The sequence below is a fragment of the Semicossyphus pulcher genome, unplaced genomic scaffold (genome assembly GCF_022749685.1).
Source record: "Semicossyphus pulcher isolate SPU_LCO1_2020_fin unplaced genomic scaffold, fSemPul1.0.p SCAF_2, whole genome shotgun sequence".
In the NCBI taxonomy this organism is placed as follows: Eukaryota; Metazoa; Chordata; class Actinopteri; order Labriformes; family Labridae; genus Semicossyphus; species Semicossyphus pulcher.
In genome coordinates, this window is record NW_027211693.1 from 17,076,240 (window position 1) to 17,215,526 (window position 139,287).

Consider the following 139,287-nt stretch of genomic DNA (forward strand, 5'->3'; position numbering starts at 1 on the left):
GACAAAATGGATCAAAATGGCCAAATTCCATCACAGTGAATATTTGTGATATCCGCCTGATGCACAGCTGTAACTCAGCTCGATGCTGACGAGAGAGGATGTCAGGATTATGCTTTTTCTGGGCCTTATTTCCTCCAAAATTCACAGTCTCGTTAGTATCACAGTGCAGCTCAGATCTGATCCAGAAAACTCAGCATGACCCTCAAAACATCCTGTAAACCATCACAGTCGCCCTGTCTGTCTTCTGCAATGCAGTCTGTAGGTTTAAGTACGCTGAGCCAAACATCTGTGCAGCTTCACAGACACACATGTTCACGCATTGGGAAGACGCGTTTCTCTTAAATCCATCTGAGTATATGTGTGGAAGAAATTTGTTCTTCTAATTAAATATTAAAGTCTACAATGAAGTCCCTGTTTTCTGCCCCTCAGAGGACACACGCCGTCTCATAATGATCAACAGCTGATCACTGATTTCTGCACTTCCATGAGAGGACGAGAGATTGCATAACTAACTCAACGGTGCCATCTAGTGAACGCACGTGCACAAATAGTTCACAACTGAAGGAACAGATGTGATTTACAGCTCCGGAAATATTTAAGAAACCACTGCAAAAATATGTTTTTCTCTGGTTCTACTTTTGTGTTTGTGTCGAATCAACTTTAGTTTGATTGTGTTCAACATTTCTCACAACTTTAAATCAAATATTCTGTTAGGTCTTTAATTTGCAGAGCATGACGACTGGTTGAGACGACCAAAAGATGTTTGTCAGAGGTCGAATAATGCAAAGAAAACAAGTTCATGTTCATGTTTAAACAACAGAATGTTTGAACTCAGAAATCAGTGTTTGGTGGAATAACCTGGTTTATAATTACAGATCAGATACAATCAGCTTTATTGATCCCCCACATGGGAAATGTTCTCGCTACAGCAGCTCACAAAACAAATTAAATAAAGTACTCAAGTTATAAAAAAGACAAAAAGTAGGTGGCAATAAAAAGATTTTTGAAAATATGACAATATAAATTATAACAGAACAAAATAATTAAATAACTATTCACACTGTGTACACATTTTTCCTTGTCGAAAGATATTCAGGGGTCATTTTTCTGCACAGAAAGTCGTACAGTCATGGTTTAAAATCAAAACACACATGGTGTGTAGCATAATGATTCACACCACAATCAGATGTTGTAATATCGCCCCGTGTAGCAGAAATGATTGCACAGGATGAATGCATAGCTTTCATGCATCTTGGCCTGCTCACCACCAGCCTTTCACGTTGCTGTTGGGTGACGTTAGGCCACAGTTGGAGCAGCTCGTCTTTGTTCGACTGCTTGCATCCTCTTGATCACGTTCAGGAAGTTTTCAGTGGGGTTCACATCTGGACTGGGTCGGTCATGACATACAGAGAGAGAGGCTGATTTAAGGAACATTTGAAGTGGTCTCTTAATTTTTTCCGGAGCTGTATGTGTTTTTTATTAACAGAATTGTTTGTCAAATTAGTATTTATCTAGTGTACGATCAGAGACATTCAGGTATCACAATCCATAGACCAGGTGTGCCTTTGTAAAAATATCTTCCTTTACTATATTTAGTCGTATATTCAGTTTGATGAAGGCAAAGGTACCACACACCTGAGTTAAAAATGAACCTGCAGGTCACAGAGAGGTGAAGGATGCAATCTGATTCACAGAGCTCGTTTTATACCTAAAGAACATTTTAAACAAAGAAACAAAGCTTGGTTATCTGAATGTGAATGTCTCAGACTGTTCGTCAGAGTGAATACACAGTGAATCAACAGCAAGATGTGATAATGCCTCCATGACTGTGCTATGAGAGACAAATGAAACTTCACATTTCATTCATGTGACACCGCTGATGTCGCTTTAATGACTGAAACAGAATGTCTCTTTCTGACAGCAGTCGTGATGATACACGATGAGCACGTCTCTCTCTGTGTAGGCCCCGATCATGTGGATGTGATTCCTTACGCGACAGGTCTGACTGTCATCTGATAACATGACTTTACACCAACACAGACTTTCATAAAACGTTGTCAAACTTCCTCTCATGGTGTAAGAGTGTTTCAAGAGAACTCCGAGAAAGAGAATTCAGAGAGGGAGAAAGGAGAAGACGACATGAGTCAGTGAGGTGACTTTGTCAAAAGATTAATTTAACACGTAAGAACAGAAAGTATCATCCGGTGTTAGGCAACAACCGTGCCAAGAAAACAGAGAAGAGGAGGAAATATCCGTCACACTTGACTGTAAATGAAGAACTAATAATAAAGACCGCTGCATCATGGATGTAACCGTTTCAGTTTATGCTCTATTTGTTTAAACCATGAGGTTTCTTGACTCCTGTTTGTTCAAGAATGACTCAAATACATGTCTTAAAATGGACGGCACAAATAAACTGATGTCTATTTATAATTTGTACGTAAAGTCAACAGGAAACAGGTTGTACACTCAGTTTAAAGGTGGATTCTCCCCTTTGTGATTAACACTAAGGTGCCACTGATTGTTACCATGGTAACATGGGTCTTAGAGCTGAGTTAGACTTGGGGGAAGGTGTCTAATTTTGGCGGGGGGCTTAAAATGAGTCAGACTTTAATTTTGTGAAACAGTCTAACTTACATTAGACTAAACTAAAGACTGGCCTAACACTACAGACCGGTCTGAAACATGTTTGTGAAACCAGCCATAACTTACCACGACTACCTAATATGATTAACTAGTTTTCATTCAGAATGTATCAGTCAGTGTCATGCAGGCTGTAATACTCTGTGGTGACTGTGGTGCACAACACCAGTCACAGTCCACATAAAAGCCGACTGATTAAATGTTTCTTATGGTTGAATGCTGCCCTCTTGTGGACAGTTTAATAAGAGGCAGTAGTGGTAGAGGAAGTACTCACTGAAATACTGCAGTGTAGAAATACTGAAAGTAAAAGTAGGCCCACAGTGTTAAAGAGCAGAGTAGCCCAGCTGCTGTAGGTCACATGTTCTGGTTATGCAAGTTTTTGAGGCCTTTTCATGTACGTGCATGAACACTAATGTACCCACCTCACAGTTCCTCACCTGATGGGTTCCCTCTCCAGAGATCACTCAATTGATTTTAATCATACACACTCATTGTAACAAAAATCAGATAAAGCTCTTTTAAGCACTGCATTATAGAAGTGCTGTCGGTGCTGCTGTTAGAAAAACTAAAACATAGCAGGGCTGATGACGTCAAATATTTAGTGACACTTTATCTTCATTCTCAGAACATGTTGAGAGCTTAAGTCCCTCCTAAACCCCCCCAATTAATGTATGATAACCACATGGTTTTTATGAGTTATTCAACTGCATGAAGAAATCGCCCCACCTCTCTTAGGCTTTAGTCTTTCTGTCTTTCTCTTTCTCTTTCTTACTGAATCTAATGTATTTGAAGGAGTTTTTTTCGGGCTTGAGTTTGTAAAGTTTCTGAGATTGGGGAGTGGTTGAGAAAGGGAATATACTGGATGTGTGTTCGGTTATGTTAGAAAAATTTAATAAATTATCTCTGAAAAGTAACTCATTAAGATTTTACTAAAGAAAAAGTACAAAAGTATGAGCATCAAAATCCAGATTGACTTTTAAAGTATCTATAGTAAAAGCACACACACATGTATTTATGTATTTATGTCATAATATTGGATTTAAATGATACGTTATTGTGTAAACCTCACTTTGATGCTGCAGCTGGTAAAGTGGAGATCACTGGGAATACTTTATACTCTGCTTTCTAATCTTATATCGTCTTATCGTTTTATAATACATCATATTTTACTTAATTAATCTTTTTTTTATTATTAACCTGAATCTGCAAAGTGACTACTGACATTTGCGATAAATAGTCAAAAACAGAATCATAAAGTAGAAGAAATTACTCAAGTATTAGTGTCAAATTAAAGTTTGTTTAGTCTAGCACCGTTCACAGAGCAAATTCAAAATGTATGATAATATTTGTGAGAATTTTAAGTACCTTAAACGTGTTCTTAGTTACTGGAGTAAATGTCCAGCACTGGTGAGCAGACAGATTTCACCAATCACCGGTTTAATCTCGGCAGCTGTAGTTCTGCATTGATCCACAAGAGGGCAGCGTTGGGTCTGAATTATCAACCAGCACTGTGGAAACTTCAGGACAGAGCAGAGTAACTGCAGTGTAAACAGAGTATAATATAACCTCTTTAACAGTGCATGACAACTGCGTGAGACTAACGCATAAAAGTTTTATAATTAGGAAATAAAATAAAAACATGGCAGCCCTGCGTTTCCCGGTGAAATGGTTTCAGTAAGTCAATTCTTCTCAAACAGTCACCTCTCGCTTTGTGCATGAAGTATTTAAGAATCTCTACAATACCAGAAAGAACTGTTTTAAGACAAATTTGTAGCGTCCATAAACAAGAAATGCATTTATTTGTAATTTTTGTTTTACATATAATTTTGTTATATTCAATTATTGTAGTGATGGCCACACTAAGCACTCAGTGTAAAGTCTGTGACACGTGTAAACTCTGTATCTTCAGACAGGACGCTGAATTTATGTCCAAATCCGAGCTGTGAGTGTCCGTGGACTGTCAGAGGCCAACTCGATTACACTGTCTCATAAATATTTTGTGGTCAATAAACAGATGCTTCACAGACATCCATCAGCATTTATGACTTTGTGCTGGACTTTTTTAGACGAGCCAATTAGTCAGTTGTGCTAAACAGGCCCTCAGACACCTGCATGATTAATCAGACAAATACACAGGATAAGAAGTTATATGTGCTCCTTCACATCAAGTTATTACGCTTAAGTGATGATACAGAGGCTCAAAACTTGGGCCTGAAGCTCAGTTCTTTGTATATTCTAGTTTTATTCTTTTTTGGGGCATTTTCAGATTTAGGCTCAGTGACTTTGTTGTTTCATTTTTTGGCTTAAATGTTTTAAATTCCCAGCGCATTCTTGCAGCCATCAAATGGCACTACACAAAAATGTCAAGAGGAATTTTCAAAACATTTTTATTCACGTACTTTTGTCCCCAAGGCTCGTGACACGTATTAGACGCGATCACAGAAAAATAAACGCGCTGTAGTTTCAGGGGACAGCAGTGACTGATGTGTGGTGGGCCGCTGTTTGTCACAGAGGGGGTTGTTGGAGTTTCCTTGTAACCGGAATTAGCTGTGAAGTGCGACCTTGAGGTGTGAACACGGAATACGAAAGGTCCGGCTTGTTTCAAGGGATAGGAAAGTCTCTGATACTTTGCACCTCGTTTGCAAGTGAATATCTTAACAAATAAAACAGGGATCAGGCGTGAAGCGTGGTTGGAAAGTGAGGAATTCCCACAGTAAGGTTTTTAACCAAAGGATTAATAACCGAGGGCTGGATGATCTAGATTTAGTGTAAAAGCTTTGGTGTTAAGGTCAGCTTAATTATATATCTTTACTCTGTTAAAATAAAGTAGGTTTTAACTAAATTAATGGTCACTAGAAAGCAAAGGCATCTAATAAGTCCTATAAAATAAAATATATCTGTGCGTAATTACGCACAGGCCTCTTTTCCTTGGAGCGTTTGAGGCCTCGGTTTATTGCCGGTTCGTGCAGCTGATAGGTCGAGCTGTTAATTTATTCATGCTGAGGAGAAGTCCTCTCCCGGATAGGCCCACTGTCAGCTGATGACGCGCTACAGGACAGGCGCAAGGGGGACAGCTGGGCCTGCAGCACCGCGCACTCTCATTTGAATGCAAATCTCCAAGAGTTGAGGAGTTGGCTGACGTCAGGAAGGCCTTAGTATACCTTTACCACCTTGTCAACAGAGACACATCATGTGAGAGAGGAGACAGACTGGAACTACGTCGCATTTCACACTGGGAACCCATTTGGACTACATAAACAGCAGAAGGATTGTTTTTAGCAGTTCCAGGGCTACAATGTCGCCTTGAATTAGGCCGCACCATCCTCTCTGCTGTTTTTATCAGATTCTATTTTATTTTTCTACAAATCATGTATGTGGGATACCTTCTGGATAAAGAAAGCGGCATGTATCACCAGGGGCCAGTAAGAAGATCGAGCATCAATCTGCCTCCACAGAACTTTGTTTCCACACCTCAGTACCCCGACTTTACCGGATACCATCATGTGCCAAACATGGATACGCACGCACAATCCGCGGGGAGTTGGGGGCCCACATATGGAGCTCCACGAGAGGACTGGGGTGCATACAGTCTGGGACCCCCTAACACTATTCCTACACCCATGAACAACTCCTCTCCTGCACAGGTTCCGTACTGCTCCTCTGAGTACAGCCACATGCATCCTCCGGGCTCTGCGGTGTTACAGCCGCCGCCCGAGAACGTAACTGTTGCACAACTTTCTCCTGATAGAGAAAGACGCAATTCATTCCAGTGGATGAGTAAAACTGCGCAATCATCCTCCACAGGTGAGTTTATCATGTTAAAACTGCATGACTTGTTGCTTTGATTGTGTACTGGTGGATTTGTTTCTTGTAGCAATGACTTTATGTTTTTGCGCACACGAAAGTTAATGTTTGAGTCCAACAATCAGGCCTTTTTTTATTTACCCCCGGCAGCTCTATGTCATTTAAAATAATTTATTTCGAATTTAACTAAATTTATTGTTGGACAAAAAGATGCAAAAAGTATAAAGTGAAAAAGCAGCGACAGAAACTGGAATAACAGGAGGAAAGGTCTTTTGACACTTGCCTTCCGCTGGTTGCCTACATTCTGGCTAAACCATGATATAAAGTTAACAGAGTGAGGCTTTTAAAAGGCAATAATTGAAAAGACATCGATTAAATGATAACATAAACCTGCATCCGACTGGCAGCAGAAATAATAAGTCTATAAATGATTTCTATACGTCATATTTTGGATGTGAAACCAGCTCCGTCTTTATTCTCTCCTGTGGAGGAAATAAAAGGTGTGAGGCCTCGGCGCCAGGCCCAGTTGTGATGTTAATGTCATGATTCCTGGAGATCTGAGCTCCACTTCCCTGTCACATTGTTTGCTGTTTTCAGTGTTATCCGTCATATCCAGGCGGTGGCCTTTGCTTTCAACACCTCTTCACTTTGATATGCACCAACCTCCCTTCCTCTCTCAGAGTTATATTACCGGAAAGAGTGACGTTTTTCACAGCCTCAGACGAGTGTTGCATACTGTAGGCCTTTACAGTAGCTTCTTAAATCGACTGTTTTTATTATGTAGGCCTGGAATGAAGCAGCTGTACCAGGATACACTAAGTTATTATATTAGTTAGACTAATTAATCGTATAGTTCTTTAGAGGAAATCGCCTGGCCATCACATTCATTTTAACAAAATTCCATCGCCATGTTTTTTTTCAAACTTGGATTAAACATTTTCTAACACCTTTAAAGTACCCCTCCTGCTGTCTGGATGTGTTTGTACGTGCAAAAAATGCGCGTTAATAACAAGATCTCACAGTGCTGTTCTTATCTGCCTTTTTTAACTTGTCAGTTGATTATCTGATCGCTGCCTGTTTGAAATTCAATGCACTAAACTTTCCATCAAAGCAAGAAAAAAAAGCGCAATTTGCGTATCTGAAGAAGAAGCAAAGAGATATGTGTTTAACAAGCAGCTAATAAAGATGCTGCGTGCAGATACGAGCCGGTCCTGGCACGCATGCCTCCTCTGCGTAAATCTGCATTTCAACAACCTGAATGTTAAAAAAAAAAAAAACACTCAGTGTTCATGCTGTATATTTTGTTTCTCGCCCCCTTCGCAGGTAAAACCAGGACGAAGGAGAAGTACAGGGTAGTTTACACAGACCATCAGAGGCTGGAGCTGGAGAAAGAGTTTCATTTCAACAGATACATCACCATCAGGAGGAAATCTGAGCTGGCTGTCAACCTCGGCCTGTCGGAAAGACAGGTATGTGTGCATCACAATGCTTTACTTTCATGCAATAGATCAGTGAAACATACAGCATCTGCTGTGTGAGAGCATTAATGGGCAGCATGTAGAAACACAGGCTTATTTTTTCACATGTGTAACTGAAAATCACCCAAATATTGTGTGAAGCTCTGATGTTTGGATGTATTTAAAGATACATTAACCCCTAATATGTTGTTTTTTAAGTCATTTTTTTATTGATCAATTATTTTTTATTTTTGAAGATAAAATGCAGACATTGTATATAGAAATAAATGTGCTTATTATGTAGGGACAGGTTTATATGTTTTATATAATTTCACATGACAGGGAAATTAAAAAAAGCTTGGGAATGTATTCATTGTATTATGCCCATTAATTATATTATAATTTTTATTGTATTTCTCTCTCAATCACGTGACAATAGGCATTATTATTATTTAATTTAAGGAAGAAAGCGCACTGAGATCAGACGAGGGAGCTCTAACCTCGAAAAAATAACCCATACAAATAGTTTCTTATTATCTTTCGTTTTTATTCGCTATAAACTCCTGATTCCTTCAATGGAATTTCCATCATATTACTTCATTTAATTTGTTTATGTTTGAACCTATTTGTGGGGGTTTTATTTCATTTTTATCTGCATTTGATGAAGGGTTATGAAAGTAGCATATTACAGGAATTAGTTCTAATATAATAACTAAATTCCCTTTTCTTTGTGCCTTCAGGTGAAAATCTGGTTCCAGAACCGCAGAGCCAAAGAGCGGAAGCTGATCAAGAAGAAGCTGGGTCAGTCTGACGGCAGCGGGGGCTCCGTGCACAGTGACCCGGGCTCAGTGAGCCCTCTGCCGGTGCCGGGCTCTCTCTCCCCCTCAGACATCCACGGCTCTCTGTACCCCCCTCAGGGCATGAACACCTTGCCTTCTATCAGGAATATACAGCAGGTGACAGTGACTCAGTGAAACATGCACCCTGTGGACCACCTCACATAACTGAGCACTCCGACACGCGGACAGGACACCTGAACTGACGTCATGACGCACAAAGCTGTGGATGAACATTTGATTTATAGCAACGAAACGCTGGAGGCTCTTCAAATATCGCTTTTTATAGAATAGTTCTAATAACGTGGGGATTTAAAAAGAAAAAAATCGACGTGTTTCAAACTTAAAGCTTTAAATTGTTTGTGAGTTAATAAGATATAAATATCATTTTTTGTATGTGATGACGTGTATGTGAATAAAATGAGAATTCAGGGACATTTTATCGAAGTTTTAAAGAGGATTGTATGGAGTTCCTGCCAAACTGGACGAACTGCTTTGACTTGACAAATCATTTACACGTTTCAGCACAACTTCACTGCTTCAGTGGCCTAAAAAAAGCAGAGAGCAGCTGTTACACATACGGGTACAAATGTCGTTTGATGGCAACTCAGAATGTAAATAAAATGTTTGTTTTTTGCAGTACACCTGTCGTTTTTATTCAAGCAAAAATAAGGATTTTGCAAAGCTTGAAAAAATCAAGTTGTATTTTTGAAATGCTTTTTATACATACATTTTATACAGCCTGCAACCTATTTCCATCAGGCTATTGCCTGATAAGGTACCGATACTAATACATATTGTTCAAAGTCACAAACTCAGGAAGAAAAGAGGTTAAACCTGTTAGAAAGTAACATATTGAATGGGTTTTACTATTCAGCTTTTATATTTGCATCAACAGTAGGCCTACTCATAAAAATGTTTGGATCTTGGACTGTTCCCTTCCAAACTTAGGCAACCGCAATGGGCATATAAGTCAATTTAATGCATCTATTTATTTTGAAGCTTCAAAAAACCTTTATATTGCATATATGTTAGGCCTACATCAAGATGGTTTTTGGTCAGTTAGCCTACTTCTGAAATTGCCTTAATAGGCCTACCTGTGATTTAAACACCTATGCTAAAAGCAAAGGGTTAATTCCCCCTGCACAGTTAACACTTAACCGTTAAACTTGTGCTACTATGTCCTCATCAGGTGCACTGTCATGTTGCAATAAATGTCAGAGAATGGACATCTAAATGACCTTAATGTATGAAACATTTTACACAGTATGGCCTGTTAGATGCACAGGTTCAAAGCAACACAGCTTCAGGGTTATGGGTTCTAAGTGTAGTCTTATGCATAATTAGTGCAAGTGACATGTTGATTGTCATGTGGCTAGACAGGTTATTTTTAGGAGGAGGACTTTTCCTGACTTTGACCCAGGTCCTTGTCTGAAGGAGTGAATTCATTATCTCTAATGCAAACTGAACTGAAGGACTTTTTAATCAAACAGTTTACAAACTTCCAGTATGTGAGGGGTCTAATAGATTATACTAATCTTTATCACTCAAATCTCAATCATTAACAGGAGGTTCAAAGATAGTTTCCAGCTCTCTTCGCGATCTCTGGCCTCGCGTGCCCGCTCGTGCGTCCGTGCGCAGCCCCGTCGGAGACGTCATGAGCGTCTTACTACCCAACATGGCGGACTTTGATACCATTTATGAGTTGGAAGACGAAGAGGATGAGCACGTAGTGAGCGAGGAACACTTGCCCAGATACTGTCCGGAGCCCGTGGTCATGCGAGGGGCCGGCCACATCACAGTGTAAGCAGAGCCGTGTTTGTCGCTCCGTCTGTCCGCCTGTCGCTGTGTTGTTTTGGTGTCTTCACCCGGAGCCTGTTTAGCTGATGCTAGCATGCGAGCTAACGCCAAACACAACAACTAACAGTTAGCCATACGATTTGTCAGGGGAGACAGTCGGTTTGCTAAACGATATTACGACATAAACTAACGTTAACAGTTGTATGTCTCAAATGGTAACCATAGAAGTGGTGACCTAGCAACCGGTATTCTTTGATAGGTAACTTTACATGTGATGTACCGTTAGCCAGAAATCTGTAGCTTCATTACCGAGCAGACTAATTCATCAACATCAGTCTGGTGTTGATAACACAGACGTTATAAAGTCATCTGTCAAATCAGCCCAATGTCACCAGCTTAATCACCATCTAGGACTTTTTTATTGCTAGTTTTATTATTGTTTACATGTGAGTGTCAGCTCTGAGTGGCTGGTGCACTTTTTTCAGGGTGATAACTAGACAGGACCATGAAAGTAAGCCCACCCACATGACGTCATGTAGCGGTTCAGAGAGTTTCTGTCAATTTAATCATAAAACTGAAAAAGGTTCATCACTGTCATAATGACATTAACCTGATTGTAGATTCTGAGTCCCAGCTGGAAACATTATAAGCTCTCTTAGCCAACTTTCAACTGGACTCTGATAAGACAAAAAAAATGAGGCTATCTAAGATAAACACAGTCACATCTGCTACACTGCACATGGATATTGTTACTATAACATTCTGGTTAAGCCCAATGCGAGAAACAAAACTATCATCCAAAGAAACATTTCTCAGCTGCTCCACCAACAGCTAACAGCAGACCAACATTGCTAAAAGTCCTAATGTATACTGAAAATATGCCGCATACTAGAAATACACATGTAATTAAAATATTAAAATATATTAAAATTGCAATATGACCAAGTGCAATATTCAAACTGAGAAACTGCAGTTTTATGGTGAAGGATTATATGCAAGTGCTGCAGAGTTGCACAGGCCTGCAAATCTTGTTAATTTTTAATTTAAATTAGAATTAAAACCTGATGCAAAAATTAAATCTACACTAGTTGTAGATCACATATTGCAATTATAATGTCAGACGCATGTTCTTATATGAGCGGACCTATCGTCCACTTCTGTCTCATTACCAATTATTCTTTATTCTGCATGGACAATTTATCACCCGCAAAGCTTCTTCCTTTGGTAAAGAAGAGTCTGTTCGCATGCCTGTATGTATAAATAAGCTCTGATTATTTGTCACGTCGTCTGTAAGTTTTGATCGATCATATGTGAACAGAATAATCCCACGTATTTTTTACTTTAAGTTTTCATTCCACCCTCATGTTGAAGTCATTTCAAGTAAAATTAAGTATGATTGGCTTATGGGACTCTTGTTAGTGTAACCTTTTTCATCCTGATTGTAATCGGTTTGGAATTTTATGGATAATAAAGAGTAATGCTGATAGTAGTTAAAAATATGTGTTGCTTTGTTGGTTTCATGAGCCAGTCACCCATCGTTTAAATCATATAACTACAATAGAAGTAATTATTTTTTGTGCCAATCTTTCGTAGTTGTGTGATTTAAAGCACCCACTCTCTTAATGCCCACATAACTTAAACTTAACTTAAAGAAGAAAAAGTAATAGTTCATTTATTTTAACTCAGGTTCTGGATTTTTTTGTTCTCATTAGGTTCATGGTACTTTTGAATGATGCCATCAAATCTCACATTTTGTTTTGTTTTCAGGTTTGGACTGAGCAACAGATTTGACACAGAGTTTCCCTCTGTTCTCACGGGAAAGGTACAGTTGCTTTTCAGTCTTCTTGCACTTCAGTCTTGCTTTCTGTTCAATTCCAAGTGGGAAGAATTAAGCCATTAAAGCCACAGTGATTCTATTGTTTCTTTTTGGGCCTTTAACAGCCCCGACTTCCCCACACCGGCCCATTCAAAAAAACCTCTCCAAGTGGTTTTGATCTGACGGGGATGCATTTTAACTAACGCACCACAGCGCAGAGAAAAGAGTCTGAATGTGCCGCTGTCCAGCTCTGTAAATGAGTAAGCCGTCTATGGGGCTCGGTTGGCGGGGACCCCAGTGTTTTGGAGGGTCCAGCTCCGGGTGATAAAATAATGAAATGAAGACTCTGCTGCAGACAAGAAAGGAAAGCTTCCTGGGTCGGACGCAGAAACACAAAAAGGCTGTAGGGGTAAGAGCAGGCCGAGGGAAGTGTGGGGCAATAAAAAGTACCTTCAGTATTGTGACCCAGGGTGACGCGTGATGGATGAGGTCACAATTATGATGATTGAAGGGTGCAGATCAGGCCCTGCTGGGCTTTATTCTGAGGTCTTTGGCTGTTTGCAAAGAGACCTTTGCATCCTGTCATAAAAGATTACGACCCCTGTTTTATGGCGTACAGACTCAGAGAGGAATGAGCATCCATTCAAGTTGTTTGGTCGGCGCGGCCACAGGCACTGAGCTTATCTCTCCTTTGAGTCCCTCCTTGCCTTGAACAGTCTAGAGATTGGTTAGCAAGTCAGAGGCAGAGTATTTAGAGATCTCATCTCATCTCTGGACAACATCTGCAAATATCTACCTGTTGGTTTTCTAAAGCTCTTTGATCTCTGTGTACAGGTTTTCTTTGAAGCAATTAGGGATCTTTCATGTCAGCACCACCTAAACACTTGTATTGTCTCTCCTCCTGCTCTTAACAATTTGGTACAATTTTCTAATAACTTTCCACTCCGCTTATACCCCAAAGGAACTGTTTAATTTGTTAAACAAACAACCACAATTTGTCTCTTGTTCCAGGTAGCCCCAGAGGAATTCAAAACCAGCATCAGCAGGGTGAATGCCTGTTTGAAGAAGAACTTGCCGGTGAATGTGAAGTGGCTTCTCTGCGGCTGCCTGTGTTGTTGCTGTACAGTAGGCTGCAGTCTATGGCCCGTTATCTGCCTCAACAAGAGAGTAAGTCCCAGACCTCCTGCGACACAGGTCGGACACTTTAACTCTCCCTTACATCAGCTGCTGATTACTCAGGGGCTGTTATAGCAATTCAGCCGCATTGCTCTGAGAGTAGAGGGTAATAACAGCTCGTGTTCAATTAGTGGCTGTGTGTAGAAGTGACGCATTGCACCGCTCAGCTCCTCTCCGGCCCAGCTCAAGGGTGCGTCATTTAAAGGTGGGGTTACCACTCAGAATTAATGGCAACAAAGTGGAAATTACAAGCTGGTAAATTGGTAGTTCAGTCCATAAATCCTAACACCAGGGCAGTTTACTGTTACCTGTTAAAGTGTTAAACTGAGCAATGAGCTGCTTGCTTTAAAGATAATGTGTTTGTTTTCTATTCCAACAGACGAGACGGTCCATTCACAAGTTGTTAGAGTGGGAAAATAACCGATTATACCACAAGGTAAGAACGACGACAGATTAGCACCTGTGTGGAAGTGCTTATTTGTCCCATGTCAGCGTGCAGTGCAGGTTCAGGATGACTGTGATGGATAATAATGACCAATAGTCTGTTCTGTAAACTCTTAACCCCTCCACACAAGTCCCTCAAAGCTGAGTCAGATTTGTTGCTCGGGGTCTGAATCAGATCTTGTGCACAGGGTCTGAGAGGACCGTGAGGTCAGCAGTAAAATGCCGTGTTAATTTTGTTTTGTCTCGCAGCAACAAATTACTGCTAGTAGCTGTGCGAAGGCATAAAGGAAGCTCTTCAGGGTGTCTGGCCACAGTTTGACCCCAGCGGGACCAGACAGCCCTGCTCCCAAATTCCCCTGACACTGAAGGGGAGATTTCAGACAGATTTTCTTTTATGTGTGTGTCTGTTTGAGAGCAAGAGAGATGTTCATTCATTGTGTCTGTGTCTTTTCTCCTCTGATCAGCTGGGGCTGCACTGGAAACTCAGTAAAAGAAAATGTGAAAGCAGTAATATGATGGAATATGTGAGTATGCTGTCACACTCATACACCCTGATTATTTCTGCTAGAACAATATTTTCTTGATCAGCTGATCAATCGTGTACTCTGCAAGCTGAATATAGTGAAAAACGCTCATTTTAATTAGTTGAAGGACGATGTAACCTTGTTTGACCAACAGTCAAAGACACAACAATATTAAGTGAACTATCAAATATGACAAACCCTTCATCTGGGAAGCTAAAGCCAGCAAATATTTAAAAATAAACAAATATTTATATTTAAAACAAATAGGGATTATCGGCCGGGCCGATTATCGGCGCCGATATTCAGCATTTTGACGCATATCAACATTGTCCTTTTTTTTTTTCTTTTTCTTTTTTTTTAATCCGACGGCCGATAAGAGATCAATTTAAAACTGGGTTATTCTGGCTCTGATGCATATGCTTAAAGGCATTTAAACAAAGTTAAGTGTTGGACTTATTCAAAATTTTGACGCCAATATTTTCACTTTTACTGCAAATGAATATCGGCTTCAAATATCGGTTATCGGCCTCCTTGACTACTGATAATCGGTATCTGTATCGGCCCTGAAAAAACCATATCGGTCTATCTCTAAAAACAAATATATTTGTTTGATTCATTAGCTGATTTTTAAGAGTACATTTGTAGATATAATCTCTTTCTGAATAATACTTTGTCGTGTCCTTTTCTCTCTGTAGGTGATTCTTATAGAATTCTTACCCAAATATCCTATATTCAGACCGGACTGAGGAGGCTGTTACAGACTGGACGTGTGGCCCTTGAATCTTCTCCTTAGTGCCTTGTATATACAGTATGTTGGAATAAGGGTCTGCACTGGTGTCTGTCGTGACGACCCCCTACCCCCCCCTACATCTCCCAGTACCTTGTACATTAGAATTTGCAACACTGTCACTTTGCTTTAGAGCAGATTTTGCACATGTTCCCGACAGAACTCAACATGTCCCCTTCGTTGCACTCGGATGTGTTTTTTTTGTTCCGTGTGACAAACAAGTGAAACTCTCGAAAAGTGCATTTACCCCAAAGAACCATCGACCTGTATCCCATCTGTTATATCAGTAATCCCTTGCAAAGAATGTGATGCCTCCACCTTCCTTAACTAATCCTTGCCTTATGTATGATTTTAACTCTACGTGTGACAGGAGGAGGAAGGCATTGGCTAATTCAACAAGTTTGTGGTTTTTAAAGCTGTTTGTTGGGTTTGAATCCAGTTCTTTGCAAGTAGATGGGATGGTTGAAATTGCCTAACGTACAGTGTACGTCTTCACCCTGTGTGTTTTCTTTACATTTGACCCTCTGTATATGGGAACTAGCTAGTAAAATAACTTGTAAATACCATGTTAGGATAAGCTGTACAGTGGTATACCATTGTTTACATAAAGTTACTTAGCTCTTTAGTTTTTTGCCAATATATTGCTGTACCATAGTTTTGATTAATGAAAGATGTCTATGTACCTTTCTAGTTTATATGGACCTGTTTACCTTGTAAGCCATATAGTTACAATGATGCCAGAGTCAGGCTGATTATTGCACTCGAGCCCAGTGAACGTCAGGATCTCAGAGGATAATCCTGAAGATTCATCCAGTGACAACAGCAGTGCATGTTTTCCTGTGGTTTTTGCCAACAACGATGACACTTAATGACATGTCATCTGTTCAAACTGGAAATGTTTGCATCTCTGATGAACTCTCATCGATTTATCTGATCATTTTATCCCAACTTTGCATTCATTTTTTTTATAGTTTTGTACTCTCCCTGTGCTGTGTTTGCTCCTCCTGATGTGTTAAGAAGCACATGCATCACCAGTACATGGCGTATTATGAGCAGACGGTTCCTTCGTTTCAGTCCACCGTTAGTATTATTTCCCTGATTCTGTCCACAGGTTGCTGCATTGCGTTGTGTTAGAGTGCCTCTGGAGTAGTTGGTGAACCACGGAGAAGTACAGGGTGAAATGTGTCCTCTTGTACAAAGGAGAGTTTGAATCCTCCTCCCAGTATTGTTCCTGTTACAATCCTTGTAAATGTTTGTCCTAATCCCCATCGGGAGAAATAAATTGTTGATTTTGATTTCGCTTCTTTTTTTCTACTCAATGTCACACTTACAGAAGGATGTTTTCATTACTGACCTCAGCTTTGCCCGCAGCCTGCTGCCTCACTGCAGAAATGTGGCTATTTGTCATGTTTAACAAGGTGTTGAATCGTTAACTTTAACAAGACGGTGTGCAATTAGTCGACACATTTGTTGAACTCAGGAATGTTGTTACCATAATCTGCTGCTACTTTCTAACGTCATGGACCAGCGGTCAGAGAATACTGGGCCGAGTTTCTACTGTATCTCTTCAACACAACCCCCGAACACCGTGGTGGTGGTGGTGGGCTTCAGTTCACTGTGGATGGTTTTATGGTCCTTTGTTTTTTTGTTTCCACATTCACAGTCTGTCCCCGTTTAGACAGAAGGCTTCAGTTTACTGCTGCACAGCTCCAGTAGTTAAACTCAAGTTGCCAAGTTTTCTTTAAATCTAGAATAAAATGAATGGTTGTACATCGTATAATGAACTTTAGCCACAAGATTCAGCTTAACAGATTCTTATTTTAATTCCACTATTTATGTATTAGTTTAATGCACAGGGACAGATCAAGTAGCCTATATATAAACAACCTGAAAACAGGTATCCAGAACAAGTATCGTGTTTATAGCAGATGTTAATGAAGACACACATAAGTCACTTACCCGAACCTGAGAATGTACTTGCAAAAGTTGACCTCCCAAAGCAAAAAACGTTTTAAACATTGTGAGAAACATTGCTTGTGTTTAATTTGTACCTACAGTATATAAATTGCAGTAAACATGACCGCTGCTTAATCAGACTTTGTGTTCTGCTGCGTGGTATCTTTCAGTAGCTTGCTTGTTATCCACAGTGTTTCAGAGAGTCTAAAGTTTTTTGTCTCAAACATGAGCAAAGAATCTTTATTCTACACAGCTTCTGTCCACTAGGGGTCAGACTGAGCCATGAACAGACTGCACACTTCATTGGACAGTTCTCACTGAGGAAAGTGACTTCAGACATTTAGAGCTATGATCACTGAAGTTTGATATCCTATCAGGGACTGTGGGAACAATTCAAAGACGTCTGGATGGCCGCTGTGATAGGAACCAACAGCAGCTTGTAAAGCTCAGTAATATTTACATTTCTATGTGCGTGTGCACGTGTATACTGTATTTGTCGTTTTCTATATTGGTACATTGTGTCCGCTGACTTAAAATTTGCTATTAATCATTCATATCCTATGAACTAATATCTATGTAATTACTACTAGTTGTTTTTTGTTTTGTTTTCTCTCCATTTATATTCTTATCTTTCTCTTATTTTTATCTTACTCTATCTTAGACTGTTACCTTGTCTTTTTCGCTCTTATTTTTATTGCTATTGTTACTATTATTGTTAATGTTTTCTTTTTTGTTATGTAATCTCTGAAAATACAAAATGTATAAGAAACATTTAGAATTTCTCCATTGTTAAAAACACCCACTCTCGTGCCCCGTGTTTCTCTGCAGCAAACAACTTCCTGCCTAAATGCTCGGCCGTCTTGCAGCTTATGAGGTAAAATAACAGAGCAGCATGATTTGTTATTATATGATTTTATTGTACATAATGAATCAGAGGATAGGCTAAACCACATCATATCTACTGTTTATTTATATAATCCAATAAATCGTGTATTAATTATGATACAAGAAAGGCCACCGGGAATGTGTTGACGGAAAAGAACGAGTTAACACAAATGAATCAGAACAGGCCATCCTCCTTTCAGACTCCTATAAACAGTTTATAATGAGGGGAACAAAGAGGGGAAGCGTGTTGGTGCAGTGGCAATTTAAGGCAAGTGTACATTCTGGTTCGTCCTTCGTTATAGAGGGCACCCGCTCAGCAAAGTCATTCAGCACTTAAAATAAATACAGAGCACTGGTTCAGTGGGAATGTGGCGATTAATGAAGACGCTCAAAAGATTAGAAGCACTTTCGATTAAGAACAAAAATCCATCGGAGAATTATTTGCTTCTATTTTCCAGCTCACAGTTTTAAACAACAGTATACTAGCTGTTTCCTGTAAATGCAATAAATGTGTAACATTTCACTGATATCTTTCATGGCGTAGACATGACTGGACCTCACATCAACTGAACACTGAAGGTGTCAGAGCAAAGACTTACCTCCCTGTTAAAACCTCTTTTTATAGCACAGTGTGGCTGTAGCTGCTGATTTTATTACAACGTCACTTTGATCCATTTTCTCTGAACTCCCACCATGGCTTTATGTGTTTCTTGCAGGGGTTGAAAGTGCAATTTAAATACAATTGATAAAATCCCACAGTTGTAGACACAAGCTGCAGGACAGGATGGTGTTTCTGTCTTTGGCATCAGTCTGTTCAGCCATTCTGTCATGTAGTCATTCATCTATCTACTGTATGCACTACATCTCATCTTTGGATGCCGTTTATGTGAATCCCTTGAATCAAGTGACATCTACCTCATGGTAACAGAAAAGCAAAACATACATAAAGTGAACAGCAAAGGGTCAAAGAGGTGTTAAAACATCCGTCCTTCCAGTTTATCCTTAGGATATAAGTCGCTGATTGTCATTTCTGCGCCCTGATTAAATTGTTCGTCGCATTGTGCAATCATCTGCCGTTAGAGTTAAAGAGGACGCTGAAACAGGTACCTGCTAAAACTGTGCTTTGGAAACTCCTCTCCATTGTGAATCTTAAGTACACACATGTAGAGTGTTACATAACTGATCAAACAACCGAACAACAGAGAGTTACACATGTTGGGGACGATCAGGGCAGAGATCTGTGTGTGTGATACAAAGAAAGGAGAGTGAGTGGACTTGTGTGTGTACGTTTTGCTACACCAGACTGCCGGGCCAGGACACCACAGTCAGTGTGACTTTATTCTTCTGCAGCTTGAGCATCGGGATGAGAGACGAGTTGTTCATTCCCACTGTTGTGGCTCCGTTCACTGCCACGATCTCATCGCCACACCTGCAGAGAGCCACAGAGCGTTAATGTGGAGTCTGCAGAGTGATGACAGGATGCAGGAGATCATCGCATTATACGTCAATTTAACTTACTTGAGGCGTCCGTCAAAGTGCGCAGGTGTTCCAGGCACGATGGTTTTGATGAAGAAAGGCTGCTGGCCGTGGCTCTCCTCGTAGCCGCCAACGATACTGAAGCCCCAGCTCTCGTTGTTGGTCTTCTGCAGGACGATGTCTCGGCACCAGTGCATGTGACTGAACGACAAGTGAAGAGTCAGAGCCTATCCTTTTACATGAAAACATATAAAAGGAGGAGCAGAAGTTTACAAGTATTAAAAGGCGGCTGTACCTTGGTAGTCCCAGCCAGCGAGTCCACAGCGGTGTCCAGTTTAGGGCGTCGTCTCGTAGGTCGTCTAGAGACTCAAGTTCGTCCTTGTTGGCAGCCTCGCTGTCCTCTTCTGAGTCCTCGGAGAGAGTCTGGATGACACGGAGCACCACCTGGGACTGAGCTGTCTGAGCCTTCAGCACTGAAACTGCCTCGTTGTAGGTCAGCTGGGTCAGATCCACACCGTTTATGCTCAGTAGAACATCCCCTGTGGAAACACAAGCAATGTTTAGAAGAGACAATGTTTACATCTTTGTGATACGATCTGTGTGTTCAACAATAGTTTTTCCTTTTGATATTTTATTAGTGGTGAACTCGGATGAAAAAAAACAGTGCTTTCATGAGAATATAACTCGTGTCCGTGCATTTTTCTGTTTCTGTTCTGTTTTGTTATCTAACTAAGTTTGTTGTTTTGCACCAAAATACAAAGGCAGATTCCTTTAATATGTAAACCTACTTAATCCACGATAATCCCCTTTCTGGTTTTGATAATGATCACACAGAGTTTGAGGTGATTCAAAGTTGTTGTGTTAACTTTCACGTGGAGTCACTGACCTTCAGTTGCCCGGTTTAAAGTCATTTTACGTAACAGAAACGTTCATATTTACAGATTCTGACGGCTGCTTTAGAAAACAAACCTTCACTTTTTGGAGACTAACAGCATTTAGGTCAGAAACAGAGCGCTGAAATTGAGAGAAAAAGAAGCGTTTCTAAATTTAACCGGCTTAATGAGGACTTTCTTTAAAGCAGGCACAATGTTTAGACAGCTCCTCCAGAGTCAGGGTGAAGCCTCTATTTTAGCTCACATCCTCTCTGTTTAAGTGTCCTTGAGCAACACATTGTGTCCCTGAATAGATGCAAGTGAAAGGAGAATTGCCTTTTTCCTTTTCAGACAATTGTCACATTTGAGCTGATTTGCAAACTGAACAGCAGGAAACTGTTCATGGAAACACAATTTCCAGCTCTGAGTAATTTCTTTTATTTACACTCACATATAATCCTTCCTGTGAATTTTTATTGAGCCATCAAGCTGCAACAATTAATCAATCAGAAAGTTCACCAGCAAGGTTTTAAAAATGAAATAATTCTAAATCATTTGATCGTATTAATTGAAGCCCTAACAACACATTGCAAAGTCAATGCTTTGAGCACCACTTCCTTAATTTAAAGTCAACATCACAGATCAACACTTGCAGCTGTGTACCTTTTTTGATGGTGCCGTCTCGGTGCAGACAGCCGACGGGCTGCACGCTTGTGATGTAAACGGGCAGGCGGCTGCGACAGTCTCTCCCCCCGGCGATGGTGATGCCCAGGGAAAGCCGTGGCTCCTTCTTTAAGCTCACAGTCTTCTCCTGGCTGGAAAACCCACCTGGAGGATCCTACACCAACAATGAGACTAATTAATACAGAGCAATGGCAAACATATTGATCAACACAAATGATCCTTATTCAAGATGACGTGTTGATGACCCGAATTCATCACAAGTCATTATTGTTTTATCTTATTTTGTTTGACATAATAAGCCAATTACGCTCAGCCTCTCCTTTGACTTAATGGATTCCTCTCACAGAAGCACGCGTAGAAACAAATGTGAAACATTTGAGAAGGAGCTGAGAGGTAAGAGTAGAGGCAACGTGTGAGGATCCACACTCAGCTCTCGTAGTGAAGAAGATGTGTGGAAAGTGACAGCTTCACTCAGCCTCCTTGTTTCTCTCTGGAGTCTGTAAACCATCAGAAGGGAAGCTCGGGGGAGGTGGGGGCTCTTCCTCCCCCACAGCAGGGAGCCCATCCCCCCCAGCAAGACGAAAAGGCTCGACTCTGCAGGCGAAAGCTAACTGTTACCAGCTTTGATCCTCTGCCACGCAAAGAAACAGCCAAAAAAAACAACAAGACAGTGGCCCCGTAGCGGCAGAGTGAGCAGCACCCCGGGCCTTTTGATCAGGACAGAGGGAGGCTTTCATCTCCGCTCACCGACGCAGGTGTCTGCTCTCAAAGCTTCTCACCCCCGACGGAGGGGGTGCTATTCTTTCTACTGACAGTGTATGGTACAGCTGAGAAAAGGCGATCATCACAATCACACTGTGTAAACAGAAACATGTAAGACCAACATGGTCGGGACGTGGTGTAAAACAGGAAGTAAGAATCCCAGAAGCTGACAGCTGTAAAAGGCCAAAATAAATATGGAGAAGAAATACTTTTGTAGTTTAAGTACAGCAAAGTCTGCAAAGACATTTGTGTACTGACTTAATTACCGACTGTGGTTTCACTTTTAAAAACTCTTGCTCAACGCTCGCTGCACTGTTTGTAATGCTAAATGCAAAGCTGTCTAACCTGTGTGTCTAACCTTTTTGGAGGATGTGAGAGTAGGAGAGGGAGGAATGGTTTTATGTTTTCGTAAATGTTTTAAAACAAATCTTTGGACCATTTCTTAACAATAAAAATGATATATTTTGATATGCAGAGACAGTAAAATACCATCAGAGGGAACAGAATTGTCAAAATTTAAATAGTACCCGACTCTAGTATTACCTTCATGTAGGTGGACTGGCGCCTGAAGTACTGTGGCTCCGGCCTCCTGGCTCCTCGGCCATGTTGTCCCTCCCTGCTGCTTCCTCCGTCCTCCTGAGACTCCGCAGGCCTCATCACCACAAAGTTCACACGCACCTCACTCGCCTAAACACACAACAGAAGAAAATATCGTAACATATTTCACATCAAAAAAACACTCATAACACACTTTATATACACTCACTGGCCACTTCATTGGGTACACCCGTACAATCTAATGCAGTTCAGTACAACAGCGCTGCCATGGATTCTGCTTTTATGAAGTTTTGTTGACTTTTGTTTTGTTGGGAGTCTGAAGTGTGTAAATTCAATGATGTTTATTACTGAGGCCGTAGTTAAAGGTGGTGTTGTACTGAACCACATTATATTGAGATGTGTCTCTAATATTTTGTCCTCCGTATTTACATACATGAAGGGACCAGAGTATTAGAAACACCTCATCCAGCTCAGTACAGCCCCACCACCAGTTATGACCTTGACACTGAAACATCATACAGCTTAGACAAAAGCCTGTACATTACAGGCAATATTAAAGCAAATCTTAAGGCTGAGCTGGCGTGTTGGATTACATTAGATTTTTCAGGTGTACCTAATGAGGCCGTTGAGTGTATATGATCACTGATTGATGCACTGGTGGTTTGCTTTCGTTATTGAGCCTTCAGATTGATTCACTTCCTTCCTGGCAGCTTTTGATTCATGGTCATTTTACATTTTTGTATGGATATTCACGGCCCCCAGAGGATGTTATAATGACTTTGGTGACCCCTTGACCTTTTCTTATCTGCCACTATCAGGCAAAAAGAGCTCATAATTTGCATAATGGCATACTGTATTTGAATGTTAAAGACAATGTGAATTGCCCCGAGCTGAGTAAAATTTAACGGGTTAAATTATCAGAATCAGTTTTTTTGCTTTCCCTTTTAATCCCTTACTAGACTCAATCATGTAGAGTTTGTGTCATTTGTAGTTGCTGTGCTAAAATCCTATCTTTGGTCCTTTAATATACCTGTATGATCTGGGCAGCGCTCTCAGGTGTCCCGTGCCTCAGGTCGTGTCCATTGATGGCCAACACTTTGTCATTGTTCCTCAGTTTTCCATCTTTTGCCGCCAAACCACCAGACAGCAGGTCCAGGATGAAGACTCCGCTCTCGTCTGATTTACGGATGAGTTTGATGCCGAGCGGCTCCGTGCGCTGACTCTTCATTAGCGTCACCTGCAGGACTGTGCCAGGGTTGTGATTGGAGGTAGGGTTTCCATGGGGACCGTGAGTGGGCTGGGAGGCATTGGAGGAGGAAGGATGGTGATCGGGCCGAGGGTCCCTTGTTTTGAAACCTTTCTCCTGCATAACAGTGAGCCGGAGGAGGGAAGGCTGCCGCAGCACCGCGATGGCCCGGGAGTGGGGAACTGAAGCCAGACTGACATCATTCACCTGGAGACGCCACAAAAAGAAGAAGCCAAACAGTCAGCAACGCAAACATGACGGTACATAGCTGCAAACTCTGGGGCTTCAAAATAAAACCAATGCAGGGGTGTGAAAAAACTGCAGTTCCTCAAACAGCCACTTGAGTCTCGCTCCAAAAGTGAGTCAATCCCCATAGAGCTCCATGTTAAAATGCAAAACTCTATAGAGCAGAGTGTTAACAGCCTGGTACAGCAAATGGTTTTGGTCACTTGAGCTCATTTCCCCATTTATGACAACTGTACGGGGGTTAAGTTTTTATACAAACCAACGCTTTAAGTTATATTAATGCTTAAAGTGATGCATAATTAGGGGCGTAGTTAGTTTGAGTGACAGACGTGTGCTGCTAGCTGTCTCTTTATTGTCACCATACGTTGCCTGTAAGCGTTTTCTTATTGGATGGCTAATTAGACAGTTAACGAACCCTCCCTTTCAAATACGGTCACTTCTGGTTCAAAAGAAAACAGCCGATATGCTAAACTCAAGTCTTCAACATGGCAGTCCAGAAACCACTGGGTGATGTCACAGGGACATACAGCCCACAGGTAGTGCACACTGTAAGTGTACGCTGCCAGGTTTGAGAGTAAGGAAAAGTTTATTGAGCAGAAAAGGGAGATTTATTAATTATACAGCCTGAACTGAATAATTGTGCTTAGGTCTTCCAAAGAAGTCGAAATGTCACTTAATGCTGTTTAAACTGTTTGAATAAATCTGACTTTAATTCTATGTCTGACTATTTTTTCCTGCGTCAGAATGGTCAGAACAAATCCTCGTCACTAGTTACCATAAGCTCGCCTCTTGTGTTGAAAAAAGGAAAATGTCAAAATTATTTTTGCCCGACAGCTCTGCTGTGAGCGTCCGCTCTTACAAAAATCAATGAATCGATTCAAGTGAAAGAGAAAGATTGAGTTTCACGCTGCGACTGATGCAATCCTCAGTCGTCTTCACAATCGCTTCTTCATCCACCAGCTTTCAACAAAGCCAAAAAAAAGTGGAGCTAATGTTTCACATGCTGAAAGCAGATTTGGCTGGACGGCTTTGGTTTTCGTTTCAAGGTTTTGAGTGGTTTGGCTTTATTAGGAGGACGCTGCAGGACAAAGTGAAACAAGGGTTCCACCATGAGGATACGATGGTTAATATCTAAGGAGGAAAAAAAAACACAACTCATAACATCCAGATTTTTCACCTCTGTGGAATATTTAACGTCAAATAAATCACTATTACTGGACTCAGACACATTCATAAATACATGTAACAAGTGGCACTTATGCTACAACAACAAGGCCATCAAAAGACATTTTTTCAGCAACTGTTTTGATTCCTTTTATTGATAGGAAAGCCGAAGAGAGACAGGAAATATTGGGAGAAGAGAGTGGGGGATGACATGCAGCGAAGGGCCGAGGACGGGCGTCCAGCCTGTGGCCACTGCACAGAGGGCTGTAGCCTCTATACATGGGGCGCCTGCTCCACCCACTGAGCTAAGCCAGCGTCCCTGTTCATTTTTATTGTTGATTTTTATACTGTCGGTTGGACAAACAAACCGTTTGATGACTTTACATTGGGCTCCAGGATACTGTCTTGTAAGTTTTATGGTGTTTAACAGCCCAAGCAATGAATCCATTAACAGTGAAAATAATAGCTTGATGGATTGATAATAAATTAAGTCATTTGAAGCAGCCATAAGAGCCACGATAAATCATAACCACAACAGAACATTCATCACATTGTTTAATCATAACTCAGGTTATGTAACTCTTAAAAAAAAAGAACATTTCAGTGCAGCTCATGTTTGAACATTGACCGCCTCAAACAGAAAGGTGGTTAAGTCAGTCAATCAGTGACAGAGACTGCAGCGCGGTAAAGCAGCTTTCCCTGAAGTGACGTGTTTGGCCCTGGAATATTAACCCCGCCTGGTTACCATGGAGCTAAAACTTGTTTATCCTGAATGTCTTCTTTTCCAAATCGCTGCTGCACAGCGCCGTGTTTACAACACCATGAGAACGTGTTTATGAAAAAATATGTGTCACTGAAATGTGTCATGTGAATTCCCATGATGGAGAAAAGACGACATTATGGGCTACGTTCTTACAGCGTTCTCCTTATTTGTTATATGAGTCTTTCTCACCTCTAAGATATGGTCCCCTGGGGCCAGTCTGCCGTCACGGGCTGCCAGCGAGTCTCTGATGATCTCCTGGATGACGATGTTTCCCAACGGTGTGTCTTTCCCACCCACGATGCGGAGGCCCAGCTCCTCCTCCGGCTCCTCTCTGAACAGCTCCACCACATTGGCCTCGGCCACCAGACTGGACCGCAGGGGGGTGTTGTCTGGAAGGAAGAACAGCAGAGAGCCAAGTGAGACAAATACGGCTGTATCTCAAAATTATTGACATTATTGAAATCATTTTTTTGCACAAAAACTAAACCATCCACAATAAGTATGTTTTTATTATTAATATTATCAGGGCATTTTATTGTCTTTTTGTCTTGCCTTTTTTTATCCATCACTTGTTTTACTCTGTCCTTTACTTGAGCTGTTGTGACAAGTCAATTTCCCCCAATGGGGGATCAATAAAGTCTATCTTATCTTATCTTATCTAGAAAGAACTCTTCAGCTGTCATTGGCTGAGCTGCACCATGTAAAACACCAGATAAACATACAGTATCTGATGATAAAGCTTAAATATCAATGCACTGTAAGCATTTTATTACACTGTACTCTCCAAGTTAAGACTTAAGTTAAGAATTTAGGTTGTTATTCAAACTGTCAGTGTACATCACAGTTTACAGACCAACTTCCAGGATAGACTTTGTTTGCTTCACTTTCACCAACCAGTTAAAGTGACTTTACCGTGTTACCGATCATGTACCACTACAGCTGCCTCACTTTACCCAAAGCCCTTTTTTATACTGCCAGTTCAAGGCGGGATAATTACACCTCGTCTTTTAATGTAAACCGCAAGGAGGTGGAGTCGTGGGGCGTTCTGTCGCTGAGCCGGCATCGGAGGTATTAACAGAGGCCAAACATCGTCTGTGGAATCAGCGCAGCCATGAGGGCAGAACAACGCCGTGTGTGAGTGTTTGTTTACTCCTCATGCACCTTCGCCTGAACACACTGTAAAAACACACACTGGGGCGGCTTTACGTAGGCATTGCTTTGTTCAATGTAAAATGGCGGCATAACAGGGAGCTTGGTTATGGCGCTGTGGCGGAATCTGATTTAAACGAGCACATCAAAGTTATGAATTACACAAGTTCTTTCAATACAGTCAATATTAGATGTACTGTTGTTGGCTTGTTGGTTATTTAACTGCTTTCTGACTAGTAGAGATTACACCGTGCTCCAAGGTCTCAGCAATTAATTATGTGAGTATAATGTTAGAATCCTGTAGAAATGATGGCTAGAACTACTATGACAATAAACTGGAATATTATCCTTTAAAAAGGTTTGGGGTTTTTGGTAATTTTATTCCTCACATACAAAAAGAGCAGCAAACCTGATAGCACAACAAACAAGCAGAGACAAATGCAGAAAGTTAGAGAACTACATTTTCTGTTATGTTGTTTGTGTCCGAACTGAAACCATAGAAATGCATATCGATCTTTTAATTTAAACACCTCAGGAAAAACAGAAAGACACTTTAGGTCCCGAAGTCAGCAGATGGGGGCGTTGTAGTTGTTTTCAAGGAGAGCGACACTTTTTAAACGCTGCTTTTGGGTTGCTGAGCGTCTCGCATTTCTCCGCTCTGTGTGCCTCGCGTTTTTGAGGAAACGCTCTGAGCACCACAAGTTGAAAAAACAATGGCCGACGTCGTTGGCTTTTTTTCTCATTGTCCAATGGGATGAAAGGAGAGGCGGGCCTTCTGTCGGTTTACAATGTAACGGTTAGGTAAATGACAGCTAATGATTCGGTGGGTGCCTTAACAACAGTAAAAAAAAATTTAAAAAGGCGCATCGTGCTGCTCTTTTTTTTTAACCATAGGCTTCAACAAAAAAGGCAGTGCGGTTTGCCTCGCATTTTACAGCCTGCAAAACACGCTCCGTCTGATCAGGCCCTTACGGCATGATTATGATTCCATAATTCTGGAGTATTTCTTTAAAAAAGAGATATGCACTACTGACACAGGCAATGTTTCAAACAATAACCTGCTCTTGAACTTGACATGTGTTTAAAAGTACACAGAGCACAGCAGCACTGATAAGAAACAGAAACAGAGTGGACCATGACTTGTTATCATCCAAACAGCACAAGTTCTTCGAGCACACTACACTATGGATTATTCTTGACTCAGGATTGATCTGTGAGTACACACAGACCATACAAGTATTTTCATGCAGCAGCTAACTCATGACAGTGTTTTTATCCCCACAGGCACAGTTGAGTATGACTTCAGCTGACTGTAGAGATAGTGGAACCTGCATGAGTCAACACACAACATGAGTCACGTGTTTACGGTTAACAATAAATCAGAGTAAAACTTAACTGAATTTAATTTAGTTCTTCACCAACTTTCAGTGTTCACAACAGTCATTTCAATTAAATCAAGTAGTAATAAAAAAAGTTAACTCCGTGAACACTGATTAACGGTTGCCTGGCAACATGTGTCAGAGGAGTTTGGTCCGTGTTGCCGAGAGGGTATTTCCCAGTGATGAGACTGTCTGGTTAAAACACCTGGGATCCCGTTCATGTTCCTACGACATGATGATGATTCAGCTGAGACAGACTCAGAATCAAGAACCTTAAGGCTAAAAACATCAGCACTTCCCGTCTGTGACTTTTCACAACCACGCACGCTGACGGGGATGGGCATGAGGATTTAGGTGTTTTTGGCAATCCCCTAAACATTATTTAGTGTCACTGCCACTATGACCAACCTGTGCAAATCATTTCTCAAGAAGTGGGGATTTTACTCATCATGTTTGGTCTGGTCTGGACTGATTATAGGATAAAATTAGGGGTGGACTGATCCAATAGTGACTCAAATAGCTGGATTGGGTAGCTGTGACTACAAGGAAGATGTATTTTATCAATTCTGTGACTACCTCTAAGTGATGATATCTTTCTTCATTCCTTGATGGACGGTTGGAACCACAGCCGAATTTACCATCAAGCAAACATGTTTTACTTTATATAAATATTTTTAATTGGATTGGACACTGGATTTTCACCTTCTAGTGAAAATCCAGTGTTTAATCATGTAAACATCTCCATGTGGTGTTCTTCATGTGCTAACAGGCATATCAGGGACAACATCAGCAGTCATCTCCATGGCTGGGCCTTTTAAACTGCAGTGTACCAAGGACAGGGTGAACAACATGTTTTCTACTTTGGCGATGCGCGAGCCAGCTGTAACTGTCATCGTAATTTTTGCAAACTCACTACTGACGACTAACGTTAACGTTACTACTACTAATTACTACATTTCAAGCTCATGACTGGAGCTGGTCTTTAAAAAAATATCTCTAGGATTTATGTGTGACATCCAGTTATTCAAAGATATGAAAACTATGTTTAAGTCAAGCCTTATGTTGGCTTCCACATAAAATAATGACTGCAGTCTCTTTCACAAAGTGAGCCAAACACTACTGGTATCGGATCAGTGCTCATTATCAGGACTAAGAAAGTCAAATCAATACATTTGCAGACTCCTGGTTGTTGGTGTCCTAAAATGACTCCTTACCTTCCTCACTTTCTTCATAGGCAGGATTAATGAGACCAGGTTCAGGCTGTTCTCTGCTGGGATTTCGAGACTGTGTTGCTGAATGTTTAGCCTCTCCAGACGACTCCCCGTCACCCTTACGTCCTTTAAGCTCATTCCACGAGGGCCGCTTCCTCTTCTCTGCTTCCTCCCTTAGTCTTCTAAAAACAGGACATCTGAGGAAAGATAGAAACACGGAGGAAACTAGTAAAGAGGATGATAAGGCTGACCAGTGATTTTACTCTATGGATGGTCGGGGTAGTGAGCACAGAAATGGAGAAAGAAAATTGATGTTTTGAGAGAGAAAGGAGACTGTTCTTATTTAAATGATTTAGATGAAAAACAATCTGCAGATTAGCAGACAATTTCACTGCATTGCAGCGTGTCTGGTTGTCACAGGTTCAGTCTGATTAAGTCCGTCAGAGTGCTGGGACTGCTGCTTGTTCTTGATGCCTGAACTTTGTCTCCTCATTGTTTGCACAGAGAGGCTGCAGCAGGACAACCTGCCTCCCACAACTGACTGCGTCATGGCTGGCCAACAGGATGATAAGCACCACACTGTCCATGTGAGAAACAAAACAACTGACTGGCACCTCAATAATTACAAGTTTGTGTGTTCATAGAGCTCCCAGGAATAAACATTACAGCCTCAACAGGGACAAACACATTCTTTGGAGGGACACATTTCTGATGACAGCTATTTTACATTCCTGGGAAATAGTCAAAATTGGTTAGTCCTGACGTCAACTAACTTCAGGGAAGATACACGCATATAGCATCTGGATATGTGGGTACAGATTTAATACATCCAACAGTAAAATACATCCAATAGTTTGGCCTTTTAAGGATGATTCGCTTTTAAGCCAAAACTTAGATGAGAATTTTGATTCCACGCTCACATCTGCACAATAAAAAAAGAAGAAAAGGCAGCCGGTTTTTGTACAAATAAAACAAACTAAATATAACATAAAAGGGGACTTTAGAGGCGCTGGACAGTTCAGTCAGGTTTGTTTTCACTGAATACAAGGAAGTCTTTGTTTAACACCTGAGCGCCTCAGATCCAAACTTCAATATGGGATTGGACACAAAGAATCATCCCCACTTCATGCTTGTGGACGATAATATAATTCAGGTCTGGAAGGACTCTGTAGTCAGTCATGTTGTCTTTACACAGTGTTCTGTTACTATAGATTATCATGCTGTTCTTACTGCCCACCAATCCTCTTACTGTGACACTACTCACTGTGTCATACGACTCTTCAGATGTATTCCTAAGTTATCCATACACTAATCTACAACTCTTTCACTCTCACATCACACATGCACTGCGTTTACATCCTGTTTTTTTATGGTGAAAACCACTCTACCTATGTAAAGGTTCAAAGAGTATCACCACTATACAGAAATGTATTTTAATGTCCAACTGGTTTTGCATTTACAACAGAGTGACGGATCACTTTCAGGCCTTACATAATCTAAAACGGATGTCATGACCGGTCATCTTACCACCCAGTGTCTTACCTGTTGTGCAGGTGAGGCTGCAGCTCACAGCGCTGCATCTGCTGCTGACACTCTGTCGAGTGGGGGCACATCACCGTAAGCTTGTCCAACAGGTTCCTGACCAGCAGGCTGGAGGGACGACATTGGTGCAGCTGCAGCCTCTGGCGGTCCACGGGACAGAAGTCCTGCTCTTTTAAGAAGTTACTCAGACAGTGAAAACAGTACGTGTGGCCACAGGGGGTGTCCATAGGTCTGAGGAGGGGCTGCAGACAGATGTGGCAAACCAGTTCATCGTCCACATCGTCCTGGTACTCGTACAGGTGGCTCTCCTGGCCGTCGTGCTGCTGGCCACACTCCTTACATACCCGGGCCCACGACAGACCTGCAGCGCTACTGCTGCCGGCAACTTTGGTTTCTGTCATAGCCATTGGCTGAGGAAGCTCAGTCCAAACTTCTGTATCTCCTGGAAAGATCTGCGTCCTGTTATCTCCTTAAAAACTGCGTCTGTGTCCGCAGCTAAAATCCATTAAATTGTGAAAGTGGAACGATGATCCAGAGTGAAAATGTTATCTCCATGTCTTCATTTTGATTTTCTGTTGAGAGAGAGAAACACTGTAAGATCTAGTGCACAAGTTGGACTATTTCTACTCATACCAGCCAGCTCCACAGCAGGAAATGACAAATCCACAGAGCAGCAGCAATATGGCAGCAAGCCGCAGCTGCTTCCTCTCAGCTAGTTTCCTGAGGGACAAAAGGAATTCTCATCTCAGCTAAAAGTCACCGTGCTGCACACAGAAAAGGGCTAAACTCTGTGAAATGAGGCACGAGAAAACGGACTGAAGTCAAAGCCCTGCTAATGGGAAGGAACAAAGGCACGTCACTGCACGAGAATAAGAATTTTGAATGAACTGGGCAGCACTACAACCCCCATCACTAATGACCCCGTGCACCCAATCGGCAGTGGTCTCCATCCCTTTGTGCAGCTGCTAATCTCCTTTAATTCCTTTTCATAAGGAGAGTGCTGATTGGGAACACATTCTTTGGAGAAACTTTTTGTTACGTTCACCACATACATGAACAAATATCACTCACAAACTGACATAACTTACACCGAGTTAGATCTTAGACAATGCAGCTTGTAAGATAAATTCACCCAGAAAGAAAACATTTATGGTTTTTGAATGAAATCAAATGTAAAGAGTAAACACTTACTAACTGCTCGTAATTGTTAGGAGCAAAAAAAGTTTCAGAAAATGGCTAAAGCACAGAGTTTTGAACTGAATACTGAAAACATTTCAGAAGGCTTCATGCTGTCTTAGGAATGAAGCGGCACAGAAAAGCACAACACCAAATTCCATGTGAAGAAGTAAAGAAAAAGTAAATTAAAATGCTCCCTTACAGATAAGCACATATAAAAAAGGATAATAAGCTGAGCTTACTACCTTCAGCTCCCTTCTCTTTGTGACCTCAGTCTAGATTTCAGTCACAAAAACATTGCTTTATCTACAGAGTTACTGCCTTGGAGCGACTCACCCGAGATGATATCTTTGTTTCCAGGAGCCAAGTAGATGCTGCACGCAAATACGAGACTCTAAGCTCGCAGCAGCCTGAAGCCTGAATGAAACCAGAGCCCTGCCTCTCCAGCAGCACGCCGTCAGAATAATGTGTGTGTGTGGAGACATATTTGTGTGCATGAGCGTGGATGTGTGTGCGCTCTGACTGGACCGGTGTGAGGAATGCAGGGGGGAATTGGTGTAACTAGGCAGAGTGGGAGGAAAGTGTTCCTCCTGCCTCCGTCAATGCCAGTGAATGTGTGTGTGTGTGTGTGTGTGTACGAGTATGTGTGTGTGTGTGTTTATGTGTGAGTGTGTGTTTGTGGGGCTCAGACTGCTGATGCTGCACTACCACAGGTGAAGTACTCTCTGTAGCTGAATTAATGATTGCAAACACACAAGACTGACTACAAATATGTGTGCACACATCTCTCCACATACATGCAGGCAGGCTGAGGTCACACAGGACCTTCTTTCTCTCTTTGTCTTCACGTTGTACAAGTGATACCTCGTCCTGTAATGGATAGGGGTCATGGATCCTGTAGCACAGTAGAGGGACGCGCAGAAGAAACCAGGCTGTGCTCCACTTATTTGAAAATCACATGACCTACTACTACTGCAAGTATGTGAAAAAATAGATAAACAAGACACTTAGAATATATACCCTCTCCTGCCACACTGCAAAGACTACAGCCTGTTCTCTTATCAATATAACACTCACAGTTCACTTATATTCCTTTTCCATCGCTGTATGTTCAAATATTTACCTGTGTAAAGTGACGTGCTCTAGCAAGGAGTCACAGCAGGCTACAGAGGGACCGAACCATTTGTGAGTAAGAGGAGTCTTTCTCCATCAAGTCTGGGACGGATTAAACTATCCCCCCATTTTTAAGGTATTGTCTATTAATTGAAGATTGTAAGCATATTTCATGTGTTAGACCTATCCGTCACTGAAATGTATCATGCTAGCCTGGCTTTGCTAACTAGATGTTATACTGTGTTGAAATAAATCAACAAAATGTTTAGCGTTAATTTGTGTTAACACGTTCAGAATCATTACTGGTTTTTCCATTAGCACTGTCCTTAACCGGCAGCTAGCTTCATGCGGGCACTGTTAATGTTTATATAATTTCAAGGGCCTTTATTATAGATATGTACGTCTCTGCATTGTATAGCGAGGTTTTTAGCAGTATTAAAAAAATGAAATTAATATATGAGCGACTTCTAGTCCAGTATTGAATTAACAACTACTATACCCCTTTCCCACCAAAAATAGTGCGTTGACGCTGGTTTTTCAGACCCAGGAAGACCCGCTTATAGATGCCGATTGTCTTTTTTCCCATTGCCAGTGAAGTATACTCCTGTCTGTCTCTTTTCTGCTGCATCACCGTCTGACGTCACAAACGTGCCCGAAACAGGGTTAGTAAACAGTGAAGATGTTACGGTGGTTAGGTCTTTATTGTATCTATTAGTCATTCAATCCGTTTATCAAACTCGGCGGCGACAAATTTGGAACGATGTTCAAGCGCTGCTTGGACGGAGACGGGCGGAATTCGTAGCTGAGATGACGAGGAGTCGCAGAAGTTACTGACGGAGCATAGCATCGTGCCGGAAAGGGGGCGGAGATTAGCGTGTCGACACAGGTTTTGTGTTCCGATCAAAGCGGATCGGAGCTGGGGCGATAATTACCCGGGTCTGGTGCAGAGTCATTTGACCGGGTCTGAATGCCGATTGTAGCTTTTCCCACTAAGCAAAAAAGCCGGGTGTTAGCAGGTGTTAGCGGGTTTTTTGACCAGTGGGAAAGCGGCTCTATGGACTGGTACAATCTTCGGTCAGCTGAGGATTCAGCATTGTGTTCATTAGACCAGTGGTCAACTTTACAGGACGACACGCAGTGACCTCTGAGACCCTCCTGATAATTGTCTGAAGGTGACTGTTGACACTGTAACTATCTTTCACCGTCTACTATAACACCACTGACACAGCCGTAAATCTCCATGTTTCTCAAGGACACAGCGTGACATCAATAACAGTGCTCGTCTTTCTCCAGATCCTCCATGTGAAATGTAGACGTGACAAAACGCAGAAGCAAAATGTTTTTTTAAAAAGTGTTGTGCAAAGAGGATTGGTCGATTGATGAGTAGTCAATTAATTGATTCACTATTGGCAGTTTCCTAATTGTGAGCTATGGTACTTCTCTCTTAATCTATATCATATATCTATACCTATATGTATATCACTGTAAAGCGGATATCTTTGGATTTTGGACTGTTGAAGAAATAGCTGTCGGCTTTGGAACCTTTTTTTCTGACTGGACTGACTGAACTGATACATTCACACAAAAAACAACTATAAATCTTTTGTTTCAGGCAGCTATTACTGAAACAAAAGTCTTCAGTATATTTGTATAATCTACTTAAACAAATGTACCTGAACATCACAAGTACTATTTCACATATCATATGTATTAAGCTTAGATCTAATCCTACACTAGAGTAAGATAATTGTTTCACAAGAATCCCACATGTAAAGAAACATTTGACCCCAGTCCATAATTATGAAATTAGTACAAAAGGCCATTTTGCAGTAGATGGGTTAGTATTTTTTTCAGTTTAAGAGCCTAACAAAGCATATCTATTTAATACAATCAGGCTTAATGAGGGTATGCCTTATCCAAATCAAATGCCCTGAATCATGTGACAGTCTGAGCTTTAGAGGAAAATGTCTGTGGTCCTACAGCGTTCTCCGGTCTCCCAGAGGATTACCAGCAAAGTTGGCGACGTTCCTTCAAAGCTGAGCCGAATCACTCGCTTTGATGGTCAATATGAGTGAGTCACATGTGCTGCCACACCCTCACTGAACACAGGTGAGGCCATACACGCAAAAATATTTCCAATCCATGAGACAGGAGGTGTGTCATGTCTACCTCACACCAATGTCTGGTTTTACCAAACGGCATTTCAACATAAATGCTCGACATGAAATGAAAAACTTATCAAATTCCTACCCAGAGGTGAATGAGTTTTAGTCATCAGTCTGAGTATGACATAATCAAGTGAAAGGCTCTAACACGTCCGAGATTACGCTTTTATGGCTGCATCACACAGTAAGACGTACTTGTATCTGTTCCTTTCCTTTATCTTTGGGATCTATTCTCAGCATGATTTGAACATTATGTAACTGCTATAGCAACTACATGCAAAGTCCTCCTGCTTTAAATATAAAGGACAATATTTGCATAGCATAATAATATCAGGGAAACAATAACAACACAAACCTTCTACAGGATCAGTCCACAGAGTGTTTTCCACTCCCTCTTCTGCTTGGTATGTACAGTCATACAAATTGAAGTTGGATTCCAACACGTGGTGTGGTACCATTGTCTTGCCTATGTATCACACATGGAGGTTAAGCTTATATTCACAGGGCCTCACACTGCACAACAGTCAGCCTGCCTGACACATACCAAACAAACACCACCCATGGTGTTAACTTATTAGCACCCTGTGTGCACAGTATGAAAGGCAGAAGGTAACAGTAAATTCATAAACAAAAGCCTTCAACATATTTTGAAAGTGTAAGTCACTCACTGCAGCAACAGAAACGAGTGCTATTAATCAGCTGATGTTTGATTGCTTAAAATAGATAAAGTTAAAAAATCTTGGATCTATATTTTACAATCTTCTCATTGTCTCACTTTGACAGCTATATTTTTATACTGTTGTTCCCAAATTCAGCTTAAAGACTTTCTTGTCTGCATACTTTCAACAGCAACTGCAGACGTGGCCTAAATACAAAGATATTTTCGTCAAACAGAGGTCCAAAAGTAGCTCTTCTGAAGACTAATCTTTTTAAGTCACTGTGTAGCTGTAAATAATCCCACTAAATTAGGCTATATTTAGCACATGTGCCACTTTGTAATTTTGACCATTGGTGAAGAGATGTACTCTAATACTTTACTTAAAATAAATGACTATGCAGAATGGCTCTCTTATCCAACCCATCTGTTGTAATATCATTGTTGAATCCCTAATGTAAGCACTATAATGTTATAATGTTTAATCTAGTCAAGGTTGAGAAAATGTAACACCTTCATATGTTAAAATGTTACAATTTCATTCAGCAGTGGCTTTTGTCCAATGTGACGTACGTCCGAGAGTTAATACAACACGAGCAACGATTAAGACAGGAGGGAACAAAGTCAGTGAGTGCCAACAAACAGCTTCAAGTGCGATCGGACACTGGTGCCGACATACTGCTAGGAAGCATAATAAATTGGTTCCCAACATTTTTGGCCTGAGGTTCCTGTTAGACGAATTTACATACCCCTTCATTGATTCTGACCTATCATGATGAAAACATAAAACGGCACAGCACTGACAAAAAAAGATAATGTTACAGTCATTTTTTCACACTACCTTATTGTGAATATTAAGGGTGTTTTTTCAGGAAAGCTTCATGCTCCAAATATTTATCCATTACTTTAGCTAAAACATTTTAGCCATGACTTTAGCTAACTACTTCAAAAGTTAAGCTATCACTTTAGCTAACTACTTCAACTGTTAAGCCATTACTTTAGCTAAGTACTTCAACTGTTTAGCCATTACTTCAGCTTACTACTTCAACCGTTTACTTTAGCTAACTACTTCAACCATTAAGCCATTACTTTAGCTAACCAATTCAACTGTTAAGGCATTACTTTAACATACTACTTAAAACATATGGACATTACTTTAGCTAACTACTTAAACACCTGCCATTACTTTAGCTAACTATTGAAATGTCTTGTGATTACTTTAGCTTACTTTTTCCAACCCTTTAGTCATCGCTTTAGCTAACTATATCAATTTTTTGATTGCAACATTTAGTGTTCAGGTTTTACAGCTGACATAAAAATGGATACATTCTTTTAATTAAAACAATTTCTTAGTTTTTCTTAAGTTAAGTAGGGTAGCTACTCACAAGTAACCAAGTACCATGAGTACAAAACCCCTTATTGGGAACCACTAGAATAATCTAGAATAATAATTGGACACTAGAATTACAAATCATGTTATAAACTGATATTTAGTGGGTAAATCTTCATATCACAGAGAAGAAAACAGAAAATGTAGTAGCCTAATCAAATTGTTGTTATGTAGTTAAAGTTTTGCATTTCCGTCTAAATAATAGTACAGTAGAAGTAAAAGTCGCATTAAATGTACACAAGTAGTTCCATTCCACTATTTTAAATTAATACAAAGATACAAATCAATCCATTTGTAACTCAGTGGTCCAGTCACCATTTATACACGAAAAAGCTGCTCAACAACAACAACAAGGGCATTTGTAACCACTTTCAGTCCCTGCCTGGATGTGCGTGTTGTCACTGAGACCATAAATAACTCACTGCCCCCCCGCTTGTCAGTGCCTGGCTGTTGGTTTGATCCCAATGTGACAGATCCAAATGACAGAGGAGGTAATAAAAGTTACGCTTCAAATGTATCAGTCACATGGACTTCAACGTTATCATGGTTAATACTGACATCATGGCTTCACCTTCAGGACAAAAACCTGCTGAGAAAGCGCGAGCTGCTGCGCACCTTAAGCACGTAAACTCACTTTTCTGTCAACGACTGAATATGTGCTCTAATACGTGTACATCTTTACCATTTAACACAGGCTTGTTGCTAAGATAAAAGTCTGAAGCAGCTTTGTTTGTTGTCGGTTTACATAAACGAGCAGAATGTGCCACAGTAGAGACCGAAACTCGCCTTACCTGTGTGGAGGTTGTTTTCCGGAAGCAGCTAACGTGTCGCTACGAGCTAAAACAAAGAGACCTCTGTGAAGTCAGTGAAATACGAATTTAAAAGAGCTCGAACACTGGACACACCGTCTACACCGCCGAGGTTTCCCCACATTTGTTTTTACCGCATTGCTGTCGTTGAATGATCTCAGCTCGCTGTCCCAGGTGTAGTTCAACCTACAGGCGGAGGCTGGGCGACTTTCCCAGTTTCGAGCAAGTACGCCAAGAGACGTCCAGCAGCACAGGAAGGAGTTGCACGCAGGTGTACACAGTATGCTGCACACATACACACAACACTGCTCTGTTACAGTATGCATACATTATCAGGCAACGCTTTAAAATAAACGTACAAATAACAAACTCATCCTTGATTTTATTCTTTAAGTGCATCTAGTTAGCTTGATTTCAGATTCTTTAAAGTGTATCAATGAGACTGTAGTTATTTATGAAGGCTGGGTTTATAAACGTGACAGTTTGCTAATCAAATATTCATAATTGTATGGACATGTAGCTTTGTTTTCAGAGATCCAGAGCAAATACATAGGTCTAAAATAAAGTATAGACTTTTTAACTGGAAACCAGCTATCAATTTATGTATGGACTAACTGTAACCTTACTACCCTTAACTTATGATGTATAAACCGTGAACTTATCACATAAAATCATAATATATATTGATTTGTGAATGGTGTACATGATTCATGATACATGAATTCCTGCATTTTATTATCATAATTAATTAATTCATTAGTCAGGCATTAGCCTACTTTATAATTTGTACCCTTACTAGAAAGTGTTTCCTTTCTCAGACACAAAAAATGCTTTCTTTTTCTTCTCTTTTTCTTTGCTTTTAACCACAAAAATAAACAACATTCAAATGCCACACAGTATCAGTTACACAAGAAAAGGCATAACAAGCCAGAGATAAATGTCAGACAATAAGAGAACAGACTCAGCTTATGAAACAATAAACAATAGTCGCCTACAATGGAAATTGTCATAAGTATGAAGCAACAAAACATTTTTAAATAAACAAACACACTCTGTGAATACACTTTTTACTCATACACTTAAATTAAAAGTGTTTCTGTTGTTTGTGGTCCAATGTTGAAGTGTAATAGGGCATTGAGTTCTGGTTTTTGGATTTCATATTCATTTCAGTTTAAGTTTGTTTATAAAGCATTATACTATATAAAAGTTGTCATACACACATAGTGGATGAATGCTAAGAATATCTGTTGTGTTTGGATGACTATAAGTAAGAGATTAAAATATCGCCAAAGTAACTTGTTAAGGGGTTAAAATGAACCGCTGTGCATGTTAACCCACATTGTACAGTTCTTCAACACTTACCTGACCCCAGGTGTGCTGTGTGATAATTTAATTAGAGATATAAACATGGGAAAATGTGCAAAAAAACTGTTTAAAAAAGAGTTTTAAAAACTGCATTTTTACACATGGACTCTTTGCAAGACTGGGCCTTGATTTTAGTTAACAAACCAGGACCAGGTGAGTGGATTCTTAAGTGTTAGAATAGTGATTATTCTCAGCTGCACAATATAACTCACTGGAAAGACATCATCGGCTATAATGATTAATTGAATGAAAAATAAACTAACCATTAAATGCAAACCAAATGCAGATAGAATCATTTGTTTATAGCGGCACCCTGAGCTTATTACTTGCCCACATTCCAAACTTCCTGTCTTATCAAAACATCCGTATAAGTGACCGCCTGGATGGCGCTGAATAGAGGAATACTAGTTTTGGGCCTGTGCCAGTTGAAAGGACCGAGACACACGAACACACGGTGTAAAGCAGCATACCCCCTGCAGAATGAAGGGAAGTCTCTGTGCCATAAAACGTCTCTGTGAAAGCCTGTTTCCCCCACGATTTATAGCTGTGGTAGGAAACCCCAACACAAAGTGACATTTGCTGATACAAGCCTGCAGAATGAGACACTCCAGTGTGGCAGAACGGATGTCAATTGGTCTATATTTCATAAGACAGACAGGATGGGAAGTATTAATTGAATTACATTAGAAACATTTTCTTACATCTTTTGCCTTGACCCCTGCCTAAATACAAAAGTAATGTATTTATTGGCCACCATACACTTGAAAGTGATTTTTACAGCACAATAAACGTGTTGTTGTTAATGCTGTGGACACATATAAGACATGTACGGTTTATGTAGTTAGCCATAAAATCATACATTTGCCTGAAAGGGGCTACAAACAAATAACATACATAAAAAGTCTGTACAACTGGGACTTTAAACTTCTCATAAAAACTACATGAAGGGCATTTATATGTCATGGAGACACTTTCAGCTGTCACAATAAGACGTAGTTTGCTAAAAACATAATTTACAACAACATACCAGCAGGATGCTGTGTGATACATGTGGACTGAGTTACAAACAGTTACAGAGGTTTGACTTCCTCATGTGACATAGATGAGAAAGAGTGACACCATGTGTTAAAATGAGGTATCAGAAATGATTTGCCTGAAATTGATCCAAAGCTTTGTGTTTAAATGCTGGTGGTCAATGGTCAATAGACAACACACATAAATGAATGAATTAGTTGATAATTAGACTAAATCAATGCACTTGATCAGAAATACTGCTGACTATGCAGATTTTTTGCAGACGTCTGGTGTCTGCACCTTCTTTTTTTGGCGGGCAAATAGTGTTTCCCAGCATTGAATTTAGTCGCGTCTGGTGGGAAACTTGGAAGTGGGGTGAAAATACAGAGACAAGATAAACACTGACCTAACAATACAAGACATCCTGAAGCTCTGTCTCTCTCTCGCACACACACACACACACACTCACACACACACACATGGACACACACAGAACTGACCCAATGCTCTCTGTTTGAGACTTGTTACCTACAAACAAGAGAGAGGCTGTTTGTCTTTCCTGGGATCAGTAAACATCCTCAACACAAACAAGTTCCTCTGGAGTGAGAGAGGAGAAACTCACACCGTCGGGGCAGCTGCACTCTCACTCCCGCTCTGCCTTTGATGTCCCTCGGAGAGAGCTGATAATGAAGGCCCCTTACATCTTAATTCTTTTAATTGGAGCCTGGATGTAACAGGTTGCTGATACCTTGTTGTCATTGTCTTGGCTTGATGTGGACCGAGGACAAATATCAGGGGAATCATAATCCTTGTTCTCAACTTGTGACAGAAAACCTTCTTTAAAACTCTTTGTTGTGGTATCATTTGATTACCTGAACATAACCTCATGAAAGCCCAAAACCAACCGTTCGTTAGTCCATTTGTTAACACTTTCTGACTCGGTCTATCTGCTACTAGGCTTCAAGCCCAAACCTTTAAAGCTGGTCACAAATAATTCCCTTACACAGCCAGGCTCTGCAGTTTATAGCGAACATAAGTCAAACCTGGGTAAATGGTGCATTTCATGGGGACTGTTTTTGGTTGAGAGTTTTTACTGCAGCAGTAAGGTGGGCGTTGGATTGACTCAAAATAAACTACAGTGCCCACATTAATTATGTAGTCAGAACGTGTAACTGTCAAGTCACCTTACAGAGCCTTGTTTTGTTTAAAAAAAGAAAGAAGAGAAAGAGAAAAAAGGCCTTGGATACGTGTGTCTTATACGTGTATCTGCTCTTTTGTTTCTAACTGTTGCTAAGGGGAAACCAAGGACACTCTAACTGCAGCAGCTTGCTCACCCCCCCTGTCTGAAAAAAAAAAAGGCCCTCCTCCATCTTGCCCTGGGCGAGACAGCGAGGCATTTGGTTCGGGCCACAGCTTGTGCTGCAGCCTCAGGTCCTGTCTGGCCTCCACATGACGGCTTTTAATCAGTGACTTATGAGACAAAACCCACCAGATCAAACTGTGAAACCTTCTCTTACGTGGGCTTGCAGTCATTTGTGGATTTTTTTACCCTATCATAGCTACACTGCAGCATCATAATTGTCTTTAATTATCATATTATTTGTCGGGAATTGTCTGATCTGTCAAGCATTACTTGTGCATTCCAGCTAAACATGCTAACAATGCTTGCGCCGTGTGAAATCCTTAGGGCAGCATGCTTGCTGTCTGTGTGCATCAGCAGACTATTTCCAGCCTTGCCTGTGTAAATATGCTTAGCCTCAGATGATCTTCAAGGACTCGCTTGTTTGTACCTGCCGTGTCGTTCTGCTCGTCCTCCCAGCATGACACCCTGTAGCCCAGGATCAGCCTCCCGGAGATCAAAAGACCCCGGTGATGCTTATCTGATAATATTCTTGTCCGCCCTCCCTCCTCCCTTTGAGTCCAGCCTCCTCACACTGTTGACCTGAGCCGTGCACACTGTTCCTTATGGCCCTTTGGCCTTTCCTCTTCTTATCAGCGTGATGGCCATGCCGTGATAAGGCAGGTCCAGCTTCGGGACAGAAGGAGTCCACTCTTCTAAAACCTCCACAGTTGCATAACTGGGACACTTCAGGGCAGTTAAGAGGTTATCTCAGCTCTATGCATGTGGTATTGTGTTTTACACACTTGCAAAAGGCGCAAGTGACATATCTCTCGCCGTGCAAATTATATTGATCATAAATGCATCCTGACTTGTGCAGGTAGACCAGTTTAAGTGTGCACATAAAAAAGAATCATGTCAGCCTCACTTTTCTGCTTTAATTCTTAATTCTTTTAATGCTTATTTTATTAAATTTATACCTGATCTTCTTCTTTAATTTCCTTAAATAAATAAGGCCTAAACCTGCTGTAACACAGCTTTGTTCTAACACAGACATGCGACACAACAGTGCATCTGTCTCACTGTTTGTATGCATTTATGAGTATGCAGGTCTGAGAGCAGACAGACAGGGAAGACTGGTGTCCAAAGTCACGACCCTGCCCTGACCTGGATGAAGGAAATGGTCACGCTGCTCGAGACAAAGCAGGGCAAAGGAGAGTCTGAGGGGCTGGCTGGTCAGCCTCTAACAATGGCTCCGTGCTCTAAGACCGCAGGCCACACAAAGGCCAGAGAAACCCCCTCCTCCCCGCTCCCACATTGCAATAGAGCTGGCATTTCACACCGGCCTGTGAACAGCCATTCAATCAAACTACTGTTTAACCTGACCCCTGGCCTACACAGAAATCAGGATGAGTCTGGCGGGATGTGTTTAGGTAACTGACCTCCCTGGCCTCCATCAGTCACTGCACAGCTCTGTCTGAGCACTTTGCTATTAAACATCTATTCATGCTAATCTTTACATCCCGTGTTTCCTATTTTCTATTTGAATACACGCTCCAGATATTTGTGACTGTTACTTAAAAGCATATAATCAATAGGCCACACAATAAATAATGTGTCTCGTGATGGCTGTAAGGGGCAATAGCACCCTGGGGAACAAGAGACACCACCAGACCCTTCGTCTGGGTCAACCACCCTCCAGCCGGGGTTGAGAGAAGCGACCACATGACCCTCTCTCTTCTCAATGGCCTGCTCCTCCCCTCTACCTGTACGTGGCTCGGATCAAGGTGTGGGGGCTGCATATCAAACAGACTGAGGCCTTTGATGTGGATGGAAACACAAACACTGATTTGAGCAGAGTCGTAACAGCTTATTTGTTCCCTTTAGTCATTCATTGAGCTGCTTGTTGAATGTGTATGTCTTCAAAGGGCTGCTGCTGCTGCATGCACTGGCGGTACAGTAGCCGAGGAGGCCCTGAGAGCGGCCTGGCCTCGTGGGTTGTGGGAAGGCCATCTGGCTTCCTGTTCCTTAGATTTGATATTGATTTATTGGCTGTACATGGGAAGATAAGGGGGCACCAGCTGCCAGAAGTTCTCCTCTGCATCCTCACAGACAATGGGCCTCCTGGTCATGCACATCCTGACTAAATAGGTGATGCATCATTCCTTGTTACGTTTTTACAAGGCAATTACAAACTGCACAAACATTATGTCATTTTTACTCAACTTATCTTTATAAAATCATTTTTTCCCCCTGACACAGTCCCATTTTTTTTCTCTTTTTTTGTAATCCCACAACTGATTTCAACCCCATTAAAATGTCACTGCAAATCGGTTCATATTTGATCCACATTCGCGCAATAATTTATGGATCCGCACTTGAATGCATCCCTACACAAATAACCTTCTTAAAGCTACACATTTACTGCAGATTTCAAATGTTTATGACTGTATTGAGGCACATTCTCCGGTCTGCAGGGCTGAGATAACAGTTTAAGTATTTGTCGTAATCCAGACTGTTCCCTGTAATGAGGTGCAACATTGCATTTAGTATTCCTAACAAACCCTGACAACCTTTCACAGGTTAACCCATCACTGAAACCATTAATTCAGAATTAGGCCCTTATGCATAACAAGTCTCCCGTTCCTGTGAAGTGAGCCGGGGAGTGAGCAGTTTGGCCCGAGCCTTGCAGGTCGAGGTGTGAACATGGTGCCGCAGTGAATTGTACTTATGCCTGATTTTTCTCACCAATACAACCCCCCACCCTTTAAGAATGACACATACAGACAGACTCTGGTGTCACCCACCCCCACCTCCACCCTTTCTTCCCTTTCCCCTCCCCTCCCCTGCCAACACAAGCCTGTGATGTGACTGTCTCAGATAATGAGGTGAGATTTTTATTGCAGCAGTCTGTGAGGATGACAGCGGCTCAGGCCCCTGTGCAGCCTCCCTGGTATCAGGCGCCCTCTGCTGACCGCAGCGAGCTCACACCGGATCCACAGTCTGCCCTCTCAGGTCCTCCAGCAATGCACTTCAAAGTGGGAGATCAAGGGTTGACTTGCGCATGACACCCAGAGCATGACAATGCCTCAGCCAGCCTACACCTACTGCTACGTGCCAGTCCCGGAGACACAAAGGCACACAGGCTGCTCCCGCGCTGCTCTGCTGCATGGAGGAAGCACTCATGCAGGAGGGGGGGGTGTATACATACATACAGGAAGAGGGCAGGGATCTATGTGTATTCTATATGCATACAGGCGGGTAGGGAAGGCAGTGTGAGGGGCAGAGGAAGGACAGCAGAGGAGACAGAGTGGCAGCAGATTGTTGGAGGTGTCCTGTTTGATTGCTGAAGCACTAATTGATAAGATACACCACTTATCTTTAAAGAAAGACGTCCCATTATCTCGTGTATTACAAGCACATATGACAGAGAGATCAAAGCACCTTCAAAGCGGGCCTTTTTATTGCTCCGAGGGGGGAAATGTACTTATTCTTTGACATTCTTCAGCTGGAGAAAATTTTTGAAGCAAATTGCTTGAACTTCTTTTACCAGCCTCTCGCCCTGTCTCTAAAAATTGTATTGATTAGCTGAAAACTCAATAGACTAAAATAGTAGTGCGGTTGCTTGACTAGATGAACTATGATTTCACTGCCTGTTCATCTGAGGGCAGTGAAAAGTGCTGCACTTGTTTCTGAACCATCATTGCATTGAAATTGGCCATTGAGCTTTGAGTGAAAGCCACACACACACACACACACACACAGACGTGCACACACATAGAGACACACCCTGCTCCACCCCCAGAGGAGGGAGAGAGGGAAACCTCTTGTGATCAGGCTGTCATTTCCTCTGCTCGGCTCTGTTATTCCACACAGCCTTTGTGAATGAGCCAAGTGGTCCAGCCGCAGACAGAACGCGGGCTCCTCGCATACAGCTCAGGTTGTCAGCACGGCAGGGGAGGGAGGCGCTCCTGGCAGGCCAAGACAAGAGGAAAACAAACATGGTGCTGAGACAAGAGAGCAACAATGAAGCCCTGCTGATAAATACAGTTGTTCGCTGAATCAGAGCTGCCTTATCTTGGTGTTACAATGAAGAAAATATGATTTTTTTTTGCCTGGTGGTGCAGAAACAAGATGATGATAGTGTCACCAGGAGGTCCTGTCGTACAAATCAGATTTTCTGTCAATAACCCATTAAAACAAAACAATGCACCAAAATACAAAATAAAATGTCTCTCAGCTGCTATTCAGAATAGCCTCCCAAAATCATACTTGTGTATTTGTAGTAGCTATTTATAAGCCAAAACTGCCCTCTTCTTGAGTTGGATATTCTGAAAGTTCTTTCAGTCGCAGTTGGCATGAAAACCAAAAAGTTTGAGTCTGGCGCCACCTGCAGAAACAAAGTCATCCAACAAATCCCATGCAGCATGCAGATCCTAAAAAGGTTCTCAGTGTTTCTCAAGAGGTCAGCTGAACACGAGTTTCATTCAAACATTTTAACTACTGTGATGTTTATAAGATGTACATCACTGACAAAATGAGATAAGAAAATCCTTTATTTATCCCCAGTGGGGAAATTCATGTGCTGCAGCAGCACATAGCAAGTAATAAATACAATACAGAAATAAGAATATATAAAATAAATACAATAAAATAAGAGGTATACAATTGTTATACAAGTAGGAGTATTCTTCAACTAGCTGTTGTATACAAAGGACTAAATAATTATTGCACTGACCACAATCTTTTACTTGTTCCATTGTTTATCTTTGTTAATTACAGATACACTCCTGCAGTTTTGACCTTCAAGAATGTTTTTTGGTCTTGTTTTCTGTTTTTAGGGTAAAAAACTCCATTAAGTGATTCTTCAGCCATTAGCTTTCTGTAAAAAGTAAATATTTGCTTGAAAAAGTGTTAAAGTATGGTATCAAAACATCTGGGGAAAAAGTCAACACAAGACTGTAGCTATTTAATGACATACTTGAATTGATATAGCTATATACACATTTTAAAATTCTTTATCGAGCTGTCTCTTACCTGCTGTAATATGGATCCACTGACTTGAATTCACAGAAAGAATGCCCTTCAAACTACAGACTCAGCTACTACTGTGCAGGGGGTGCCAAACGTGTCCCAGGTTTATAACAAAAAAAGGCAGAGAAGGAGAAAAAAGTCAAAATACAAAATTGCTTAAAATGAATGAATGCAACCCATTTAACATACATCTAAGTGGATACTATTTTTACTCAGGAAGCTATTGTCATCATTGTTTAAAAGTTGTCACACACAGTTAAAAGGTTTTTGTCTTCTTATATTTTTTTAAATATATATTTCTGGGCCAACAACAGTATACGGTGTTGTTTATAACAATGTATCTGAAGGCTCCTCTGAGGTTTTATCCAGGTGCAATGGCGCCCTCTAGTTACACTGAGACGTCACTCCAGCTCCCTCCAGCTTTGTCACATAACACCGCTGGACGGGACAGGAGACGGATACCTCCTCGTCCTCTATATTTAGATGTCTAACCTGCACAAACAAATCCATTCCTGTCCGTCGGAGAAAACTGAAATCATCGCAGGAAGCGGACAGGTCAACGGAGGGCCAAACAGTAATGGCCTCAGTCAAAAAAGACAACAGGCTGACGAGTTCTCAAAGCTTTATGTGCGTCGGTTTCGCCGGGTTTTTCAGTAAAACCGTCACGTCTCCCTTAGAGGTGGTTAAAATTAAGAGTCAGGTTGGAACTTTTCACTGTAAGAGGGGCTTCTGGCAAAGTTTTCTCCGCATCTATCAGAATGAGGGGCTTCGAGGATTTTGGAAAGGAAACCTGGCGTCATGTCTGCGGTTGTTCCCCTACACTGCAGTTCATCTCACAACATACAAAAAGTAAGTGAAACTGAACCTAAGTTAAGTTTGTCTCACTTTGTGTGGACTTAACATGCATATCAACAACAAACATCTTGTTGTTTGAGCGGAGTGTTTCCTAGTAACTGTGCTAAATTAGCTTGTTAGCTAACGTAGTCAGCTGATGTTGATTTAGCAAGTTTGTGTGGTGAGTAGCGTAAAGGAACAAATGACAAATATTAAATACTGTAAAAGAAAAAAAACATATTTTCAGGATAATTTTTGTATTTATTACGACGGTGAAATAACACTAAGGGGTTCGTTTAAATGGTCTGTTTACTTTTATCCTTTGAGCTAAAGATGTACTTCCTGTTTTATAGTACGAGGCTCACCTTCTATTTTCAGCCAATCAGAAGGCTGTGTTCACTCAGTCGATTTTTAAAGTGACAGGGGGTTTTCTGCCCTGAGTTTGTTCTTAGAGGTAGTTTGCGTTCCTTTATTTCATTGAATACCCAACCAATCTCAACAATATACTAGAGTTGAAAAAAGTACTCCTTCAGCCAATAGGTAACAATTATTCGGTAACTTTGATGTTAATGTTGATTAACTAGCTGATTATTTCCCCGATTTAATCAATCAATAGTTTTGTTTTAAATGCCAGAAAGAGTCTGAGCCGTTATAGTTAATAAGTATCCTGAAGACGAAGGTAACATTTTCAAATGCCTTGTTTTCTTCAACAACTTAAAGTAATCATCACACTGTTGCTGTTCTTTTCCTCGTAAAATGATTATGAACTAAATATTTAAGTAATTTCTTCTCTGTATATGCAAATATTTACTGGTTTTCTTTGTCATCTATGAAAGTAAATAGAATAACATTTGATTTACAAAACAGGTTCGGCTTTGAGAAAATGAAAAAAAGTTTTCTGACATTTAAAAATCAAGTTTACTGATTAAACTTTTCTATTCCTAAACAATTGATAATGGAAATTGGTGGTAGTTGCAACCCTAACATAATACGTATTTGTAGATTTTTTTATGATTACTTAATGGTGTTTGAGGGAAGAGGGAAACATTCGTACTGAGAGTAAATGTTGCCTGTAAGGCTGAACTCAGGGCACAGGAATACAAAACAATTCTGTTGGGTTACTACAGGACAAAGCGTGCCACTGCCGCAGTGCTGACAGCATGGCTGATTAATAAACATCCGTGCAGAGAGGAACTATAGCTTGGACAACAGTAACTGAGGGTGCAGTCATAAATACTGTAACCTGTGTCCTGTCTGCTGTCAATGTGTAACCTCTCACGTTTCAGGACACACGTGCGTGTAAACAATACCGCATCCTGACTCTGCACACCACTGTCCCGTCAGTACACCGTGTTCCAGGAAAAGAAAGCCATTTTCTGTGCACACACACACACACGCACACGCACACATGGCGTGTTATTCACTCGCTCCATGTTTGTAGGCGACTAAAAACATGTCCTCACATTTGAAAAAAACATTAACAACATGTACAATAAAAGTGCTTATTAATAAATTTAATGATTGCTGCTAGTTATAGTTTGTGCTAATAGAATATCTTTTTAAAAATGGATTAATTGTTCTGTTGAACCAATAGGTCTATACCCAAAGATATTCAACTTAGCACTGATGCAATCCGTCAATTTGATTGCTCAATGAAAATTAGCTGTCAAAACATGAGTGATGAATCAGTTAAAGTAATTTTAAAGGAAGAACCCAAATGTGAGTAACTTCTTCACATTTGCTACTTGTTTATGTTTTATATCACAATTAAATTATTGGTCTTTAACTGTTGGTTTGATCAGAATCAGAAATACATTATTTATCCCCGGTGGGAAATTGGGGCATTACAGTTGCTCTGAGAAAGCACAGAGAAATATATGTCATAAATAGAAGTAAGATAAAATGTCAAATATGTGCATTATGTATACAGTAATTAAGACATAACGATTAAATGCTGAGAAGTGGATCAATGGTGATTTAAATATGAATGCCAGAATTAAACATAATTTCCAGAATAAAGTTAAATGCAAAAATAAGAGTACGATGCAAAAAGTTATATACATAAGAGTTATTTACAAATGATCAGTGTATGCAGTATTTATGTACATATTTACATTTACATATTACACAGTTGAATTATTGCACAATTATCCAGCTCATGTAGAGTAAGAGTTCAGTTCAGTGCACAGTTAAAAGTCGGTGTCTGTGTGTCAGACACTCAGAGGGAGCAGCTGTAGAGTTTGATGGCCCCAGGCAAGAAAGACTTCCTGTGGCGTTCTGTGGTGCATCTCAGGGAATGAGTCTTTGACTTAACATGCTCCTGTGCTTAACCACCACATCTCGGAGTGGGTGGGAGACATTGTCTAAGATAACCCGTAATTTGGACAGCATCCTCCTGTCAGACACCACTATCAGAGAGTCTAGCTCCACCCCCACAGCGTCACCGGCCTTGCGTGTCAGTTTGTTCAGTCTGTTGGTGTCAGCTACCCACAGCCTGCTGCCACAGCACACAGCAGCAAACAGGATAGCACTTGCCACCACAGACTCATAAACATCTTCAGCATCGTCCTGCAGATGTTAAAGGACCTCCTCAGGTAGAGGCGGCTCAGGCCCTTCTTGTAGTTCAAACTTTAAGACTTTTCTTGGGTTCAGAAAACTTGTTATGGCCACTAAAACATCTCTTAATCTTAATGCAAAGTGATTAATCCCAAACCGCATAACCAGATTTAGAGATGTTAAAAATAGAAGCTAGTTTCAGCCCAAATTCAGTTTACATAAAACAGTCTTTGAATAATGGTTGAATAGTTCCTGAATAGTACTTTTGCTTGAAATGCCCATCCCTGGCAGATAAAAATACACTTACAACAAATGAAACATAAAAAATGTGTGTACCTATGGAACCATTCACTCAATCTGCAATCCATCCTATAACTGTTCTCCGTTTTGCCTCCTTCTTCTGTGTGCAGGATAGTCCACCTGCACATGGATGAGCTGGGCTTCATCTCTCAGTGGAGAGCCATACTGGCCGGAGGGCTGGCTGGAGTTGCTGCTGCTCTGGCCACGTACCCTCTGGAGGTGGCAGAAACCAGGCTGGTGGTTCAGAACTGCAGACAGCCCACGTACATCGGCGTATTTTACACTCTGTCCAAGATCCAGAGGAGTGAAGGGCTGCTGGCTCTCTACAGGGGGTTCTCCCTGACTTTGCTAGGTGTGTTTGCATGTTCTTACAAATGAGTTTGTTTCCTATGGTAGATGTTAAGATATCAGACATTAATGCTGCTGTGATAGCTCTGGTTTTCGCTTACTAAACAGTGCATGTTAGTATTTATATGGGTGGATAGATTTAAAAAAAATTATGGATATTAAATTTTACATTTGTCCTTTTGATGATGTGGTAGATTTTATTGATTACTTGAGCAAAGAGCAAACCGTCATGTAGTTCTGCGTTCCATCACTTTCTTCAAACAGCTCATCAATGATATATTTAACTGTATCTTGTCACTTGTCTACAGGTGCTTTTCCCTTCTCTCTGGGCTGCTATGCCGTCTACATGAACTTGGACAAGCTCTGGCAGGAGCCTCCTTTTCGCTTCACTCCCCTCCAGAACTTCATTAATGGCTGTCTTGCAGCTGGAGTGGCCCAAACCCTCTCCTACCCCTTTGAAACTGTAAAAAGGAAGATGCAGGTAATTAACCACAAGGATGCTTTCTGTATACATTTTTTGGGGCTTGACATGACTAAATGATCGGCAGATCGCGAGTTGAGCCTGCGATCAGTGTGTCGAGGACTGTAGCCTCTATACATGGGGCGACTGCTGACCAGCTGAACTAAACCAGCGCCCCTAAAGGCTAGTTTTTTTTATAGGGACAATTACAAAAAGGAATTTTAAATAGGTAAAAGCAAATTAATAAATAAAGAATATCAGAAATGAATAGGAAAGAAATAACATCAAAAAATATATAAAAAGTCAATGATTTACTTCCTGGTCTTCGTCTATTCCGGAAATTTATTTTAATATTTAATTCTTCAGGGACAGGTATGTAGCATGTTAAGTGATTCCACACACCACAGTATTTATAGCCTTAGTTAACTCACTGTTCCTAGAAGAGACAGAACAAAAATACAAACTGCACAATAAAAATATACAAAAAATTATTCAATAAAAAACCTGTGGACAATTTTAAGACTTTTTCAAATGCATAGGGATAATGCTTAACTTATTTACTTTTTATTTCATTATGTGTTTTTATTCATATTTCTGTGTTATCTGTTGTGGGTCATCTTTTTACCTGACATATTCTTGGAAACAACTGCAGACGCAACAAGTTTACAGCGCAGTAAGTTTAGTAAAGTTGTTGTAGTACTACCTTTTATCCATAAGGTGGCAGTAGCAGTGTATGTAGCCTGACTTGGTCTCTCAATGTTTGGGTACGTGGACAGTTTGAACACTCAGTAAAAATGTAACCTTTGCCTCTTTTAAAGTAAGCTAATGTGTGCTGTGTTGAATGTAAACAGTGTTTGAAAACAATGTGCAGCATGTTCACCTTAAATGACGCTTGAGATTCATTCTGCATGTGACGGAGGACACATGGTGAACAATGGTGCTGCAAAGGACAGATTACTACATCCGGTTTTATTCGCCTATTATTAGCCCCCCACACGTTTCAACACGGTCTGACAGCAGCTGGGAATGTGAATGTGTCCCGGGTCTGCACAAGCTATAGATAAGTTCACCAAAGATAGACAGGAACTATCAGACAGCAGACGAGGTGAGAGGTGTGTATGTCCAGATCATCAGAACATTACAACCATGGCACCTTATGATAGTGTTACACAATAATGTCATTTAGGGATTCAGCTCTTGTCTTGGTGTCAGAGTTAAACATCAGAGGACAGATGAAGGAATGTTTGCAGAAGCTTCGGGTAACGATTTAGGCTGAGTATTGTTTAACTCGCTGCTTCGCTTGATGTTTCCTCTACAAATGAAGCTGTTTGAAGAGTTTAACACCCGTATGGCTGCGCGTTCCCTCAGGGAACCTTCAGGCTTCTAAAGATACATTTCCTCCGTCACATGACATTCAGCCGAAGAGCTGTCGCTGTGGTTAGCAAACCAGCACAGGACAAAGTTATCATCTTTTCTAGCCTTTATTTATCCACCTAAATTTCCCCCGCCTGTATTTAAGTCTATAACAGTGTTGCTTGTTTTAAATTGTAAATAAAAGTAATGTTTAACTGATTTGTGCAGGTAATTGCCATAAAGGTGAATTGAGGAGTTGATTAAACCAGTAGATTTGAAGGTTATCAGAGTCCTTCACTGCTGATATAAAACTGATTCATAATCACTGAATGGAGTTTTGTCTTTCTTGTCATGCTTTACGTGACATTTCTTTATTACTTTATAGACATTGTGTGACACTGATCGCTGATTTACTACCCTTTATTTTCACTTTCACTCTCCTCTCAGGCGCAGAGTCCCCGTCTGCCCCATTTCGGCGGAGTCGACGTCCATTTCAGTGGGATGATTGACTGTTTCATTCAAGTGGTTAAAAACAAGGGCGTCCTCTCACTGTGGAACGGACTCACTGCAAACACAATAAAGGTACGATTTCACACTAAAGCTGTACTATCTGTCAATTATAAGGACGGAGTTCTTGTCTGCTTGTGTTGCATACAAGTATTAGGAGCAGAAATGAGTGCACGTGCTTTGGAACATGAGTGACTTTATTGTAACCCAGGGCACTGCAAAAGGGTAAGTGATGAGGGGGAGGGGGGAAGCTATGTCCAGTGCGTAATTCATAGCAGGAATATCACGAGCAAGGTGAGCAAAGTCTGTCTCTGGAACAGCATGCTCTACTCTCATATTTCAGCTGCAAATGTCATGATGGGTGCTTTATACTTGTGCAGCCTTCTGAAGAGCCGCTGAATGAAAATGAACTCTTAATTAAAACACGTTTGAAAGCAACAACTAAACCACACATCCTCCTCTGTCAGACTCTATGGTTAATATTTGAATCACATGCTTGAGTTCACTAATCAAAAGTACACACACTCATCCCTTCCTCTCAACCTCTTGTCATTCCTGTGCAGATTGTTCCCTACTTTGGCCTTCTCTTCACCTGCTTCGAGATGTGTAAGCAGGTCTGCCTTTACCGCAACGGGTACATCGTCTCACCGTTGAGCTACAAGCTTGCACCGGGGGTCGACCAGAGCCTCGGGCCGCACGAGCTGGAGGAGGTGAAGCGCTACTTGAAAAACAGGAACTTTGGGTCGTCTTTAGGAAACCGCTGGTGAATCTTCACGTGAGGATAAAGAGGAGTGCCTGCTGACCACACTTGACTTATTTGCCGGACTGAAATACTTCAGAGGCTCTAATTATTATTTAACATTGTGTTTCAGGTTTCATGTCTTCGTATAAGGTATTAACACGCATTTATTTTTCCGTCCTGTCGGCAACGATCTACCTCTTTCGGGTCTTTGTTATTTTATCTGGCAGTATTATTTGTTTCTGAATCGTTCAGTCCACCATAATGCCTGTTTTAACCAAACATTGTGTGCCTTCTACTATTTATTTTTGTGCTTATTTCAGCCATTGTGTCGTTGACATCAAATAGTGCCATAGTTTATTCAGATAGATTCCAAGTGCTCTTTTACTCCGCTTGTGTAATAGATTGTATATTTAGTGTTAAATTAATGTAACATTTTGATGCTTCATAGGTTTAAGTTGGTTTTGCACAATCATGTAAATACGTGCAAGGATTGTGATGGAAGAGATGTTAACATTAAACGTTCACTGATTCATTTTTTGTTTGTCATGTGATATTGTGTGCTTTTAAAGTCTTGATTATTTAGATTACATATTTATAATCTCTGTTGTCCCAATCTACAGATAGATAAAAATACCTCCTCAGTGCCAGTGGTGGAATGACACCTCGTGTTTTACCTAAGCACTGCACTTAGGTGTAGCTTTGAGGGACTTGTACAACAATTGAGTGTTTTCATTTTCAGCTGCTACATTTCAGAGGCCAATACAGCCTATTTTACTCAACTACGTTTATTTGATTACGTTACTAGTGATGGACAGATTAAGATCAGAAGAAAAAATATATTCAGTAAATATATTGTGAATTATAACATGTTAAGATTGTATTGATCCATAGGGGTGAATTCACAGGCTACCAGCAGTATATAAAGTAATAAAATCAGCTCCACCATTACCAACAGCAACATTCAGGTGAAATACACATTTATGCACCAATCATTTAAAAACAATAATAACTTTAACTTTGGTACTTTAATTTTGGTAAATTTGATGTTGATGCTTTTGAGTTACTTTTTTCAAACTTGATATTGGTGTTGCTACCTTTAGTAAAAGATCAAGAACTTCACACTTTCTTCTGCCCAGATTCAGAATAATATTTTTTTTCTTTATTTTTCATACTGTCTTCATTCGGTGACTCCAATTTGCCCTGTAGTTTGGGCTCTTCAAATAGTGTAACTGGTTTCCAATGATTAGTAATTGTGTTAAGTCACACTGATGTTAACCATTAACAACAATTATGTTCATTCTTCTCATAAGATTTTAATTGGGCTAACTTGGTTGACAAGTTGGATCAGTCTGCTAACACAGAGTTTGCGTGGTATCAGTCAGGTGATTAAATCATGTCCTTCTACTTCTCTGTGAGAAACTGAGTGACAGCCAAAGGACATTAACAGATGGGATGACCTTTATCCACCATAGCTTTTAGGCCTCAGCTGCTTTAAATGTGCCAGTTGACTCGACCTTGAACAAAGTCTTATAAAGAAACTTAATTCAACATAAAACATGATTCCTGTTGAGATGTGATTCAATCAGAGCATCTAAACAACTTCTTATCAAGTAGTTAAACTTTCCGTCTTGAGAGACCGTTAACAGTTGGTGTTGCTATGATGTTCTTGACTGACAACGGAGTGCATCATATCAGAAGATATCCTTTAGTCCCGCCCACCGCGCCCTCAGCCGACCAATGAGCCGCAAGAGTCGAAGTTCACGGTTTTTCTCGCGTACAGCCTTCTTAAATCCCCTCTCCTCCAGGTTTGAGTCGGCCATTTCAACTCTACAGGCATACCCCACCGACTGAGGCATCCGGACAGCGACTGAGAACATCTGAAGATGAGTGAACAAGCTGTTTCCTTCGCTAAGGACTTCTTGGCTGGTGGTATTGCTGCTGCCATCTCCAAAACAGCTGTAGCCCCCATTGAGAGAGTCAAGCTTCTCCTCCAGGTAAGAGCTAACACTTTCTTAAAACAGCATGAAAAGTTATTTAATGTTTATGAAATACTGCCTGCTCGTGTCTGCACACTGATGTTGTTAATTTACAACATTTTCTTGCTGATGTCCAAGTGATGGAGGGTACATTTAACAAAGTAGCAACGACATGATGTAAAGAACGTGAGGTGAAGATGCTGCATTGTAAAGCGTAGAAACTTAAGATAGTGAATCAGCTCTGTAACAGATTGGTGCAGGCACAGATGGAAATGAGCACAATCTAGCTGCATCACATCTGTTACGCAATACACCGACCAGAGAGCTGCAGTCTTGCCCAGCTTAATTTCAGTGTGTTATAAAAGGCAGACGTGACCATCCACTGTGACTGTGGTGTTCACAAAAGTTCATGCTCCATGACAGGTCTTTAGTTTGGCTTGAAAACAAATAACCAAGGTCACAGCAAGGTTTGCGCCATGGTAGTCCAGTGCTGCATTGGGCCTGAGATCAGAAGCAGCAGCAGGAGGTGGGGCTGTGAATTGTTGAATGGTTGCCATGAGTGTAGTACTCTGGCACATGGATGCTAATGTGTCAGGCAGACACATGAGAGTCATGGGAATTGGAGTCCTCACTAACTATAGTTGTTAGAAAGTTAACAGGTGCTCATTTACACTGGATAATTAGGAGATGTTAAACTCGATCTAATGCACTGCCACTTCTCTGCTTTAATCACAGGTACAACATGCCAGCAAACAGATCTCAGTCGACAAGCAGTACAAGGGCATCATCGACTGTGTCGTCCGCATCCCCAAAGAGCAGGGCTTCCTCTCGTTCTGGAGAGGGAATCTGGCCAACGTCATCCGATACTTCCCCACTCAGGCCCTCAACTTTGCTTTCAAGGACAAGTACAAGAAGATTTTCCTCGACGGCGTAGACAAGCACAAGCAGTTCTGGAGATACTTTGCAGGTAACCTAGCGTCAGGCGGTGCCGCTGGTGCCACGTCGCTCTGCTTCGTCTACCCCCTCGACTTCGCCAGAACACGTCTGGCCGCTGATGTGGGCAAAGCCGGACAGGGGCGCGAGTTCAAAGGCCTGGGAGACTGCTTGGTGAAGATCAGCAAGTCTGATGGCATCAAGGGTCTGTACCAGGGCTTCAGTGTCTCCGTGCAGGGCATCATCATCTACAGGGCGGCTTACTTTGGCGTCTATGACACAGCAAAGGGTGAGCAGACACTTAAAAGCTTTATATACTATCTTTTCTCAGTGGACTTCTTTGACTTTTTGGATTTAAGTTAACCTTGATTGTAATTTCTCTCACAGGCATGCTCCCAGACCCCAAGAACACACACATCTTTGTTAGCTGGATGATTGCTCAGTCTGTGACCGCGGTGGCCGGTCTCGTGTCTTACCCCTTCGACACCGTCCGTCGTCGTATGATGATGCAGTCTGGACGCAAAGGAGGTAACAAACACAAGATATCAAAACATAACTTTCAGTTTCGGCTGCTTTGTTGGCAGAATAAAGGCTTGACATCTCTTTGCTTTTCCGTTTTTCCCCTCAGCCGACATCATGTACAGCGGCACCATCGACTGCTGGAGGAAGATCGCCCGTGATGAGGGCTCCAAGGCCTTCTTCAAGGGAGCATGGTCTAACGTGCTCAGAGGCATGGGCGGCGCCTTCGTGCTCGTCTTGTACGACGAGCTTAAGAAAGTCCTCTAAGTCGTTTTTGTATGTCCACTGTTCATGTTGTGAAGTTAAACTGTAACATATCTTGTACATTTGGAAAGATTTAAAATGCTGCGCTTTATATTTATAGGGACCAACTAGTATTTTCTACTAGTTGTACTGGGGGGATCTGTTCCATACTCTTCTCTTGGCCCATGCTTTTTCTTTTGTTCTGCCCCTCACCTGAATGTCATTCCCTGTCACACAGGAAAAAGAGAAATAAACACAACCTACTGAGTGAATCCTCCGTCTGGTTTGGAAATGTAATGTCATATTTGAAGGGTATCATTACAGACAGTTTGACAGAGTGTCTCACAGGCGTGTTGTTTCAGGAAGCCGTTTGGCAGCGTCCTGTGAGAAGTGAAAGCTTGGAGCTGCAGAGGGTCTCCCAGGTTGTTGTTGGGGTCGAGCCAAAATCAGCTGAGAAAGTTGACCTGCTGACGGTATTTCAGTCCAGGCATGTTTGCAGAAAGGTGATATGCAGGAAGCGTCAGGAGCTTTAGCAACATACATGCATAGTTCGGCTGAACATTTGCTCGAGTGACTCTCTAACCAGGCTAACCTGTCGCGGGGTGGATTAATCCAACCTGCTAAATATACTTTTATCTCTTGCCAAGCCTCTTGTGACTCTGACTGGAGTGACTGAGGACTTTAACCTTGAGCTTGCTTGACAGACACACCTGTTCCAATTATTTACTATCATGGTCAAGTGATCTCTAAATCATTGCCAAATAAAAAAATGTATGTTTATTACAGCACAGAAGCAAAAGTCACAGTCGAGTTCTCTCATCTGTTTCAGGCGGATGTTGCTGTGTATTTAAACAGGGTTGCATGAATTGAATTCCTCCTGATACACGATCTCTTCAGCTGTAAGGAAGCGCATGATTGTAGCCGACACAGGGGAGGACGCAGTGTACCTCTTGCCGTCTGTAACCAGGGTGTGTCAATTTTGTAATATTCCCTCTCCCTCTCAACACTAAGTGTCTACAGCTGCATACATTTGAACTATTTGGACTCTGCCACATTAGCATCCCAACAATATACCGTCACTTTGTATTATGAACTACATCCATACTATGAAATCACATGGCCACTTGGCAGCTTTGATCAGTCTTCAGCCATTTCCTTTGACCAATTTAAAGAGCTGAAACTCCCCCGGGAACATCATCTACCCACTTCAGGATAAGAACATTAAGACACTGTTTCAATTAAGAGGCTGTTTGACAGGTGGTCTGACATTCTAATTAGCAATGACTTGGAAACAGCATAATCGAGCTCCCTGTCCAAGAGCGGGCTTGTAACATCACAGAAATCCTCCACGAGCGTTCGGTCGCTGCAGCTGTAATTGCTTTTATTGAAAGTTTGAGCACATAATTGGAGTCGATGAGAATAAGTTGTTCAGATCAAAAATATTAGTGCAACTTTGAACCATTGTTCACCCTCACAGTTCATCAGGAGTTTAATGCTGTCACTGGAGATATCTTCAGTGTAGTATTGCTCCCATGCGATGCTGAAACAATGTCGCCTACGTCGACGTGCCAGCTACAGATAATGTTAGTGCCATAAAGGTTTTCATCGTGTGAATTTATCCAGTAGACACTCACTGTGTTTAGTCTGAACCCAGACTGATCTTGAAAGGACACAGCCTCATTTTAGCAACACTATCAGATTACATGGTTTACTCAGCTGGGCATACTTTAATCTCCTTTCAGTGATTCAGAAAGTCTTGGACGTAACCGCCGACCCCTGGAAATCACATTTTAATACCGTGTTGACCAATCCATTCCCAAAGAGCCCCTCTCAGCAGGTAGCAATCCTCCCTTCAGCCGCTCCATTACAACTTTTAACAGGGATTAGTGAATCAGAGGCAGCAGGGATCACAGCCACACAGTCAGTCTGTCTGTGTGTGTGTGTACGGCTTAAGATACGCCGGGCCTCCTTCAGGTCAAGTCTGGGTAACGAGTCAGACCAGTGTAGTCAATGAGTTTTAGTGTGACAAATTTCATTTATTTGGCTGGTAAGCTGCAACGATCCTAAATGTGCTCTTTAATTCATGAATATTTCAGCCTTTTCGGAGACAATAACTTCCTTAAAACTTATTTTGCTCAAAATGTTTGCATGTCTCAAAAATTGAGGTCAGCAAGAGTTTGTTTTTTTAATCAGCATTGGGAAAAACATTCAAAATTCATTTAAGTAAAAGTATCAGCCCCCCCTGCTTTAAGTATTTCCCCCAACATTAAGTGTCCCAGTACTGCAAATACACCTGCTGAAACTCCTAAGTGTTACAGGCTGAGATGCTTAGGCTGCGTGCTAAAGGAAGTATCCTTTACTGAAGTAAAAGTACCACTACCACACGTAGAAGTCCTGCATGAAAAACATTACTTTTATAGTATTTTCAGCAACATAAATTCAGTATTCAGAGCAGGAGTATGAGATTACTTTTACTGATGCAATATTTAGAAACATTTTATGTAGATTTACTGTTTTATTTGGTCCCAGAGAAGCTAATCTAAACTATTTCATAAACCATTTGGTAGTGATAATGCAGTACTGTTTTTAAAATGTGTTTTATATATTTAAAATTTAAATTTTCTCAGTAAATACTCAAAATACAAAGTTAATTGGATTGGGAGGTACAGTACTGAAACTACTGTTTTGAAAGTAGTAAGGTGTAAATACAAAGTAGCACATAATGATAATACACAAGTAAAGTACAACTACCTCAAATATTGTACTTATTTGTTTAGTCATATTCTACATGCGCTGTCGCTTATCGGCTACTGTTAAAAGGGACACATCAGTGTCCACATGGAGGTCTACGCATCACCGCATCTACCCTCCACAAACGCAAGCTAACTAGCAGCTTCCTGTCAGGCCGCCTGTTACGTAATCTCAGCTGTTAGACTGAGTTACGTCACGGCCGCACGGGTTCATGACCTCAGTGTTTTCTACTCATGAGGGAAAACACACAGCGAGATGACTTATAAATAAGTGATGCAGTTTAAAGGCGGTATGATAACACCAAGCCCTCTGCTAAGTGTTTTCACGGGGTACACAGACTGTGTGCTGAAACTTTAATAGTCATTTTACTACACCAGACATCTGCTGAGCGTCTTAGTTATGATGTTAACAGCATCAAATGAGGCTTCCAATACCAGCTAAAGGAGATTTTTTCTCTAGTCTTGCCTCAAGCAGGGGAATTATATTTTATTTTTTATATTTCTTGTTTTAAATTAGTTCATATTCATCATTTTCTGTTGCAGACTTTCATTTTTTACATTTTGAAATCTGTTATTAAGACTATCCATCATAACTTAATGTGTATTCATTAATATCACAAAATCGATAATATTCAGATCAAATCTAATCATCCAAAGTCGTTTTTGGTCCCCAGTCCTGTTCGGTGTTAAGCCGAAGAGCAATGTTAGCGCCACCGTGTGGTACGTCTTGGCTACTGTCACTTTAAATAAATTAAGACCATGTGACCGAGCCGATGACATTTGCAGTGAAATATTTTTTTCAAATAGTGTCAACCGAAAACTCATTTTTACCTTTACTGAGCTACTTTTGAGTTTTCATCCCTGTTGCATCATCATCAGAGTCTGAGTGATTCAGAAGGTTAAAAAAACGGTCTAATCCCAAACCTGTGATGCAGGCAAGTAAACTTTATCTCAGGCATTAATTTGTTTATTTATCTATTCATTCATTTTAATCATCAGTGCACTGGATATGTATGATAATGGCTCTGGCTGGATTATTCTATCTGACAATAAAACCTCAATCAGGAGAAGACTGGCCTTAATGAACTGCAATAACCAGACTTATAAATCTTTCCCAACATTATCTTTGTTATTAATGGCTCTGTTCACATTTGGTATTAACATGTGTTGTCTCAATCTGGACAACACTATCATAATAACTGCTGCCTTTATTAATGTCCAAGCTCTTTACAACATATTGTAGCACAACAAAAAGAGCAGTTCTCATTCTTTATCATTTGTTTTAGCACTTTGGACGAATAATTGAACAATTATTGGTCGTATATGTCTTTGTGATTTAAACAGTGAATAGTTTTACTCTCTAAAATATGTTACAATTCATTCATTGTGTAAGTGATCACATGCTGAGTAGTCCATCTAATTACTGAGCCCACATGTCATAAAATACATTAATAAGGACGGTCACAAAGATCTGCTTAATTCATAGGTCTGTCCAAATAGACGTGATGTTCTGTGACTCCCAGCGCTGTAACTTTAGCTACTTCTAGTATATAGAGGCCTATGTTTTATTTCCACACTTCTTTGGTATTTATAGGCTACATCTCTATTTTTGTTTAGTGCTGCACCGTGTGACTTTTCTTCTCTTTACTTTCTTAGAATATGTTATGTGACCAATGCAGGAGAAATGAAATTGTTTTTACTCTTGTTACATGTAAATCAAAATGCTAAATGTTGCAGAATGTGAATCACTGAACTGTTAAAATCAGCTTCTGCAGAGTTTTCACTCTGATACACAATAACATTCAGTTAGCTGTAGAAAAAAGCAGTCTCGTACAGCAGATATTCAATGTCAGTATAAATATGTGGGATGAGACTGGTTTGAACACATGAAGAGCACATTTCCAGAGTCCAGTGTCCTTCACTCAAAACATCTCAACATTTTGACCATGCTGGTTTTAAACAATGTCAAAGAAACATTTTAGTAGCAATGACTTTTTCAGTCACATCATGTTTTTATTTGGACCCAGGAGTTAAAGGTTTCAGTTGAGTTACAGACTTCTTTAGGTTGGTCTCTTGCTGCGAGTATGTAATGTTTTTGGAAATGCACATTCAGTCCTGAGAAATTCAGAAATGTTTTGAGAAATGAGCCAAAGCTTTCAAGAAAAAAAAAATTATATATATCACATATTCTCAGTAATACTAATGATTTCAGCGGAGCTTATGACTTGACGCCATGTATAATATAACTGTGTTTTTATGAGTTATACTGGAAGAAGGAAACCTTCCCTCAATAGTCAATCCCTGTAAACAAAGAGGTAGAAAGTAGCTTCGTACATTCACTCACACTAGATAAGTACAACTTTGATGTACTCATATTCTACTGGAGCACTTTCTCCTTCTGTATGGCTATTTAGAGGTTAATATGTATTTTACTCCACTACATTAATTTAAAATTCATAGCTATTAGTCTCTTGTTTAGATTAAGACTTTAAAAAACTGTGAATATGATTGCAAATGTGTATGAGTAAGAGATCCAATTAAAGACTCATTTCCAAGCCTTAAAAGTGTTTATTTTAAATAACTGTGTGAGGCCCACAGGGGTCAAATTATGAATTATTTCACAAAGGCAGCAACAGTTGGCAATTTCTTATTTTATTTTATCTAACATAGTCATATATCATTTTAATGCAGTGTATATACTTATACTTGTGATACTCACAGATTTTGTAGATAGATAGATAGATAGATAGATAGATAGATAGATGCTGTCAGGTAAAGCTGTCACCTGTAGATGGCCTCGTGTCACAATCAGCAGCAGGCTCGCGCGGACTCTCAGCAGCCAATCACAGCTCCTATTTAACTAGCTCAGTAAAGTTCGCTTTTTTTCCGCCGTTTCACTTCGCGTTTCGGGGCAACAGCTTCTTCTCGGTGCTAAAGATGTGGAAGAACCAGCCTGCTCCGGCTATGAGCAACACGTCTCTGCTCAAAGTGAAGGATAGGAGCAGAAAGAGCGTGTTGTTGTAAGAGAGGAAGATGTATCTATGGCGCCTCTCCATCGCCATAACGCTCGGCTTGGTGTGGTATTTTTCAGACTGTGGCCGCACGGTAACTCAGTACTTTCTCTGCTTCCTCTTTTGTTTCACTACTCCGCTGTTATGGGGGAACAGTGGGCGGGAGAGCAGCACCCAAACCGATGAAGAGACGAAGGAAAACACACAACAGGTATTAAAAGAAGTCTACATTCGCCAGTTGCATTGCATATTTGGCTTGTGACTGCAGTAAAGTTGCTTCTACGAGCTCTGTTGCACTATCATTACTGTGCTTTATTGAGTTAAAGATTAACAGTGTGACCGTGAGATGCATTTGTAGATGATATTTTATAACTTTATACGTTACTAAATGAGATAAATCTTTAAATATTAATAATGTTTCAGCAGTAACGTCTCTACAGAATTACAAATCTCTACTGTAACTTGTTTACCAGGTTTTACACATACCAAAGCTGTCAAAGGAGTAAAATAATGTGAAATATTGAAGTATAAGTCATAGCCTGAGGCCTGGAAAAACTTGTTTTCACTCATCACATAGCTCACAGGGGCCTGGAGTTCAGCACTGCTTGTTGTTGCATTTTTTACTATCTCTGCGGTTCAAGATAACTCGGGGATTTCACTCTTTGTTTCATGTTTCGCAGGAAAAAGAAGAACAGTTGTTTGGTGATCTGATCGATGGAGAAAGCGGTGAGCAGCAGGATGAACCAGCAGACTCTGAGTACCCACATGTAAAGAGGTCTCTACAGCAAGGTGAGGCCTGTTTTAAACTGTAGAAAAGGTGTTTTGAAGGATGTAAACACGTTTGTCTTTGCAGGATGGACTCACTGTAAGAATGTGTTTAAAAAATCAGGGGTCTGCTCTTGACTGCAGGGTGTTTTCCCAGCAAACTGAAGCTCTGTTTTCACTTGACACAGTTGAAAAGGACAGTTTTGCATAGACACAGCTGCAGCTGGAGCTCATGTTACATGAAGTGAGGAGGGGCGTGACGAAAAGAAGAAAGATGGAAAAACACACCCTCTCTCAAAAAGATAGATGACTGTCATGTCTTAAACAGGAAGTGAGATATCTGGTTTAAATTTCTCATTGTTGAATCAGAAGAGTCTGTAAGAGTGTCAGTAGGTGTGTATTTTGTGCTATATTCTGATTTCTCATGGTTAAAGTTGGGCCTTTTTAAAAGCATTGAACATTGTAGATGAGCAAACAGGATGAATTTGCTTCTTGGCTTTAAAAGTGCTTCATCTGTTCTCTTTTTAGTATCGCACTCTTCTTCACATGTATGAGCTGTTAACCATCTGGTGTCCAGCTTGACTTTTCATGCATTCCTTTCATTTTTGTTTCTTGTTTCGCCCCTTTAAAACCGTCTCTATCTCACATGCATGCTATCTAGCGTTCTGCAGACTTAGCTATAACTCTGACTTCCCCCTTATCAGTCAAACAGAGTAGAAAGATGCCAGGAACCTGTAACGCATGAAAAATGGTACAGCCTCCTGTAAACGCGTAAACACTGTAGTCATAATGACTCGGAAAGTAATTGTGAAACTACTTTTCGTTGTTACAATGTTGTTTAGCTATTAATACAGAAACAACTACAGAAACTAAAGGAACTAAAGTACAGTCTTTTCCTGCCTGTTTCCTTTAGAGTCTGTAAAATGTGAATAATTCTGTTTTATTCTATAAATGCTTCATGATCCACACATTTAAATGGATTCTCAGTTTTTCTCCTCCTGGTGTATAAATAATCTGACGTTGCTGTAAATACAAACACACTCGGTGATGAATAGATCTGCGTTCAGCTCCGCACGTTCAGAGGAAAATCCTGTCATGGATATTTGTGCCGAGTTTTGACATGAATAACTCGGACAGGATTTCACCAAACAAGCTTTAAATTCAGTGCAGCTCGAGTTTGATGTTTGAGCGTGGGAGATTGGTGTTAATGTGAATTCCCTTTGTGACTTTCTCCCCTCAGTGTTTGAGTGTGCCTACGCTCAGCTGGTCCTGCCTTGGTACAGCGTTCCCGAGCCTCCTGAGCGCCAGCCTCTGCACCAGGTGCTCAGCAGGGAGGTGGACTTTGTAATCGACCGGATCATTGAGAGAGCAAAAGACTTTGATGTTTGCCAGGCGGTGGTGGGCTCCATTCGGATTCTGACCCAGCACTTGCATAATGCGAAGCAGTCTGACAGGTGAGACTTTACTCCTTGTTCATGTTTTAAAAGAAAGGGAATTCATGCTGGTCAGTTACTCTTTGCTCCCAGTGATGTTTCTCTATAAAAAACCTCCATATTTTTTATCACCCATCAATAATTCACCTCATTTTTACAAGATCGTACCTCAGATAACATCCTCATGGTTGTAAGGTGCTGCAAGTTTTGTAAATCCCATCAGATTACAGACTTGGATAATGATTAATCAGAGATATGTGTTGATAAACATAGATGATCGGTCGTTTACTTCCTGTTTACTTTCTGTGTCAGAGATCTCTTGTTCACGTCCAGAGCCGACGAGATCGCGTTCCTCAGAGATTTCTCTGACGCTCTGGTACGTAACCTTTTCCCCAAATCTCTCTGGAGCCAAGAAGTCAACCGCTGTGCCTTAAATGAGATCGTTGCCATAAAGGGTAAGAAAGCCTTAAATTCTCTCTCTGCAAGAACACAGCCTTACATAAGTGCTAAGCCTCCCTGGACTTCTTCACAAGTGTGAATCGTATGTAATCCCTTATTGTCAGCAGCATTATAGTGCTTAAGAGATGAATTTTGGGCTACAGAGAAGGAAGGAGCTTTCCACACTGATTTGCCAATTCCCTTTAGGGCTGTCAGTTTTTTTAGTAACAGATAAAATGTCTCGTCTTGTGGGAGTCTGGCTGTGCAGGAGGCTTTTGCAATTATGCTGGAGCCCTGTTACAATAAGTGATTTTAACAGCTGTAGTTAAAAATGATCCGCATATCCACATTTCTCTTAATCTTGGCAGCGAGAAGCACATTTGTGGTTGTCAGCAGTTGGTAAATTATACAGTGCTTGAAACGGGGCTTTGTCTCGCTGTTAACATGATAATCCCAGTTTTGCCTAATAATGTGATTTGTTGTCTGTTTCGGGTATTAATATTGATGAATGCGGTGACTTAGCTTTGCTTTTTAAACCTTTTAAAACACTTTCTCAACTACACAATGCATAAGAAGTCAAAAGAGTTTCAAACAGGTTGAAATGCCATGTTTAAGATGATTGTATGCGAGGATGGAGGTTTTGTGTCAGCAGATTACGAGGGAGGTCGGCGTCATTCAATTGACAATAACATTTTTCAAGTCAAATTTAAACCTTTCTGCTACTTTTTAGGTTTTTATTTCTTATGTTCTTTTCCCTTTTCCCTTTGAAATCTGCTACTTGGAGTAATTAAACATCTTGGGAATAGTTTGGTTTCTTGTGCAGATGAAACCAAAGAGATCAATGGTGTTAATTTGTGAGCTTTAGAAGGGATGGTGGGTGGGTTTGGTTTCCTTTGGACGGAGACAAGCAGATTGTTTTCAGTCTTAATTATAAGCTAGAGGCAACAGCTGCTGCTCAATTGTGGCAAGAAATCAAATTACCATATTTTAGAAAAAGTTAAACTGTTCCTTTTTTGTTAAACTTTCAATTGTGGAAGTTATTGTAACTGCCTGCAGCTGTGAATGAAGAGGAGTCACAATTAGGGATGCGCCGTATTATATATTATTATTATATCGGCATCAACAGATATGTCATTTATCTGCCGATATTTTCCGCCGATAAAACGTTTTAATTCTGCCTAAATGCTCTGTTGCTGCTGATTCCTTAAAACAGCTTGACGTAATGCTTAGACATTAACTCGCGCGCACTGCCTGCACTGCTCCTCTTCCGTCAAGCGTAAAGACGGGTGCGAGATGTCTGCAGTATGGCAGCTTTTCAAAGTTTCTGAAATGGACAGCAAGGTCGATTTCATTTTATTTTCAGTTTATTTGTTCTGTGCAGTAGGTAAAACGAGCCCTAGTTGTGGTTATTGTCCGGATTGTCATGAGCATCATCCGAGCCTGTCCAAGTTGTATGAATATTAGTTTTATTTGAAAGAAAATGTTGCATACAAACAAATTTGGCATTTTGTACATAACCTAAGTTTAAGTACTTTTCTTATATTGCCCAGTAAATGTGTACATTTTAAAAAGCACTGTATTATGTTGTTTCTGCGTCTGCCAGTGGGCCACTACAATAAGAGTAGACATGATATCAATTCCACTACAGGGGAGACTTGACCTCATATGTCTGTATGGAAATCGTCAAGAAGGGTTGATAAATATCGCCATGTCTGATATCGACAAAAAAGCAAATATCGTGCATCCCTAGTCACAATGTCAAATGTGCATACTGTGCCTCATGATATGTGCGTGTGCTTTTTAAAACGCTGTTTGTAGGTTAAGTGTATTCGCTGTTTTCCCGCAGGATTGGGTCTGTTGGTGACGTGGCTGTCCGACCCCGACAACCTGAACCAGCTGGTGGTGAGCCAGCTCGACAGCGTGACTCCTAAAGGCTCCGTGGACGAGCTGTGTGGGTCGGACCTGGATCTGACCTCTCTGGCTTCACAGGAGGCTGAAGGCGAGGGCAGTGAAGTGTGAGTGGCTCTGTCATCCGTTGCACACGGCTGGCTTGGCCCAGTCGTATCGAGCCTCAAAGCAATGAGCGTGTAAAAGCCACCGTCTGTGTTTTGAAATTGGAACTGACCTCGTTTTGTTTGTTTGTAGGAGCCTGGAGGGAGCAGGGATTTCAACCAGTGCCACATCCAAGACCAAAAGAAAAGGTGTGTTATTTAAAAGGCTTATTTAATTCATAGCTCCTTCCTGTACGATGAGCACATTATATTCCATGTTTATTTTTTCAGCTTAAAGTAAGAGAGTGTTTCAGATGAGGACGGTGGATCCTTGAGAGACAGATGGAGTAGTGTGTGGGCGTCAAGAAAATAAAAGCCTGTTCTTATGCAACGTCTTGTACAACAGTTTGATGAATAGCAATGTGTTTAACAGATATGTGACATTATCATTTTCTTTATCAGTTTGCCTTTCAGAGCATAATTAATCCCCAGCTTCTTTTATTTGTTCGTTCAGATGTCTAATTACACAAATGCCAAGCTGAATGCCAAGTAGTCTCTGTGCTGTCCTCGGTCGACTCTTATCTCTTTGTGCTGAAAAGAATCCAACAGAACTGACGACTGAATAAGAATTGATTATGCAACGATAACAGACCCTGTGAGGTGATAAATGTGTATTTTCTGCAATGGTCACATCACTGAGTCTGGTATAATCTGTAAGTCTGATGGGATACTTATTCATTGTTAGGCCATTGATTATAACTCTGAAAGTTTTATTATTAATCATGCTTATAGTGCCTCCATGCAAAACAAGATGTGGATTACACAGGGGAATTTTTTTCCCCCCTTATTATATTGCAAAAAAATACAGATTTAGAACCGATCTGTTTAAACATTTGAGTTTAAAATAAGGTGGCATTTTCTGTGGGGCTTATATTTGGTCTACTTTCCAGGCAACAAGTTGAAAGAAGGATGGTCAAAATTTGTGGACAAGGTGAAGTCCAAGAAGGCGAAGAAGAAAAAGATGAAGAAGATGGAGCAGGAGCTGGTGATGAGGATCATGGCGATCCAGGGCGACATGTCCAACGAGGACGATGTCAGCAGCAGGGAGGGCTCCGTCTACAGCCAGCAGGACTCTGACAGGGTGAGTCTGCGCTTGATAACATGACGCGCTAAAACTGAAGAGGACAACTTGTGAAATACGACAGACTTATTGTCTCTTTCAAGGAGGACAGCGATCTGGAGAACTACCTGACGAGCGTCCAGGAGGACATGATGGAATTCAAGCTGTCGTACGAGATGTGGCGTGTCGGCCGCTGGGCCGTCAGCATCCCACATGTGAGTTATAAATATCATGACAGTGTGGAATGTCCCGCGGGCTTGTTATCTGTCTCTGAGGCTCTGTAAAAGCTTGTCCTTGGATGGTATGTTAATGTTTGAGTAGCAGCGAACTGTGTTGTAGGCTGACTGGGAGGACGATGAGCTGAACTTCATGCTCCACCTGGAGGAGAAGGACAGTCCTGAGAACCTGCAGTGGGACATCAAGAAGACCTACATGGATGTGATATACTTCCGCAACAGATGGCAGGTACAAGGCAGATGGAGAACAATGTTTTGGGGGTGTAAATACATTTTAAATGTATCAAATGTCAAGCCGACTTTAAGATCATGTTGCCGTTTTTGTAAGGTTTTAATATTTCAGGGCAGGATGACAGAAAAACTTTGTGTTGCAGATAATATTATGCATTATATAAACTACATCCACTAACAGACTTCTCTAAAACTAAACATTATAACCTTTTATAAAGGTACACTACTGCAGGAGTGTTGTATAAGACTGCATTCATTTAAGCTAGATGAACAAGCAAGATGAGCTAGCAACTGAGTGTCTGCACACTGTAAAATCAGACCTAGTTAAAGATGTTTTGATGTTTTCTTCCAAGTGCTCTGTTGCAATCTGAAGAAATTAAGACAGATCTCGGTGCGTACAGAAAAAAACCCCCCCTTCAGCTGTGAACTTCAGACATCTTGCTATCTATTTAAACATTTCTGAGAGTGGAAAAACAACATCATGCTTGTTTAGGCTTGCTGCATTTTATCGCTGCTTTTGACCGCTGAACTGTGAATTGGTGAGATTCTCTCGCTGAATTAAAAGCGTTCGAATCATTGAGTTGATCTCAAAGTTCACATAGAAGTCAGATTGTGTCAATATGATGACATTTTTGTAACCATCATCGGAAGTATTTTTCTCAGCTTCTCTAGGTTCAGACTACTTAACAGCATGAGTGTGGGCAAGGTGTTTACTCAGATCAGATCCTATTTATAAAGAGAAAATATTTTCAGATTTTCTCAAAACTGATCTTAAACTGACAATCTCAAAGATTAATGGAGATATATGGCAATTGAAGGAGGACACTTCCCAATTTAACCAGTCTACGGTTGGGTCCCTTCGTTACGGTTGTAACTCTTGATTTTCCTCGCGGACGGTCTTTCCTTTTTAGACTGTTTGCCTTCATCTGAGCGTCTGATTTCTTTTCTTTGGATTTTTTCACTTATTTTTGAAGTTGCATCTGTAGTCATCGATTGTTTCTTTGTTCAGCCATAGTAGATTACTGTGTACTCGCAACACATTCAGAGACCAGAAAAGCAGGCGCTTAGCTCCGCCTACCCTCTCTGGCAGACCAACCACAGACCACAGACACCCAGTCTGTAATAATACTATATACTGCAAATGCAAAGGATTTCATCAGTGGGCCACAGGCTCAATCACCATTGTGTTACCTCATTCGGCGATAGAGACTTGACATTTATTAACATGAAAATCTTCTAGATTATTACTTTAAATACTTGTATGTCTATGTACATTTAAATAGTTTATGGTAATTCTGATTGTTCTGTTCCAACCGGCTATAAAGAAAAGAAACGTTTACATGTGGAAGAAGCTTACATTTTTCATTTCTAACTGAGATGGCTGAAGCTTAATATTCCCTCAGCTGAACTAACTGCTTTTACTTAAAGATCTTCTGTTTATTTTCATTTTTCATTTTAACTTCAGTGAACAGTTGTGCTTACAGTCTGTTCAGCGTGAGCCAGATGGATGCATTGTTGTGAAAACAAACCACAACTTTTGCCTCAGAAGTCTGGAATTCAAACTATGTGTACCACAAATTTAAATTGCATCATATGGTTCATAGTTTTATAACTTTTGCCAGATGTTAAAAAAACAACGGGGTGGAAGTAGAAAGTTTAGAATAGTTTTAAAAGACCCTCAAAATGGTCTTTCCTTTTCAGGACTCGGCCAGCCTGCCCTCCATCCTGGTGCTGGAGAACTCTGAGCTCAGCGACGCAATCAAAGAAGAAGCTCGAGTGTCTGTGCAGCGCTTCCTGCAGGTGAATGACACCAGAGGAACTTGTGTTTTTACAGAAACTCTTAAGTCTTCATGACTCAACATTTATTCTTTTCTCTTCCAGGAGTTAGTTGCTGATAATATGATCGGCCACACTCAACCGGTTTTTCAGTTCCTCTGCCCTCTTGACAAACTGCTGAATGAGGAGGAACATTATGGAGGCGTGTGGAGCCTGCTCAGCGGTCTGGCTTACTTCCTGACTCCTGGTCAAGAGGAAGAAGAGGTAACAAAAGTTTACATCCTAAAACCTGATTCTGGTTTATTACAACCCAGATCTTACTTTTGTACATTTGGCTATCTTCTAAAGTAAGATTGTACTTGCCAAGTTAAAGTGTTGTTTGATGGGGCATGATCACAGTCGGGGTTTAAATAAACTCCTGACAGAATATTTGTACGACAGAACAAAGGCGATAGTTAAATTATTACTCTCTGTGCTGCTTCAAACGGCGTCTATAAATGCCAGCTGGGGGTATAAATTCAAATGGGTTTTTAAATCAACTTTCCGTACTTGACTGTTTCATGCCCTGTAGGGATTTTAAGTAATATTGCGGTTTCCAGATCTCAGCTGTAACTTTTTATTGGTTATAGTGAAGTTATGTCAGCGGTGAAAGCCATGATGATCCCAAAGTTGTAAGAAATTCAGGTCGAAGATATCCTTATTTTTATTGAAGATATCCTTATTTTTAACATTTTGTAAGAGCTCAGATCCAAAGACTATGGATCCTACATTTCCCACAATGCAATTATTATGCAACAGTATTTCATTACGCACTGCCTGTTTGACAAACGCCCATATGTTTCAAACTTTGTAATACCTGTTTTTAATAGACTTTCAGGAAGTTTCAATCTGACTGTGTGTAGTCATACGGGTTTGTTTCTCAGACTATAGAGTCACAGAAGACCTTTTTATACAACTGTTGTATAGTGCTGCTTGTAATGGGGAAAGTGTCACTGCACCAGTGGATTTGTTGAGTCGTTGGTGTCTGCCACTCATAAGTCACCGGCACCTCAAGATCAGCAACAAAAGTACCTGAACGTCCTCATCCAGGTCTACACTCCCTCCCGCCCACTACTCTCTGCCAATGAACGTTGTTCCCTCCTGTCTTGATCGTTGCTTGTGCTGTATGAACTCTCAGAAGTAAGTCGCTTTGGGGGAAAAGCATCTGCTACATGAAATTGTAAGATTGTCTATCACATCCTGATAATTGTGTTTTCTTTGCAGACCTCCAGCCCTCAGACAGAAACCCAAAAAGGAATCGCAACAGCATCTTTACATCCTGAATCCACAGCTCTGCCTTCCGAAAACCCTGCTGCCTCTGCTGGGAATGTCCATGATGTTCCTGATGCCACAATCCCAACTATTGTCATCTCCCAGTTTGATCCTCCTTCAGAACCACCCGAGGAAGCGAGAACAGAAACTGAGCCACCGTCTGCAAATGGAAACTGCTCCCAAGACAAAACAGAGGAGTCTGATAACCCTTTAACCTCTCACTTTAAAATGATTTTCAAAGGGCTGGCCCGGTCGAGGTCACAAGAGTCTCTGGCCTCTACAAAAAGCATCGGTGATGAGGACCCGCCCGAGACAGACTCTACGCCACGCTGCAGCCAGAATGGAGGCCTTCACGGGGACAGTACAGACAGCCCATCGTGGCTCCATTTCAGTGCAAAGTCAAATAAAAAGGAGAAAATATGTTTCAAGATGTCTGGTGGAGCGAACAAGGCTAAAGGAAAGGACCAGGGCACTTTGCCAAGAGGCGAGGAATCCCAGTGTCAGAAGAGCCCAGTGAACTGGGAGCAGCTGGAGGCGACCAAAGCCATATTTGATCTGCTGAAAGAAATCTCTGGTTCGTTCAGCCTTCACACTCGAGAGGGGGATTGTTCGCAGCATTCAGAGCCTCAGTGTTTTTCTCTTCTGTACAGAATTAGCTAGAAATCACAAGTATTTCTCTGCCAACGTTTTTACAGCACACTGCAGCGCTTAAGACTGATTAATGCATTTTTTCTTAAAGTCTAAACAGCTTGTTTTTAGTTCATTGCAGTTCTCAAAGAAATCTAACGTGTGGGGACTTGACTCTCGCCTGCCAAAGCAAGTCCTCTGCAGTGAAATTTAGTCTGCTTTATTAATGATCGTGCTGTTTTGACGTGTGAGAGCACTGTTTTGATAAGTCCTTTGGGTGGTGCATTCATGTGCTTGTGATGAGCTACAACAGATAGATTTTAAGCGTTGGCAGCCAAACAGCAGGTCTGTTTGTCAATGGAACATTAAGATGGAGAAGATGAACGTCACTTTCATAACTCCATGCATTAAAAGGTTTTTATACATGTCTGGTATCTAAAATGCTAAGCTAAGTGAGTATGTTTTGCTTACAAAGTGAAGCTTCATCAGGAAACAATAACACGTCCTTAACACAGTGTCTCACTGGATAAACACAAAAACGCATTGAGTGATTTAAACAAGCCAGGAAGTGTTAGCTTTGTTGGCGCTCATGTTAAATAATCAATATTTTTAACACTGATTGAAAGGTCTCTAATGGTGCCAAAATTTAAGAGAATTAACAAGACAGGTCAGGTCAATTGTATCGATGCAGCCAACAAATTTGCCGGAGAGTGAGAAGACGAGGGAGAGAGCTGTAGGAAACTCTGGAGGGTGTGCAGAGACCCTGCCCTGCTGTGCCTGTACTTTAGTGTGTTTGAGAGGTTTCTGGGTGTCAAGCTTTGTGCAGTGGGTGGGCCAACCCCAGCCAATAACCACACGCAGGGTGTGAGGATGGGACTTCATAAAAACTTATAGCTACCAGGTGCTAGATCGTAAGCGGACATCAAGGTCAACAAATCTTACCAGACAAATCCTGCTTGTTCTCTCTTTAACAACAGACTGACACATCTGGCAGCAACCGATGAAGTGTCAGTCAAATTGTATAATAATGGTACACATGTATAAACTCTGATATGGTTTTCTTGAAGATGAACTTAGTGCTCTGTCTGCCCTAACAGGAAACTCCATCCTCATTAACATATTTGATGCCATTTTGAAACCTGTTATGCCCATCTTGAAAAAGTAAGTTTGTTGCTAACTTCGTCACATTTATAGATTTTTTTTTTCCTGAAATTACTATAAATTATGAATTCTGGTTGTGTTGTGTTCTTCTCCAGAAAAGTGAACTCTTTCCTGAACAAGATGAACCCAACAGAGCAGCAGATGGCCGCCTACATCGACACTCTGCGTGAAAAACAGTGGCCAGACTGTCAACCAGCAGCACCGTCTCCTCCTCGCACTGAAGATGAGAAGAACGAGACGAGGGACCGAGCGCACAGCCTCATCAATGCCAGATGTAGGTTTGACGATTCCTACGAATGAGAAAAAGGATGTTATTTTTATAAAACCATCACAAATGTATTTTATCCTCTCTCTGTAGACTCAAACTATCTCGTCCTGAAGAAGACGGACATGGACTCAGTTTTCAACCTTTTCCAGGACCGTGAAGAAAACAAAACTCTGGTTTATGTGAGCATCTTTACATTTCATCATCGATCTATATTTCAGTTTATATTTGATACAACACACGTTCTGATTTTGCTACCCTGTCTTTTGTTCAGATGCTCCTGTCATTCCTTTTGAGGGAATTTTTCCCCAATGAGCATTCCCTAAATGTGAGCGCTGCCGCCCTACAGAAAGTGACCAACTCCACCAACTGACCTCTGAACCCTTGATTGTGTTTTTAATGGTACATTTTAGAATATCCAATTATTTATGAGACATCTTAAAATGCCATATATTTGGCAAATTTCTGTATCAATGTCTGACACTCCTTTTTATTTGATTTTTACCTCAACATTACTGTGAATACACTTTGAATTTCCTTTTTTTAATTTTGTACAGTTGAACTGCATCTGTAAGTGATTTACTTGTATGAAATCAAATGTTCTTTGTGAGAGCCAGTTTTTTTATTTTTTTTTTTTGAACTCAAATCTACAGTTTGAATTTCACCCTTCATGTTTCAATGTAAAATACACACTTTCTAAAATATTTTGTGTCACTCTGAGCACTTCTGTATGGTGAGTGTTTGAATTATGCTTCTTTTTGCCCTTAGTTTAATATTATAGGATATCTCACGATTACTCACCACCTAAATCTTTCAAAATGGACGGTGCCACTATTAAAGGAAACTTGAAATACCTTTTTCAAAATAAAATATTTTACTGAAAAACTTTTCAGTTATAATTCTGGCTTTAACTTCTTAAGTGGATTTGGACTCTGCAAAGGATAAATATTGTAGTTATTGCGGTAAATATATGTAAATGAGTTGCTGAAACCAGCAGCTTTTTTTTGTTTTGATGCAATATTGGAGTAAAGGCTACAAGTTAATTCTCCAAGGGAAGTCCTCAAAGGTTAAATGTAAGACCTATTAGGATAATTACTTTAATAAAAACACCAAAATGTATTGGTAATATGCAAACACTTCCACATTTTTCAACTGAATTAAGCCACAGTCAACTAAATTTGGAGAAAAATGTAAGCGTCTATCTTTCCTGAAACGCTTTGCTGGTCAGCAGAAAACAATTTATCCAACAACTTTGGCCTTTTTTCTCTAACTTTCATGAAAGTGCTGTCTCTGATGCTCGCACATTTTCATTATGGAAGTGTACCAAAATTAATTGCCAGATTATTCTGGTCCAGGTCACAGGGGGAGATTATCTGGCAGCATAACGATATGAATTCATTTATTTTTCACTGAAGTTCCCTGGAGCCAGGTAACGACATCACACTTAACCAAAGACTTTAATTCACTGAACAAAACAGGTAAAAGCTTATTTGATCCTATTAGCAACACGAGGTGATGACTTGTTAACATGAATTTTAAGTGACAAACTCTTGATGGTTATTAACATACAGGTCACTATTTAGTCTGTCATTTGATGACCTTAACTGTGCTAGTCCCACCACTGGTTCAGTCCTTACGCATTCACTGTGGAGGAGTCATTATGGGTCAGACCAGAGTTTTAGTGTAAAGGTGTCTCTTTAGTGTCTTAAACTTTAAACAGCTTAGAAAACAAGTTCACCACATGGTCCATGTAAAATCTATCCTGGTGTATTTTCTAACATCACAGGTTACATCCGAGAATCTAGCTATTCTCTGACCCTTTATCACATCAGTGGACGTTGGAAACCAAAGTTTGTTGATTAGTGTATCCAATGTCTTCAAAGATTAACAAATGTTTCCAGTTAGTCACGTTACTGAAAAACAACGAGAAAAAAAATTTAGGCCTTTTGTTAAAATGTAGCTATTACATAAGTTAGAAGAAAAATTGATTAAAACATGACATTTTAAATAATCTCTAATGAGTCAGGACAGAGCAAAGGGTGGAAAACTAAAAATTAAGACATTATAGGAAATACCACTGTGATTGATGTGGTAAACATAGCATGCTACCCATTAAACAGTTATCTGTTATTTAGCTTACTTAGAATGTAAGCAACGTTAGCCTCAGGCAGCTAGCTAGTGTAACGGCCAATGACTTATGGTAACGGCTAACATGGTTAGCTTTGTAGCTGATACTAGAAAACTAACTTAACGCGTAAAAAACATCAATATAGCAGCCTCTCTATTTGGTTACAGTTCTGACAGGAAGGCGAATGAAACATTAGGAGTCAAGCTGCTGCGGTTGTGCAGTGGTTGCATTTGTAACAGAATGTTCTGAAACCTATGAATCAACACAAGCCTGTGTCCTTAATGCTCAGAGGAAAGAAAAGATGTACAAAGCTATTTTCACTGCTGCAGTGTCCTTGGGCAAGCTCATAATAGTTTCCTTCCCGGAGCTGCATCTGCTCCTCCACACCAGCAGGGGGCAGCTCTCTGATCAACAGCAACCACCAGCCTGCCGTGTTCAGTAATCCAAGATGTCTGCGCCCTGAAGGATGCTGCTAACGGCGTGAAGGTACAGGGCAAGTGACAGGTATGTTACCGCTAAGGTTTATAACGTTTCTTTACATTTCAACACGGTCCTCTTCGACATGCTATGAAGGTTTTAAGCTGATTGTTGTGATACGCGGAGTGTTAAAGCAGACGATGTGTGTGTAGCTTCTTACTGTTCAGTGTGCCTGTGGACACAAAATGCTGCAGCTGTGTTGCTTATCACGTATGACATTTTCGTTTTTGGTGGGTTTTATATTGTTTTTTACACGTTGTTTCAATCTTTACATTGTTCTTCTTTGTGGGATTTGACGAATTGAACGGTTTCCCACGCAAGCTCTCACTACAAAGAGACTAACACAAGCTAATACAATGCATATTTGTTGTTCAGACAGTTTGCTTGTTAAGGTCAATGAGCTGAAGTGTTTTCAGTCTGTCTGTGTTGGTGGGTCAAAACGGATGAAGGCTCTAAATCAGTGGTTCGTGGCTATTTGTGCTTTGTTAACCGATTGCTTTTTATTTTACCTTTTGATAACACTAACAGCGAAACTAGTAACCTAAGAAGGTAAATTGTGATTTATACAAATACCATCATCAAGGATATGAACGACACCTTTGTGTTCATATTTGTCAGTGGTTTCTGTAATGGAAGTTTATTCCCTGCAAACCTATTCTTTCAAACATGCATGTCAGTGTGATTGAACCCTGTATGATTATTTGTGACAATGTTGAGTCTCAATTTAAGAAACATGTTGTGTAAATTTATGCAAAAATCAGGATTTAGCTATATTTGAATCAAACTCAGCAGTGTTGTTTTTGCTAATGATGCCAGGCCTTGTCAGTCTGATCTGATCAAAGCACGTCGAAACAGCCTTGAAGAAGCCGATCTCTTAAAAATTTAGGGATAACTTTTAGTAAACATTACCAAGGACCCTTTACTTTCATTATTGCTCTGTCAACTCTTGTCATTGTTATAATGAAGCAGGCTTTGGCATTGAAAAACAAGATTAAAGCAGCCTCTGCCTTTGCCAAAAGAAAAAGCTCTCCGTTTTAGGTTTGATTGATGTATTCGCTCGATGAACAGCATCTTCTTTCCTTTCCCTCTTGTCTCATGCTTTACCATTTTACTTCACTGTCCTGAATCTTTCTAGCTTTAAAAAACATTTGTTTCTTAATCAGATTCACAGACATTTTTCCACACCAGGCATTTTTCATAGCAGTGACAGCACAGATGGTGCTAGTGATATGAACAATGGCTTTGTTCCTGCATTAATTCAATGCAGTGAAGGATTAATGGTTACATCTGTGTTTGATGAGTCAAAATATCTGCTGTGAAAAAGGTTTCACTTTACTTTTTCCACCTGATCATGGGAGAAGCTGTCCAGTGAAGACTACACAGGTTTAGTTTCATCTAACAATCCAAAGAGGGAAGAGAGGACCTATAAAAATGGCGTTGCAGGGTTTGTTTCTGCCGCACAACTTGTTTGTTCTCGTGTACCTAAAGCGGCAATGAGGAACTTTAACTTTGTGTCGATGTTGTCCCAGCCCCTGTGGACAAAGCAGTACGTCTTGTATCTTTGCTGATCTTGTCTTGTACATGTATTCCTCCTACTTCCTTTTAACTGGTTAACCTACCACTTACTGTGAAGAGGAAAATGTAAACAAAGGCTCTTTCAATGTGCATGCTGTCAAACACTTGTAACAGTATTAAACTGTTTTAAATCAGTCAAAAACTCTTTGTTGCAGGTTCAAAAGGCTCATAAGGACAATACATGTTACCCTTGAACAAACCAAAACCTCTGCAGAACAGTGGTTAAGATTTCTCGCCTTTGCTGTGTTTCTGCTTGGGACCAGGGTGTTTTTGTTTATGAGTTGTGTGTTAAGTTGCAGAATTTGCAATCAAAGATAAGAGAACAGTCCGAACAACAGACGTGATCTTGTGTAGCTCTGGTTTTTGTTTAGTTGTTGTTCTAATTTATGTTATTTTTGCTTCCACCAGAGGTCCTAACACAAACCACTGGTTGCTCTAACTGCTTGTACAGTTTAAACATTTAAAAACCATCAGAGGCAGAAGACGTCAGAGTGTTTAAAAAGGCTGAGTCATCTCCTGAAAGCACATTTAGCTTCATCAAGGTTCCTTGTAGCTGCAGTCCTTTAGGTTTGATGCCTGTCAGTTTAGGTGTGTGTCTCCAACCTCCCCACACTGTTCCATTTCAATCATTCTTCCCCAATATTGTGACATGAGGTCCAGCTGCTGCAGCAGCAGCTCACACCCAGAGGGGAGGGGGGGGGGGGGGGTCCTCTGAGTTCAGAGCGTTTACTGTCTCATTCTGGCTGCAGTCACACTTGGCTTGCAGTTTCTGGGCTGTAATTCTGGAGGCTGGCTTTTATAATGTCAGAGCCTTGTGCATTCACATGTTGCCTGGAGATGGCTGTGGCGCTCCTGCTCTGTGTTTAATCATCTATATCTGTCACCGCTTCTCTCCTCGCTCTGCTTGTTGACGTGTTGTTGCTGAATATCATCAACAACATAAACAATCTGATGATGTTCTGAGCAATAAAAAAAAAAAAAGTCATTTGGGTTCTTTTTGAACATCCAGGCCGTATTTATCATGGCCCCAGACTTAAAAGTTAACACACTGTTGTAAATCAGGACATAAAAGTTACAATCGAGCCTCTAATTCAACTTGAGTCTGCTTCTTGACACACTTTATCATGCTTTTAATGTGTGTTATGCTCAGATACTAGAAACAACACAGCTTTACAGCCACAAAAACACGATAAATTCTGCCAATAAAAAAGAGAAACAGCACTAAGTTCTCATCATCCTCTGGCTTCCCTTTCATATTTCTCAAGTATCAATCTCTGCCGCTGACGCTTCGTTGTTGCTGTTTCAGATTTATTCGGAGCATAGGCACTTTGTAACACTCTCTGTGTTATCACTCAAACGTGATGGAGAGAGGGAAATGTAATTCTGGGGAGCCAGTAAAGAAAACGGCCTCTCTGGGATTTGAATACAGACGAGCGTAGATTATACATGCGGGGAGTTTTTGACTGGGAGTCATCACTATTCACGGAAAAGTTCCTGGTTTGAAGCGCGGCTGCTGTGATGGGCATGTGCTGCTTCAGTAGTCAACTTTTCACCCAGCAGCATTTAAAGTGCACAGAGGACAGCTGCCGTGCTCATTAACTGTCTTTTTCTCGCACCGTGACAAGTGAACTGATGTAATACAGTGTGCGGCAGCCAGCATATGGACATAGAAACCACAGCACACATTCAGTGTTTGATCGCTGTAGAAAGATTCCTTTGAAACGCGTGGGGATTAATGTTTTATAGAAACAGCCATCACTCTTCTGTGGAGGCTTTGTGATTGTAGGAACCTCTGCTGCAGGGATTTGATCCCTTTTAGCCACCAGAGCATTTATGTTTGTTGATCAGGCCTGAGCGGTTTACACTTACACTTGGAGTTCACACCTGAGGGTTCGGACAGGTTGAAGTCAAGGCCTCAGCAGGAAACCAGTTTCTATATGGACCTGGCTTTTTGTGCGGCTGCCTTTTAAAACTCCTTCTCCAACCTGGTGGAAGCACTCTAATGTTTAAGAATATCTTCTGTGCACTGTGCTATTTATATTTTCGCTTCACTGGAAAACAGTCTACACATAAAGTACACAAGCATGTGGACCAGGGTGGGAAATCAGCCCAAGCCATCAGTCAAACGTGGTCAAACGTGGAGGTGGCTGTTGGATGTCTGACAGAAGTGGATTTAGCATTTAGCTTGTGCTGGTGAATTTGAACATTTATCTGTCAGTGGCTGATGGAGTCTTTCAAGTTATTTTCCACCCTTTTTTGCACAGACGTTAGTAACGGTTATGTTCTGTTACTCACCAAGAACAGAGGTCACAGCTGTGTTTGTAAAGACTGAATTCAGACATTGTACCATGATGGTGTGGGCTGAGAAACAGAACTTGTAGTTCTGTGAAAACATTTTTCCATCCTCACAGAGGTCCAGCGTGTGAGATCTCTTGGCACAATTATTGACAGAAATGGAAAAAATATTCTTCAGTTTGCTTCTTATTTGCTTTTCAGTTTGGTGCAATCTGCACCCTCAGTGATACAACTGATACACCTAAGTCTAGCACAAATCCTGCTGCTTTAAATGAGAGCTGAAGTAAAAGGTTTGTTTATCAATGAGTCCATCAGTTGCAGGTTTATGGAGGTGATAGAAGTAAATAGTAGTAAGTGGGTATTTTTGTGTGTGTATTTTTGTGGCTTTTGTCTTTATTTATAAGACAGCTGAAGGGAGACAGGAAATATGTGGAGTAGAGAGAGTGGGGGGATGACATGCACCTAATGAACCCCAATCACTGCGTCGAGGACTATTGTTGAGTTCCAGACAACTGGGAACTCGAGACGAACTCACAGGAACTCGAGAGATTCCCAGTAGAAATTTCTGACTTCCAACCTGAGAGCATTCCAGGTGCACGACGCCGACCGTGACGAGCTGACGTTTCTTTCTTTCAGAGATTATTTAAAGTAACCAGCTGCCTTATTGCATTAGCGACATTTCTTATAACATTTTCATGCAGAACATGTGGTACTGTATGATAGTAGTTATTTCAATTACATGCAGCCAAATATACAGTATTACGTTGCTTTTCAGTTCGTTAATAGCAGCCTCTCTGTGGGTGCGGCCATTGTTGTGTGACGTCAGACATCTGATTCTCGTGAAGTCGGGGAAGATGAATCTGCTCCGAGTTCACAAGTAGGAACTCCGACTTTGAATGGTGTCATTTTTCTAGTCGAAGGTCGAAAAACTCGACTTCCGAGTTGTCTTGAACGCAGCATATGGCCTCCGTACCTGGACGCCTGCTTCACCAACTGAGCTTCACCAGCACCCAGTGTGTGTTTTGTCCTGGTCTGACACCCTGACAGGATGAATATTTTATTTAAATGTCCTGTTCATCACATATTTCTGTCACAATTTTTCAGAAAACAGGATTGAAAAAAGCTTCTTTATGTTTATAGGTTTATGTTAAAACTCAGATCTGCTATAAGGACATATAAGAGAACAACACTGGCAGCCAGAGTTCATCTGAGTGTTAAGCACGTGATGTTAGGTTGTAAAACACGCTGACACTGGAACGTCCTCCCTCCGGTTTTGATAATGGCTGGAATGAAATCTGTGTCTGAATATCAGCTGAATGTGAGACTGGATCATAAAGCGGGTTTTTACCTTCAGCCAAATGTAATTTTCTGAGATAATTGCACGCTGAAATTTGATATGAAGCCGTTCTTCCTTCTTGCTGCTTATTTAGCAGTTTAAAGCTAATTAGATCTGCCGTTATGCCGCACTATTTAATGAAAAATTAATTTCTTGCTCAAAGTGCGGAAATGATGAGTTGTTTGTATCTGCAATGCACAGATTAGCTGAGAGCTGGCAGAGATGAGACCTGCGGGTTCACATGTCGGTTAAATCAGGTCACGCCGGATCCCCTTCTTTCAGTCTTGCGGGATCATTCAGACTCTTCTGCACTTCTTTTTATTTGACTGGCCTTTAGGACTTGGCATTCAGCGATCAATAGCTCCAGGGCCGGAGTTTGATGGGATGAATACTAATGTAGTGGAACAGCGTTGGCATATGACTGGCTCTCTATAAGTTTATATCTGAAGTCATCTCTTAATCTCATCCAGAGCGTCTCACGGGGCTCACCTAATGATCACAGCGCGCTACATTTGTTCGGTTTGGTCTTTGCATTAGGCTCATCGATTACAGTTAATCTGCAGCTCCTGATTCATAATGCGGTGCCATCTAAACAAACGCGGCATCCCAGAATTCCCTGCTGCCAGTGAAGCTCCCTGCTGGCTGTTTATTCTGCTGTTAACACACATTTTGTCATCTTACGTATTCAAGGACACCAGTCATTTATTGTGTCTCTAATGTTATTCAAACTTTTCTGCAAAGACGGGCAGAAAAAAGAAAAAGCTATTATAATTTTAATATGCTTGTGCTGTTTTTCTATTAGCATCCAGGGTCCCGGCGAGTCCCCAGGGCCCTTCTTCTGTTTATCTTAAATTTGTTCATTTGCAGAGTCGTGGAGTGGTGCCAAAGGCCATCACACACACGTGACTGAAGTGTACCTCTGCCTTATTGTGTAGTAATCTCTCAGCTTTATGTCTGACATCAAATGTAAAGGTGGATGCCGCCACTAGATGGACCGCCACACTAAGGCTTGGATGAAACCAACTGTCAGAGGTGGGTTTAGCGTCGCTGGGAGATAAGAATGAACCGAGTCCCTTTCCTTGTAATTTTCAAAGCATGCTAATCACAGTCTCTGTTTGGAAAGAGCTCTGACAGGTTTTATCTGTGTAAAGAGATGGAAACAGAATGAGGTTTTACTGTTAAGGCCGACTGATGAGGCTGGAATAAGAATCCTTCACTTCTTATCAGACCATCAGAAAATTAGACTTTTAGGACAGAAAGTGTGTATCAGGTAATGGATCACACTTTTCATCATAACCTGGGAGAGAAGCTTCCCTGTGTGCATTTATTATATCATCTTAGATAATTCTTTTTAGAGCTGGGTGCTATCAGAGAAGTTGTAAATACAGTGTTATTTCAACATCAGTAGAAGGAGTAGTAGTGAGTAAATGGAGCAAAGAGAGGAGAGCTGTTCTGGTTAGAGTGAAAAGTCAGTAAAAAGAACAGTCTGTCATGAATGTACAAAAAAGGTTTGATGTAGTTGTGGAGCTGCATTAAGATCCTCAGAATCATCGGGGTTCATCCTCTTGGCAACATGAATGTCTTTAGAAAACATTTCCACAGAGTGGAATCATCAAAATATGTGATTGATTCTTTGGACAACAATAAAATATCTGTTATCACCGAGCCACGACTTCATTTTGATATGATTCAACTCGGGAGGGCTTAAAATCTAAATGAGACAAAATGAACAGGAAGTGTGACTTGACCTAACCTGGATACGAGCCATGAGAATTTTACAATAAAAGCATCAAATGTTTATATAGATCAACTTTAATCAATGCATTGATAGTTAGATCTGCAGCTAACGACTGGTCAGTGATTATTGAAACCATTAGTACACTAGTGGGATAAAGTGTTGCACAATTACTTAAAGGCTCTTATTTAGCTATCGTATCAAGTTTCTTTTCCACGGACAGACAAAGTGCTGGTATAAAAAATAAGTCAAGTACACAAGTCCAAGTGCCTTCTCTTCAAATGCTTGCCTATTACCGATGTGCTCCCGTGATAAGCAAGGTCAGCTTTACAAACGGTAGATCATTTTCTTTGCGAGTGAAAAGCTCCCAGACTTTACAAGTTTCAGGGAGCGATGTTGTTGCATCGGCCACCGCCATTCTGCTATGTTTTATGTACCTGTCGCTTCCTGGTTGCTGTTTTGCGTGGGCAGCTCTCAGCAGAGATGTTAAGGATGTGCGATGGCTCACCTCAAACTTAGCTCTGCACAGCATGAGAAACACACGTGATGACGTAACTAACTATTAGCGATGATTAAATTCACAGGCAACTCATTTTGTCATCGATTTTGTCGACTAATCGTTGCACCTCTATTGATGATATTGGATCATTGATCAGTATGAATAAATAAATTGATCCAAATCTATGTATTGTCGTTACACCCCTTCATGTTGTGCTCGATCAGGGTTTCCCAAAGTGTGGCTGTGGTCCCCAGGTGGGCCCTTAATGAACTGCAGGTACACGGTTGCCTGTGAGGGTTATTTATACAAGACGGTGAAAAGTTTTTAGTTTTCAATTTCACAATTTACTTTTTGCAATTAGTTTCTTGATTAAAAATCTTCAGGTGGATGGATTTTTTTTTGCGCCTTAGGGCCACTTATACATAAATTTTTCCTCCTTATGATATAAACATATTGTGAAATACTTCATCTCGGTCTCAAGTGTTGATCAGAGTTGTGTGTTGAAGTTTTGGGAGGACTGCAGCACTTTTTAAGTTTGGGAATGGATGTGCTAGTGGAAAAGTCTGGGGATCACCAAAGTATTAAGGATTCATCCTCTGGGCACCGTGGCCGCCTGTGCCAGAAAGTGACAACCCCACAGGTGTGTATATGTTTCAGTCTAGACCACAGAGGTGAACAGACTGACCAGAAAACCAACATCGCCATCCTTTGAGACTTGTGGCTGGAATGATTCTTACATAATAGTTAAAACAGGAGTGATAAGCTTACATCCAATGACTGTATAGATGGACGACGTGTCTCCATCTGCTCTCATTCTACCAAAGTGATGCCAAAACAGCCCCCGTGAGAGGCGCTGCCATCTAGCAATGGAGACGTCATTGGGGGGCCAGAGCTGCGCAGTAGAGATCGGTGGGTGTAGCAGCTTGTTGCCACTTCCGCTAACCAAAACACACACACACTTAACTTACCGAAATAACAGCAAGGATCCTGCACATCAGCATGTTTAACAGCAGAGCAGCTTCTTGTGTTGGTCTGAGGTTAACGCTCACAGGTATGGAAACTTCAATGACTGTAGTTATTGTTTTAGTTACGTCTCCTCTACTCTGCTAATCCGGAACAGATCGGCTGCAGGAGCCGTATTTGTCAACAGAGCTGTCAATCATCAGCATCAAATAACTAATTAAAAATAAACTTGTCCGAGAAATTAACACTTGGACGTAAATCAGCATAATATTTACTAACTTTAATGACAGAAACCATGTTTGAGAAAAATGTATTTGACGTGTATTTTGATTTTATAGTCTGACTCATGTCCCAACTGTTAACATGGAGGAGGCGTGCTTTATGACCTATACTGCAGCCAGTCAGCAGGGGGCGATAGAGAGGGTTTGGCTTCACTTTGAGGGAGCTGTCATGTCGTCCATCTTTTTATACAGTCTATGCTTACATCCAAGTTTCCCATGAGCATACTCTATCTTCTGTTTGTAATTCTGAACCACATAACCTAAAGGAAAAGGTGCCCATGTTGGCATTAAACCTTGGTCTGTAATTCTATAGCTCCATGAGTCCCCACTCGGCTACAAAGGTTGTTTAAGGTGGACGTGGGGAATATGCGTAGAGAAACATAAAGGAGCTCTGATCGACGTTAACACTGCACTGAATCTTTGTCTGAGTGTTCCTCTGATAAGATAATAATCTCCGATTCTGTATTTCACGCAACACCGGATCCGTGTTATTAGAAAATATTTGATTTCATTCTCTCCACTCGTTCACTTCTAATTTATTGAGCAGAGATATGAAGATGAGGAGGCAGATACAGTGTAACAAAGGTTATTGAACCAGACTTGATTCTGTGTTGTTGCAGGTACAACGCTGATCCCACTGAGAAATCAATTAGTATTCAGCTTTTATTTCATCACACTGCATTAAAAAGAGATGAGGAGGAGAGAAGAGAGGTTTTCTCCAGGCTGATACGACGTCACTATCATTTATATCGTAGAAGGGCTGGGACTTTCAAAGTACAACTACCTTTAAAGACGATATTTTAAGAATGTAATTATATAGATAATCAATAAGTGTAACCTTGACTAGTATATAAAAACACATTCAGAGGATTCATGGTTGTTGACTACAGTTTGGCTCATCTCCTTAATGAAGACTAAAGAGAGCCTAATAGCCTAAACAACAAACAGCGCTGGGCTTCACCAGTGCAATTAAACGCACATTTTTAATAGCAAACTGATTAATTTCTTTAATCAAAGTCAGCTGTATCCTTGAAGTGCAGTCACTTTTAATTAGGCTGGAACCAACACAGAAGCTGCTCCTGTTCTGTGAACATTTCAGACACTTAATGAAAAGGTGATAAAAACAACTGTAATGAGTTTTTCACACGGGGAGTGTAATTTCAGATTATCTGGTAGACCTGCACACTTTAATGACAGGTGGGAATTTCTCTCCGGCTTCTCTCCCGTGTGCTCACTTTTATTGACATGTTTACTTCCGTCAAAGATACTGTGTTTCCATCCCAAGTAGTTTGTCTGACAGGCGGCAGAAGGAGTGCTTAAAAATATCCACGTTTTTCTGTTGGAGAGGCCCAGAAAGGGTTTAGATTTACAGAGTTTGGATTTTGGTTGTCAAAGCCTACACGGGTCGATAATCAGGGACCTGATGCCAAACTAAAACCCAGCTGATGTAGTGGGCCAGGTATGGGTCCATCACAGATATCTTGTAGATGTTTTCGCCAGTGCTGATATTGTTACTATTTGTTTTACAGAACGTCTAATTCAGATGCTTAGGATGATTAAGAAATGCTTAAACCCTCTATTTGTTCAGCGAAGCATCCTCCAACTTCCTTGTTTACAATACTCTCAGCACTGTCTGCTGCACATTTATCATCACAGCTGAGCTAATGTCTATTAGCAGGGATTTCCGGGGAGGCAAGTGTTCTGTTTGTACTATGCTTGTAGTCCGAGTAATATTGACCAATCATGTATCAGCAGGCTGCGGCGCATGCAGGGAAAACAGTCCGTGAGGAGAACATAAGCAGGCGGAACGTAATCCGCCGTAATTAATAATCTCCAATCAGCGCGATCTGACGACGATTTAGCTTCTTATTAATCTCTATAAACAGACATCTGCATGTAAGTTCAGCTAACAATCCGTTATAGAGCTCAAATTTAACCTGACATGAATTCCCTTGACGCTGTCACCACAGCCATTCAGCGTTCAGATTTCCCGACTTCCTCGAATGCATCAGATCGATCAGACCTCCGTTCAACAAACAAGCATAAAAGTTTTCTTCTCCTCTTGAGGACCGTCCTGACAAAGCTTGAATTTTTACTACTTACAAATCTGCATCATGATGTTGTTATTCAGCAACGGTAAGACCTGTTAATAACAACTAAATCTCAAGAAAACGGGCTCTCTTTCTGTAACAGTGCAGCACGCGGAAAATGAAGTCTTGATGGGAAGTCGATTATCGCTTACCGCCCGGCACGTGTCCCCAGAGGCTATATCGTCTCAGACTATAGCCGATGAAATCCGAGATTGCAGCTGAGCAGACAGTGATATAACAGGGGTGCATATCCTTTAATAAAGTTATTCTTTGTTAAAGTAAGCAGCCATCTGGGTGCATTTGCATCATCATATCAAGGCTAAATCAATGGATCCACGAAAGGTCTTCACTACTACTTCACTACATCGGTTCAGGCTGCCTGTATCCAAACCCTAATGTAATTTTTCACCTATATATTTGGTCCCTTCCGAAGAATTCCTTATTTGCCAGACTCTATGCCGTTTTCTACAAGAATATCGGCAAGAACGGGAAAAGCATGCATCTTCAAAAGCTCAGGAACAGGTCTCACGTTGTGACAGTAAATTGGAGAATTTGCAGAACGGTTTAACATTCATGCTTTTTTTTGCTCCATTAAAGCTCACCTCGGCGTCCTTTATTGGTGGGTAATTTAAATGCTGGCTTTGTGGCATGTCATTTATCAAGCACGTTTAAAGGAAGTGCTACACAGGCTGAACAAATTGCTCTTTCTGTGTACTCCTTGTTATCGGCGACGTTGTTGCCAGTAATTGCCATATGAATGTAATATCCCGCCTAAAGAGAAGCTCAAAATTGCGTCTGTTCCTCTCAAATTACTGCCACTTTGATTTGATAATGCACAGCCATACATTAAGCCAGCCCTGGTTGAGGCTTATTGTACGGCTTTGAACCACGTTTTCCTGCCGCTGCACAGTCAGGGCGGCTTTATTCCTTGAATCTAATGTAAATTCAGCTGTGTGGAACATACTGTCAGTGCCGTTGTGATTCCTTATGTAGGTCAATTCTTCTTCAGCGTTAACTGCTTGGCCTTGTGACGAGTGATTTCATTTTGCACGGGAACTACGGTTTTATTATTCATACTCCAGCAGAGATTGAAGTTGCGGTGCATTAAAGCATGACGTTGTCATTTCCCCACTCTCACAGGCGTTATTCCCTTTGCCCCAAATTGGAATTAAACCCAACATTTGATGCCCCCTCTAATTGTTTTTTCTCTCGCAGTCGCAAAAATCAAGTTAAGCCTCGTCTCTCCGGACGTACAGTATGTCAGTCTGTCGCTGGATGTTTTTGGTAGCTCATTTCCTCCTGAAACTGCTGTTTTAGTTATTTTTTCCTGCAGCGTGCCTGTTAAGGATTCATGAGCTTCTCTGCTGTTCCTTGATAAGAGAAGAAGAGGGGTTTTCTCACTTCACATTTAATACGTAGCGGTTTCTGCATTTTCTAACCGGCTCCAAAATTGATCTGAAGTGCAACCTGATTTTTCTGCAATGAATTGGCTGAGCACATTAGGTGAGTAGCGTGAAATTGACCTCTGAAAGTAGCAGTGTGTGTGTGTGAGTTACATTGTAAAGACTGCTATTGAGGGAATTCAAACTAAATGGATTCTATTTGGGACTCTCTCTGCAGCATGCGTATCACCTTAATGCCCTTACAAATATTGCCTCATGGTGGTTGCACTTTAACGGCTGCTGGATAATCAGCAGTCCAGATAGAATCACAACTTTTCTCGGGAGCAGTTTCTCCGGTTTGTTGCTCTAAAGCAGCAGGAGGTCCCATATATCTCTTTGCTTGTGTCTCGTCTGTTGATCTAATTGGATACCCTCTGTTGCCTACAATGAATCATTGCTGGACCTCTTCTCTCCCCCAAAGTACTTATTTTTATTGAATGCAGGGTTCCCCTGAATCAAGGCTCAACCTTAAAACTTGTATTTGTCCCCCGGCTCCAGTAATTGATCTTTTTTTGCCCCTTTTTTTCCCTCACAGCTGTGTCAGTATCACTTTTATTCCAGCGGAGGATTATAGGCCTGCTTTTATGTGTTCCTCCTCCCCAGAGAAAGGCCAGGAGTGCTGGCCATTCTCAACACTCCGCTAATTGACTCCTTAATTTGGCAAAAGCTTTTTAAGGTTGAGTGAAAACGTCGACCCCTCTTTGCGTTCATATCAGGGAGGACACTCCCACCTCTCCTCCATGTATTAGCTTTGTTACTCAGCCATCCTTCGACCTTGACACTTGACCTCTACTGATGCAGAGGAAGCTCTGATGCAGCTCGGGGAGTTCAGCTGTGACAGATCTAGAACAGAGGTGAGACGGTGGAGGTGTTTTGGCATGCACGCCATGATTTTTTCCCAGAGAAGTTTAAAAACCTGCCAGTTCCCAGGATCCTCAACATGACGACTATCTCACCAGGCTGCTGCTGCTGATCCACACTGCAAACTGCTCCAGGATAAGTGGCTCTCGCTGAGCCGATCGAAGGCAAAGATTTTTTTAATTACTCGCCCGTTGCAGAATGGAACTGCACGAGTTTTCACCTGAGGGTATCGGTATTGATTTGAGTGTATGATGTTTTAATGAGGCCGGCGTGTAAGTGATTTGTTGCAGTTGTGTTTTTCTTGAAACACTAATTTGTTTTTCTTCTGTGTTTTCAGTGGATGGATTCTCAGTTGACTTGGAGGCAGATTTGAGGATTTCCAGACCGAGCAGGATGTCAAAGATCTCTAAGGCAGCCAAGGCCGTGAAGAAATTGGATGCCGGCAATGTAATCCGGGCTATAGTGAGGTCAGGACAAGCGGCCCCCGGCCCCCCTCTCGGCCCGATCCTGGGACAGGTAAAATTACTCACGATTGCTCTTCTGGTTCCATCTGTTCTCTGCCAGTAATCAGACGTGTTAACTTAATTGCAGGAGCAGGGCTTCTTTTTATCAACTGACCTTCTGCTCACAGCTCTCATTAACTACGAGACAACCTGATCCTTTCCTATTTTCTCTTTGCCAATCACATCGTTGACTCTCTCCCTCTCATTCACCTCTGCGTGCATCCCCACCTCCACCTCCGCTTCCACTCACAGCCCTTTTCATATTCCCATTCTTATTCCACTCGCACAGCTCCATTGTGCAGGTGGCTGCCACACTCTGCCTCCGTCTGCAACTGTTTTCTCACAGTTTCCGGGCCAAAAACACGGACACCTCCATCCACCGCAGCTGTCCACATACATTAGCCTCAGTCTTTACAAGCCACTTGATGAAATGGGATTGAACCTGTGAAGGTTTTGTCTTAAATTCTTGTTTACTTCTCTCTCGCTTCAATCGCTCCGGGGAGACAGCTGAGGTTGTGTCTTGTTTTTATTGCTCAAAAAAACCACTCTACTTTTCACCGCAGACGCCAATACAGAGGAGGAAAGTGCAGGTATCGGCTGCTACAATCATAAAAAAAAGTCAGCAGTCTTGGAGCAGTGAGCGATGAACTAAAGCGCCTTGGAGTTAGCGGTTAAAAATAACTGAGGCTGAATTATCCTTCGCTGTAAACAAAATCATCGCTCTGTAACTGAACTGTTCAAAGCTAATGCTCTGCTCATTTACCTCGACCTTGTTTCTGATCACACAGGTGTATTGTTTTAATTCTTTCTTGTTAAATTTGTGTTTTATTTGACACCATAAAGGCGCAATCTGCTCCTGCTTTAATGGTCATTCAGCTATTTAAGTTTGATTGTCCTTTGCGAGATTAAATGAAAGCAGCCGTACGGCTCGTTCTCTACATACAAATGAGATCCAGTTAGCCCCTTTAATGGACGGCGCTCATCAACCTTGGATGCTGTTGGGCGCCTGGAAACGAGATCAATTCTCACAGTTAATCCATCTCCGGGACTTAATGACGACATTCGTGTGGGGAATGAAAAAGTGAACAAAAGTTGGCAGAAAAGAGCAACGCGTGATTAATGGTATGAAGAAAAAGTAAATGTTGGGCTGTCAGAGAGGAGGTAAATGATGTGAAAATAACATTGCTCTTATCTGACACCGATGGTAACGGTGCCGTACTTTATGGTTCGGTTCAAAATGATGTACTCTGCTGTCACCAGCTGCACAACATAAACTATAACACAAAATCAGTTCATCACTGCAAACCTGAACTCGCTGCCAGACTCGGACTTAGATTTAGTGTGAAGTCCAGTGAGAAGTCTTTTTAAACACATTTATCCACTTTATTGTTTTTACTGTTTCCATGTTGCTCTAAATTCTTCTTTTATCCTTTTCAACTCAAATATTTGGGCTTCAATTCACAAAGATTCTCTTCTATAGCTTCTTTACGGATTATTTTCTCTAGGGATGCACGATATTATCGGCACGTTATCGGATATCGGCCAACACGCCGATATCCGCCGAAATAATTAACCGATAAAATAATGGGCTGTTGCATACTCGATTAAATGCCCGACCTCAGCGCAATGTCCCCGGTGCGAAGAAGACCTGCGCCGCGCAGCGTGATGACGTCACGTGTGTCTACCTGCAGCATGAGAGAGTTGGAAGCCAAAATGTCCGTGGTGTGGACGTTTTTCAAAGCGTCCGAAATAGATCGCAAAACTGCTGTTTGCAATGACTGCTCAGCTTCGGTGATGCGAGGAGGAGCCAAGGCAAAGTCTTTCAACACTACAAACTTGATTAACCATCTCAAGACCCGTCACCCCGACCGTTGTAACGAATGTGATAAGAGTATCACCATTATACTGTACGCTAATTCCAATACAGAAGAGAGTTGATGATCTCTGCAATTAGGTGTGTGGGAAAAAATTATCAGTATCGGTATCGGTATCAGTATCGGTAATCGGCTAAATGAGTTGTAAAATATCGGCAAAAAATCCAATATCGTGCATCCCTAATTTTCTCAATAATCTCTATTATCTATTATCCAGATTAACCAAAATCTGTGTATGCATGCGACAGTACGTGTTCTGATTTGTTTGTAGTCGAGTAATATTGACCAATCACATATTCCGGCTGCGGCGTATTCAGGAACAACAGTCCGTGTGGAGAGCAAAAGCAGGCGGAACGTAATCCACTGTAATGACACCCCGGCTCCCATCAGGAAGGAATTTTAAAAGTAGTTTTCTGCTCCTCTTGAGGACAGACCTGACAAACTTTAGACCCGTTGATTAAAGTAAATGACACATCTGAAGGAGTGAAATTCACTTCACCTTTGATGTGAACGCACGGTCGCTTCTCAAGTTGCTAACTGGATGGTATCTATTCCTATTTGTATTTCTACTTGCCTTCTTGCTTCTTGCTTGTCTTTGTGCTGTTGCAACACCCGAATTTCCCCTCTGGGGATCAATAAAGTTATCTTATCTTATCTTAAACAATGCAGCGCACGGAAAAGGAAGTCTTTACTGGAAGTCATTTATGGCTAAATGCTGACTAAACCGGACACGCCCGACATGTTCACTGTTTCTCCCAGAGGCTGTATCATCATCAGACTACAGCTGATTATTGTCTCCAGTAATCAAAGATCAGAATAAGTGTGAATTTTCCATGATGTGGTCCCCAGCTTGATGTCTCCTAATTACTTTGTTTTGCTTGACCAGGGGCCCAGCACCCAGTAACACTCAGATAAAGAGATCATCAGTAGTTCATTTTTTGACTTATTGTTTCAGCTCTGTCACAAAGTCCTCGGCCTCATAGTTTTATACCATCTAAATTGAATCTTTAAGATCTGACCTTTCCCTCACCCTCACTTTTAAACTCCAAACTTCTCTCCCTCCAGGTTTTGCATCATTTATAGATGTATGTCTGTGTGGTAGTTATGGAGATGACACTCACTCTTCTTCCCTTAAACCAGGTGACCTCATTCTCACAAGCTGTCACTCACATTTATTGAGTGTTGGAAATCTCAGTTTTTCACATCTCAATAATAAAGAAGTCGCATTCTTTCAAATTCTATGTCATAACTCAGACATGATTTGAAGTTACAAACTCGCCCAGCTCTTCAGATCTAAAGAACACTTCAGGGTGTTTTATCCTCTGTTTGTTTTCTGTTTTCTAACTCTGCTGTGTTGCTTCACTTTAAACTCTCTCTGGGTATTGTTAAAGGCAGCAGAGGGCAGCTGAGCTCTAAAACACCACTGTACTCTACCTGCTCAGCTCCAAACTACAGACAGACCGGTTAGCAACTAGCTGATGGACAAAGTAGAACATTTAACTGCTGGAGAGCCAGACATCTTTCTCAGGAGATGGTGGAGACCAATGACTGTATATATAGATGGACAACGCGTCTCCATCTGCTCCCATTGTACGTAATTGATGCCAAAATAGCCCCTGTGATAGGCGCTGCCATCCTGCGATGGTGACGTCATACGGAGCCAGAGTCTGCGCAGTAGAGATCGGCGAGTGAAGCGGCTGTAGCCACTTCCGCTAACCCAAACACACACTTAACTTACCGAAAAAACAGCAAGGATCCCGCACGCCTGCGTGTTTAACAGCAGAACAGCTTCTCTGTGTTGGTCTGAGGTTAACGTTCACAGGTATGGAAACTTCAATGACTGTAGTGATTGTTTTAGTGACGTTTCCACTCGCGGATCGTCCTCCGCTCTGCTCACCTGGAACTGATTGGCTGCAGGAGCCGAATTTGTCAACAGAGCTGTCAATCATCATTTTGACAGCATCAAATAACCTATTGAAAATAAACTTGTCAGAAAAATGAACACTTGGACGTAAATCAGCATGATAAGAACTAACTATAATGACAGAAACCATGTTTGAGAAAAGTGTATCAGGCGTGTATTTTGATTTTATAGTTTGACTCATGTCCCATCTGTTAACATGGAGGAGGCGGGCTTTATGACCTATACTGCATGTCAGCAGGGGGCGCCTGAAATGTTTTGGCTTCACTTTTAGGGAGCTGTCGTGTCGTCCATCTTTTTATACAGTCTATGGTGGAGAACAAAAACTTACAGACTTACATTCACCAAGTTGCCACCAACACGACTCCAAATGAAAGATAAGATTGTTCAGCGCAGTAACTGCTGCTCTTAGATTATAAAAACGTTTTATATAAACACAGAATTAAGGCGGCTTTGGGACATTTTGTTCTTGCAGACACATAGAAGGTGGTCCAAACCGCAGCAAACGTTTGACAGTTACTTAATTTAAGAAGGAATAATACAGTGAATACAGAAGTGATTCCTACAGTTGGGAGCCATCCAGACATTTTATCCAGTTACAAAGAGGAGGATCTACGCTTTAATCTCATCCCATTTCACCATCTCCGATTCCTGCTCAGAAATACAGCAGGCAGGATTTTAACCGCTGCCAAGTGAAGGGACCGTAATAACCCAATTTTACCATCTCTGAAGTGTTTACCAGTTAGATGTATAATTGATTTAAAGATTTTTACTGATCACATTTAAGGCTCGGCTTAATCTTACTTCCCCCCCGGCTTCACTGGAGACCTCTGAGTTCCCTCTGCTGAGAACTAACTAACTCGCTCTGCCACTCAAACCTCAGCTCTAAAGGTCGCTGAGTACTTTTGCAGCCTCCAGAACTTGAGAATATTCTGAAAATGTTTTCTGCAGAGGAGAAATTCCTATACGTTGTTGTTTTCGAGCAGACATTACTTGACAGACAGAGAGCGTATTGTTAATGGCAGCTTGTAATAGGCATACATAAATCTCTGAGTAACAACCGTCATCCGTTTCTGAACAATCGTCTTTGTCTCTCACGTCTTATAAAGCCGTCACGCTGACATGAGTGCTGATATGTCACATCAGCGGGCGTGCGTGGTATTTTTAGGTGTTCTTCCCCCCAAAAAAACATTGTTTCTTTCACAAAGATGCTGTTGTTGATCATCTTGAAGAGTCTGAACTGTGTGACAGCTCCAGATAACACGCAAACTAATAATAGAGCCGTGTGAATGCAGCGTGGTCTCCTCTGCCTGTGTATTCATACATTTTAACCTCTGAGCGTTTATTCCCGTCTGTGTCCTGTCCGAGCATGCCGTTTCAGCCAGAAGCAAGATCAATTATGGATGCATGACCCCGCTGAATTCATTTCACATGCGTTTAGTGTTTTTTTAAACGCCACACTGAGTTCACTCGTCTGTTTTTTAAACAATTTATCTTATTTAACCTCCTTTTGAGGCTTTTTTAACTAGTCTTTTGAATTGAATGAACGGTGATCAGATATTGGTGCAATATTTTATCATCATTAACTGTAGAGTGTCAGAAAAAAGTGGAAAATAGCTGCTGCCAATTTTCCACTGCATCAGGTGACATATATGTTTTGAGATACTTGTACTTTACTGGAGTAGCTCCATTATGTGCTACTTTATACTTCTGCTCCACTTAACTTCAGAGGCGTATAAGGGACTTTTTGTCCACTACACTTATTTAGACTATTTCTACACAGGGTGATTATTACTTTAGATAAAAGAAGAGCTGATCTCCTTCTCCACATCTGTTCCTTATACAACAACACAGTTAAAAATCACATTTTCATAGTGACAGTAGTTCTTTACACTTTTCTTTAGCCAGGCAGTCACATCGCCAGTCACATATTTTTAGTACGTCTAGTTACTGTTGTATTATCACTTATTGCCCTTTTATGTGTTGTGTTTTCCTTTTTATATAAGCCCCTTTGTACACTGCCAGTTCAAGGCGGGATTATTACGCTGTTACGTTTAATCTCTGAAGTCAAACACACAGAGGTGGAAGTGCAGTGAAGTTGTTCTGCCTCTGAGCCGGCATCAGAGGTGGTAACAGAGGAGAAACTGTGTCAGTGTAAACGGTCGAGCCAGGGTGTTTATGTCAAGCACACGCTGTTTGTTTCAACCTTTTGCACACATTTTGCTCATTTCATACTGTTAAATATTTGCACTACCATCATCTTGCACAAACCTGCACAGATCTTTAATTACACCTGTTGTACATATTTTGTATTAGATTGTTTTTTTATATGTTATTCTTGTTGTCTGTTTTTATATCTTATTCTATTTAAGTTTCCTGACAGAAGGAGTAAAACTGTTTTTTAGCTTTTTACTTATGTTTACTCTACTTCTGTAGTATTGTTCTTGCAACAAAACATCCAAACATCCATGTGTAGATCTTCTTGGCAATAAACTTGATTCTGATCTTCCGCAACGCCGGAACGCTGTGTAAAAGCTCACACTTCACGCCGGCACTGCTTGGTCCAATGTGAAATGGCAAAGGCTACATGACGGTGGAGCTTTGTTACAGCGCTCAGGCGGAACCACAGGGTAAAAAGGGCTTTACAGTTTCTATAGTTTAAGCTCTCACGATCAGCTCAGTACAAAACTAGCCTAACTCTGTACATGAGGTTAATAACTGTGCAGACTATTATAATGACTTATTTGATTAGATTTGTTTTGTGTCGCATCTTTTTCTTTTCATTTGCCTGTAAATATAAAAGTATTTATGTTTTCAGAAAGATTTTTGTTAGGCTATAAAAACACTGAAAAATGTTTGTATGACCAGGTGATTCTGAAACAGGCTAAAGAGGCATTAATAATTACAAACATTACAGTTATTAAAAAAAACATCGGTATCAGCATCGGCAAAATGTTGTTTTATTAGCCCTGGTTTTCTCAATCGGTGCATCCCCAGTGTTTTTAGTTAGCAGGAAGTCGCTCCACAGCTTAAAGCTATAAAATGGTTGATCAGTAGTCGGCTCTGTTTAAAACAGAGCTTTTCCCCGGAGAGATTACAGCGGACTGCAGTGATGTGAAGCCGGTTATTTTAAGTTTCCCGTTACGTGTCTGCTCGCCGCTCTCTCACCAGGCAAGCGTGCAGCGAGTCCGCTACTTCTTTAGTCTGATAACTAAACACCTGCAGTCAGTCACCGACAGAATCTCCTCCTGGCAAAGTCAAACTAGCTCATTCATTATTTATACAGTCTATGGCTAATAACCGCTAGCTACACTGAGGAGCATATAGCCTAGCTTCCTAGCCGTAGCTGGCTGATTCATGCGGCCTGCCCATAGAGCTCAGCCATAGGCTGTAGCTCAGTCACGCTCCGCCTCTTTGCCCGTCTCTGGATTAGCCGGCTCTGGTATTTCCAATATGGCGACCCCCAGCGGCGGCGCAATTCGGGCTTCAAAAAGCTTCTTCAGGAACCAATGGGTGACGTCACTGAGACTACGTCCATTATTTATACAGTCTGTGGCCATAATCAAATAAGTTAGCGATTCATTTCCTGTTCATAAGCTTAAAAGCTGAATACTGCTTCCTTACATCATCTCCCAGAGCTTCAGGTAAACAGACCAGAGCTTATCCCGTGTTGCCCTGATGTCACCCCGACATCTGAGACCAGGATTAGTATGCGTTTGAGACTGTTATGATCTCAAGTGAAATACTGGAGACAGTCTTTTGCATCATTTCTTTCTCATAGAATATACTTTGAAGTTCTCTCCAGAAGCGGTGGTCTATGATGAATGATTTAGACATCTGTCGGTTAAATGTGGCTCTCTCTGCCAGACGAGGTGGGTGTGAGCTCCGAGGCGTACTGTAGCAGCCTCCGCGTCGGGTGTAATGAGGTGAGATGGGTTGCAACCAAATGCTCAACCGAGCAAAACAAAGCCATATGTTTGTCTAAAGGTGCCTCTTTTGGACTGTTTGGAATGTCATAGTTGTCGGGGCGGCGTGTTGCGTGCGTTTGTTTCCCCGGGCCCCCGTGCTCCATCAGGCTCACACCGTGTGGAGCAAACGGTAAATAAATGGCAGTCGGCAGCCGCTCCGCTTTAGGCAGTGGCCCAGGCCCTTTTAATCTTAGCCAGCCTCTCCTCCTCCGTTTTTTCCCTCATCTCTGACTAACCACCCTTGACAGGGGAAGTGCAGAGAGGTAGGCCGCCTGTCTGCTGCGGGGCAAATTTAAACAAACGAGAGAAATAAAAGAAGGAACGGGAGACAAAAAAAGAGAAAGTGGCAGCTTTGGTTCAGGAGAATAATTACAAGCTGGAGTGAAATTAACACAAGCGAACGTAGAAGAAGAATAGAGAGCATCGGAAACAGCGGCATAAGAAGAAAGAAAACAGGAGAGGGGCTCATGCAATGTTCTTGGGGAGCGGGTTATAAGAGTCGGTGGGAGCTGAGGGAAAATGCTGAGTATTGTATCTAGAGCTTAACAGGTGTAACAAATTCTTTGAGGCAGTCATTTGCAGAGGCTGCTGCCTTTGCAGCCGCTGCTTTTAGTATAATAGAAATATGAGAAGTTACCCAACAGGGAGTGCATCCAGACTGCGTGTGTTTGAAATGTAGAGCGAGCAGGGAGAAGGAGATGAAAGAAGAGGGAGAGGGTTGGATGCTGTCTACTACACTGGTTCTCCCTCTGTGGGTTTTTCCTTAAAAGGCTCTCTGAACCACAGAGAAATTCCCCACTGAAACTTTAACTGACTTTCTCTGTTGTGGCTGAGTGTGTACATTAGTCTTAATACATCCTGTAAATATCGCCTGTAAATCAAGCATAAAGCAGCGAGAATGAGCGCTCGCATTTTGACAAATAGCCTCAATTTCAATTAATAGGACCATTAAAGCTCAGAGGAGAGGCCGGCGGGTTCATTCACAGCCGCTGTGAGCAGGGAGCCGGTTCGCTCCGAAAAACATCACACGCACTCTTTTTTTTTTTTACTACAAACTCGTGACACGCACAGCCCATCACATCAAGACTTGTCTCTCTTTCAGCATTAAAGGCAGACAACACAACAGCACACTCAAGGATTACTGTGAGAGGATTGCAGCTGATGGGGCCGCGGGCATAATTGTGATAAATGACGGCCTTTTGTCAGGGTGCCGCTCTGTGAAGCAGAGAGCGCGCTTTTCTATGTGTTGGGGGGGCTTTCTTTCACTCCACCAGTTCCAGGAAGAGAAAAACATGCAATTTTCTGCCAAATGGGAACTGATTAACTTTAATATTTAGAAAATACCAGCCAGTTATTTTACCCAAAGGCCCTTTGGCTCTGAACAGTTTGGACTGACTTCTCCTGGTTTCCCCTACATACGTGTGACAGGCTGCCAATAACACTCCCACATAATGGCCAATGAACTGTCAACACAAGGCGAGTATGAAACACTTTATTGGTCTGCTCTCTGTCCTGGAGGTGTAGCTGACAACAGCTGTAGAATAACTTCACAGTATACACATGGCCGATGTCCAAGTCCCACATGGTCACATTATGCTCGGAGGCTCGTAGCTCCATGAGGAAACAAGGCACTTTGTACTGTACTGTACGTCCTCTACACCTGCAGCTCGGACCCAAAATCCAACGATGCCCAAAACACCACATCTGAACACATCAGCGAATGAAAGGCTCCATTCATAATTCAAACAGAGTTTAAAAGTTGACACTTTCATCTGAAGTGAAAAAGGGATTTGAGGACTGGACGGGCAGCTTTTTCTTCTTTTGAGAACAGACACTTGAGACAAGACGACAGAAAAACATGAATATTGAATGCGTTGTCAAACTGTAAAGGGATTACTTACATTGGTAGTCTGTCTTTGTAAACATTGTACTGCAATAGACCTGTACTGTAGTTTGTGTTGCAATAGGATTAAGATGATGCAAAATGCTCGTTGCCCGTCTTTAAGCCCTGCAACTGAAAGATTTTATCCCGGGAAATGCCGTCTTTCATTTAGAGTTTGCGACTTGATTTATGCACAGTTTGTCGCGCTAAAACGGCTCTTTGATGGTTTTTATTTAACCGCGGAAGAAATATATGCAAAGGTACAATGTTTACGTCTTTACCTAGCGTTCAAACTCTCCAATTAAATCAAATGAAAGATGTGACAATCCCAAAAAGGCCAGGTTAGCGGAGGCCAATGAGTCTGCAGGTTCTGCAGTTTTCAGTGATTCCACAGATTAATATTTGCTGCCAGACAACTAAAAAGTGATATCAGCCAAGGTTCATTTAGATTATAATGAAAATCTGGCACCGCCTGTGTTTTGGGGATCCTGATAAATCCAGGATGGTCGACATAAAAGGACGTGAGGAGAAAACATATTCTAGATATACACTACCCATATTATGTTTGTTTTCCAGACTCTTAAGCTGTTTTGTTGTGAAAAAGCGGATAGCTTTACCTCTGCAGGCCTCTCAAACCTTTTGTTCTCCGCCTCTTTTCAAATAGAAAAGATCTAAGAAGAAACGTCACTTGGGGTCGTGAGCAGACTTTGATTCAAAGGGCCACAAGCCAAAAAGCTTTGGATCCACTGGGTAAGACTTAACATTAAAACACTGGGGCTCGGTGTAGAGTGAGAGTTTTACTGGTACTGTAGATGGCTTTTCAATCATGACTCTGTTACCAAAGGGAGAAATAAATCAGTCCTCTGTCTTAAACTTTTCAGGAACTTACACAGAGAAAATATACACCAAAGGTCACAGTATTGTTTTTGTCTTTGAACGGTAAAGAACTGAACTCAAACTGAACTCAAACTTAACAAATAGGTAAACCACAGATGAGCGCTCCTGCAAACAGATACCGCACACTGCAATGATAACAAAGGAAACATCAACCTTGAGGCGTCTCAGTGCGACAAACTAAACAAATGTGCACAGATTAAAGAAGTGAAAAAACGCTACGAGACTTCAAATCACATTTCTGTAATGTTCTTTACAGTCCGATAGATGTGTTCACAGTGTTCAATTTAAAGACACACTCCCACAGTTCACAGCTATGTATTTAGAGTTATTCTTAGCACAACAGAATGTGCAGAAAGCCAAGCTTACCGAATGCATTTCCACAGCTCTGCATTAAACCATCACTGCTGTACTCAACACCAGTTATCTGTTTGGATGTGATACCGGCTCGCCTGGTCGAGGGTGTGGGCGTCCGTACACGTCTTTGTGCATGCATGCATGTTCAGAGTGACTCTCTAGAGTTCATGGGAGATGAAAGAGGGTCCTAAGGGCGTCTCAGTGGGCTCCAGGCTGACGTGGGAGAGAGTGTGGCTTTGTGTGCGAGACAGTGTGTGATAATGAGCGGGGGGAGCTTTCCCCTGGGCCGGGCCCTCTCCCTGCCCTGGGCTCTGGCTTGGCAGAGTCGAGTCTCCTGGTTCTGATCCAGCAGTGGTACCTGCTCCTGCAGCAGCGCGGTCCTGCCGGTGTTTCTCCCAGGCTGAGCTCAGCTTCACAGCCAGAGCCAGCAGGTTCTTTCCCAGGAACACCGTGGACACTCGAGGGTCCCTGTACCACAGCATGCCCGTGCCCCTCAGGGCCAGCGTGAAGATGTTGATGGTGACCAAGCTGAGCCAGGGGTACAGAGCCTCCTTACGGGGCCCCCGCTGTCCTGGCAGGCCGGTGGCCCCCAGCTCTGTGAGGGCCACACACGGCAGCAGCAGCAGGAGGGCGTAGCAGTAGAAGAAGACCAGGCCCTCCGCCCAGATGGGCAGCCTCTGCTCAACCACCCCTCCGCCACCTGCTGCAGCCCCTCCTTGGGCCTCCCACAGCCCCGCCTGCAGGTCCAGCACATCCAGCAGGTCCACCACCACCCACAGCAGCCGGCTCCGCACCTCCTGCTTCCTGCGCTGCGGGGTCATGTGGTCAGCCCCCGTCAGGATGAGGAACAGGGAGGGCAGGCAGATGGACAGCAGCAGCGTCAGGGTCTTCCTGGCGAGCGGGTCGGGGGGGCGGCGCTCCTGCCTGTAGTTGTGACAGACGAAGAAGAGTTTGAGCTGCAGCAGCGACAGGAACAGGAACCACAGGGCGTTGGCGAATCCTCGACGTGGCGACCGCGCCTCCGAGACCACGCCGGCCGACACGAAGCGCAGGGCGAGCAGGAAGCCCACGTCGCCTAGCAACACTGCCGCACACTGCCACACACCGGGTCCTGGAAGCCCCCGAGCTCCCAGCATGCTCTGCTCCAGCAGGTAGAGGTCCACCACTGCCATCGTGCTCACCGTGACCAGGGTTGATACGCACACCTGGGGCGTGGGCACCATGCCTGAAAGAGACACGCACACACGCACAGTTTGACATAAATCTGTTCCATCAACAGAATTCAGATCACATTTCTCGCTGCCATCTGTCCCCAGTTAAAGTGACAAATCGGCAGGATGAGAACATGCTTGTATTTCCAGCTCTAATTCAAACTAAATGTAAAATAGTTTCCTGCTTGTTGCTATGGTTAAAGACATTGGCGGCCCAGCAAGCGGTGGGAGCCCTTCATCTTTGGCCAGAGCAACATCCACCCTGGCTGCTCAAGCAGAGAAGCCTGTTAAATGTTAGGTTTTTTACTCTCCGGCTCTTTGAATTAAGCAGTCTTCATTTTCCATTAAAGTCCTAACGCAGCTTCTTTTTGATTCAGAGATGTTCCCCGGGTTCTCCGCTGTTACTTTTCTCAGTTTGTTGTTGATTTTTCTTCTTTTTGTAGTCGTCTTATTCATTATTAATTAATTGTGTTGAGACGCAGCTAGGTGCCCTGTCAAAGCCTTTTCTTTGCCTCTATAGTTTGCCATGTTTACTTGCACGCTGCGCTGCCGTCTTTAATCATCACTCATTCGCCTCTCTTTTCAGATGAATATTGATAACGTGCTATTTGTTTAGAGATGTGTTTGACTCGTGTCTTTGTGTACACACTGTGTACGTCTGGGTGAGCGCTCGCAGGCAATGCTAATTTTCCTGAATATGTGGGTGTGTTATTTTTCTTGTAGCAGCTCACATCTCAGGCGTGGACACTATAAAGCTCGGTATTGACACAAAGTGAGAAATGATCATTGGCTTTACAATGTAATCGAACCTGACATCTCTTTATCATATTTAGCTGTGAAGAGCAGCACAGACCAGCGGACGATCTGTTATCTGCTCAGCAGCACTCGGGGGGTGTCGCCCCCTCGGCCGGATCGATGACATTATAATATAAAATCATTACCGGCTCAGATGTGTCGTAATGGCAACAGTTGAGCGTGATCGAGCGGGAGATTGTCAGCATGATTGCGGCCTCTGAGAAAAGTCGTCCAGTGGAAAGTGTGTATTGATATCTTGCTGATGGAAGACGCATCACTTCCCTCACTGTAAGACTAACAGGATCTCTGCCATCGCTGTGTGAATCATTGAAGAGGGTGAAGAACTCCACGGGGTAGAAAAGGCGATTGAGGGTAGTCTGTGTGTGTGTGTGTGGAGGAGCAGAATGAGCATAGGACTGCATGTGAAAGATTAATAGGCCTTTTGGCTGTCTACATGCCTAATAAAGTGTTACTGCATGATGGTAATAGTTCATAAATAAGCTCAGGGGGAGAAGGGGTGAAAGTGATGAAGAGGAAAAGACTCAAATGCAGATACAAAGTGACTTCCACCCACTTCTATGAAGACGAGCATCTCACGAGCCAGCGCGGCCTGGATGAATCTGAATGTATTCATCAGCAGGGTATTGAAATATCAGACATTAGAGTTTGTTCTGAAACCGACGAATCAAAGAGACGAAGAAGGAACGATCCTGACTGATTAATCCGCTCGGAGGCATGGTGGGAGGACAGGCGTGGATCATGTCAGCGTTCGAATATTTGATTGTCTATGAAGCCCTTTGTGTCGACACACACTGCAAGTTGATTGTCATCCCCCGAGAAATGAATGAATTTCACCGAGCTGCAGATTGAGAGGATATTGGTATTTAAATTTGGCTTTTCTTTCTCTGGGAACAAACCCAATCAGGGCGGAGGGGAGGGAGAAGTTTACAGCCACTGTTGCGGCTGGCTCTCCCCTGAGGTCGTGCCTCTTTAAGTTATTCCACCTGCGCCTTAAATTCTCACCCTGGAAATCTCCCTGTCAGCCTGTGTTTGTGTTTTGACTCGCTGTCAACGCTGTGTAATTTATTCTGTCCTGAGTGAGGGAGCGGGATGACAGCCCGTGTGTCCACTCTGCTCATCAATAATGACCAAATTCATCACACCCTCGTTCAGGGAGTGACACCGCTGTTGACAAGGTGAGGCGACCTAAGCATGAGTAATGGCATGTAATAGTGTGCAGGGGAAAGATTTGTTCATTTTTCCATTACACTGGAAATCCTTTTTCTTCACTCTTTATGTTGAAGCTCATCATGTGTGACAGGAGTGGACATGACCGTCCTCCATCTGCACCAGAGTCCAAGTAATCACCCCAAACACCTCAGATAAAACAAAGGGGTTGGGTTTGTCACTGGCCTGTGTTTTCTATTAATACTGAGTGATTCCCAGATGGACTAAAATCCATGTAAAGCAGGATTAATTTTATCTACATCCACAGTTTATCTCCACAAACACCCCTTATAGAGCTTCAGAACATCCTCCACAAGTTATTGCAGGTGCTACATGAGCACCAAGGGCATCAGGACAACATCTCTGCCTTTATGTGCACACTAATTAATTAATATAGAGCCAGACACTGTGCAATCCCTGATAATGCCCTGCTGAATAAATCCCCTCTCCAGACTTAAGCCACATGACTGAAACATCTGTTGATTTGTCAGGTAAGCAGCCCGGATGCTGCCCCAGGGGCTTGTTGTTGCATTTTTTATACTGACTTGTGTTATTTCTTGAAAATATGCTTATCATTAGCGGCACAGGCTTCCTCTGGCAATTTAACAATCTCTTTTAAACCGCTCTCTCTGCAACACCTGTTTCATAACTGCCCTATTAACAGCAGGTATTGTGGGATTATCCGTGCATGGCTGCTGGGAAAGTGAAGCTTTAGTTACCCAAACCATTCGTCTTGCACTCGGGCTCGATCCTCCTGGCTTGATTTAAAGCAACTAATGTGCTTTTTTTCCCTCCTCCTCCAAGTACGAAGCGCTGTCGGAGGCCAATAAAGTCTCTTTTATTGTCGTTGATGAGCCGGGCTCGGTGATAAAGTCTTCCTCTTTACAGTCCGGGTGTTTATACACAGGCAGGCTCCAGCAGAAGGCGGAAAGTCCTCGGCACTGCCACACCAATCAGACCCGAGTTTGTAGGAACATAAAAACAGCTCGTACTTATCAAGATCTCCTCCTCCGTGCAGAGCTGGCGTGGCCGGTGTTTCCGTCTCCTCGCTGGCTCTGTCGTTGTTGCAGAGGCTGGATCTGAATCTGGATCTGTCACCTCCTGCAGTGTCGGTTTGTCTTTTCTCAGAGCAGCGGGGGCAGCGAGATCCGCGCAGGGGGGGCCGCTGCTGCTGCCGCCGCCGCTGCCCGCTCTGCTGCTCGCTGGCTCGGGCTCCGGCTGTGCGGAGCAGTCGGCGGAAGTCGCTCAGAAGTGGAGCAGCAGCATCAGCGACGACGCGGAGATAACCGCAGACACATCCAAGCGGGAAGATGGCTCATAATGACGAGAGAGAGGAAGAGGAGAAAGTCACTCACGCTGTCCGAGTTGGGTCGTGGTGGTGTTCATTTGTAAGCATGCTACGTGCTCCACACCAGACCTCCCACCCGCCTCACTTTCTCCTCCTCTCCTCTGCTCCTCCATCAGCTTGTGGTGGAAGTTTTTCGCTGGGAGATGCTATGAATACTTGAAAGCACCCAGTTACAGTGTACTCATTGGTTACCATGATGATGCCACTTGCAGAAGATTAGTTGCATTGTTTAGAGCAGGCAGACACCTTATTTACCCTCCCTGGCTGCAAATAATAAGAGCGGAGGAAGTGGAGCGAGAGATGCTTGTGTAGCCTGTAGACACATTTAGAGCTCAGAAGGCAGATGTTACAAGTTTAATTAGTCCTCCTTCTGTCTTCTTACTGTCTTAGTCACACAAGGAAATCATCCCTCTGTTGTAGATTAACTCATTACAGCCGGATTACTGCACTTAAACACAGGGATTGGGAATTTCTGAGCATATCTCAAAGAAAACGAAACGGTGGAAAGAAAGCTGGTTGCTCTCCGTGTTTGAGAATTTAATTAAGTTTTCTTTGTGAGCCACAGAAGTGAGTTTGTATTTTTATGGAATTTCACGCGGCGTCACCTTGTCCTCAAGGTCCTGCTCCTTCAAGTGTATCTATAGACATTCCAGTGTGCACCTTTAGCAAAAGGCTCAAGTCCTCCACTCCCTCGATTCTGTGGCTCTCACTGTGCCGGCTTCGCTTTAGAGCGAGAGCTTTAATCAGACTGGTGAGAAAAGGGATGGAGAGTCATCTTTCTTGTCAGATTCAGCTCTGCGCTCTGCTGGCTTCCAAGAGCAGAGATTTTTCCTCACTTCAGCATCACTTTTTTTCTCTTTTGTTCTTCAACACCCCTCTGCTTCTTTCCACAGCCTCTCCGTCACCCCTCTCCACTTGTTTATCTCTCTCCCCTCCATCCGGCTACCATTCGCCTGTCTTTGCTTTTTGTTCCCTGTGGGTGTGGTTGAAGGTCATTGTGCACACTGTCTCACTTTAGGGGAGGAGAGAGGGAGAGAGGGAGAGCGAGCGAGGCTGGAATATGGACAGGGCAAACAGTGAGGATGGCAGAGGAGGGCGAGGGGCAGCCAGGCGGGCAGCCTGTCCGCACAACTGTGCAGTCATCACTTTTTGCTTCAGACATGATTGGGGGAAGTTTGGAAGGACACGTGGGATTTAAGAGACTGTCCAAGAATGCTAAAAACTTCAACAGTGAGCAATTCTCTGCATCAGACCCGAGGCTGACCTCCACAAACAAAACGCAAGGAGGACTCGATCCCTTCCCCTTCCTCCTCTTGGCTCGTACTCCGTGTCATCTTACAGGATGAATCAGGATTAAAAGGAGTTAGCATTGAACCTCTATAACATCCTCAGACTAATGATGGATGGTCTATAAAAGGATCAATATCAGCAGAACTAAAGATATCAAATTTTTTATCCCAAACATTTATCTTCTTTGTCAAAACTCGGTGCCCACATTACCCACAGTGCATCACAGCAATTGGTCTGAGAATTAGGTGTATGATGCTAGTAGCAGCTTTTGCACTGTCGCCATTAATGGGGCAACTAATGCAACAAAATTGTCTTTAGGGGGGAGCTGGTTTAGCCCCTTATACAGACATTACAGTCCTGCACGCACTGATCAGACTCCACTCCTGGTCTGATTGATTGATTTACCTGACTGATTTTTGCAGCTGCAGTATTGTTGAGCGGCTAGCCTGAGGCAGAGATAAGGAGGCAACAGGGTACTGGTGAGGTCACTTTTTTTTTACCCCACAAAACCTCTATTCTTTAGCTATTCTTTAACCCACACTGACTCGAGTGACATCCCTTAAAGGGATAGTTCGGTTTATTTGAAGTGGGATTGTATGAGATACTTATCAATAGTGTACTACAGACAGTGGATGCCAGTGAGCACGGCCCCGGTGTATAGAAACCAGCCGGAGTGCTGGCACAGAAGCTCGGCTATATGCCGCTGCAGATAGGGTCAATTACATACGTAATTTATCCACTTATAAGGACGCCCCACCTATAAATTAATAGTGGTATCGATTGTACGCGATATTTGAATATTTCACCGCGTTTCACTTTTCAGTAAGAACGCCTCTTTATTTGGCACTACTTTGTGTGGACCGCAACACATACGTGTTACTACGCCTGCAGCGTATGATGTCGGATCAGCGGTTTGTGTCAGCGGTTTGTAGAACAGACAGCAAACTAAAGAAAATACATTACTATGTAAACGACAAAGTGCCGTTCACAGTGGAGACCAGAGGACAGTATTTTCCTTCATGCCGATAAATAACGTGTGAAAGTGGCCCTATCTGCAGCGGCATATAGGCTAGCGCTCCGGCCGGTATCTCAATACACGAGCAATGCTGACCAGCATCCACTGTACACTAACTGTTGATAAGTATCTCAAACAACCCCACTTCAAACAAACTGAACTATCCCTTTAAGGCTGGTGAGCAGGTTTTTCGTACGAAGCGCTAAAATCACACATAAGGCTGGTTGATTTTTGGTTTCCCCAGTTGGTCTTTGCTCTCTTAAAATGAATCAATAAATGCTCGAGTAGGAATTCTTCACTGTGACCATTACAAAAAATACCTTTTAATATCAAAGGTTTTCCCTTTGCAGACACCACCGCTGGCTATTTGTGTAACAATCTGTCCACAGTTTATCACCCTGACCAAACACAGTCCAGCCATGTAATGGGTTCAGCCTGGTCTTATTTCACTGAGCAGCAGCTCTCCTCCGGACCTGTAAACACACTTTGATGTGTCAAATCGGTGGAGTTCCCCCTTAAAATAGCACATTTGGTGTGTAAAACTCTCTGTTATCTCTCCGAATATTACACAAACACAACACACGCCTTGTTCAAACACCGCAGTCTGACTTTGTTCCTGCCCGACCTCTCCTCTCTCTGTGTCTGTCTCTCCTCGGCGTGTGAGCGTGTCTTGTGATTGTTCGGTCGTCTCCAGCGTGGAGCCTCAGCTGCCTGCAGTTCAGGCTCCTGTGTTTCTGCTGCAGCCTCCACACGTGATTAATCATGTGAAGTGGCAAAAAGCACAACACTGTCAGGCCTGTGAGGGAGACCTAATGGAGTTGAAAATGGGATGTTTTGTCGTGATGCAATCCATTTTGTTCCACCATCTCTGGGCTGCTTGCATGCCTGCTTGCTTGCTTTCACCGTGCCCTCAAACAGAGAATTCCTCTTCTTCTGCCAGGTACAGAAAGTGACGCCAGCTGCGTCTATTTAAAGCAGAGATCCAGACAGCAAAATAACGCTGCTGAGAACTTTGGGTTTGTTTTGTTAAGAAGACGAGCCTCTGAATTGGGTTTGCTCTGTCAGTTCTGCGCTCCTCGCTCTTTAATGCGGGCTGTATATCGGCCTCAGCACAGTTCACTGGAGACCGAGGGTGAAAATCGTTTTCATTTTCCACTTTTAAGACTAATCCACTGATTCCAGGGTGGAAAATCAAGTCAAATGCATGTCCAGCGCGAACTCAATTTATCTGCTGCTGTTTGCTTGGCGGCTGTGTGTGTCGGAGCCAAACTGACCCGCTGTTCAGCCGCTCGTCTGCAGCCGAGGGTTCGACATGAAACCTAATCAGCTGTATGACGCGACAAAGGGGCTGAATGTGATAAAATGCCAACAGCGGCGCAGATTAAATGAACAAGGTAATGAAGGTAATGAATGAGAGTGTTTCACACTGAAGAGTTTAATTAACCTCGCCTCTCAGCAGCCCTCTCTGCACTGTAACACCTTCGTCACCGTATCGCTGCCCTCCTCCTCCTGTGCAGGACGCCCGGGGCAGTTTATCGAGTGGCCTTGTGTGCCAGGGGCAATTAATCCCACCTCCTGCCCCAAGGCCTTATTCTGTGTCTGTGTCCTTTATCTCCATGTTTGCCACGCTTCTTTGAGCACACTACTTCTCCTGACCTACTCATCTCCCTCCCTCCCCTCCCCCTTCCTCTCTCTCATTTCTTCTCTTCCTCTCAGATTCAGAGACACCTGCGACCACACACAGAGCGCACATCCTCACCGTCAGCAGTCCCTGGCAGCTAAATATGCACACATATCCACGCTTGAACAGATAGTCTTGTCAGATTGAAATGAGGCACAGGTTTTCATACACAAACACACACACACACACACACTCTCGCCCATATTCATGAGGACCTCCCGCTGCTTTTCCTTTACCTCCATCCCTCCCCATCTTTCACCTCGCTCAAACAAACCCCCGCTCATTGTTCAAATATTGACCGCCATCGCCGGCCACATTCTGACAACTTTAATACACCTCGGCTGTCTCTCTCTTTCCCATTCCCGTCTCTCCTCTTCCTCCCTCCATCCACGCACACACATCACCCTGCCACAGCACTGCTACATCTTGTTAAAAAGAGTTAGTGAAGCTGAAAGGCCAATCACATTAACACGGGGGGAGTGTCAAAAAAGACCGCAGAGAATATGGTGGAAGGGTCAAATCAAACGGACACTTCTCGGATTTTAATTGCAAATGCCTAATTGCTCCCATAATTATGAGTAATAAGACTCAGCCGGGCTGATCTTGAATGGATTGTGCAGCAATTACTCACCACTGTCGCCGCTGGAGAAATATCTCCGTAGATTAGCGTTTAATCCCGGTACCCAGGATCTCAGAAGTCTTTGAAGATGTGCGGCTGAATGTCCCCGTCCACAGCCGACGTGGAAGGCCCCGCCTCGGGTGATGGGCTGCAGCCATTTTGTACTGGAGAGCTCTAATCAGTCATGGTGGAGGAGAGGGGATTTATCCCGCAGCTCGGACTCGAGGATGATTAGATGCTCAGATGCAGTGAGCGGGGTTAGCGAATTTGGCCAGGGCATGAATGTTACTGTTCTCTATTATTCCCTCGTTCTCTGAGACATGTCATGTGACATCGGAGGAGCCAACCTTGAAACTTGCTTTCACGGCACGCCAGCCACATTAAAAGTCTGTGATTGCAATTACCAACATGCTTCAATCGCCGTAATTACTGCAGTGAAACTATGAAGCAGCCCGAGGCCAGAGTGAAGCTTCCTGTCATCCTCGCAGGCTGAGACGTCTGGACCCCTGCGAAACAGCTCTATTAGAATATGATCACCTGTCTCTGGTGCATCCTTAATTGTGTGTTGAGCTAACAGCAGACTGTCTGCTATCCCCAAGTGGGTCGCGTCTCTCATCCTCGGGTCAGCCTCTTCGTCTTAGCTGCCTTTTTTCATGTTTGTTAAAGCCTTAAGAAAGGAGCGGTCAGGGAGGCCATGTGAAGACTTTCCTCTGTCTATCTTTAGAAACGGTTACTCCTCTGTCTGCATAATGCCTCGCCGTCCGTGCTTAAGCACATTTTAGAAGCATCAGGCTTTGTCTGTGGCTGGTCGGGGGAGGCCCTTTCATGGCTTTGTGTGGCATAAAAAGGGCCATCTGAGTCTGTGGGAGCGATCGTTACCCGACATGGGCCGAACAGAGGGGAAGGAACGGGAGCTGAATGTGTGAGGCACAGCCCGAGGGTTTGCTTTGACTCATACCCAACATCACAGCCTTTTATACTAATCCATATTTAATTAGACTTTCCTTCAGTGCTCCCTCCTCTCTTATTTACCCTTCCTATGTTGTTTTATGGGAGGCGGAGGGAGGGCACAGGGAGAAGGAAGCGAGGTTGACATGGGATTACTATTAATAAGCACAGGAGAGGAGGGAAGGTAGAGGCTGGCGCGGGCTCCAGGGACGCTGCTGCCTTTCATTTCATTAATAGGATATTGTAATTCAAATAGCACTCATCAGCTCTACAACAATAACCTGCTCTGAGTCCTGCGATGTGCTGAAATTTCAATCAGTTTGTTGTTATTGTGTAAGAGGGAGCATTGAAACGCCAGTGAGTGACGGTTTCGCGTTTTCAAACCCTAATGACGTGATGGAGTCGTGTAGATCCGCCGTCTGATTAGCATTCATCAGGTGCTTTTGAAGCCTTTAGTGCAGATGATGTTCGCAGAAGTTTTCCGCACCGTTAAGTTCAAATGAATGCCTTCCGCGTGCTGTCATCAGAGGATGTCTCAGGATGACTGACTCTTCATCAGATCCATTATTAGAGTCTGAGGGCTGCGCTCCGCTCCGTCATGGAGCAATAGAAGCCCGCGACTCCATTAAAGTGTATGAAAACCCTCGTTTTTTTCTTCCCCTCATTTCTGAAAATGAACATTTCAATCAGTGTGTTGCCTTTGGGAAGGATGGCGGGTGAAGGTCAGTATAAATTTCAGTAGTAATAATTAGATTCTTTATTAGTCTTTGCCACTGAATTCAGCTCTGGAGAGGAGTGGTGCAAAAGGAGCAGCGCTGGCCGGGTGTTGACTTAATGTCACCCATCCATTTTGATTTCGCTCCGGTTGGCCTTGCAGGAGCTGGAAAATGGGAGGCTCATTCATCACTGGCTCTCTCTGGCTCTGGGCACCAACATGCATTCAGTCATAGCTGGAGTGACAGACACACACACACACACACAGAGGGCTGCACACAAAGATGCATCTCAGTGTGGATGTTATGAGAATAACTATTAAATGTAAAAACATCGCACATACACAAACAGAAACATTCACCGTCACACACCTGTTTCCTCATCCATTCATGTGTGTAAATGTAGTCGACCTGTCTGAGGCGTTTGATTGATTGACTGACAGCAGCCCGGGCGTCTGTGTTCTGGCAGCACAGTGCCGTTCAGCTGGATGTTTGAGACTTCTCATACATTTTAAAAACGCTCATCCATCATTTTGCCGTGTTTATTTTCTTTTTCCCGTCCAGAGAGGAATCCCCATCGGACAGTTCTGCAAAGACTTCAACGAGAAGACGAAGGAGCTGAAGGAGGGCATCCCTCTCCCCATCAAGATCCACGTGAAGGTGCGTCGTTGTGGGTCTCTCCGAAGGATCCCTGACCCTTTTACAGGGAGCGCACCCCCCCTCCTCCCTTCAATTGTGGTTAATTCCTCCAGCTGCATAACATAACCAGGGCACTTCCATTATTCATACTCTACCACTGAAGTAAGCCTTTCCATTTGCATGCATTAATGAAGCAATACCCAGAGGAACTTGAAGTCAAGAAGCATTAAGTGCATGTGAGAAATGTGAATTACTTAGAAAAGAGGTGTTATAAGCGTGTAGTATTTATTTTACACAGGCACGTCTTGGTGCACTCCCCCTCCCACCTCTTTGTGTTGTTCCGAATCAGAAGTTGAGTCCTTTCCGCTGAATAAAAGTGTAATGAGGTTTGTGATGTAAGGCGGGGGAAGCCCAATCCTTTAAAAGGCGTGAATTAATTTTGACATGCAGTAACACCAGCAGCATCTGGGGCCTCAGTGCTGCCCATCACTGCCATCTGCTGGACGTTTTTAGCGCTTCTTCCGTTGGAACTCTTCTCACTGTGCTTTGTGAGTAATATTGAACGTGTGCGTGCAACATGTTTCTGCCTCTGAGATGATGTTTCTCTGCTCAGCCTTCACCTTCCACCTCCAGCTTGTCAGCAGCTCTGAGATTTCTTTCATCTTCCTCTGAAAGAACGCTTTGACATTTAGTAAAATCCACTGGTTCACCTGCTTGCAGAGTTGGATGAGAAGATCAATCTCATGTCTGTGTGTTAAGGAAGCAGCAGGCGCCGGGAGGCAATTATCCGAACATAAAGACTTGGAACGGGGAAACAGCTTGCCTGACTGTGTTCGGAGTACAAGTAAATCAGCCTACCAGCACCTCACTAATTAACACTATGTTTCCCCTTTATTTAATCCGAACACACACAGACATGTAATAAGATTAAGGTGTCTGCAGCCAGGCTAGCAGCTGTGTGTGGCTGCACTTCTGCCGTCGGCTACACTGCTGCACTTTCAGCTAAATGCTAACAACCCGCTGACATGCTAACAATGACGTGTGATGTATGCTCGTGTTTAGGATTGGGATTAGTTTGCAGGTTTTTATCATGAACCAAACTTTTGACAGGAATAGAAAACTGCTCTTTCTTCCGGTCCCAGGTTCATGACGAAAGTTAAGGGTTTGAACGTAGTGGTAAATCCCGAGCTTTGCCTTCCAGCTCAATAACACCCGCATTACTTCTAACGCCCCACCATTCTGCCTGCAGATTTCAGCCTCCATTTTCCCCTCACGTGTGAACAAGACACCGAGATACTTGAACTCCTTCGCTTTGCGCCCAATACTTAATCTCAACACAGATGGGAGCGTCTTCTTTCTGTCGGAGAACCACTGCCTCTGCCTTAGAGATAGCGTAAGCAGCTCAGACATCAAGAGGGAGCTCAGGGTAGAGCTGCTGCTATTTTGCACTGAAAGGAGCCCGCTTAGGTCGTTTTGGGCTTCTGATCCAGTCACGTCCGGAGCCCAGGGTAGACCCAGAACATGCTTGTGGGTTTACAGATCTCACTCGGCCTGGTAACAACTCTAGATCCCCTCAAGAGGAGGTTAAAACAATGCTGTGGAGAGTCTTGCTGCCACCATGATTAACAATGTTTGGATAGATGATCGATGGGTGGATTGACTTGTGTGAAAAAGTCAGAGGATGACCACAATTCTTATATTTCATCCTGGAGGCAACACGAGTGTCTGTACCAAAAATCAAGTCAATCCATGTTTCAGAACCAAAGTGGTTAACCAATCAAGCGCTACTCGTGTCACGGTGTTACTTTGCAACAATCTATGTTTGTGTACTTACGAGGCGAACAAGACAAACAGTTGATTTAGTTTAACTCTGTTCAGAGCTGTTTACGCCAAGCTAAGCTAATGGTTTATGAATTAACTCTCAGTCTGAGGTTGATCTATTAAATATAGTTTTGCAGCCTCTGCACCATGACAGCCCGTCCGTCTCTGCCTTTGTGATTTTCACTTTCTCATTTTGCTCTCAGAGAAAGCTTGTTGCAGAAAATGTTTTCTTTCTTAAAGAACTGAGGGGGAAACAACAGCGACTCATTGGACCCTTTCGAACCGAACTCTGCTCCATAGATAGAGAAAAATTCTGTTCCCTCTGTCAAAAGGTCACTTGTGTTAGATAACACCGCTCTGATGACAAATCACCTGCTCGGTGCTATCTTCTCGGCTCAGCCTTCGCTTTATTGCCTCGTGTTTGTTTTATTGTTTGTTTTTTTCTATGACAGATAACAGATGATCCAAAGTAAACCTTCCCCAGATGATTTATTGATTGAATCTGTATGTCAGATTTTCATAAAAAACAGGTCTTTGTCCAGTGAAGGAATGCGAGTTAAAAGAAAGGGGTCAGAGGAGCTCGGTGAGGCTGAGGAGATTATTTTTACTGTGGTCCCGAGGGGAGGATGGAAAGGGCGAGCCGATGAGGCTGAAGAGCAGATGGCGCAGCAGCACGCGGGTGAACATGGAGGGGAGAGACAAAGTCGTGTAAAACATTCAGGTGTTTTTACATTATTCTGTTTGTTTTCAAGCTTCACGTGTCAGACTTATTAACCAAACTGGACAGCTGTGGAGCCTTATAGCCTCTTTCAGCTCATTGTTTCGCTGTCAGCTCTCTCATCAGCACTGTTTCCAGCTGCAGCAGTAAACACACCGTACAGACTTTTAGTGTTGCACAATTGACAGACAAAATTAGTGACTGGCTGGTGAACTCAGTGAATCTCTCTGCAGCGCAGGGGCCGAACGTTTCCCTCAGGAGACGGTGCGGATTAAAAATGGAGCGTAATTAATGGACTTTAATTCATCAGGTGAACAGATACAAGAAAACAAATGAGAGTCAATGTTGCTCCTTATCTACCGGATGTGTAAATAAACAACTGTTTGTGAACACAGTCACCAAGTCAGTTGTATAAGGTGCCTGTATCCACAGCTTGTTGCACTTTGCCTCGATTTATAACGACACTTTACACTCTCGCCAACGAGCTGAGATTTACTCTGTTCGGCCCCTTTTCTCATTAACTCTCCATCCACATCCTGTTTGGCCTCCTTGCTTCTGCAAAGGTGTCCACACTGAGAATACAGAGCTGAGGCTGCTAACAAAAGTAGTGTGCCTTAAGGGATTTCTGATGTACAGTGGAACATAATGCACATCTCGCAGTATGAGAGGTGGGCGGGGCTTTTGTGACCAAACTGAGCAAAGGCAACTTTGGGGTCCCAAAAGACTATTTAGATCTATTCACCTCGAGAGAGCCTTTGTTTACATTTTTCCATCAAAATGGTTTTAAAGCTGTTATTTAAGGGCAAAATAGTTTCACAATGCTGCTTATAATTGTAGTCAAATATTAATACGACGAGTATTAAAGCCCACATGATGAAACACTTTGCCAACAGGAGGAACAGTAGCTGACATGTCTCACACTCTTGAACAGAAGATACAGGTTGTTATTGTACATGCGATGAACACAGAGAGCTATCAGCCTCAAGAAAACGATAACAAGGAAAAAAGTGCTACTTAAGTCTGAGAGGGATGAAAGGAAGTAGAAACAAGTGCTCCTGATTAAATGGGAACATAAATACTGTAGACGAGAGCGAATGATTTCCCCCCCAAAAAACTGCACACTGCCTCTTTGAAAACCCTGAGGAGGGCCGGTGAGCGGTCGATACTCATTTTCTTTAGCTTTAATCATGCAGCCTCAATTAAAAAGGCTTTTTACTGTTTTCAGTTTAATAAGGGAATGGGCCTCTTTTTTTAAAGGGGGAAACATTCCCTATCTCCATATTAATAGGTCTTAACTCCAGGAGGAAATACAGTCCGCTGAAAATGTTTCAACACAGCAGCACGAGAAAACTTAATAACTCATGTCTGTGACTACCCAGAAAAATACCTTTTAATCGCGCTAATATACGGCTTAAACGTTATTTCATTTATTTCAAGATCATCAAGAGTTACATAACTGAGACACAGCTTTGTTCAGAGCTGAACCACCTTTTGAGGTGTGCATTAGTAAGGCACCATTTTCAGTCCAGACACCAATACCTGAGCTCATAGCAAAGCAATTTTATTTATGAGGCACATTTCATTACAGGTAAGCTCAATGTGCTTTACATTGCAGGTAAAAAAGTATATATATATTATATATAAAAATAAATTAACAATCGCTTCCACAATCATGATGAATAACATCCATAAATCAAATCAATAAAGCATGTATCCAAATGACATCAGACACACCGCATAGTGATCAAACACCAGAGAGCATGTACACACAGAGTACTATACGTACGCTCAGGAGAATAGACTTCGAGTTTAGTTTTAAAAGTAGAGACAGTTGTGATGGACCTCAGGTCAACAGGCAAACTGTTTCAGAGAGACGAAGCACAGGAAGGTATCACTACGGTATCATGAGTGTACCAGGGTATGTACATCTGTAACCATCTGATACCAGTGTTTAATTGATCAGCTGTATGCCTCACTCTGTGGAGGACACTGGGGTCATTCTATCAGGCTTCACTTTTTATTTGCTTTACTTTTTAAAACAAATTAAAAACCTTTACAAATATCGTAAGAAGCTGCAGATCTCTATGGCGTAGCATGAAATCCCTCCAAACAGCCTTCAGCTCCCCTCCTCTTCCTTCCAGTACAATGGCCACCAGCATGTAGACATTAACATGGAAATGAATTGATAACATCCAAACTGTCAAAGATGATGGATAACAGTATTTTTTTGTAATCAGTATCAGATCAATGCATCCCTTGTATACGTCCTCTAATTACAAAGTAAGGACATGTGTTGGGTTTAGAAGGCTGATTGTGCTACTTAAAAAATAAAAAATGATGCATTCATTTTATTAAATCCAAACCGATGATTCCAGTATTTATCTACCAGAATAATGTTCCTGCCTTTGTGGTGACTGCGTCTAAGCATCACGTTGGAAGGTAAAATTGTCCTGATTGTTCACATCAGCACATCAACTGTTTTATTTTCCCACCTTCTGTAAGCCAACACTTTTTCCTGGATGTCCACTCCAGCCAACTTTGTCTGAGATGGTGCTACATTGTCCAAACACACTGGCTGGTCCTCGTAGCCAAACAGGGTTGTGTAGGAGGGATATAACAGTTGGAGCTTACATGTGTCTTCATCATACTAATAATATAGGACGTACCTCTAGCTGCAATAAAATGAAAACACATTTTTTATTTGTTCAATATTACACCTCTTCTACAGGGAGCATGCAGCTTCAGCGTCAGTCTTCATCACATGATGTCAGGTAGCGATCAGATTGTTATTTAGGAACCCTTTTAGAACGCTTGTTTAAAACAAGTCAGCAAGAAACATTAAAATTCAACGAGAGAGCCTGCAAACTTTAGCTTAATTAGCTGTCTGCCATAGCTGAAATGTTGTTTTACCTTTCTTAAATCAAGGACCAAATGAACCACTGTTTTAAGAACTGCGATGGATTTGCAAAAGTAACAAAGTAAAGTTTGACAGGCCCAGCAACAAAAACTTCGAGGAGTGGGGCTAAGCTAAGTTTCAATCATTTTAACTACATTTTAATGAAAGAAAATTTAAATGTACAGCCCTCCTCTGATGTCGAAGCATACGTGCCTTATCACGGTTGTGTCAAGGAAATCATGGCCTCAGTATTTTTCAAATCCAGGCTGCAGCTCATTTTATTATTCCATGAAAATCTCATGGTCATATACGCCCCTTTGATCACAACCTCTAACTTTAATCCTTCTGTCTCCTCAGCCGGACAGAACCTACGACCTGAAGATCGGCCAGCCCACGGTCTCTTACTTCCTCAAGCAGGCGGCGGGCATCGCAAAAGGGGCCAGGAAGACGGGTGAGACAAGCTGCTCTGATGTTTCTGCTCCAATTTTCACCCGCTCAGCCCATCCTGTAACGGACACACGTCTCTCCCCGAGCTCGCGTTTGAGCCGGGCTGTGATTGATGTTATATTCATGTGATGTGGGGGAACTGTAGCTGAGGAAGGAAGTGGCAAAGGTGGTGTGTTAAAAAAAGAGAATTATGGATTTCTACCTTTTAAACCGTGTGCCCCGAGCTGTCTCCAGCCTCTTTCAGGCGCTGACTCCTTATAGGATCCCTACATGGTCTCCAACACGCACACACACACATATTCAGCCGCTTTGTCCTCTTTTGTGCCAAACTTTTCTTGTTCATTTATTCAATTTTTTTCTTCACACTCTGAAAACTCTTTAATGTGTGTGCCTCTGTGTGTGTGTGCGTGCTTGTGTGTAGGCCATGAGACAGCGGGGATCGTGACGGTGAGGGCGGTGTATGAGATCGCCCAGGTGAAATCCCAGGACGAGTGCTTCATATTGAGGAACACCACCCTCGAGAATGTCGTCAAAAGCATCATCGGCTCGGCCCGCTCGCTGGGCATCAAGGTCGTCAATGAGTAAGTCCTGATTCTGTGCTTGTGCACTTACTATTTCACTGTTTGACAGGGATACCATAAACCCAAACTGTGTCACTGTGTGCACACCAGCCCTGCTGTTTAAGGTGGTCGATTCGATTACAGATTATCATCTTGTAAATAGCTCTTTTAAGGTTACAAGCTGTCACAAACCTCGCACATGTTCCTGCAGAGCTGCAAAGAGCAAATCATCCAGCTGTCTGTAAATGCTGCTATGCCTCCTAACGGCCACTAGAGGTCAGTTAAGACAACAATAAAGTGGCCACATAATGAGAACACCTGTAATCGCTTTAATTGATAAACAAATGCAGTTCAGTATAACAGCCCTGCAGCAAAAACGGTTGTTAATACAAAGCGCTGATTTAAAAGTGACACATAAACTCCTTACAGGGCAGCCTTACCTCCTCATGAGGAACACAGTGGACTTGTGTGGAACATCTAATCCTTGAATATCTTTTCATTTGATCTCCTATCAATATAAAATCTACACTCATTTTTCCCCATGTAATAAAGCTTCGTGGATGGATGGGGTATTAGGATTTATAAGGTTGGTTGGTACCAAGTATAATTGGATCCCACTGTGTCATAATTTGTCCCTAATTATTTTCATCAGACTGATAACTCCTCATGTAATCGTTGCACTTCTAATGCACAACCACACCGTGATAATACATCATTTTACAGTGTCTACTTTACTTCCACTGTCCTACCAATGCACCTTATATGATCAGAAATCATTCAATATATATTAGGGTTTTCGTTCAGGCTGCTTTATCGATGTAATATACCCGTTGACTCTGTCTGTGCTTAAGGGTGATGTACGAGGCGGTGTTAATACCGTGCATCATGCTGCAGTTCAGAAAGCACTCCTTGTTTTGCAGCCCAACTCTTCTCATAGAAAATCACATGAATAATAACATGAGCAGCTGACAGTAACAAGCAGGCCAGCACAACAACACGAGGAAATCTCAAAAGTTGCTGCAGAGTAGAGTCAACAACTTCCTCTGTGTATCCTGCTGGACGTGTGGTTTAAGATGCACGCTGTGTGAAAATAACAATAATGGGAGTCAACGGGGGCCTCCGCTGCATGTCACCCCACCTCTCTCCTGTGTTAGTGTTACTGTGAGTGTGAACCATCCTATTCAAAGTTAAATTTAATTAGATTATGAAATATTAAGGATTGAACAGAGCTCTGACACAGTGCTCGCTAAATATGTGCAGGTTTTGAGAATGCAGTGTGTTCTGTGTATTGATGATAGACTCGCAATGCACAAAGGCGATGGAGGAGCGGCTCACAGCTGCAAAAGATTGCAATTGAGGGTTATGAAAGTAATCACAAACAATAAGATATATTTGTCTGTTTTCGAGGTGATGCTGACAGTGACCGTTCATAGACCGTTTCTTCGTAAAAATTAAACGTAGTGCACATACTGCATAATGTTCTGTCAGTGTGAAACAGTTAGGTATGTTACCTTCTTGTTACACATATAATAGTCATAGCACGAAGAAGATGCTTTAAACAGTCAGTAGGGACTTTAAGCAGCGACGGTTACAGCGCCCGTAAAACATTCCAACGGGTTACCGTTGTGGTAGAAATCTAAAGGTGGTGATACACGTATCAACTTTTACATCAATAGACAACGTCAATGATCAATATTGACTGTAAACTTTTACATTGAAAAAGGTCAACCTCCTCTGATCTGGAAATGTCAGATCAGCAGCGACCTCTTGTGGTGAACATACAGAATTACACAACAAAGTCTCCAATCACAGCCCACATCTAGAGTCATGTGATCTCTCTGGCTTGAAAAATAGTCTGAACAATGGCGGTCATCCAAGCGCAGTGGACCGACGAGAAGGAATTTATACTGATAAAACATTACTCTGGAGAACATCTGTTAGGTAAAACAGCTGAATATAAAGTAAAAACACATTTGAGATGGTTTATTGCCGTGAAGTTTGTCAGTGAGCAGATTTGTATTAGATCGTTTGAGCTAGCTTAAATTGCGGTCGCACTTGAAGTTGCTATGGTAACGCCGTAGCTGTGAGTGGAACGGAGTAGTACAGAGACCCTCGCTGCCCATAGACCTGTTGCCCTGTGTCTCATCATGTTGCTTGTTGATGTTTACATCGTCTGTTGATGTTAAAAGTTGATGCGTGTATCACCACCTTAATGTCACTAAGCAACGATTTGTAACTTTGTTACTCTTAACGGCATCATCCTGACTGCTGCTGGCAACGGATGGCATGTCTATAACAAACAGGAAAAATGGCCAAATCTTTAACAAATATATTAAAAATCCATACAACTACTAAAGGTAGAATCTAATATAAACAAAATTGCAGTGTCAGATACGCTAAAGGTATATTTACCGAACCGAATTTTTTCCGAACGCCATAGCCGTCCCTTCAACCCTGCTGCTTAAAGTCCCTGGTATGTGATTATGAATTGTGACACCAATTCACATTCACATTGATCACATTGTTAATCTTGCTTTGATATCACACTGCTTTATATTTTACAGATGTGACACCAACTTACCTGCTTTGCATCTTTAGATCCACTGTTTTATCCTCACACTCTGTTATTCATTATATATCAAAATCACACCATTTATTTTGCCTTGAACTATTTCAGTCCAGAGTCCTACCTCGCTCGAGCTACCTCGACCTGCCACATCTATTTCTACTTCAGTTAATGATATTGTACTTTTCACAGAATCTCTTCCTCCCTCTTACCTAAAAGTTATCGTGTCCTGCGGCTGCACAGCGTTATGATTAATAAGAGAGTTCTGTCAGTGCAGAAATGGATATCTCAGCCTCATTTTAAATGGATTTCTCCCTGAATGCACTGTGGAGAGTCCAGAGAGAGGGCTTTGCTCTCTGAGTCAGAGGGACTGAAGCCAAAAAACTCTGTTCAAAGGTACTGTTACAGATAGCTGAAGGGTTTTCTGCTAACAGACATTCCTGCTATTCAGTATAAACGTCTTCATGTGGTATTTATTATTTTTCCACCTCGATATAATTTAAATTGCCAAAGTACAAAATGATGCAGAATAATTTAACACTTCTAGTTCTTCAAGCCAGGTTAGCCTTTCATGTAACAGTAAGTCAAAGTTTTGGGTAACTGCGTATATTTTTTCCTCCTCTCCTCCTCCTCTTCCTCCTCCTCCTCCTCCTCCTCAGTCTCTCAGCCGACGAGTACAAAGTCTTCTTGGAGCAGAGGGAGGAGAAGTTGAAGGCTGATGCAGCAGCCGCCGCAGCAGCCGCAGCTGAAGCTTTGTCGGGAAAAAAGAAGTGAAGACCTGCGGCATCTTTTATTTATCCCCTCATTCCTATTTTTTTATAGAGTCGAAACATGAACCACCTTCATACAAACACTGTTAATGTTGTATGTCTCTGATCTGAATAAACAGACAGTTGTTATGTGATTAGTTTGCGTGTCTTTATTCACATCGTATATTAGGAATGACTGATTTGAGGATGATTTAAAAGGTTTTACTTCATCTTGGCACAGAAACAGGCAGAGAGATTTTGGAAATATTTACAGCCCGGAGCGTTTCGTTTCCTCCGAGCCGAGCTAATCAAACTGTAATTGTCTTGGAAGGATTCGTGCATGCAGCTCTTTGATGTTATTATCTATTATTAACACTTGTGGAAGCCATTTGGCTCTTTGTCAGGCTGTGCAGATGGCTTTCATGAGCACTTTACACACTTCTTCTCAATCTGTGATCTAAAGGCTTCATCACATGAATTATACATAAAATAACATGGACCCAGGGCAGGGCCATTACTCAGTATTATTATTTAACTTGAGCAGGAACTGTTAAAGTGATTACAGTTCTGTTTATTCAAGAACAAACTCGACGGTTTAATGTGAACGTTCAGAAATATCGATTGGAGTTTTGTTTACACATATACTGAATAAAATAGCACAAAATATAAACGCAAACTGATACCCTTTTTGGGAGGTCTTTTGTTGTGACCACCTGTGTAATTCTAATGCTGTTTAATCAGCGTCTTGATATAATACACCTGTTTGGTCAATGGGAAAAAAAGAGGCACTAACTAACATGGATTTAAACAAATTTGTTTATTATGTATAACCATTATGTATAAAGGGTGGGGGGCTGGCACTGTTGCCTCACAGCTAGAAGGTTCCTGGTTCAAAGCCCGGTTCAGACATAGTGGGCCTTTCTGTGAGGAGTTTGCATGTTCTCCCCGTGCATGTGTGGGTTCACTCCGAATACACCTCCCACAGTCCAAAGACATGCTCGTTGGATTCATCGGAGACTCTCAATTGCGTGTGAGCGTGAAAGGTTGTCTGTCTCTATGTGTCAGCTCTGTGATTGGCTGGCCATCAGTCCAGGGTGTACCCCGCCTGGAGACAGCTGGGGTCGTCTCCAGCCCACTGCGACCCTGAACAGGTTAAGCGGTATAGATAATAGGAGGATGGATAAAGGGTTGGGTCTCATGTAATGCATAAAAAATAGTATTTTTAGAACCAGTTACGTCATTTATAAGGAAGAAAACAAAATAACTTAGTAGTTGCAGTTTCTAAATGTGAGGATTTAATGTTTTATTGTTTCTCATCGTTCTGTTTTTTTGACTGTTGAGCAGACAAAATAAGTTATTTGACAATGTCTGCTTGGACAGGATCTTTACTTTAATGTTTAACAGTTTTGTGACTCTGAATTATTTTTTTGATTAATCAGAAATTCTTATTAAAGGGTCAGTTTAACTTTTTGCTTAATCTGTCTTAAAACGATTCTCACTTTCCCATATGTACGTTAAACATGTTTTTAGTCACTGTAAGTGTTTCTTTTGTTTATACAGGATGTAAAGAAATCTGCTCCTTAACAGTCTAAGTCAGGGGGTCCCAACCTTTTTGACTACACGGACCGGACAATAGTATTTTTTTTTTTTTTTTTTTTTTAAAGATTATTTTTTGGGCTTTTTTTTTTTTTGCCTTTAATTGACAGGACAGCTGAAGATAGACAGGAAATGCTGGGAGGAGAGAGCAGGGGACGACATGCACCAAATGATCAGCAGACCGGGAGTCGAACCTGCGATCAGTGCAACGAGGACTGTAGCCTCTGTATATGGGGCGCCTGCTCTACCAACTGAGCCAAACCAGCGCCCCCGGACAATAGTATTTTTGACAGACATGGGGTAAATCCTTGGGAATCAGCTCATTGACATGCATGCGCATAAATCACTGTCTCACGCACGGAAACACAGACAGATCGCGTCTGTATTTATTCAGTGAGGATCTTAGTTTCTATTACGGGCCGAGCCGATGACAGGGACGGCGCGGGTCAGAGACAGTTGATCCATAGTGTGATCCTTATCAGAATTATAATGTGATCCAGCAGTGAGCAGTTTATAATCATGCAACGCAGTGATGACCCCGATCTGTGTGTGTTCCTCAGGCTCTGCCTCTTGCTCAATATGGTCGCGATCATTCTCATATTTCTGAGAAAACATTTTATAAGGCTTAAAATATGTTTTCACACGCTGTGATTAAGACGAGCCGGAGGTCATCCACGCGTAGTTATCAGAGTTATCATGCCGCGCTGGGAGGAGACGGACGTTAGCAGATCATATGCCCATATGCTGTGCAATTCATATATTTCACTAAGTGATGTGAGACAAAATAATCCCCTGATCTCTTTGTGTTCAGCTGAAACATCTGACACAAACAGGCCGGGCTGACTGTGCCGCAGGAGGTAGAGGACGTTACACCACAAGGGTTTGGGTCGGCATCCGAGTTCTTCCTGTCCTGGTGAAGCGATCGTAGATACCCTAGTTTGTTTTTGATGGTCTGTAATGTGAATAAACAACACAAATGTGATGTAAATACAGCCAAACACATGTACGTCTTTGTGCCACTGTTCCTTCAGCCGCAGCTCTGAAGGAAACTCTGTGGACATGGACTGAAAGAAACATGTGAGTAATGTTTAAAATCAGACTCAACCAAATCACCCTATAGCCCTACATGGACTCCACCTTTTTGTAAGCTCTGTAAGGTGTGTTTTGTCCTTTCACCTGCCCTCTTCCTAACCTTTTCCTATCATGGCTTCTTACACAACTTGCTCACAGCCTGCTCCTCTCCTCTGCAGTGCTGGTATTTTCCACAAGATAGCAGCAGTCAGCCGTGCAGCTCTTCCTCCTCTGCTCCTCTTCACTCCATCACAAACACTGCAGCAGCTAGAGACGGAACAAAATGTTCGCCTGTAGAAAAACCACCATAATGATCCTGGCTTTGCCTTGCTACACATATGAGACTGTGTATTATCTGTGATGTGGTCCAGGTGATGAGATTCAGCAGAGAGGATTTTATGTGAGGCCTCAATCTGTCAGAAACATCTTCTATCTTTTATGATCAACAGAAAACTGGATTTCCTGCATGTTTGTCTTTGATTATATTCACCTTTGCTTCCTGTGGCGTCAGAGCGTCAGTTTGTCCCACATCCCTCTTTACTGTACCTCTAATTTTAGCCTCCTTCACTCTTTCTTTGTCTCCCCCCTTTCTCCAGCCCTCCCCTCCCCGCTCCTTCTGAATGGAGGCTGAGAATAGACGGGAGGCTGCTTCAGTCACAGCTCTGGAGCAGGAATGCCTATATATGGAGTCTTACACCACGCTGACACACTCGCAGGTACACCCAGTGAATGTGGGCTACCGTGATTTGTAAAGAGGGGTGGCGGGGGGGTCAGATGCCTACTATTATGTGTGTGCGTGCATCATCATAAAGTGGGCTGCGCGCACACGCTCGCACGCAAAAAAAAAAAAAAAAAAAACCTCGATGCCAAGTGTGTGCGTCAGTCTGAGTCAGATAGTGTCTCATTCTGTCTCGTCATGTGTGTGCGTCAGTGCTGTTGCTGAGCGAATCTCGCTCCAGGGGAAGAAACGGAGGAGAGTAGGGAGGGAGGAGAGAGGAGGCAGGGATGGTGGGATGATGATGCTGATGATGATGATGAGGAGGCTGAGGGAGGAACGAGGGGCTTGACTGTGACGACACAAACGCATCAGCCGCATTAAGTGCACTTTAATATAAATGCATTTGTATGACAATCAAATACACTTATAAGCAACACAATAGAACACTGGTCCACAATGTCCATTTTGCAGTAAGTAAGATGTTTACAATATATTCCATCTTATGCAATAAAAATCTCTTTCTCATATGTACAGACCAATAACAATTTCATACAAATGTACAAATGTGTACAACCTTTCTGAAAAGATCATATGCCTATATCCACAGACATAATGCATATGCAGTAACATCTTTGTCAAATATCACACATACAATATAGTAATTTTACACATGTATATTAACTTAGCCTTTAAAAGCTAGAACGTAGGAATCAATCCTTTACTTGACCGTAGACAACTCTACGTGAGCATGTCGACACCATGGGAATAGTACCATTCTCAACCCGTGTCGCTTGGTAACAGAATAGAAATAGCACCCCATCCCTATTTTCATTTTTTAAAACAAAACTTTGTATTCTAACCCCTCTCAAAAAAGAAGAATCGCTCATTCACATAGTCAATTGTGCCTCACGACACCGCGCTCCAGTGGAGCAACGATGTAAAAGTCCATGTGTGATGGACGTGATAAAGAGTTCAGAGTTCAGCAGGTCAGGGCCGTTTTCAGGCACACAGGAGCCGCTATAAGCTGCCAGCATTTCAAATATTGATGCTGCAACAGTATCCAGCTGACTGTCCCCAAAGCCAGGAGGGACCTGAAGAGCCCACATTCAGAGTCTAATGTACAGTACGACGAAGCAGAGTGTTTGTGGCATGATCGGAGCTCCGGCCGACTTCCAGACGACCTCGCGTTTGGCGTTTCATCTCGTAAAGCAACAAACACCTTCAACCTTCTCCAGACCTTCACGTGCCGGGATCTCTTCACATGTTCTCTTTTTTGTTTGCACATTACATTGATACACAAGATTTTAGATGGAGAGATAAATATGAAAAGTTAAAGGTTTGAAGCAGCAAACTCAAAGCTCAAAGTATCTCAAGGTTTCAGTTGATTTCTGTTTCTTTTGATGTCGCCTTGAAGGCTGAGAGGAAAAGTGCTTTAAAGCAGAGCTGTTCTGGCTCTAAGGAGGAAATCTCTTTGAATTTGAAGTGAAGATAGTGGTCATCCTATGGATGTAGAAAGATTGTAAACATTTGACTTCCAATACATTTGAGGTTTGGGTTTGCGTTGCTGCATTACAGGCAAAGTGCTATAAGTCATCTCCTCATGATGTAGCAAGAAAAGTAATTTTTTGTTCACAACAGATTTTTCACTACGAGTGAATACAAATGCGCGTCTGGAAGTTAAACAGCGCGTACACGTTCAGAGAGGTTTCTCTTTCTGATCATATCTGAAGCTCATGTTACAGAGAAGCTGAAAGACACCACATGGACTCAAAACCCAGTCAGTTATGGGTCCATGTGGTTGCACCGTCATGTGAATGTTGCACCAGGTTTGTAGAAGTTTACAGATTAATGACTGAACAAAAATATAAAGCCAATCTTTGTTCTCAGGAGACATGTAGGAGTTAAAGTCCTTAAGTTGTATATACATTATGTATATTTATACACTTAATTATTTTTTACTTTGCAGTAAAAGGGGCTCCACAAAATATGACAATATGCCATACTTAATGAAGTAAGTCACAGACTTATTTTAGAACGGAGGAACACTTCCACTCCCATCTGAAAGACAAGAAATGGAAAAGAGAGGAACAGGAAGTTAGAGGTTTATTTTCAGCAAATGTTTTCATCTCATTTAAGAAGATTAAAGTGAAAAGACAAAAAGAGAGAGACAGGTTCTCACCTTTGTGGAAGCACTGTGGCGATGGATGACATTGGAGTTGATACAACTCAGGTTGTTGCCCTAAGCCAGGGGCGATCGAGGCACCTGCCCCAAACATGGGTTCCAGGACGGCCAGTTCCTCCAGGAGGGACTGAGTGCAAGACACAGCGGGCGAGGGCGAGACGATGGGCGAGGAGGTGGCGGGGCCGGGGGAGGCAGTGAGGATGAGGGGAGGGGAAGCTGGAATAGAGGAGCAGGAGGACACGGGAGATGACACCACCTCGATCTCCATTGCTTCCTCCATCAGCCCCTCCCCCTCCACCTTGGCCCCGGCCTCAGCAGCCACGGTCGCCCCGCACCCGGCCATGGAGTTACAACGCGCCGATTGGACGCTACAGAAGTGGCCCACTCCCTCAAACTGGGAGGGTTGGTGCCAGCACAAGGGGGTCTGAGGAGAGGTCGGGCTTAAGGGGTTGGGCAGAGGGGAGGAAGAAGGGGAGGGGCATGAGATGCTGGCTGGCTGAGGAGGAGCGAAGTCGTCTTGGAGGAGGGTTTCCAGGACGCTCTCTTCAAACAGAGAGTCATCATCGTCGAGGAAGATGGGAATGTCCAGACCTCTCCATGCTTTGATGGGATAAAACTCCTTCAGCATGTGGACTGAATCTACATCGGTGGGATCTGTGGGGGGGGACAGGAAGGGGGAGGGAGGGGAGGAGGAGGGGGACATGGAGGGAGGAGAGAGTTTGGACAGGAGGGGATCCAGGTAGAATCCCTCTGCCAGGGAGCTGATGTGCTGAGCTAAGAGGGAGATCTCCGCCCGCTCCTTCTCCCGCTCTCTCTCCAGGGAGAAGAAGGAGAGGCAGGGCTGTTTGCCAGGGGAGGCCTCAGGGGTGAGAAGGCCCTCGGGGGGACACTGGAGGGGCCCCATTGGTACATCTACATACAGTGGACCCCGGACCTCAGGCAGGGTCATCACTGTGCAGTCTCCGTCTCCTGGGCTGTCAGGGGTGGGGGGCAGTTTCTCGTACAGGGAGCCGCTGCAGGGCTCGATGGGGAACAGGAAGTCAGTGGGGAGTGCAAGTGGGAGTTTAGCAGACAGGCTGGTGGGGGGAGCGGGGCTGGAGGCCGTGGTTGGAGGTGCTGAGGGTGAAGTTGCAGGGGCCACGGAGGTGGTGGCACTGGTTGTTGTAGCAGAGGGTGGAGGAGTGGTGGTGCCGGTGGGGTCGAAGCTGAAGAGGGGTTCACCGAATGGGAAGCTGGCTCCAGCGATCTGGGGGGTGTAGGGGGGTGTGCACACAAACTCTTTGCTCTGCTGAGTCTGTGAGGTGGGGACGGGGGGAAGGGGCAGGGGCAGGGGAAGAGCGGGCAGGGGAAGAGCGGGCAGGGGCGGGTCGAGCTGGAAGGAGGGCGGCAGGAGGATGTTCTGGGTTAAAAAGTCTAAGTCTGCTACTGTTTCAACAGTGACCGGGGTGGGCGAGGAGGCAGCTGAGGGGTTTTCTGCAGGGTGCTGCTGAAAGAAGCTCTCCTCCTCCAGAGATGAGATGCTGGAGCGGGGGTCTCCCTCCACCTGCATGGCCTCGGCCGCAGAGCTCCCGGGTTCATCGGAGGAGCCCACGCTGCAGCCGGCGGTGCTGAAGTCGAAGGACTGGGCGGAGAGGCCGCTGCTGCCCGGGGTGAAGACCTGGTCTGGGCTTGACAGGGTGTCTGGAGACTGGAGGCTCAGACCCTCCGGCTGAGACGTTCCAGCACTCAGGACCAGGGTCAGCTGGTTGTGCTCTGAGCTGAGCTGTTGACGCACCGACCAGGCCTCTGACTCACTGAGAGAGAGGAGAAAAAACAGGAGAAACAGGAAGTTAGGGTGTGTTTTTGCAATTTTAAACCATTCTTGAAATAGATGATTGAAGTGTAGTTAAAAAAAAAATCTGTAAATACCTGATGACGTAGTTGTTGCTGCTGATGGGGATCTCTCCAGGCTGCAGCTGAAGCACCATGTAGATCCAAACCCAGGACTGGTCCAGAGCCTGCACACGCACCACCATCTCTGCTCTGCCCTCTCCTCCTTCTCTCACTGTGGAGCAACAGTCACAGCACAAGTTGGCATCAGCTTTAATCCTGTTAATCATCATAGTGAGTTTTTTTTTCAATCTGCGTGGATGTGTCAGTGGGCACAATGTGTGTGTAACTGTGTGGGCATGGATGTAGTAACTGTATGTGTGAAGAGTACACTTACATAGGCTGCGGTGCTGAGCGGAGGCATGTGACAGATCCTGTGGGTGGAGGAGGCTGTACCAGGAGCGCGAGCGTAAAGCTGTCACATCAAAGCCGAGATAGGCGCTCACACTGCAGGGAAAGAGTGGGTGGAGATGTGTTAGTAGGATAATGCCTCACCCGTTTAGTTATATCATAAATAGATTATATAGTGGTCTATATTAAAGCAACAGGTGAAGTTGATGTTGAGCTCACCTGTCCTGCGCGGTCTGCAGCCTCATGTCGCGGCCGTGCTGGGAGTAGAAGCAGGACAGGAAAAGGTTGGTCTCCGCAAGGGGAGGGGTGGAGGTTGAATCCCTGTCTGCCCCGGGGCCGGAGCGGCTCGGGTGGGGCTCCAGAGGGGAGCAGAAACACACCCAGACTGGGTTGGAGGTCCAGTAAGACCCGGTGGCAGGAGAGGAGGAGGGAGGAGAGAGGCAGCGAGCTCGGATCAGGACCAGCTTGTTCCCAGCACTCTGCCTCCGCACGGACTTAGAGGTGTTGAAACGGCAGCGGAAGAGACGGTCTGAGGAGGAGAGGAGAGGAGGTTAAGTAAAAATCATATTTAGTGCTCTGTCTGCCTTGTGGAGGTGAATAAATAAAACTTTTAATTTTTACATTAATCCTTACCCATCTCAAGTGAGGTGGAGGCTGACAGGTTGCTCCTCATGATAAAGTGGTCTGAAGCGTCGATAATATCATACACGCTGTCGCCCTGTGCCACAAGATCCACCTGGAAAATGCAAACAGAAACGTTATTTATAAGGCCCAAAGTAAATCTAAGATATTCCTTGATAGATGTGATGTGTGGGGACTCACCATGGAGTGTCCGAGGTGCTCAGAGACGCTGTCTGACAGGTACAGGAGCTTCCCTTCCCCCGTCACCAGCATCAGAAAGCCCGGCAGCGCCTGCATCAACTCCGACAGCTCGTGGAAAGACAGCAACCTCGCGCTCTCTTCAAGACCAGCAGCAGCTCCCGCTTCTAGAGGAGAAAATGTACAGAATGCCAAATTCATTATTTAACCCGATTTTGATTAGAATGAACATAATTGATCGCTGCCTTGAGAGAAACAGTGTCCGCAGTGTTTTTCAGCACCATGGACAGTGATAGTGTTGTATCTATGGTGCGAAAGCATTTCAGCACCACGGACAGCGACAAATTGCTATTTTCACGGTTTAACAGCTTCTCTATCGATCATTTAGGATCATTAATGAACCACAACAAAAAAAATTCGATTAACATGAATTCCCTGCTATTCCACAAAAACACTTGTTGATTCTACCGCTGTGAACAGTGTGTCTCTGCAGCAGTATGAGAACCATCAACAGGTCGTTTCCATTCAATTCTTACCTTGAGTGAAGAAGACGGATTTCCTGGTGTACATGCAGGCAAGAGACATGATGTGCAGGTATGACAGTCGCGCTTTATCGGCATCGGATATGGGCAACAAGTCCTTCAGGTTCCGGATCTCGGCGTTGATCTGGTCCCGTCGAGCCTTGGATGCTCCTTTGGTTGAGCGGTACATTGTGGCCGGTTGTTGCGGTGCTGAAGTGTCGAAATTCCTCCAGACGTGAGTTGGAGAGTTGTAAGCAGATTGCTGTTAGTGCCTCGGCTGAAGTCGGGGTGCCCTGTCTCCGAGATGTATTAAGAGACAGGTTGTAAAAGTGGAAAAGAAGCTCTGAGGTCTGTTATTGGACTTTCATCTCAATTAATAGTGTGTTTTCCAGAGCAAGGTTTAAAAAACCTCCTCTTGTCCTGTCTCCGTCGGCTTAAGCTCCACCACAGCGTCCAGCTCGGATGCTGGCCGGCTGCTGGATGTGTGTCCCCCCTCTCGGAGTGCAGGTGAATCGGCGGCTGTGTTCGCCGTCTCTCGCACTGAAGTCCGGAACCCGTAAATCTGGTTGAGGGACTCTGCTCGCGGGTCACTTATATAGCCTGGGACTCCGCCGGAGCAGGGGGGCTCCCAACGCACCAACACCGACGTAAAAGGGAGGGAGGGGGGTGGAGAAGAAGGGGGGCCGATGTGTCTCATATCAGTGTTTGCAATGGTGAAACTCTCCCCCCTCCCTCTCGCGTGCCCTCTCCTTTCGGTGACTCTTCCTCGACGTCAGCTCTTCCCTCTACTCGGTGATGACGTAGGGCAGAAATCGGGAGCTCCGGCGACGCAAAAAGCCCGATTTGGACAAAACCGAGTAAGGGGCGGAGCAAGCGTAAAACGTAAACGGAGTCACCGGACTCCGGTGTATTGGAGGAGGAGGAGGAGGGGGTGCAGGAGGAGGAGAAGGAGGGGGGCGGAATTGGGAGACTGTGCTGCATACGAAATAGGTCTGTGTGTTTATATGTCTGGCAGCAGATTCAGGCTACCCGTCAGTGCCTGTTTGTCCAGAGCTGTCAGTGAACACGGCAGGTGCTTGTTAGGTGCGACTACATTATAATGTCAACATTTAAACATGGGAGGCTGATGATGCTCGGCTGTACCGCAGAATGATCCCCACATTACATGGAGGCGGACAGGGATGCTGAGGCTGATTCACATCATCTCTGCGTCGCCTTTTATGAATGGACACCTAACAGAGCAGCTGGGACAGTGATGAATGCAGAAACATGCACATACAATGCCGATAGCTCCAAATTGTTAGTGTTAGACATTAATGCTGCGCATGCCCAGTGGCCAGTTTGTGATCATTCCCCCCCAGAGGTATGAGGTACCTTATGCTTTTCGACTGAAAAAGAGGTTTCTGAGATCACATTGGAGTAATCCTGAGTGATTTATCATTTAGCATTACCAGTCACCCATACTGAGCACAAACAGCTGGCCGGTTTGACCAGTACACCAGTATCTGACCATCACACAGCAGTAAGCGTCTTATTCCAGAAATACTCCCTTATAACAAATGACGTGTGACTCAGTGTCGTCGCTTTCTTCTCTCGTTTCAAACTTACAAGGTCGACCATAAAAAAAACTGAATGAAAAACTGAACTCATTTTAATGAATGACATTCATGAATGATTGGACGCGCGCGCAAACAGCAGCCAGCATTGCGCAACCAACCCAATCAACCTGTCGCCAGTCGCACGTGAGGTATGCCGCGCTGGATCTAAAAATAGACCTCACAGGTGACCCGCGCAAGGACTGAGAGGCGCGCGCACCCGCATCCAGCATCAGTTCAGTCCTATTTATAGAGAGGAGATTCACTTATAGAGCCCCAAAATAGATCTGTAGTGTGTACTTCACATGTGGGGCACTTACACACACCTGGGTCTGTGCCCCGCTGTCCACACACACACACACACACACTCTCTCTCTTGTTACATCCGGACAGAATACGTGTGTGTGCCTCTTTTAAAGGAGATACAGAACCTGATCTATTTTGTGCATCAGCTGAATGCAGATGAATGCAGAGCCAACATTACAAAGCCCATTTGTTAAAATCTATTGATTACTTTGCTGCACTGTTTTCTTTTTTAATATGCAGAGAATATCTCATTGATGAATCATCCTGCTTTTTGTTAGGGACCTTCAGCCGGGTGTTTCAGTCCCTCTGTGTGTGTGTGTGTGTGTGTGTGTCTACTTTTGGTTCTGTATTTTCTCGCCCGGGTGCTTGTGGGTCTTCTCCTTTGAGGTCTGTTTTTGTCTCATATTTCTTTGGCTTTCTTACTGGATGACTCAGCCTGCTCTGCTTCCTCTTCTGTAGTTTTACATCCATCACTGGTTCCTGTTTGCTAATGACCCAAAGGTACCAGAATGTTACCAGATGAGCAGAGAAGAATGACGGACATGAACATAGAGGTATTAATTTAATTTACATTTACCCCACTTGTAATCTTTTGATTATAAAATAGCCACATCCATGGTCTTAAAGCCGCAGAAACGAGAGATAGGAGTGATATGATATGAGAGCTGCAGAGAGAAACACATCACACACCAGTCTGCTGCTGAGGAGAGGACCGTCATGTGTTAGGACAGTGACATCAGTTTCCTTTGGGCTGTTCTGGATGCAGCGTCACGCTCATTCATTAGTGCAGCTCCCTCAGAGAGGACGTACATGGACAGAGGTTAAGCACATCTTTTTTTAACAGGTCATGCTCTTTGTTTTAGACACCATTTCACTCGGTCTGATGAGGCCCTGCTGCCGGAGTCTGCTGCCAAAGATCATCCAGATATTTCTCCTGGTTCCTCGTCCTCTGAAGGTGCCACAGGTGAGTTTACTACAGGTGAGGATGTCCAAAGGGTAAAACTGGAAAAGCAAATGAGAATGTACGTAACTCAATCAATAACACCTCAAAGATTCTAATTTCTTTATCAATCAACATCAACTTAAATATCTATTAGAGCTACTCAGTCAACATTATGAATCAGCATTTAAATAATCTGTTAATACTTCTCTGTTTCTGCTTCTGTGTGATGGTAAACTTTAGTTGTCGGACTGTTCTTCACAGGAAACAATTGGTGATGCACACGTTCACTTTCTCAGATATGTATTGGGCAAAAAAAGGTGACAAAGGAAATAACAATGGAAAGAGTTGTAAGTTGCAGCCTCCATCTCTTTACACTCCAGCTTTGACTCTATTCTTAGTAAGCAGCGCCATGTGGACATATCTGAAACATTTGTTACTGGTTGGTTGGCAGTGACATTGTGTTCTCTTTGTCTTCTCCGACGTGGCGAAAAACTTCTGTGAATGTTTTACTATTTAATCTAGACTGTGTTTGCGCTGTGTGAGCATGATGCGCTCAAAGACTGCCACAGAAGAGGACTTAATCTCCCGATTTAAAGATGAAGCCGATGCAGACGTGTCTTAAACCTGCTCTTTCTCACTGCCAGCAGGGTGAGAAGATGACCCATGACCTCCAAACTCAAGGTTTCCAAAAAGTAGTCTCTGTACCTCGTCTGATCAGCCTGATGTCTTCAGGTTTGTCTCACAGAAAGATTCTTGTTATCATAACTGTTCAGTGTCATTACAGTGGGTCATGTTGCTGTCGTGTTCCTGTTTTCTTCCATCACATTTTTTCCCCCTGAGCTCAGGAAACGTTGCCACTTTCTGATGTTTCAGTGATGTTTATCCAGTTTGACCTCCTGTTTGCTGGTTATTTCTAACATTTACTGTAAACAAGCGGACGGCTGGTAATGACTTTGGATTAAATTGCTGCTGTAAAAAGGTTTTTTTGTTGTATCGATTCACACCACTTCTCTCTCTCAGACTCACCCTGCATTATGCCATTTCCTTTCCTCGCCTTCATTTCTCTTGTTTACAAAACAATCCATCCGTCATGGTTAGTTAGTCTGAGAACAGAAGAATCTAAGAGCTCACGTATTGTTTGCACTGGTATATATCTGACAGCTGTGTGTGTATCAGTTCTACATTACTCCAATTGACCCCTCCCAGATCTGCCCCTCCCTTAGTTCCTGTGGCCGGGTCGGACAAGTTTGACAAAAGGAAACATGTTGATGTTGGTTCCATCGGAGCAGGTGCAGCACTGTGTATATATTGCTCTGTGTACTGTGCTATGTTGCCTGAGCAGCTTCCTCACAGTCAGGGAATCGAGTGTCACTCTAACAGCTCCACCAGCAACATTTTCACCATCTTCAAAATGTTGTTTCTTTTTAATATATTTAAGTCTACCTATAGTATACATCTAAGTCTAACAGGGAAGGGAAAAGTTGACAGAGGTTCTGTTGGATACCAAGTCTCCTCCACATGCTGAGGAGAAAAAGGCCTGTTGAAAAGATCCCTTGGAAATCCAAAACTGAGAGAGTCCAGACTAAGTCAGATTTTCAGTTGTCTGAGGATGTAATGCGAACCCAAAGTGTTTGAAGTTTCCGTTTCTACAGCAGCCACACGAGAACAAACTGTTCTACACAAGTTGTAAGTGTTCCTCTTCTCTGCATGTTGGGGTCATTAATGATCTTTAAATGTTCACATTCATCAACAGACACAAAACAAAGAGAAACATTAAATTCAACAGACACATTTAAGTCTGCTGCATCATTAAGTCTGTGGCCTTGTCTCACACTGGTCATCATTACAGTTATAAATGACCGACAACAATCTTTAATACAGAAGGAGTCTAATTGTCCAAAGATGACGTATGTACAAACATCTGACCTCGTCTGCTGTCACCGTCAACCAAATTACATTCATAAAGAATAAAGAAACAGAGTATTAAGAGAGTTATTCTCATAAATACACACTGCAAACAGGATGTTTTTTATTACTTGTGAAAAGTATGTATGCACAGTGTTTTGCACTCATAAACAATCGGAGCATCTCCCAACTGATCGCTGGTTTGCAGGATGATGTTAGAGCGCCTGATTCCCCGCTGAGTCCTCTGCTGCACATATGATCTGATCTCTGGATTTGTGACTCAGCACACATCACTTTCTTGTAGCTGTTGTGTTTTCAGAGATTGACTTAAAAAATAAAACCAGGCCTGGCAGATCTTCTCTGGGCAGGAACAGCACATTGATTTATGCAGGAGCTCCCAGGACAAAAACACTCAGAGTTGTTTGTTTTTCCCTCTCTCGGTCTCGTAGGTACTTAAGCCGTCCCGATGTCCCACACACACTCTCTTGTCTCGAGCGCCACCATTGTTGCGGTTGTCATGATAATCCTGCTATTATGGGACAGGTTTGTGTTGGTCTCAAAGGTGGGTGGAAGGAACAACATGGCTGTGGAGAGGCGGAAGGGTGAAGAGCGAGGGGTCGCAGGGACGAGTGCCTCGTCTCCCTGACAGCAAATGGACTCAAATGAATCCAATTAGTCGACCGTCTTTGTGCCAGAACCTCCTGTTTGTCTCAATATTCATGTGGAGGCTCATTTACTCTTATAACCCTCTTTACTGTTGACTCATCCCGGCTCATTAAACCCACTGTGAGATGTTTTTAACTGGTTCAAAAAACTGTGTGTCTCTATTTAACACTGATGTCTCTCTATAACCTAGATACAAACAAGACCTTCAGCTTGACTGAAGGATGTTTCCCTGTAGTTATTCTAAACGCTTATCACTGCTGGTTCACAGAGAAATAGGACGAACAAAACCTTAACTAACTTTACCTTTTTATTAATCTTATGGCCACAAATACATATCTTCATGTGACGCAACGTTCAAACCCGAACTATAAAAAGAGAAAAATACTAATAAAAGAAGTTGCATCTTTTTTTTCTCTCACTTCCAGGACGAATGAAGACGCTCGGCAGATCTTGATCTCTGCAGAGAGAGGTGGTCTTCATGTCTTCGTTCCAATACAGAGACACCAAAGACGCACACTCAGAGCCTATAAACCAAAGCTAATTTTTTTAGATGATGATGCAAGAAGAAAAATCTAAAAACACCATCACACTCACTCAATCGTGCAATTTAACCCCTCACTCACTGAGTCATTCCGTCGGTGACCCCTTCATTCGTTCACAGATTTCTCATTAGCTCTCTTAGACACACATCCACTCTTTCACGTACTCACTCACTCAAGCCCTCACACCATCATCCTTTCACTTTAGTTCATTGAACATTTCATTCAGTAACTCGCGTCATGTTTATCTTTTGCCTGTTTTTGGTCAGATCTTTGCACCACTTGATCATTTGGCTGAGTTGTCGGCGACTTTGCATAAAGAAGAATAAAAGATCTGAAAATACACATTTACGTATTTATTTAAACGTTACGTGATGTAAAGTTCCTGCATATTCACCGTATTCACACGGTGGCCATCTCATACAGGGCGTTAAGCTCAAATGCTGTTATCGTGTCGTACTGCTGTGTTGCACCGCTATCGATTAATGAGCACCTGACAAATGAATGAAAATGTAAACTCCAGAGGGACATCAGGCCGTATTTCAAGTTAAATAACATATTTGATAACCTGTTAGCTACTGTTAGACAACAGCTAATATTAGCTTTAAACCACTTCCTAGCTAACGTTATGTTTGCTAGCTAACATCACATCAGCCAGGAAGAAAATTTGTGGCTGACATTACATTAGCTAGGATTTTACACCATGTATTGTTTAACACTATCAACAGTTATATAAGCACTTCAGCCTCTTCCTAG

The 139,287-nt window shown here is 42.5% G+C and overlaps 9 protein-coding genes across 11 annotated transcripts; 6 read left to right on the forward strand and 3 right to left on the reverse strand.

The window, feature by feature from the left end:
- The first annotated feature begins 6,011 nt into the window (after positions 1-6,011).
- Positions 6,012-8,878, forward strand: cdx4 (caudal type homeobox 4). The gene is made up of 3 exons (XM_069670506.1): positions 6,012-6,447; positions 7,771-7,916; positions 8,645-8,878. The coding sequence occupies exons 1-3, from the start codon at positions 6,012-6,014 to the stop codon at positions 8,876-8,878; spliced, it is 816 nt and encodes a 271-aa protein (XP_069526607.1).
- Positions 8,879-10,397: 1,519 nt separating this feature from the next.
- On the forward strand, positions 10,398-16,582 carry chic1 (cysteine-rich hydrophobic domain 1). The gene is made up of 6 exons (XM_069669986.1): positions 10,398-10,543; positions 12,308-12,362; positions 13,368-13,523; positions 13,912-13,968; positions 14,441-14,500; positions 15,196-16,582. The coding sequence occupies exons 1-6, from the start codon at positions 10,398-10,400 to the stop codon at positions 15,244-15,246; spliced, it is 525 nt and encodes a 174-aa protein (XP_069526087.1). The 3' UTR covers positions 15,247-16,582.
- A 2,777-nt stretch (positions 16,583-19,359) lies between these two features.
- On the reverse strand, positions 19,360-38,690 carry lnx2b (ligand of numb-protein X 2b). 3 transcript variants are annotated; one of them, XM_069669927.1, is made up of 11 exons: positions 38,623-38,674; positions 38,471-38,516; positions 31,181-31,752; positions 29,642-29,835; positions 26,089-26,288; positions 23,511-23,933; positions 22,466-22,609; positions 21,140-21,314; positions 19,900-20,143; positions 19,647-19,805; positions 19,360-19,557 (listed from the first exon to the last, which is right to left on the reverse strand). In XM_069669927.1, the coding sequence occupies exons 3-11, from the start codon at positions 31,585-31,587 to the stop codon at positions 19,422-19,424; spliced, it is 2,082 nt and encodes a 693-aa protein (XP_069526028.1). In that variant the 5' UTR covers positions 31,588-31,752; positions 38,471-38,516; positions 38,623-38,674; the 3' UTR covers positions 19,360-19,421. The 3 variants fall into 3 exon arrangements, with proteins under 3 accessions (XP_069526028.1, XP_069526027.1, XP_069526029.1); XM_069669926.1 differs by having other exon boundaries at positions 38,471-38,690; XM_069669928.1 differs by lacking the exons at positions 38,471-38,516; positions 38,623-38,674 and adding an exon at positions 32,693-32,750.
- A 9,000-nt stretch (positions 38,691-47,690) lies between these two features.
- slc25a43 (solute carrier family 25 member 43) lies at positions 47,691-54,875 on the forward strand. Its single transcript, XM_069670342.1, has 5 exons — positions 47,691-48,089; positions 51,041-51,282; positions 51,587-51,759; positions 53,539-53,673; positions 54,162-54,875. The coding sequence occupies exons 1-5, from the start codon at positions 47,818-47,820 to the stop codon at positions 54,363-54,365; spliced, it is 1,026 nt and encodes a 341-aa protein (XP_069526443.1). The 5' UTR covers positions 47,691-47,817; the 3' UTR covers positions 54,366-54,875.
- Positions 54,876-56,129: 1,254 nt separating this feature from the next.
- Positions 56,130-58,283, forward strand: slc25a5 (solute carrier family 25 member 5). The gene is made up of 4 exons (XM_069669594.1): positions 56,130-56,334; positions 57,052-57,538; positions 57,637-57,777; positions 57,878-58,283. The coding sequence occupies exons 1-4, from the start codon at positions 56,224-56,226 to the stop codon at positions 58,033-58,035; spliced, it is 897 nt and encodes a 298-aa protein (XP_069525695.1). The 5' UTR covers positions 56,130-56,223; the 3' UTR covers positions 58,036-58,283.
- A 5,347-nt stretch (positions 58,284-63,630) lies between these two features.
- Positions 63,631-75,987, forward strand: LOC138598633 (sorting nexin-25). The gene is made up of 16 exons (XM_069670456.1): positions 63,631-63,983; positions 64,453-64,561; positions 65,778-65,991; positions 66,283-66,425; positions 68,255-68,423; positions 68,554-68,609; positions 69,350-69,540; positions 69,624-69,734; positions 69,859-69,984; positions 71,688-71,786; positions 71,868-72,026; positions 73,026-73,647; positions 74,798-74,861; positions 74,957-75,135; positions 75,220-75,308; positions 75,401-75,987. The coding sequence occupies exons 1-16, from the start codon at positions 63,795-63,797 to the stop codon at positions 75,497-75,499; spliced, it is 2,619 nt and encodes an 872-aa protein (XP_069526557.1). The 5' UTR covers positions 63,631-63,794; the 3' UTR covers positions 75,500-75,987.
- A 1,688-nt stretch (positions 75,988-77,675) lies between these two features.
- mrpl11 (mitochondrial ribosomal protein L11) lies at positions 77,676-123,586 on the forward strand. The gene is made up of 6 exons (XM_069670104.1): positions 77,676-77,758; positions 91,146-91,324; positions 113,619-113,714; positions 119,486-119,579; positions 119,997-120,156; positions 123,361-123,586. Exons 2-6 carry the CDS (start codon positions 91,202-91,204, stop codon positions 123,473-123,475), a joined length of 588 nt encoding a protein of 195 aa, XP_069526205.1. The 5' UTR covers positions 77,676-77,758; positions 91,146-91,201; the 3' UTR covers positions 123,476-123,586.
- On the reverse strand, positions 100,570-103,430 carry tmem265 (transmembrane protein 265). Its single transcript, XM_069670123.1, has one exon. It carries the CDS (start codon positions 103,428-103,430, stop codon positions 102,366-102,368), a length of 1,065 nt encoding a protein of 354 aa, XP_069526224.1. The 3' UTR covers positions 100,570-102,365.
- A 3,664-nt stretch (positions 123,587-127,250) lies between the features above and the next one.
- Positions 127,251-132,767, reverse strand: npas4a (neuronal PAS domain protein 4a). The gene is made up of 8 exons (XM_069670061.1): positions 132,593-132,767; positions 132,060-132,223; positions 131,871-131,973; positions 131,457-131,766; positions 131,224-131,333; positions 130,926-131,061; positions 129,015-130,810; positions 127,251-128,893 (listed from the first exon to the last, which is right to left on the reverse strand). Exons 1-8 carry the CDS (start codon positions 132,765-132,767, stop codon positions 128,865-128,867), a joined length of 2,823 nt encoding a protein of 940 aa, XP_069526162.1. The 3' UTR covers positions 127,251-128,864.
- Positions 132,768-139,287: the final 6,520 nt, after the last annotated feature.

Bases quoted from the DNA above. Each gene is read 5' to 3' on its own strand.
- cdx4 (XM_069670506.1), top strand. From the start codon at position 6,012: ATGTATGTGGGATACCTTCTGGATAAAGAAAGCGGCATGTATCACCAG. The intron at 6,448-7,770 runs GTGAGTTTATCA...CCCCCTTCGCAG, and splicing joins TGCGCAATCATCCTCCACAG to GTAAAACCAGGACGAAGGAG. The intron at 7,917-8,644 runs GTATGTGTGCAT...TTGTGCCTTCAG, and splicing joins TCGGCCTGTCGGAAAGACAG to GTGAAAATCTGGTTCCAGAA.
- chic1 (XM_069669986.1), top strand. From the start codon at position 10,398: ATGAGCGTCTTACTACCCAACATGGCGGACTTTGATACCATTTATGAG. The intron at 12,363-13,367 runs GTACAGTTGCTT...CTCTTGTTCCAG, and splicing joins CCTCTGTTCTCACGGGAAAG to GTAGCCCCAGAGGAATTCAA. The intron at 13,969-14,440 runs GTAAGAACGACG...TCCTCTGATCAG, and splicing joins ATAACCGATTATACCACAAG to CTGGGGCTGCACTGGAAACT.
- lnx2b (XM_069669926.1), bottom strand. From the start codon at position 31,587: ATGGCTATGACAGAAACCAAAGTTGCCGGCAGCAGTAGCGCTGCAGGT. The intron at 20,144-21,139 runs GTACACAGCTGC...GTGTTTCCACAG, and splicing joins AGACGGCACCATCAAAAAAG to GGGATGTTCTACTGAGCATA. The intron at 19,806-19,899 runs GTACAGCCGCCT...CTTGTCGTTCAG, and splicing joins CGCTGGCTGGGACTACCAAG to TCACATGCACTGGTGCCGAG.
- slc25a43 (XM_069670342.1), top strand. From the start codon at position 47,818: ATGGCCTCAGTCAAAAAAGACAACAGGCTGACGAGTTCTCAAAGCTTT. The intron at 51,760-53,538 runs GTAATTAACCAC...CTCTCCTCTCAG, and splicing joins CTGTAAAAAGGAAGATGCAG to GCGCAGAGTCCCCGTCTGCC. The intron at 53,674-54,161 runs GTACGATTTCAC...ATTCCTGTGCAG, and splicing joins TCACTGCAAACACAATAAAG to ATTGTTCCCTACTTTGGCCT.
- slc25a5 (XM_069669594.1), top strand. From the start codon at position 56,224: ATGAGTGAACAAGCTGTTTCCTTCGCTAAGGACTTCTTGGCTGGTGGT. The intron at 56,335-57,051 runs GTAAGAGCTAAC...CTTTAATCACAG, and splicing joins GAGTCAAGCTTCTCCTCCAG to GTACAACATGCCAGCAAACA. The intron at 57,778-57,877 runs GTAACAAACACA...TTTTCCCCTCAG, and splicing joins GCAGTCTGGACGCAAAGGAG to CCGACATCATGTACAGCGGC.
- LOC138598633 (XM_069670456.1), top strand. From the start codon at position 63,795: ATGTATCTATGGCGCCTCTCCATCGCCATAACGCTCGGCTTGGTGTGG. The intron at 65,992-66,282 runs GTGAGACTTTAC...TTTCTGTGTCAG, and splicing joins AATGCGAAGCAGTCTGACAG to AGATCTCTTGTTCACGTCCA. The intron at 72,027-73,025 runs GTAACAAAAGTT...TTTTCTTTGCAG, and splicing joins CTGGTCAAGAGGAAGAAGAG to ACCTCCAGCCCTCAGACAGA.
- mrpl11 (XM_069670104.1), top strand. From the start codon at position 91,202: ATGTCAAAGATCTCTAAGGCAGCCAAGGCCGTGAAGAAATTGGATGCC. The intron at 113,715-119,485 runs GTGCGTCGTTGT...CTGTCTCCTCAG, and splicing joins CCATCAAGATCCACGTGAAG to CCGGACAGAACCTACGACCT. The intron at 120,157-123,360 runs GTAAGTCCTGAT...CCTCCTCCTCAG, and splicing joins GGCATCAAGGTCGTCAATGA to TCTCTCAGCCGACGAGTACA.
- tmem265 (XM_069670123.1), bottom strand. From the start codon at position 103,430: ATGGTGCCCACGCCCCAGGTGTGCGTATCAACCCTGGTCACGGTGAGC.
- npas4a (XM_069670061.1), bottom strand. From the start codon at position 132,767: ATGTACCGCTCAACCAAAGGAGCATCCAAGGCTCGACGGGACCAGATC. The intron at 131,334-131,456 runs GTGAGCTCAACA...CTTTCCCTGCAG, and splicing joins CTGCAGACCGCGCAGGACAG to TGTGAGCGCCTATCTCGGCT. The intron at 128,894-129,014 runs GTGAGAACCTGT...CTTGTCTTTCAG, and splicing joins GCCACAGTGCTTCCACAAAG to ATGGGAGTGGAAGTGTTCCT.